This window comes from Choristoneura fumiferana, chromosome 18 (genome assembly GCF_025370935.1).
Source record: "Choristoneura fumiferana chromosome 18, NRCan_CFum_1, whole genome shotgun sequence".
NCBI classification, from domain to species: domain Eukaryota; kingdom Metazoa; phylum Arthropoda; class Insecta; order Lepidoptera; family Tortricidae; genus Choristoneura; species Choristoneura fumiferana.
Window position 1 is genome coordinate 10,382,779 of NC_133489.1, and position 102,051 is coordinate 10,484,829.

The 102,051-nt window shown below is 35.6% G+C and overlaps 1 protein-coding gene across 1 annotated transcript; it reads right to left on the minus strand.

The window, feature by feature from the left end:
• Positions 1 to 7,521: 7,521 nt before the first annotated feature.
• LOC141437923 (lachesin-like) lies at positions 7,522 to 86,288 on the minus strand. The gene is made up of 9 exons (XM_074101505.1): positions 86,035 to 86,288; positions 64,487 to 64,606; positions 22,980 to 23,086; positions 21,530 to 21,715; positions 18,063 to 18,255; positions 14,507 to 14,635; positions 12,656 to 12,775; positions 11,730 to 11,900; positions 7,522 to 9,696 (listed from the first exon to the last, which is right to left on the minus strand). The coding sequence occupies exons 2-9, from the start codon at positions 64,545 to 64,547 to the stop codon at positions 9,458 to 9,460; spliced, it is 1,206 nt and encodes a 401-aa protein (XP_073957606.1). The 5' UTR covers positions 64,548 to 64,606; positions 86,035 to 86,288; the 3' UTR covers positions 7,522 to 9,457.
• Positions 86,289 to 102,051: the final 15,763 nt, after the last annotated feature.

Below are 102,051 nucleotides of genomic sequence, written 5' to 3' on the forward strand. Positions count from 1 at the left end.
CAAAGTGGTAAAATGTGTAATAACAGCTTCTTTTTTTTTGGCCTAGACCCCTATATTTGGATAATTTTCCTTTTCAGCCACTGGCAGCTGCAGCTTCCTCGGACAAAGAATTAGCTTGCTGCTTAGCTATTCAAAGACGAAACGCTGCCATCATCTTCGGCCTTGTCTAAGGGGTAAGTATTCTTTAAGTAATTGTTTAAGTTTTTTTTTTTTTTTAGTAAGTTTCAAGTCTAGTATAGTTTTTTTTTCTTTTCTTATTACTTGTTAATTTAATTTGTTATTTACTGTTTTCTGTTGTATATTAGTCTAAACTGAATAAAGATATTGATTAAATTAGTCTGTCTAAAGTCGTCCTACCTTGTAAAAATTTCTCAAACTCAAAGTATGGACACCCATTATCACATTGTCTGTACTCGTATAATAACTGCAAAGTTTAAAACACAATCAAATAAATCAATCAAATCAGCCCACTGAAAGGCCTCTTCATTTTTACGCCAATATAAACTAAAGTCATCCGTTCATCTCTTAGGAGGTTTTCCTCTACAGCGGGTGTTGGCACGTGGTCTCCACTCCAGTATTCTTCGCACCCAGCGGCAGCGATCCATTCTGGCTATGTGTTTTATTAGGATGAAGGTGGCAGGGGACAGACAGACAGTGGAAACGTGAAGAGGAGGCCTACGTTCGAAGACGGACGCAACAAGGGCTGCTATAGATAGATAGATAGATAAACTAAACTAAATGTAACTAACTATGTCATTAACGCGAAAGTTTGAAAGTCTGTTTGTTTGTTTGTTACCTCACCACATCTAACCCGCTAAACCGATTAAGGTGAAATTCGGTACACAGATAGTTTGAGTCCCGGGAAAGGACATAGGATAGTTTTTATATCGGAAAATTGCATAGTTCCCGCAGGATAGCGATAAACGATTCTACGTGGACGGAGTCGCCTGCAACAGCTAGTATATTATATTGTCTGGATTAGCTTAGCTAGAAAGAAACACAACACATAAACAATGTATATACACAAGAAATAGTCTATGTATCATTTTATTATTAATCAAGCCCTTATAAGTACCTAGGTATTATAATATAACGATAACGCTATTTGATTATTTGAGATACTGTACCGTAGTACTACGACATTTCGTAGACGCTCTACGCTCGTGCTGGTCGTTATAGGAAAATTGCAAATATTCTTTACTGAACACTACAAAGTATTACAATGCTTTAAAAAAAAAGAATAAAGCAATGTCGAAAATAGACCGTCTTATCACTTCAAACTATATCTTCCAGACAACTTTTGGATATAGTCAAATAAAGTAGTATGATAACGCTAAAGCAGAAACGTTAAAGTCAAAGTCCAGGTCCGAGGAATTTATCATATTTACTCGTATATGTAGGTACTAGCCACCCGCGACTCCCGTCCGAGTAGAATTCGTTTATCGCTATCCCGCGGAAACTATTCCATTTCCCGGGATAAAAACTATCCTATGTCCTTCCCCGTAATCAAACTATCTGTGCACCGAATTTCATTTAAATCGGTTCAGAGGTTTTGACGTGATGGAGTAACAAACAAACAGACCAACAACAAACAAACAGACTTACAGACTTGCGCATTTATAATATTAGTGGGATGTTTGAGTATAATCGACTAGTCGTTTCCTGGTAACATCGACTGTATACTACAAAAACTGCATTGCTACTAGGATGAAAAGTGGTTGTACATACGATCTATTTCTAGGGCCGGTAGGGCGTGCCAGATATTTTTGCGCGCTCCGCTGTAGCAGATATTAGTGCAGGTGACTATACTTATGGTAATCAGAAATAGGTGCACTACTTTTCAAACAGTGGAAGAATGTTATAAATTGAACAGTTCTTGAAATTACCTCCTAGTACATACACCGATAACAAAGAAAAATCGAACAAACAAACACGCAAAACATTATTGATACCAGAATATTGAAATTAGAATGACCTTTTAAACAATACGGTATTTGACAACTCCTGATTTTGCCATATCTTAATATGATTATGAAAATATAGATAAACAGATAGTGTTTAGCGAAGAGAAATTCAAATCGGTTGAAAATTGGATTTATAGTGATTTTTTGAAAAATCTATATACCTGTCTCTTTCTCAAACGCTTTTCTGCAGCAAGCGGTACTGGCGTGTGACGTCTCATGCCAGTATGTCTTTCTCTGTCTAATCTTGAATTTCAAACCCTCATAACTTTGTTATTTGTAAAGGTAGCTTAAAAATTGTTTTTTCTATTCGATAACAGGCATTGTATCGTTTTAATTTATAAAACATATACAAAATAGTCAAATACCGTATTCACAAACTGTCAGCAACCTTGTCCCACATCGTCGTTTTATGTTACGTAGGCGGTTCATTAGTTTCTACGTGAAGCTCAGTAGGTATTCGGTTCAATTCGATTAAAAGTTTCTCAATAACAGACACTGTTTACCGGCAACTTCACCCAAACGGAAAATATATACTGTGAACTTGATCGCGCTGCCACAACTTATACTATCAGTGTACTATTAAAATAAAGCAATATTACCTTGTTGATGGAATGCTTACATTTTTCGAATGAAAATGCGGTTTTTAATGATGTTGTATGTACTAATCCGTAACCACTCACTTGCTTTGAATTTTGAGTTGAACTCCGTTCATATAACAAAATAAGAACGTTGACAGGCAGTTCTAGTTGCGAAAAGCAAGCGAGTGGGTAGTAAGTGCTTACTAATTTCCTTAAAACATTTTAGATTTTAGAATCAATCAATCACATAAGACTACGTCAAACCGCTGTTCCATAAATGACTTCATTTTCATAGCGTTTAGCCTAGCCCTCTTCATTATAATTTAGATTTATGGTACAAAACGTCCTTGTAAATATCCGAGTAAATTGTATTGTAACATTTATGGTATTAACATACTAAACTAAGGTATCGGAGTTTGATCATTAAATACTGGGCAGTGTGATGGACAACGCTTGCACTTAAGGGTAATAACAAAGGGTAAGTAATACGAGATATAACAACTTATTATCTAATATTCATAACATATACGCTCACTTTATATAAACTCGTTTAGTATAACGTTCACTGGATATAATGAACGAAACGTATAATCTTTAAATATCTAATTTTGTACGGTATAACGGTGTTTATATATAATATCAATTGATATAACGATCAAAGCATATAATGTCCATAACACTTAAGATTTTAAAATTAAAATTCATTTAAAACTTTGATGCAAGCAAACAATCAAGCAAGCCATTAATTTTTTCCCCTATGCTAAAAAAACCTAACATCGTAGGCAAACGCTACGCTACGCTACGCTTCGCTCCCGCTTTAACCTTCTGAACCTAACTATCCAAGTTGCTTCTGCCCAGTTTCGTCATGCTCGCTCGCTTCGTTCGCTCGCCTGCACATAATTTAACATTTACACGTATTATTATATATCATGAGTGATATACCTAATGCATGTTATGTTCAAATAAATGAGTCCATGTAAATTTTATACAAATTGAAGTTAAATAAAAATAACGTTATATATTATAAGCGTTATACGTTAAAAATTATACTTTTTGCTGTTTTAGCTAACGTTCATTTTATGAAATTAGATATTTTGTAGTTACATATATCTCGTGGTACGCACCCATGACAAATGGATTTTACACAGCCCGTAAAGTTGTATGAAATTGGGCTTTTCGTACAATGAACGGTTGGATAGAATTGTGATGGAGAATAAAAGTATTTAGCATTGTCATGTGTAGTTTAATGCAGAAAATCGTTTAAATTCTTCTTCATAGCATAAATAACCAATTTTGTTAGTAATGCACCTTGCACCCTTTTTCAATGTTTCATTATCGTCATTATCATTATTATCATGACAGCTGCAAGACGTCTTCTGTTGGACACATGCCTACCCCAAAGACCCTCAGTTGCTTCGCTTGCGTACAACAATGCGTCCATTTCGTTGGTGGATTCCGATGCACGGTCTCTATTCGGGAACTTTTCGGCCCCAACAGCCATCTTTCCTCCATGCTATAACACATTTCAGTGTAACAATGGCTATTTAAAATGATCGGCTCAACTCGGTGGACTTGTGTGCTCGCCGAACCCGACAACCGTATTATCTTCAAGTCAACATGCATCGAAGGCCGTTGTACGTCCAAAACGCATTTAAAAATGAATTTGAACGTAAAAAGCCGGTCACGTAGGATATTTACCGACGCAATAAAAGATCGGCTCGCTAAAAACTAAAATGTAGGTACGAGTAAGTGGAGTTTTACGTTCCTATGGATTATAAATAGTGTTTGAGCTTTCGGAATAAAATATGGACTTGAATATGGAGTTAAACTTTAAAAGTTAAAGGAACTAAGAAGGTGCTGTTACACTCGATTCCCGATGAATTATACAACAACAATAATTAGGTAAAGCTGGTACCATCAGCCAAATAAGTGGTCTATCAATTTTTAATCAAGTTCCTATCAAATGAATATGTCGCTAAAGTCGAACGTTCAAGTTGACAGACATGTCTATTGGCATTATTGTCTTGTGACATCCAAACGATAATCAACTTTAGGGTGGTAGACCACATATTTGGCTGATGGTAGGTACCTATGAAACATTTATTGGAGTTTTTGGTTTGGTTAGATGGAGAGTCCATTTAATTAGCATAGGTACCTAGTTTGTAGTTATATATCGACAGGTGGCTATGGCTCGTTACCTCTCCAGCTCGATAGGCAGCACTATGACACCACAGCTGCCACCACCCTTGGAATGTGCGCTTCCCGTTTCAATTAACTTAAATCCTAAAATTACTACAAGTACTGCGTTGTAGCTCTCGCCCTGTCCAGTAGGAATTGGGTCTGGTATCTACATAGAGTTAACAAAAACTTCAGTGGGTAGCACATTGCTCATCCAACAGAACATCGACACAATTGCTTTGTGACGATTACACCAGAAAGTGATTTAAAGATATCAAACCGTAAATTTCAAATCGAAAACTGGTTTTCTTGGAAATATGTCATTGTTCTACTAGTTACTAGATGAGTGACATGGTCTAAATATAAGATGTTAATTAAATAACTGAAAACCTCAGAACTCCCAAATTATTTTTTCATCTTAAGTTAGTTGATTTCATTTAATTTTTATTATCTTCATTATTTTATAAGATATTCGTGTGTTTTGCTAAGTCAGTAATTCTACTTCATTTCTAACTCTACACTCATAGTTATGTATTTGTCAGTTGCGCTTTGACGTTTTTAGAAGAAAATTCACATTGCCAGCAAAACGCCCAGTATTAAATTATCGAAATAGTATGCAACCTCACTAAAATATTTAATTGCCACCTGTTGCAGACTTAACTTTTAGACTGGGCACAATAAAAAAGGATTTAAAAACACAAACACAACCTGATTGTATTTTAAAAACTCTCGATTCTAAGCAAAGTACTTTCTGGTTTTCAGTTATTTAATTAACACCTTGTATATGCATTAAAATTATTGCTTTAACGGACACCAAAATTCCATCCACATTACTGGTTTTGTATCAGGAATAAATATATTTAACTTAGTTTGTAGAAATTTTCGTTGTTCTTCATTTAGCATCTATGTCCGTAAGTGGCTGCCAACTCTGAGCTTTTTGCTCACAACGGGATATGCTGGGCATAATTCTTTTTATATCAACAGAAAGTAGGTAGATTGATATTTTCACTGAGAAACTTATATCATGGACAGAAAAGATCCAATTTGATTTTGTGTTTATACTAGTATACCCTACTCAGCAGTGTAACTTCAATGAATTAATTCCTAAATTCATAATCCTCTTAACTGTTTTGGATGACATTAAAGTTCCCTAATCGTCAATTAATTGGGCATTGAGCGATTGAGTCGATTCGCACACTCACATTTGTAAGTCGAGCAGCTATTTCGATCGTCCCCCTGCTACCTTGCGCATCCTCTTTGAATTATACGCCAATTTCCCATCATAAGAAGCGAAAATCGAGTCATGATTGCAGTCACGTAAAAACACTTGTTACCCCCGAACGACAGTTGGCATCAATCACTTTGCTTTGCCATGTTTAGATTGGCCAAATTAAGGCCGTTTGTGAGAGTACCCGCCTCGAGGAAAAATAATGGCGATTATTCAACTCTTCTGCTCGCTACATTCGTTAGGATTGTTTGCAGAGAACTCACGAACATGACACAGCAGATTAATCTAAACGGTACGCCTAATCATCTCTTTTTAACCGACTTCAAAAAAGGAGGAGGTTCATTTAATAGGAGGTTCTATGTTCCATTTTTTTATTCGAAACAGTATTCTTCTGAGGTGGTCCCATTGTCACCAAGTCAAGATCTGATGATGGGATTTTCAAGGGTTTTGTAGTCGGTTCTATTTTTTGTTATTTATTTTATTTTTTTGGAGTCAATTTTACTTTTTTGTTATTTTTTTTTTTACATACTGTGTCTTTTATTTTTATTAACAACCTATTATGATGAAATTTAAAGGAAATGTGAAGTAGCGAGCAGCAGTGTGCATTGAGGTCGAGGAGCATTCACGATTCTCGTTACGTATTTAAACGGCGTATTTCGTGCACATTTGAATGCAGATTCAGAGCTCGTTTTCCGCATATAAGCGGTTATTTTATAAAGTTTTACTTAATATTACCGTGCTCACTTATGTCCTTTACCGTGTGATTTAAATATGTACCTACTTTGTCTTGTAAGTATAAGTAGTCTCTGAATGAGTATTTTTAATCGTGTGGGACGGACCTTGGATAACAGTCGGAGTTAGGTTCTTACTACTAATACAACCTCAAAGGGATAAGTTCGTCTTTATACAATCAAGTGTAAAAATAATAATATGAACTTATTTAAAGTTTCAAAAATAAGTACCACATACTCTTATTCCGACACAATAAGGCCGTAGTAACATATTTTAGAGTGGTTCGAATAAATACTTATTTTTGCACTTGAGTGTACCTACATGTATTTTAACGTTTTTCAATTGTGTTTGTTTCTTTATTTTTGTACAAACCCGGAAGAAGTTAAAAGAAAAATTAAAAATTAACGAGTCCTACGATCTCGTAGAATATAATAGGAGCCAACTATTTTCCAAGATGGTTCAGGTAAGATCGTTTTAAATACGAAGGTTGGAACTAATGATGAATACGATTATCTGCTCTCAAGCGCGCCGCAATTAGCAAAATGCTCTGGGAAATATTCAATCTTTTAAAAATTTCTCCATCTTGATTATAAACGGCTTCAGAGCATGAACTCTAAAATAGGAAAAACGGTCATTTTTAATTTTAATACCTGCCTACTAAGAAACTACTTCATAATAAGTTGAAAGACTGTGACGGTTTCTTACTTAGATAATTAAAGACGTTTCTTATGTCAATCAACACCTACGATATATTATACTTGCTCTATAATTTGCAAACAATTACACAGTTAAATTACTAATTAATTTAGTGGCTATTAGTTAGATATAATAAAACACATAGTACGTAGTAGTTACGGCTTTCTTTATTCACTTTTTTGCAACGATTAGGTTGTAAATTTACATTGTCCTTTTGAAAAGATACATATAAATTATTACAACTCAAGTCAACACGGTCACAGGACAGTGGGCACATTGTTGTTATTGTTCTTTATAGAGATTTATTATTTTTAAAGATACGTAGGAAATAAATCTATAATGCAAGTTTAAACAGTTTACGATTTATAAATTTACTAATAAACGATGATTGAATTTACACAAGCTGCCAACGTTGCAACATGAATAAGCAGTATAAATAAATAATGACAGTCCTTGTTTCCATTAAGGACCCATCACATTGAATATGTTCTTATTCCTCGCAGTAAGGGTAAAGCGATCGCATACCTACTTACTTACCAGTTCCTATTACATGTAAACGATACTCAGATTTCCTTTATATTTTGTACAACTTTTAATATACTAGAGAGGACAAACCTTGACTGGATTATTGGAATGTAACTCATCAAAAAAAAAAAAATTAATATTCAGTATCAACTAATGTTACACAGTATTTATGTTCGGCCCCTCCTGGTAAGTATGACAATACTTGTGTTAGGAGGTTCCGCTCCTCCCTTCCGGAGTTGTTTTGTTGTTTGACTCATGCAAAACAAATGCTTAATGTACCTGATGCTTCTAAAACAATCCCGGCAGCATTCATTTCGACCGGACCGCGAGACGGAGAACACATTCAGAGTGACAAATCTTTAATTTCAATATAACTTTTTTCAATAGCAAACATGTCATTAATTTTAAAAATACTATCATTTTTACTATAATTTCCTTGAGATCCCCGAGGACTTGTGAAATATGCTTCTAACAATATAATAAAACTAAATACAATTATTATTTGGTTTGTATTTTTTATTGCGATTCGGTTATGTATTTAACTTTCATAAATTATTTACAGTTGAATTATTATGCATTCCATAAAAAATATTTATCACAAAAATTATATGTATACTCCACTTAAGATACTGCTCGCAATATACAAGGCTCAAATTACAATTAATTATATAAACTGTCATCTTATTTTACACTGTTCCTTTATAATATTCAACAAATATGTAGATATCTGAATTACTGTATAGACAACACTGTAGACATTTCCTTATTTTAAATTATAATATACAGTTTACAGCTAGTTATTATCACGTTACATGCTGATGGAATTCAATTAGTTTTTAATCATTATATAATCAATTTTAACGCATTTGATCCAGAATCATCCGCGGCCAATCGGCCCAATCGCACGAATATTATAATATATATATATTTTTATATTGCACTGAATTCAATGAGATTTTTTTGTGAGCATTATTTTGCATCATGAGATTGATTAATATTTTCATGCTTTATTATGTTGTATTAAGTATTCGTGAAATTGTCCGTCAAAGTTAATTATGGGTTTCTAGAGGTACTGCACTAAATATTTTTGCTATACATTATCTGTGGTACCATCAGCCAAATAAGTGGTCTACCTCCCTAAAGTTGATAATCGTTTGCATGTCACGAAACAATAATGCCAATAAACGTGTCTGTCAACTTGAAAGTTCGACTTTAGCGACATATTCATTAGATAGGGACGTTTAAAAATTGATAGACTACATATTTGGCTGATGGTACCATTTAATAGTCAAGTACGTACATCAGTTTACTCAATGATTGCACAAATGCCCTTTAAATACTTATAGTCCTTGAAATATTTGCGCTAATACCTTAAGATAAAGCTAAAATAGCAGTACAGTTGCTTAAAGTCGAAGAAAATCTATTCAACTGCGGCATCAGTCAGGTACCTACTTGTAGAAGTTTTTGGTTCAACATTTAAAAAACAAGAACTCTCTAAAAGATGCCATTGAGAACGGATTACTGTCCAGAAATAAATAACAGAGCGCAATTCATAATTATAAGTAAAATGCTAGTGTTTTGAGTACAGTTAGGAAGATCACTATCGTGGTGAATGGGGCGGGCGCGGCGTTGGCGGGGACGACTTTGTCGTTGGCGTACCATTTGTTGGCGCGGTCGGGCACGCGGTTGCTTTTTTCGTCGTGCTCGTCGTCCTCGTACACTTCTGTTTCGTAGTCCTCGGGAATGACCCGCTCGTCCGGATACTGGTAAACGTGCCTGTCGTTGCCCGGGATCTCTGTATACAATTTATTGTTATTGCAGAAGTTTTCAGGAATTATATTTTAAACAAGTTTAAAATGTCATTATATTTTTTAAATTTCTCATTTTATCGTTCTTCATTTAATTTTTATGATGTGTAAGATAAGAAGCTTTGTCAACTAAATTTAGAATGACTGCAACTACCTTCAAATTATATACAACGATTATAATGTCGCTTCGCTGTCCATCTGTCTGTAGGTGTACTGCCTATTTGTCACAGGGCTTTATATTGAGAACCGTAACAGATAGACAGCTGTTTACACGTAATGTGTATGTAATAAAAACCGGCCAAGAGCGTGTCGGACACGCCCAATATGGGGTTCCCTAACCATTACGAAAAAATCAAGTAGTATTTTTCTAAGGATATCGTATTGTGTAGGTATGGAATCTTCCAAGTTTAGGTAGATATAATTTATAGCTTGGGCTGCTATTTACTCTTAAACTACTTACTAGTAAATTTCCTTGTAAATTTGATATACTTACCTACTAACTCCTATTAATTTTTTCCACCCAAAAGTTTAGATTTTAGAGGGGGGGGGGGACGCTCGATTTTAATAAAAAATTGCATCTTAAAGTTGAATATTTCGCAAATAGATTACTAGATCACTGAATCGGAAAATCGTCGTGGCAACCCCCAATGGAAAAAAGACAAAAAGACCTATCCAACGATACCCCACGTGGGTAAATCCGGATCTGAAGATTCAAAAGAGTCAGATCCTCAAACGGAAATGAATCCCTTAATGACTCCTTTTAAATCTTATCGACTCCGGAGTTACTAACTCCGACCAAGTCCGGCCGTATCGAGCGGCTCGTGATCGCCGTCACACTCACTCGCTCCGCTTTCGCTCTCGGATCGGATCGGATCTTATTATGTTTGGTCGGGCGCTGAGTGAGCCGGTACCTACGTCGGTACTCGGACTACTCGCTCGGTTATATTGGAAATAAATGAGATAGAATAACAACACAATATAATATGACCGGAGCGGGCGACGCTTAATTTCACGAAATATTAAGCAAAAATTGCAGCGAAAAATAGCTCTTATCACAGAATTTAAATCATAATATTGTTTGGACAGATTCAAAAGAGTCATTATGGCGAATCTATACTTCAGAACCTACCGATCGATCCGGGCGGAGTCGGAGCGGAATCACTAGGCAGGCAGGCTTGCTACAAAACAAGTCATCGCTCGCTCGCCTACAAAGTATGAATTTAATTTGAAAATATCAGCACACACACTGCCATTTTAACAGTTTTCAAGCTTCAAAGAATCAAGCAGAAAACTAGTACTTAAAGTAGCTCATAGTTCTTTAAAAAATACACAATTTAGAATTTCCCAATATCAAAAGGACAAAACGAATCGGTACTTCAGTTCAGTACCTTAACCTTGGTACCGAACGAACCGAACCGAGCCGGACCGGATCGGCCATAGATAAACTAATACTCGCTCGAAAGAACCGGAATCAATAAAAGAGTCGGATTCAATAAGCGGATTCGGTACCGACACCGGAGCTGGATTTAGTGAGTCAGATAACTTCGCGGAGTCGAGATTACCCATGTCTACCCCACACTATAGGGTTAGTCGAGAAAAAAAAAACACCTCCAATTTACGTACATGGGAGGTACCTACCCTAAAAAATTTACCACTTTGTCGGCGTGACTGATATGTATATTCATGCCAAATTACAGCTTTCTAGTTACCGCGGACAGACAGACATGGTGAAGCTACATAATATAAGGGTTCCTAGTTGTCTACGGAATCCTAAAAACTGCCAAGCGTCAGCCATAAACAAAAATGTTTACTTTGCAAGTTACCTGTCAGCGGCTGTCTTTAATGACAGGTTGTCAGGATATGTATACATTTTTTTAATTTTGACATGTATAATATTATTGTCCCTGACTGTACAAAAACCTCCGTGCGCGAGCCCGACTCGCACTTGTCTGATTTTATTAATAATAGTGACAAACTGACAATACCGCAAAAGCGATCCATCCGAATTGCAGGTACTTACCATATAATCTAATTTTACTTTCCACATCCCCGAGTGAGTTTTTAGCGACGCAGATGTAGCTGCCCAGGTCATCGCGTCTAATATTCTTTATGGTCATGGACATTTCCGCCTCAAACATCGACTTCTGCCGCACGGTCATCTCGTGGTGTTCCGAAGGTATTATCAGTTCACCTGCGAAATAATTTATTACTGAAACACTCGCCTTCAAATTCAATATAAGAATTTCACCTTGCGAGAAAGAAGTTTTATGAAAAATGTAAAAACTTGCTTCAGACACCTACAAGTTTTATGGCTTTCTCGTAATTTGTTTTGCTTTAACGCTGCCTTGTCCGGTGAGATAATCAAATTCTTGTTAGTTTGCAATTGTTTTTAGTATTCGCTTACTATCACTTAGTCTTGTTAACTAAGAACACAATTTATTGACCATAAATTGACGCGTTGTTTCTCTTATTTAACTGGGTATAACGACTGATTTGACTGCTATGTAATGTCACTATTACACCGGTTGGATTGATGAATTATGGTGTTGATTTATGGTAGCAATAAATGAATACGCGTGTAGCTTTGTGATGACGTGCGATAGTCAGAGATCTATCATAATAGGGTGGATTTCTATAAAATATAATTAGTTCGTCAGTTCGATTATCAAAAGTATTGATTGAAAAATATTATGTATATATATATATATATATATATAGCCTGATAAAGTACCGTTTCCCGTCATGTATTGGTACACTTTTTACTTCGACGTGATGTCAAAGGGTTCGCACATGTCTCATTCTCGAAATCCGATGAGCTTTGTCGTAATATTTTTTTGTTTGTAAGTCAAAAGTATAATAACTGAGGGACTAATAACAGTTTTTTTTTTACCCAGAACTACCCAATACCTCTACTTTGGATGGGGTTAAATTAAATATTTATTATACCAGGATCTTTGACCCAGTAGTTGATAGACTTGGGCGAGGACTCGACGTAGCACTCGAGTGTGACATCGGTGCCAAGTGGGGCCCCCACCAGCTGGTTCGGCACTTGGATCACTGGATGGACTGCATATGGAAAATTAATAAAGGTAAACATGGAAACCAAAATAAAAAGTGTCTGTTAATGACTGCTACGGCGCACACGCCGGCGTTAACTCATTAAGTAGGTAGATACACTTCTCCTATATCATATCATGGGACAATTGATACTTACCAATTGACCTAGTTCCAAACTGACCAAAATTTGTAGTATGGGTACTAGGCAACGATCTACATCCCGCATACAAGTATAGGTATCTAGTGTTTACATTCGTTATAAATGTGTCAAGATTATTAGGTAAAATCACGATAAATATACAGGGTGGCCCATTTATATCGGTCAGTATGGGAAAGTCTGAAACTATACGACATACGAAAATTTCTTCTTAGGAAACATGACATCGATTTCAATAACAAGAAAAAATGCATTCATGCATTTAAAAAAAACCTGTACTCAGCTCGGGAATCGAACCCGGTTGTTTTGAAAAAAAAACTTACACTATTTCTATTCAGATATCGATTGTGTACGTCTTAAGAAGTAAATGTGTCCATGATACATTATGTCTAAAATGAATGCAGTTGATTTAGACCAGAAGCTCCAGTAAAAACTGAATTTAGTGTTCACTAGACTAAAGCCTAATGACTGCACGGCAAACAATACCTAAACGAAAGCCCCGAGTGTTTTTCGACCCTTAAGTAAATAAATGTATTCACGCAGATTCAAGGTAGAAATATTTCATAAGTGAGCAGGCACTTCGAGTCTGTCGGGGTTTTTCGCAATCTCTGTTTTATGCATTTTATAGTTATTACGTTCTTGACTTGAGATAACCATTAAAAAACACTTTACAGTAATGACTTTGTAAACAAATAAGTACCCTTACTCTGGAAACAAGCTTAGTTTATTGGAGAAATATAATTCATCTTACAAAGTTTATTTTTAGACTCTATAACTCTAACATAATATCAAGAAATACAAATCAAATCTCTCATTTCGATGAGAGAGAGAGAGAAATAAACATTTATTAACACGTTTTCGTTTTATTTTTTATTCGACTGGATGGCAAACGAGCACCATCAACCATAAACATCTGCAATACCCCTGGCGTCGCCAACCTAGAGGCCAAAGATGGGATACCTCAAGTGCCAGTAATTTCACCGGCTGTCTTACTCTCCACGCCGAAACACAACAGTGCAAGCACTGCTGCTTCACGGCAGGATTAGCAAGCAAGATGGTGGTAGCAATCCGGGCCGACCTAGCACAAGGTCCTACCACCTGCACCTGCGATACACATAAAAATATAAAATTGAACAAACGTTCTACCAAAAAAGACACAATTTTTTATAAAAAAAAAGCAAATTGGTACCTACATCATATCTTACGCATTTTTAATGCAATTTGGAACGTAGCTAGCAGCCGTGGTTTATTAAACAGATTAGAATAAACAGAAACGCGTTCACTGTTCGTGTATGCAACCGATTAATGTTTTCAAACCTCTTCCTGTGCAACAAAACCTTTTTGTTTTTATAAATTTTAGATTTCGTTGTTCAAATTATCACCTAATAACAGCAATCTTTGACAGAACTATGTTCACTGTAATTATGTAAGAGATTGTTTTATTCATAATAATATTATGTATCTCATTATCTATTTATTTTATTCTTTATAATAAACATTACCCAACATTTTAAATGTTCATCCTCAGCTCGTAAGCTACTTCGTATATCGAGAACCTACGCAGTATTAAAATATCAACTTACAATGTACACTGATGTGGATCCTTTTGCTGACGGAGGGCGGGACCCCATTACTCGCGATACACAAGTATGTGCCCATCTCCGAACGAGATATCTTCGTCAACTTCAGCACTTCACCTTGGTATGTTAACACTGCGAACAATTGTTAAAATAAGATTGCATCACTTCATTATATATCGTACTTCTTTATGCGCTGAAAAATACTAAGGTCACAAATATTAAGTGGTAAAGATTCTAAAAAAAAACAGGCGTTACTTTGCGGAGGTCCATATCTAACATTCGGTAGTATGGTGTATGGTTGTGTTGCTCTGAAGATGAGCTCTGGTTGAGTTCGAAACGCGTCAGTGTATTGTGCGAGTGGTGATAGATGGGTTTGTGTGATTTGTGTGTGTTCTCACAGTGTGGAGGTGGAGGAGCTGCATGTACACGCATATCTTGCATAAACTTAGCTATCAAAGGTCGCGGGTGAGCAAATAAATTATTTTAGTTCTTTGGTAAAGATTCGTTAGTGTTTAATTTTGTAGACAGTCAATTACGCAGCCCGATTCGCTATGTAGCGAGTGTTATGCGTTGAGGATTTTTTCCAGGATCCTCAACTCCAGCCATGACAACTTTTATAATAATGTTTTGCTTTAAAGTTAAATAAATATATGGTAAGTAACTTTAGATAGGTATCATCACTAAAATGTTGCATGCTACAGCGTGGCGGAACTTGCATTCATATATCTGTACTGTACCTTAATATAATTTGTTCATGTAACCTAACATGACTATTTTTGTACCAACTGATATCACTATTAACAGGGGGCCTACCATGATCTTTTCATAAACGATCCAAACGCAGAGCAGTTCAATTTAGGCACCTAAACTGAATCGTCGAAATTGGTACCACGACGTTTATTTCTCAGAGCTGAGTCTCAATGGTTTACAAGTGAATGAAAGACCGATATTGTCTCTGGTCCGAAACTGAAACGCTAAGTCGCGAAAGGGATGCCGCTATATGCAAACCAAATATTGTATACTAAAACCTCTTTATTTTGGAAAACCATAACTATATGTCATTCCGCGTTCTTAGCAACCGTTGTGTTGATTACAAATAAAATGTTTACGCTGCCACTAATCCACGAGTCTCTTTTCTCACTGAAAAATTAGTTTTATCAATGAGAAGTTAAGAAGCACAATGTCGTGAGTACCTATGAAAAGTTATAAAACTTGAATAAAAGTATAAAAGTTCTTGAAATTTAAAAATATCCCAAAAAAAACACTTAAAATTCCAAAAGAATTGACAGAATGAGTAACTTATACTGAATCGCTAAATTTGACTGAAGTGATTCAATTTCCACTCAAGTTAAGCGTCATGGTACGAAAACCACTTGAAGTAAGTGAATGAAAATGTCTGTATCGCTGTAGCGGAAACGTTCTTGAACTGAATCGCAAAAGTAACGTCGTGGTACGAAATAGTGATGCAGTTCAGTTTAGAGCCTAAACTGAATCGTATTAAGAGAGCGTGGTAGGCCCCCTGTTCTACACCTATCCCAGACCGTATTTTCACGGATAAGGATCGGATTCGGATCGTTGTAATACGAAACCGTTCTAAGTAGGTAGTTAGATTTTTGTAGTCGTTGCGGCACTAACAGCTCTAATCACAGACGTATATTAATATTTAATCCTTATAAAAAAACTATGAACCTTGTTGCTAGTTTAAACTTTACTTTGGATTTAGCAATATTAATTTACGTCTGTCTAGCTGTAAGTGGCGCGATGATCACAAAGTTTTAATAGCTGGTGTGCATATGATATCCATTAGTTTTTTTTGTGGTACAAAGTAAAATTAACAAACGGTTACTTTAAAAAGAGATTAAAAGTTAAGATTGGTTTTAATTGCCATTATAATTTTATACAGCCACCAAACAACTTCAATGGGCGTGTCTATAGTGATAAATAATGGCGTTCTCATGGAGGCAATACTGTCAGTTTTGTGTAGCGGCGTACATGTGTTTCGCAAAGGCAATGCTTGATTCCCCTTACTTTAGACACAATAAATCATTGTTTAGCTTAAATAATAGGCTGTCGCTGTCACGTACGCTGCCTACTTAATATGTTTGACTGAGAGACGTCGCCTTGTCAAGTAATTGCATAACAACACTCAATTACGAAAGGCACAAAAACACAAGCTTTCTCCGAACCTCCAAAGTCTTGAAACTTCCGATGGGGCTTCAAATTTTTTCAATTAACCATTAAAATGGTTTCAGAGTTCATACAATGAGATCTAGAAGTCTATTCAGCGCGAAACTCTACTAATTACGACAAACTTTAAACAATACTGGACGAAACTCATCCCGAGAATAGTCGCTGCGGCCTATTGTGGTTGTGAATGCGGTCACACAGACTTGTGTATTATTATTATTATTATACATACTCAGAAAAACAATGCACCACTTGCACACTGCAAATAAACTAAGACAAATGAAATATTTTATTCCAGCTCTACGGTTTACAACCCATTTCAACTCAATATTTAAAAAGTTTTGGACAATATGGCAATACCAGCTTACGGTTGTAGTTTCGTTCCCATTAGAGAACTCTCTATCTTGTGGGAATTTTGCTAAAAATGCTTTGACCTTGACTGAGGGAACTACTATGCAAATTGAAGCTTTCTCGGTTTATGGTTTGGGCTATGACTTGATGACTCAGTCAGTCCAGGCTTTTCTTTTTACCGCTGACTACACTCACTGCACGAACCAGCTTATTATAAACAATATTTATCTCAGCCCCAACGTTTCCAATTATTTCAACACTTGCGCCGTATTTAGAAGCAGCAATTTATTTCCTTACGTAAAATAATGTGTTCTCGCAGTCTGTAATTTATGTTAACTAGGTTAATGTTTGTGTCTGTAACATGTATAGTAAAGTTGTCACCATATAATATACGAGGTTTCAATCCAATTTATAATTCCGAGGACGCGTATTTCAATGTTGATTTTATCGAGAACCTTGTCTGCTTGTTTACGACGACTCAGATTGCCTTTTGACATCATACATTTGGGAAACAATGCTCTAATAAAGGGAATCCCTTTCGTGTTTTACAACCATGTATAAACATAGGTGTATCTTTGTTATAACATTGTGAACAGCCATGGTAAATAAGAAGTGATTATTTTATTGATTTGGTTCAATATATATGTTCGGCATTTGTTTTGTTGATTGAACGGTAGGTATAATTATCTTTTGATGATTATTAGGGATCGTAAATCGAATTGAAATGGCATATGAATATGACACTTATGACAACCATTTTACGAACCTTGATGTTTATACCGTTCAATATTTAACAATAAACAATAGCTATTTTAACTATTTTCTTATCAATACCTCCTTTCTGAGTATTATTTTCTTCGTAATTGCTAAGCTGCCTACGGCACGCAGCGAGCTGAGTACCAACTTCCAAAGCTTGCGTGTATGTTTTCTAACACCATGACACCTCTTCAGGTAAGATATAGGTACCTTCATAAGTACTACCCTATATCCAAGAGGTAAACTAAGTGAAATCACTTATTACCTTTATTTTTAGACCCTGTGTGATCTCGCACAACGATTTCCTGTCCGTCCTCGCGCTTCCATGTGACGCGCGGCACGGGCACGCCACGAGCACGACACGACACACGGGCGGTGCCGCCCTCCGGCACCATTGTGTCGCCGGACGTCTCCTCGGGAACGAAGTCTGGTGGAATCACCACTTCTAGGAAGCCCATCTGAACAAAAAAATAATGCTGAGTTGTATACAGATTGAGAGAATACTTGTATGAGCAGTAGTAGGTTTAATTCCTGATCATTTTTAGTTGGAGTGTAATTTTCAGCCTAAGTTTCTAGTGAGATTTTAAATCTATCTATTCTTTAATTGAAATGTAATTGACAAAGAAGTCGTATAACGCCGCAAGATTAGCTATCAAAAGTTTTCCACCAGTACTTTTACATTTTTTTTGCCACTTTTTTAATTTGCACTTAATTGTTGAGAAAGTAAGGCTACCCGTGCGGTTTGAGCGCACCCGTCTCTTTCTCAAGCGATACTTTGAAGAATGACGTCGCGCTAAAACCGCGCTGCTAAGTGCGCATAGTGCGTGCATAGTCTAAAAGAAGTATCATTAAAAGATATGAATCAAGATAATTGGAAAAATGAGGTTGGTAGCTCTCGTTTTGTTGCATTAACTGGAACTTCAGAAAATGCAACAGACTGTGACGGGGCAACCAATTTTTTCTCAGTCTCCTTTTTATTCTACTTCATTTTCTTTCCAAGGGCGTATTAATTTACTTAAACAATGCATAGAAATACACACTTGTGCAAATAATAAGAAATACTGACTGTAAATAAGAACTAAATTAAAATGAATAGATAAATAAATCTCAAATAAATTAATTCAATTGTTATTCATAACAAACAAGCGTATATCCAGAACTGCTTGCCGCAACATTTTTCTATAGATCTAATCATTTCTGTCATTTAAGTTTTAGTCATTTCGATCAAATGAGTTAGTTCAATGTCGTTTAATATTTCAACTCTAATAATTAAAGTTCTTAATTCTTACTCTGTGGTACTAACTAACGTTTTACTACTAAGGTACTACTTAGTACTGTTTGTTGTTGCTTTAAATAATAAAAACCTATACCTAAATGTCTCATTCAATGTAGGTTTTTCAGACAACGATCGTAACGTCAATAACCTTTCAATGAAGCATGGATAGCGGATGAAGACAATTACGGGGCTCTTTCCACTTGGTAATAGACACCTCAGCGATTCATGCAACGAACTGAAATGATGAATGGCGAAAGAGAGCCAATTTGCTTGACGGCACATGAATACGGACTTCATTTTAGGATTTTTGGAACTCGAATTTCGTATTAAGCTTCAGTCAGCTTGGCTTCTTGTATGGACGTAGGCAAGTACCTACTTGAAATAAGTGGCGTTAAAACCTCTCCATTTTCAGACATTTGATTGCTGTCTGTGATTTTAGCTGAAGATTTAACACACACTTTTATAAGAATGATGTTTAACCAGGTGAGTCGCGTTAATGAATAAAATAATAACAATTACATTCAAGTTGAATATAGTTACGGAACTAGGCAATTGTATTAAGATTTGGCGATAACTTTTACATTAACAACAGTTTTGGGCTGTTTTAATTTATTATAATGGATATTGATTACAAAATTAAATTGGTTTTATTAGAAGAATGGGAAGTATTTCCTTATCTGAATTTTATTAATGTTTATCAATATCTTCATTTTTCTCTCTTTAACGAGATTAAGTAACCGTAAAACGTACTGTTTTACCAAAAAAAGTTTTTTTTCCCGGTACCTTTTTTCGCCTGCTTATTAGGATATAATATTTCGATTCTTTTGCCTTCATATCATTATCTAAAGAAAACAAAAGGATTCAACGGGAAGCCGACTATCTGGAAAAATGCGGAGGTGTGGAAACTAGGTCTTTATATTCTTTTACGCAATAACAACCTTTAACTGGGTATGTAAGTAAAAATAGGAACTTTTATTATATAAGATACGAATAATTCCAGACGACCATTGTGGAAATTTCGTATCTAAATTCATGAGACCAAATTAAAATACAATAAACGAAGAACTAGCCAGTATTAGGGTGACCTGTTTTGCTTTAGGTATTTAAATAGCAAACATGATTTTATGAAAAAGGACTCATTGTGTTTTTTTTGACAATTTCACACAGGAAGACAGACGAACCAAGTGTTTTTCTTCTATTCTATAAGTACCCACTTTGTAACGTAGGTACGCCTATGAAAATTCATAAACCATTGGTTATCAGTAGATACAAAGTGTATTTCTACTTTGAACTTTACTTACAATAAAAATAAACAAATAATAAACGACGAATGATAACGAGCCTACACATTTCTCAAAGGGCCGGCAACGCATTCGTAACTCAGCCTATGTTATGGATGGCTATTGCTTTCCATCAGATGACCCGCCTGCTCGTTTTCCCTCTGTCATATATAATAAAACCGGCCAAGGGCGAGTCGGATTCTCGCACGAAGGGTTCCGTACCATTATCTATACCTGCAACATTAGCACTAGCAGAAAAACGGCAAAAAAATCAAGTTTGTTGTATGGGTGCTCGCCTTTATAATTATTTTAATTTAATTATTTATTTCTTAAGTGATTATATAACTAAAAATTCTGTGAATATTTCAAGCGTCTACCTGTTGCCGCTATTAATATCAAGCAAAAAAGGGCAAAACATCACGTTTGTTGTATGGGAGCCCCTTAAATAATTATTTTATTCTGTTTTTAACCCCCGACGCAAAAAGAGGGGTGTTATAAGTTTGACCGCTATGTGTCTGTGTATCTGTGTGTCTGTGTGTTTGTGTGTCTGTCTGTGGCACCGTAGCTCTTAAACGGGTGAACTGATTTGAATGCGGTTTTCTTTATTTGAAAGCAGGTTTTCTAGCGAAGGTTCTTAGACATGTTTTATCAAAATCGTTCGAGCCGTTTTTGGGATATTAAACTTTGAAGTGACAATGTCGGGGATTCTCCAATTTTTTATTGGTTAGATTCGTATTGGTATTTGGTGTTTTAGCGGCCACAGTAATACATACGTATAATGTGTGAAAATTTCAAGTGTCTGACTATTACGACTCAAGAGATAGAGCCTTGTGAGAGAAGACGGACGGACAGATAGACAGATAGATAGACAGACAGCGAAGTCTCAGTAATAGGGTTCCGTTGGCACCTTTTGGGTACGGAACCCTAAAAAAACAACCATAGGGGCTGCAAGATGACCAAAAAGAAGATAATGGACGACTTGGACGCATATCAAATAGAGTGGCAGAAGCATGCGCTCTACGGGGAGGGACAAGTGGTACAAAAAGGGAAGGTAGGTATTATGCAACAGCGGCGCATTTTAATGCGATACGAAAGGAAACAAAACCAAAGGACGAGCGACAAGCAAAAGTACACTGCAGTTACTAGTTTTCTGCTCTCCTTTAGCAATACTTATACCTGACTCTTCATTGGGTCTGTGTTAATCTGGCACATGTACTGCCCCCGGTCCTCCTCTTGCACGCTCTTTATGTGGAGGTACCACGTGGAGTGGTCGCTGTGAGAAACCGACACCCGAGGGTTATGTGTAATCACGTGCTCGTGAATGGCTTGTATGGCCTTCGTGTCTGCTTTTACCCAGCCGACCTGGAAATAAGATGATATGTGAATATTTAAGTTTGCTGGTTAACCAATAAAAGTTTCTACACAAGTTTCATTTTGAACCAAAACTAAACAATATGTTTTCTATGGTTGTACCTTGTTTTGCCTTGTTATACAAATTGACTTTAGACTGTTTTTGCGAATGGCGAATAAATTATTCTTATCTTACCTTATCTTATCTTAGACAAACGATTCATTATAGTAAAAGTTGTTAGACAAACTGAAATTAGGAAAAACAAATTTAGATAAGTCAAGGGAATACTGTTTTCTATAAGTTAAGTTAAGATAAGGGGATGCATGCCGCTTCCAACCGATGCAACTGGAGTTCTATGGTGGAGGTCTACTCTACGTATGTCCAACAGTGGACGTGTTGTTATTGAAAGTTAGTCTTACTAGGTATATCAAGTCTATAAGTATGCGCTGGTTTTGTTGTTAAGTTACACACTGTAATCTAAAATTAATTACTTATTATTTACAGTGTGTAACTTAACAACGATATATATATGTAGACTACAAATGAAGTTTTCAAACTATCTGTTAACATACATCTCTGCGTTTTTAATATTTTAAAAATATTATTATTTTAGTTGATATTTTAGGGATAAGTTCGCCTTTGTACTCTTTTCTTTTGTTGTTTTCTTTTGTATTATTTTTGTGTTTTATGTACAATAAAGTATTTACATACATAAATACATACATACATACATACACAGTTGTATGTACAACGCAACTGCAATTTGAATTTGCAGGATACGACGTAACCGCATTTTCATATCACTCGGTGTTAAATATTCTACCCAATTTAGAATTAAAATGGTTCCACAAGCCTAAACATACTATTTAGCCCACCCGGCGCATAATTAAGTAATCTAAAAGTTAATATTTTACATTGCAAAACCGATGTTTAGCAAAACTCTATTTGCATGATTTGAGTCCTATTTATACAACAATAATATTACTATTATCATTAAAATAAGTAAATATACTCATAAAAAACTTAATTGTCTCGCGTTAAACCTACTAAATGGAAGCTACTTTATTCGTACAAAATACGCAGAGTAAACAAGAAAATTATGAAAAGGTATAAATTGAAAACTGTGGAGTGTGAAATTTCTTAGTTATATGTAGATTGCACTTGTGGCTTCGTGCCTAGAGAAGATGTCTGTTATTTCCCTAAAGTTATTAAACCAGTATTTTACTAAGATTTCATTTTAATTTGAGTTGATAATTGTAACTGTTGTTTACTTACCCGGAAGTTGCCAAGGTTGACAACTATACACTTGAAGGTAGCATCGCGGCCTAGAGATACTGTTATGTTAGTAATTGGCTCCCCAAACTCTGGCACCTCCACTCCTCCTGCGGAACAAACAAAAACAACTTTAGACTGAATAATCATTTTACTTTCAACTCTAGTCATATATCCGAAACATGAAAATATTTTATTAGTTTTTGTATGGGTTAGAGAGAATCCGCCATTTAATTTCAGTTTCACATAAACAATCAGCGGTCGAGCCGGGCCTCGGATCTACATACGTTAGTGTAAAAAGGACTGGTTCAATTAAAAATTTAATCCTTAATTTTCGACTAAACCTGGGCTTTTATAGGGCTAAGGCTGTTATAGTGGTGAAAGTGTGCGGTGAACGTACTACGTTTTACGCGTTGTGCGAATAAATAAGTAATACCTACACGTAAGAAGCAGTTTTAAAAAGACTTAAACAGTTGATTCTATCAACATACAAGTACATACGAGTACGCCTCCAACGGTTACCTTTACTTGCCCGAATTTCACTTGCTATACCAACGTTTGCCATAAAATATATAGAACCGTGCTGTTTTCAGGATTTTTTTATATGTCATCATATAGAATGCAGTAGGTTAGGTTAGGTTAGTTTAATATCAACTCTGAAGAAATGACTATTTCAAAAATAAATTACTTTATGGCAAATGAAAATTCTAGAAAACGATATATTCGGGCATATCAAATTCGGGCAAACGATAGAGAACCCACCTCCAACTGTTTTGCTAAATTTACTCCGTTTTGTATTTAAGTTTAGGGTTTGTATTTTTGTATATAAGTAATAAAAAGTTAACTCTGATGTTACTTTCTTGATAAGTTTATGAATAAGTCCATTGACTATAAGATAAACAATTCCTTGGGTAATATACTTTTTTATATGGTGATATATTTCAATAAGCAACGCCAAGAAACAAAGATTACATAAGCCTAACGCATGACTGTTTTATGAGCGGTACGAACGAGTCCTTATCATTTCGCTACTCACACGCAAGACAAGTGCATGTCAAACATTTTACAGTATGCGGTGCGAATTAGTTCCCAAGACAATCGTTAAAATTGCACGCCCGCGGAGACTGATGAGCGAGGAACTAAGTTTCGCTGACATTAGTTTGTGGGTCGTATGCTTGTGGGGCTTATCGCGAGTGTAACCGCAAAGTTGCCGCGAGCTCGTTGTCGGCACTCGCGATACTGTCAGCTGCACCTCCGAGATCTTGCAGGCAACAAAGTGTCAACTAACCACTTCAACTTGGTCCGTTCGTTCGCTTTAACTTCAGAAATGTGACACGAATAACTTTACAGATTGTAAGTAGGCCGGCCGCCGCGCCTGCGATTATCGCACTGCCTATTTCCATATCAATAATTCAACTGTTGGAAATGAAACCGTCCAGCCAAATTATGTTATATTGATGTAAAATAACCACGTCAAATAAAACTTGTGGTCAGTTTTATTGCTCTGCAATAACGAAATTTCACTGTTCATTTACTTATACAAATAGGAAGTAATAAGTTTTTTACTTTAATTCTTACATTATGTAATCTTATCATTATAAGAAGGTCACTTAGATATTTGTTCACAAATTATTATTATTAATAATTAGTATAAAATACAGTTAAAACTATATAGTTATTAAAATTAAGCGTTCACTTTCATTGATGCATTGTAAGTAGTTTCAGAAAAAGGAATTTAAGAAAGTATTTACAGAATTATATGATATAACTTTACTGATCTGCATAACCTAGTATAAAATTCAACAAGCACTCAAGATGTACTTGAATAAAAAATATCGCGCTTTTTTGTAACTTTGCTTATGAAACTTTATCATGCTCTACGTTGTGTTGTAAAGACAGACTGTTGCTAAAAGATGTATCTACAGCGACAAATATTTTTTTCTGCATAAGATAAGAATACTCGTTTCAAAGCAAAGAATAACTTTCTAAAAATCTCCAGGACACTTTCAAAACGGGACGTAAGGAATGCACCAAGTTGAACTTTGTATGACACTAGTTTCTAAGTCCCGCATGCTAAGGACATTGCCGTTCTTCCTATAGCTCATAAATTATAATGTGGATAAGTAGTTGCAGCTGTGTCCAAAATATGGTGAGAGGAAACTCGATATGGCGCTTTGTCGCTTTTATGAGCGTCCAGAGACGGTGAAATAGCGCACCTCGTGGGCTGCATTCATACAGCATTTTTCCGACATTCATGAGGCATGTGCAGGGGTTTCCTCGAAAACGGAAGACGTTTATAAATCTTGTTAGTCGACTTTTAAAGTGATCGAACAGAATTTATAGGAGTTTACGTCAAGCTTGGTGTGGTAGAAGAATGTATTAGTTGGCTAACACAATAAGGTAGATATTCAGAATAGAGTGCTAGGACCTTGTGCTAGGTCTGTTCGGGTCGTTATCACCATCTTAACCGCTAATTCTACTGCCATAAAGCAGTGCTTAGTTTGCCGTGTTCCGGCGTTGATGGTAAGACAGCCAGTGATATTGACGAGATGCGGTATTCTATCTTAGCCCTTCCCTATCATCTTATGGTTGTCTCACTTATTATAAGATGACCCACTCATTCGTTTGCCAGTTTATGTCATAAAAAAAGAGAATGTATTGAAAAGTCAACTAAGTTCTAACTATACATTTGAAGTAAATTTACCCGAAGATTATATTCCGTGCCCTAAATAGATTAAATTATAAGCATTTTAATCTAAATTACAATAAGGTAACCGTTTATGACTTTTGTAACTGGGGCGTAGTAGGCGAATTAAAATAAAGTACTCAGCAAATGCTTCTTTTTATACCAACTATGAAGATGTAAGGTTAGTGAACGGTCATGGAAGGCAGTAAAAAGTGCCGTTTTGCCCCGACAGCGTTCACAATATCGTCGCAGACTGGGACGCAGTAAAATGTTTACAAAATACCCCGCTTTGTTGGTGCCCCTGGAAGTGTTTGATATTGCTTTAGTATTACCGTTTTAGCGTAAACTGAGTCAGCCACTTCCCTCAACCTGCGGCCAATCTCTATTCTCAGCGACACTTTTATTAACGCGTGCTTTTTTGTGAAGCAGGGCGCGATGTTAAAACTAAATAGCAACGTTGTTTTTGTTTTATCTAGAAGAAATATAGTGTTGGGAGTTTTAATGTACCAACTCTTGTTTTAGAAATGAGAAAAATAATAGACGGTTCATTAAATAAAACGTATGATTTCTTACCTACCTATAAAGGAACTAGTTGCTGACTAAATAGAAGAATATACCTGAAATTGTCGACTTTGAAAATAACTGTATGTTTGAATGACTTCGAATAGATAGCAATTACCGTCTAGACTATTTTAAAGATGAGACCGAGGTCTTGCTGCAATTCAAAAGACTCACCTTAGTCATAAATAATAGTGAAGATTTTGCTAACGTAACGAAATTAAATTAACAATAAATAAGGATCACTTTGTTGTCTGTCTATCTGCCGGGGAAACCAAACCTTTCATATAAAGGTAGCTCTTATAGCACGGTTCTCTATCGTTTTCTCGAATTTCATATGCCCGAATGTATCGTTTTCTAGAATTTTCATTTGCCATAAAGTAATTTATTTCTGAAATAGTAATTTCTTCAGAGTTGATTTAAAATAACCTAACATAACCTAGGTTCTGCATTGTATATGATGACATTTAAAAAATCCTGAAAACAGCACGGTTCTATATATTTTATGGCAAACGTTGATATGGCAAGTGGAATTCGGGCAAATGAAATTCGGGCAAGTATAGGTAAACGCTTATAGCATAAACGATAAAAAAGTCTGAAAATGTCAATTTCTTACGTCTGCCTTTGTAAGTATGTAACCAATCTATAATGATCCCACACAAGGCGCAATTTGCTTAGGGCAGAGTTCTGTTTACACTGGATATTTATATTTACATACCAACTTATTTTGGAGCTTTCGGTGAGCGAGTCTAACTCCCACTTGTCCGATTTTTTATTTTTGGCTTTGTCAGACACGTATATGTAAAGACTAAAAAGCCATATTTAAACAATTAGTAAAAAAAAAACAGTTTGATAAGATAAGACATGGCGAAAAGCAAAGCAGCTATACAGCTACGAGTAAAATTATGTAATTGCGCAAAGCTTTAAAAATAATGTAGTTATCACACGCTCGAATACGTAAATATGTTTGCACGTAACTGGATCTTGTAGTAGGTATTTGGATCTTCTAGATCTTGTGGTATTTGGATCTTGTTCCAAATAGCTTTCTAATTAGGTAAATCTGATTCTTAGTTAGTTAACACCTGTCGTCTGAGACAGTGCACAACCTCTCCGTATAATTGAATAGTAAACAAAGGAGCTATTATAAGCGCAAACTAAGCGTGGTATTTGATATGTAGGCAGGCGCGGTCGCATCCTATAATTTTGGAGGGGGTCTCTAATAATAATACATCGCGACTAGTGGCAAAACATTGCTTTATAATTTGAAATTTTTTAGAAGATTTTTATTTTGACGTGTGCTAATTTTTTTTTTCATGTCCCCTGTGCCCCCCCCCCCCTTTCGGACCGCGCCTGCATGTAGGTGGTCTAAATAAGTCTACGAGTAAATATATCGAGAAGGTACTTAGGTGGTTTGTTCCATACAAATTATCGAATACCTCGCATATCTCTAACATTGTTTTGAAGGAATGTCTTGAGGATAATTCGTAAAGGATGAACTACGAGCTACTCCCGCAAAATAGAAAAAAATGTTAACTTATTTATCATACCGAAATTGCAGTCAATCATCAATCAATCATTTATTTATTTCTACGTCAGTACCTCTACAATACAGTTTTTTTTAACCTTAAAATCAAACTAGGAAATATTTTCGATTTTTATTTTTACTTTAATAGGTACGTGTTTCTTCCTCAATGTTTTAAAAAAAGAACTGAGGCTGGTTATTGTTTTCGTGAATCGTGATTTCTCATTATCTACAATATACATAATAAATAATACAGAAATATAGTAGATATATAGATATAGTAGCAAGGTGGATTTTAATGGGCGCTACGGAGCGATCTTTTTGAAGCAACCTGAGTGTGTTACTTGGTGAAATAATATGGAAAAACGTTTTCTGTACGTCATCTCCTTTACGATACACAATATGACTACAAACTAAAAGTGATCGCAGTAATCATGGAGTGAGAAACTTACGAAAGCTTATAGTTAAAATACCACACACAGGACTTATCACGCTAACACACACGAGTAATATTTACGGCCACTGTAATGTTGCCGAAACGTCGAGGTAAATATTACTCGTGTGTGTTAGCGTGATAAGTCCTGTGCTATTTTGACTATAAGTGAAAATCACGAAAGTTTAAGATGTAAGAAAGCTTTCCGTTACTTTTTTGGTATGACCGAGCACATGTAGCGGAATTAGCTTTACCAAAGATGAGAAAACAGTAGCTACCTACTACCCGCAATCGTAACGCCAGTCTCATAACGTAATAGAGGTTTAGAGGTCGGTTGGTTTAGTAGCTTCTGAGACGAAGATCGAGTAAACTTTGTCTTGCCAATGTGCTGTTACTGCCAGATGGTTGAACATTTACATTAAGAACTTTCTATTATTGGACTTGTATGTTCGGTTGTTCTTACTTAGTATGGCGCAAGTGTGGCGCGATGTGCGGTCGATTAAATAAATATTTAAACTGCTAGTTCCATGTTCAAAATTGACAGGTTTTTTTAATTCATCATAATTATTTATAATAAAGTAAGCAGATTTTTTAAAATAATTTCGCGCTTTCCATTACGAATTACCAAATAAAAAAAAACTAGTTAGGACGAATCGAACCTAGTTTTCAAGTTTCGTTATACCTACAAATACGTACATACCATACCATGTTATACTTAGTTAGTTTTAGTTTCATATTTAACTATTGTTACCCGCGGCTCCGCTCGAATAGATTTTATTCTAGCTTACACGTAAATTCCAGAAAAAGGTAAATATTTATTTGACACTCTTCGGGAACTGTACCCTTTTTTGCGATAGAAGTTACTTCTAACATAAATATATCTACTGTAACAAAAATATGATTTTATTTATTTAAAAATCAATATAGGTACCACTATATACCTAAAAAAGTAAAACAATCTCGAGTGAAATTAATATTCCCAAAATGTATTTGTGTAAAGCATTTTACGATTCTCCACCTCACCTCTACGCTTGAATATTTATAATTTATTTCTATGTCCGAATTTAAAGAGCCATTTCACTGAAGATACGTTCATAAATTCAATGAAATTACCCATTTTTTCGAGTCCGAATTTAGAACCATTTTATGAAGAGTACCGATTCAGAGAGATTGCTCGCTAACTTTCAGCCTCTACCTCCCTTGATAAACTTTATATTTTTTTTTGTTTCTAGTATGAACTTTAATAGATGATTTTCACTGAAGACCACAGTTCTGAACCGCACCATGAAATACCATACACCACGCGTTTTTCGGCAGAATCTAATGACACGCAAGATGATCAAAGTTTATACCCAAAATTTAAAATGATAAAACTTTCGCGATTGATGGAATCCTTTATGTAAAACTACGAAAGCAAGCGAGGTAAAGAAACGCATTAAAAAGAGCGAAAAGCGCTCATCTGATGAATAAAGGCTCCGCGAGCATACGCGGAATCTTTCCCAGAAATTGTCAGCATCATGTTCAAGCTCCAATATAGCGACGTCGGCAAAACATTTGTTAATGAGTTTGCAATTCAAATTTATTCCGTCCCAACACGTTTCAACAAATAAAGTAAAAAACTACAGGCATGGAAAAGGTGTTGGAAGAAGAGGCTAAGGAACTTGAAAGGCTTTGAAAAAAAATCCTAATACGAATAAGTGCGAAGTGCAAGTAGCTTAAATTATAAAATGGTACGAAAGGTACTAATGAAAACGAAAATTACCTATAGTAAAAAAATATTGAAATCTCGATGTCCAATTAAAAACATGACGCGTTATAGTCTATTTACACCAACCAAAGCGACGTCGGCATCGAACATTTCGATATGTTAATGTTCTGATCTTTCAGTTTTTAAGTAGTGAATTTCGCACCCAACTCTTACACCTCCGTCAATAATATTTATTAAAAAAAAAGGTTTTATTAAAAAAAAATATATTTTTTATTTCACCAAAATTTTACTTGTACGGTATTTAAAACCTAAATGAAAATCCTAAACTGAAATATAGATATTGCAAACTAGCAGCTTAAAATAAAACTGGGAAACGCCAGGAAATGAAACGTGCTATACCGCTAAGTGCGAACGGTAACTATGAAATCCCTATAACCACAATTCAGCTTGTTTAAAAAAAGGAGTGACGATTAGCATAATATTCTCATCTTGATAGAATACAAGATTCTCGTCAGGTGGTATAAATATAAAACTAGCGATTAAATTGGAAATAAGGAACAAACTGACCGATATGTGTCATCTGGCATTCGTGTCTGTCTGTCCTGCTGTGTAGCGTTATCTAGTCGGAATGTGGACCCTATTCGAAATTTGGATTTTAATTCGATTTGATATTACTATTTTCAAACAATTTAGCAAATCTAGAATGGAAACTAGGATTTTCATCTTGTCTGCGACTTTCAATATTTTGAATTAATAAAATCTTTTCCACGCACATCCGTTATAAATTGACCGTGAATTGATAATCTAACTGTCATATAAACTGCACAGAAAAACCAAAAAAATAAGACCATTTCTAGAATAACCCAGGAATCCTCGGAAAATTCACGTGAATGGGCTTTACACCACTGCTGAACAACTGTACAGACACGAATTTCCCCTATGCACCACATATCTCAGCTTGTTTCTTTCTTATTTAGCCACTAAAGCAGTGACGCTAGCGACATAATATATCTCTATGTCTCTTGATAGATATCTCTTAGTTTCTCGATGAGGGCTACGGTATAGATGTCGCTAGCGTCACTGCTTAAGTGGCTAAATAAGAAACAAACAAGCTGAGATATGTGGTGCATAGGGGAAATTCGTGTCTGTACCGTTGTCCAGCAGTGGTGTAGCGGTATAGCACGTGGCACGGAATGCCGAGGACCTGAGTTCGATTCCCAGTGCTGGTTTTATTTTTCTGGTTTTCTGTGCATCTATATTTCAGTTTGTATTTTCAATTTAGGTTTTCTAGCAATGGTTCTTAGACATGTTTCATTTGCAGTGACAAAGTCTGGGGTTTTCCATCTTTTTGTTGGTTAGGTTACTTATATTAAATCAGCCTTTTTGTTCCAGCACTACGATTTTTTGCACGTTTTTTGAATGCTGAGTGCGTGATGATGATAGGCCTGATGATAAACTACTGAAATAATTAGATTTCAGTGCTAAAATTACATAATTAGCATTTTTTTCTCAAATTTTATCGCTGTAAAGAACCATGACAAACCTGTATTCAATGATTTAAAATATCAAGTAAATATGGTCGATGATCACAGTTATTAGTTAATAGCATTGCGTTATGGCTAAAGCATGGCAAAAAAAATGTAGAAACAAAACCAACCAAATATGAACAAAACATTAAGCACCATAATGTACTTGCGCATTTGTGGACGTAATGTATGGGCCTCTACACAATTGAATATAATATTGTTTTGAGGTTATTTCGAGCAAAAGTGCAAAGATTAAATGTTGTTTTTAACTGGAGATTGCGACAATTCTGTATAAAATGTTTTGCATAAACGAATATTAACATTAAGCAAGCGCTTTATTCAACTGAAAATTAAATGAAAGTTCCAGCTGGTCATTTGTCATTGGTTGCCTAGGCGACGCCGGTTCTGGGTGCAGGCTTTTATTAATATTTCCAGCGAGTCCAGGCTTTATTAGCAAACAACCGTCACTTGACTGATAAATTATTAATGCGGTAGCCGGCCGGCGCAGCTAGCTTCGTACGAAAGGAAACGGTTCGCCAAATAGTGCATGTTTGTACGCGCGATTTATTGAGAACCAGATTGTACCAGTGATATTTTAAACAAAAACAGATTTAGTAGTCAAATTTGCTTGGCGAATTTCTTAAAACACATCTATATGTATTTCTACGTCTGTAAAAATACTGTGCTGGGATGTACGTATGTCTATCTTACTAAACATTTTTGACACTGAATGCACTTCTTTGGAATGGTTGCTGTAGGTATTTGCATATATGTATATATTTTTTAAAAATAATGCTTCCAATAAAAGTAGTTGCGTTTGCTTTTGGGCATAAAACTCCCAAATGGTTTTTATGCCGTGGCTCTATAATTGTATCATTTTTCTAAAATATAAAATCTTGAAGTTAGCCGACATGATTGATGAATGTAAAATAGCAGCATTCGAATATTTCAGGTATTCATATAACTGCTTACTGTAGGTGGTTTCCTTGCATGGGTAATCGGGTATTTACCTAGTAGGTAATATAAAATAATAGGCAGGCAATGTATGAGGTAGATCGGACAGAATTTCGTCGATGCTATTATATTCTATGATTTCCCACCACTGACAGGGTTTTTGTCTAAGGAAGTGAATACTGAATACAGCCAGGAAATATGCGTATGTCAAAATCAATGACGAGGGTTTAGTACCGTGTAGCGCTAGCGTTTACAATGGGCTTACATGTAATGGTTGCATGTTACGCCAGTATAAATGTACCTTAAGAAAATATTTTGTGAGAAGCGTAAGCGTGCGGGCGGTAATGTGATCACCCACCTGCTTTTGTGTAAAGTAGGATAAGACCGCAGAGAGCAAGTGAAGGTAAATTTTATCCTGGTGCCATAATATCTTTTCACATAGCAAAATAATTTTCCTGCCCTGTAGCGGAGTCATGAAATTAGAAGAGGGAGAAAAATCCTACACTGTGTAAGTGCTTTATGTTGTTTGGATTCGGCAGGCATCATTAAATATTAAGTGATGTTCTGATGGAAAAAAAGTTTTATGTACCTGTAGGAGGAAGTAACAGTGGGATAAAATGATCATGTTGGTTGCACCATGAAACAGACTGAAAAAAAGTACTAAAACTATTTTGAAACGTCAGTCAGTAGATTCGTTTTTATAGGTATCGCTATTGACCGGAGATTGCAGCGGGCAGCTCATTAAATGGGCGGCAGCTCGAACTTTACGCTCGGCTGCATTGCATTTGCAGTTAGCAAAATCAGCCTGTAAAAATTACAGGATGATTTTCCTAACAGTTCTCTGCTAATAATACAACATACTCCTTTGAAAGCATCTTGAATAGTTTTGTATATTATTTTTATTTTCGTATTCTTTTTCTAATCATTTAAACTGGTAAAATCGTTGTTGTATTTCACTAAAGTTCTTCAAGTTCTGCAAGTATTTTGAATTATAAATTCTAAAAATTTAACTATATTTGAAGCTGGTATCTATCAATTAAACCTACGACGGGACAAAGAAGGCTGAAGAAGATGTTTAAGATTTGAGGTTGTATACTGCAGTGTCTGAAGACAAAATTCAGTACGTGTTATCAGTGATGACATACGGAACTAGACGCGGTCTCTTAGAATGAGCATCATAAGAAAATTCAAAGTCACTTTCAGAGTGATGGAGAAGAGTTTCCTTGAAGAGTGATCGAAACAGGAATAAGGAGATCCGCAGGAGAACCGACAGCTCTAAGAGTTGTCATGCCACTCTTAAGTGGCAGCAGGCCAGGTACACACACGTCATGAACGAATCTGTGTATTGCTTGTAGAATAAAAGACCGAAAGAGCTGTACGTTCTAGAATGGTGACCGCGTAGCGTAGCGTGGGAAGACCTCCAACAATATTGACCGACGATCTGGTAAAGGTCGCAGGAACCAGTTGGATGCGGGCAGCACAGGGCTTGTCTTTGGATCTCTTTGAGGCAGGCCTTTGTTTGAAAGTGGACGTCTGTTGGCCGATTATGATGACGATGATTAATTACCACACTCACCAACAAGCCAAAATCACTTGATTTAGTTTTGGATTTACGATTCGCTAGAAAGGTTTTCTTTCATTGTTGGCGCAGCTATCAGCTTCATCAAACTATAAACTTGGATGGGTTTATTGTCGCCAAAAGTGAAATGAGTAATTAAGTCGAATTGTGTTGACAAAGTTTGAATTTACCCCATTACTAGCTGTCAGACTGGTAGATGATTCCTGCCGTTTTGATGCATGAATTGAATCCTCAGGTTTACGTAGTATAAACTTACACAGGTAAATTTTCCCGATTCAATCGCTCGATAAAATGAAAAATGTTTTATCTTGTTCATGGCGCAAAATAGTTACGAAGATTTTTTTTTTATATTGTTAATGCGGCGGATACTATCTGTTACAAAACTAAGTGAGCCAAAGTTATTTGTTTTAAGTTGTTTGTTAATGGTTCAATTTTAACTCTAATATTTACCAATCTTAATTATTTAACGTTATTTATTTATTTAATCGTATGGCATTTTATAAATATAGGCATTAGAGCAAAATACTTAAACTACTAAGCCACGCAACTGCATCAGGCGTGGGTGGAGGGAGTCTCCACTCTGTGAGTGCGGGGAAGAGGAACAGACAATGAAACACATCATCATGCGCTGCCCCTTACACTCCTATCCTGGACCCGCCGAAGACTTGGATTTAACGTTATTAGAGTTATGTACGTGTTTATGTATAGTCACGTGCATTAATATGTAAGCATTTCTTCATTTCCAAAAGTATGCATGCAATTCGTTATTTTGGAATGCTTGTAAAAAAGTATATAATTAATATAGTGTTTATACATATAGACTTTTGCGACTTTATGAGCGTCTCTTTACCCGAGGAGCTTCCTTGGGTCAAATGATTGGGTTTTAAGTTCACAACCATACCCATTTAAAATTTACTCGAAAATAGGATCACACTGCCCTGTTTATCATCTTCAACGTGGCATATTTAATTAGCCAACTGTAAAGCCTTTTCAATAATTTTCATTGTGAAAGGAGAACACTAAGGTAAAATTAAACAAAAATGATTAAAGAAAATCTCATTGTGATATATTTAACAGTATAAGACCCCTCTGCGGAGATCAATGGAGCTGGGAGGAAAGCCTATTTGTACAGTTAATTACGCTTGCCAAAAGGAAAGAAGATTAAAAAAACCTGATCGCTTCTCAGAGCAGTCAATGATTGATTTAACGATTATGTTTTTTAAACGGGATTTCTTTTGTTGGAGTAAACTTTTATACCCACGAACGGTTAGCATTTTAGGGAGAGAAATAAATGTTTGAAGTTGTGCCCGTGGCAGACTCCCTATCCCATGGGAATTTTGAGAAATCTGCCCTTTTCCTTGTCTACACCACGAAGGGAAACACTTCTGCAGAATTTCAGCTTTACAAGAGTGCGGGCTGAGCGTGGATGAGTCCAGTTAGGACTTTTCTTTTTACGACTCCCAATGCAAAAGTGTTCGTCTACTTGTAATACTGAAAGTAACGTTTGTTTAAAATTGAAATATAGATTAGTTTAAGAGTCTCATAAAAATAATAGGTACATTATTAATTCAAAATCTTTATTTCCAATACAATAATAAATAATAAACAAACTTATTTCATTATTATAAAAATAATTCTTCCACCGATGTCCACGCATTAAAGTTCGGCTACCGTAGTAAGTCCCGCAAAAAGTTCGTCTACCACTTATTTGAATCTTCTTTACTACCAAAACTGCCTTAAATTCTCAACGGCATAGTAGTTCTTCACATTCTTCTGGAGTTGTTGAAACCCAAACTGACTAATTTTTCTCTTTAAAATCTGCTTTTGATCTTGATAGAAAATTGCGTCACTTTTTCTTCATTTGCCACCACAGGGTTTCAATAGGGATACAAGTCTGAACTGTTCCGTCGAATGGTCGTCGCTACTCCATCGTAGGGATATTTTTTAGAGCTAAGCCAGGCCATCGTCGCCTTTGCTGTAAGACAGGAAGCACCGTCTTGTTGAAAAGTGAAGGCATTTTGATGTTTCAAATTCGATATGGATGGCAGTAGACTCGTTTCCAATATGTTTTGGTATTTCATCTCATTAACAGTCCCTCCTACAAAATGCAGGCGACCCACACCTTGTGCTGACATGCAATCCCAAAATGATTACCGAGCCAGGAAACTTCACCTTTGTCTTAATTCAAGCTATATGAAATACTTCGTTTTTAGTTCGAATGATTTTTTTCCGTTCATGACCGATAATTATATCAAATTTGGATTCGCCACACCATATTATTTGCCACCACTGATCAGCAGTCCAGTTTAAGTGATCGAGAGCGAATTTTAATATATTTTTTTCTGTAGTGCGGTGAGTAATGGTTTTTCTTTAGCTGTATAAAAATCAAACCAATTCTATTCAGAACTCTTTTGCAGGTATCGACCGATACATCTTTCTTAATCATATCACGCCAGTTCACTGTAAGTTTTGCTGCCTGAGCACGACGGTTTTTCTTGATAATTTTCTTCAAGACCCTATTTTAGCTGCACTCTTAATACGACGGCGGCCCCGTCTCTTCAATAAATAAGCTGTGCCATTCTTTCCATAATTCTGGATAATTGAGTGGATAGTTGACCTATTCAGGTGTAAGTCTTTGGTGATTTGGTAAATAAATTTTCCACTATTACTACTAGAAATTTTAAGTTTTCGCATTTCTTCAGCAATGGGTTTTCCACGACCCATATTGATCAAAATAATTAATGAAACTAACGAATACTTACTTGGAACATGACTTTTTATACCCTGTTACATCTTTACTGTCAAATAATATAGATTTTTAATTTGAACCATATTTATTTTGCTATATAAAAACTTAACAAATAGTTAACGCTAGCCATAGACGAACTATTTTGCATCAAATAAGAACTAGACGAACTGTTTTGGGTGAGCTTTCGTAAAGTATTATATCCAGAATATCTTTAATTTTAAAATATTCATTATTTTATTACTGCCCAATTAACGACATTTTGATGGAGTATTATACAATATAAATTGTTTATAGCTAAATGGACTTCTGTAAAACATCAAATTGATATTTTATTTAGATAAGCTTCAAAATGTATGACTAGACTAACTCTTTTGCATTGGGGCTCATACATATTAAGACTTATGGAAGGAAACAAGAGTTGCAGAATGTAAAACAAAGTATGTATATTGTTTTTGGTAAGCGACACAAGAATAATAATGGAACAATATTCAACACACACACACAAACATCACGCCTGTATTCCCTAATGGGGTAGGCAGAGCACACGAAACGTTACCGCTTCGGAGCCACTTTTAGCAATTTTAGGTTTTAAGTTTGTCAAAAATGGTACAATAGTGACAGGTTGCTAGCCTGTCGCCTACAATATTCAAATATACAAAATATACACAAATCAAAAAACATAAAGGTTAAACATTAAGAGTTACTAAAAAATACATTCTATCACTTCTCATGTGCGTTATAATTAAACCACTGAACATCAAAAAGGCAGGTCTAGTTGCAGACAAGTAAGGTCACTCCCTCGCGGTTCCTCGCAATCTAATACATCCGACTCCGAACCGTAGATTAACTTAATTTTCTTAACGGTAATAACTTGCTCTGCCATATCAAAGGTACAAAATTAATGTTACCTCGCGCGTATGACATCTACATTATAATTTATTCCAAATTTTGTCCTTATTCACCTTTTGAGCGTTAAAATAACTTTTGCCGCCATACTTTATGGTTTCAAAATAATATTGCTTTAACAAATTACGATTGCTCTATATTCGACAATCTGAAGAACACTATTGTTTAAATAATTTTCGCTGCCGAACTTACGAGTACTTACTTGGTGTACCCTAAAGAAAAAAATATGATGATAATGACAAGTCATTAGTGATTGCGTCAGAACGAGAGTTGTGGAGGTCAAGAGGGGAGGCTTTTTGACAAGTACTTATTATATTTTCTTTATAAATTTCAACTTATCTAAGTCAGTTAAAATATGTGCTGCAAAATTAACGAAAAAACCCGTACCCAAGTAAAAAGAAATGATGAAAAATATGTAGAGTTGCTACATACATCATATGAAAATATGTTTTGAGTACCAACAGAACACAGGAAAGACTGGAGTTCCCGTTTTGTTTATAACATAAAATCAACTTTTGCGAACAAATTTGGAATAAAGAGGCGAATTAATTTTTCATGTCAAAAAAATGAGCCAGCCGTTTCAAGCTTCATTAAAAATTTTTGGCCACAACTCGATGCCGCTGGAATTAACTTTTCTCATTTCTCATTTCCGTAATGACTTCTAATTGAAGAAAAGATAAAAGTGGTTTAGCGCGCGACTAAGCTAGCTGGCGATAGAACTGAACTGCGTCGCAGTTGGGTTTTGCAAATTGCTTTTGTACTTAAAACTCAATTAGTTTTCGCCCTCGATCTTAATTTGGTTTAATACGTAAATGTGTGTAAGTATCTACAAACAACAGGAACAATATTAGGCAGCTCAGAAATAGACAGAATAAATTAGGTAGGTTAAACAGTCTTACATTTAAGTAAAAAAAAAACAATTTAGTAGATGCTTATCGTAACAGTCCAACGTGATAAATATTCTATCTTACGCCTTCAAGTTTCCAAGTTTGCAAAGTCTCAAAAGGTTACAAAAAGTAATCAATTACGTAAGATTGTCTTCTTAAGAGCTTCTTGTAAAGTTTTGCAGTAAGATTTGGTATAAAGTGAGGGTCACGTACAAGTGAGTGATATCACGTCTACGGCTCATCAGCGGGTGCACGTGACGACTTAGCACAAACAGATTTCACAACACGCCCACTTTAACTAGACCCCCACAGGTTCACTGTCCCCCTCTTCCGTCTCCCTCGGGATAAGGCAAAAAGAGAGGGCTGAGAGCTGTTATTATAATGGTGATGTTATACGCAAAAGAGCGGCCCGCTACGGTTGCGCTACAAAGTTTTCTTTCTCCCTACTTTATTAGGCCATTAAGAGATCCCATGACGCGCAATTGTGCTTTTTCGTGTTTATCCTGACGACTGTATTACGAACACTTTTCATATACAGTCAAGAAATCAGAAGAATTATGACCTCTTAAGCTTACTTTTTAAAAGTTTTGTGAATATTAATTTATCCTCGCAGGGCTACAAAACTTTTATTTTAATTAATAAACATTTAATAAGTCTAACCGCATACGTCCGTGCCGACGCTTTAAAAAATCCATTGCAGTCCGCGCTCTAAGCGTGAGGATCCAAAGCAACTGGCTAGCGAACAGAATGCGATGTGCAACAAGACAGAAACATTTGAACCTGTTCCTTTTATCTCGTGTATATTATTTGCGTGTACGAGTTGTAAGTACCGACATTACTTATTGATTTCTGTATTCCGGATTTGTGCTAAGAAATATTTCATGTACCGAATGTAGTAGGTACATACTATACTAGCTCATGTCCGCGGCTTTGCCCATTCCTGATTTTATACAATTAGGTACGCTTTCATACAAACCTTGTACTTACAATTATAGATACATATTATTATTACAAAAATACAAATAATGTAAATCTATGGAACCGTTCAGAAGTTGTCGCCCTTTGTAAGATTTTCTCTTCTAATTAGGGTATACCTGGGTTTCATTTCGTCTTTGTATTTAATTGCTATGTGCAATAAGGAGTTTGTATACTTACATACAAACAAGATTTCTCATTAAAGCAGTAGATTTCCATTTAATGTGGAGCAAGATTTAGATGAGTAGCACCAATTATAATCACAAACGTTATATAGGTACAGAGGACATCATTAATGAACAAAACAGAGTATTTTCATTTTCAACAAACAAAAAAACAAACAAAAGGCACTACTACTGAGAATATTTAAAAATGTACTGAGAATTAACGTCGGTACGAGTATAACAAAGAGCCAACTCTGTAGAGCGCTCTAAAAGCTCGGACTATGCTGTGCAATAAAATTAAATTATTTTATTAGCAAATAACTCCACATGGACGTGACAGCTCTTGATGAAAAACAAACGAGAGAATGAAACAAGCCAAAGCTGCATAGTATTTTTGGTATTTCACTAAAAATAACCTAAAGTCTGAGCACAGGACCACTCAAGGTAGAACCGTGTCTACAGTACCCGAGCTAATAAGTCCCAATTAACTGAGACATAACAGCACTGCACTGGTATGACTAAAGTGGGAGAAGTAGGTAAGTAAAGGTAACTTAACGATACTAGATCGTTTTGCTCTAAGGTTACGTTCAGGAACACCGGCTTCTGGATATTTTTTCTCAGAGCGCTTAACTTACGCTTAACACGAAGTACCTTTCAGGGGATCATTTGTACATAAAAACATAACCCTCTTTCAGGCAATTTTTTAAACTAGCCCATCGAGTGAGTACTGGCCCGTAAAGCTATAAGGAGGTGCAGATTGAAATACCATCCGGAGATCAGAAAAACTTAAAAAAAACTTCGATTTTGCTGATCAAGCGTATTGCTAATAACAAGAGAAAAAACAAATAATTACATATTACTATCGGGTACGTATTGTAGTCTAAAATTAAAAAAAAAAACTAACGTCAAATAACCTTCGTTCAGAATCCCTAAAATCTAAATACCTAATGATTTTAAATACCTACAACTAACATCTACCTACGAATTACCTAAGTTTAAAATACCTATTGGAGTAAATGTCTAATGTTTAAAATATAAACAGCTATGACACCTAACTTGGATACACCAACATATGAAATACCAAAATGGTCAAAATATCTAAAGTGACGCACTTGCGAGCTATTTGTATGAAGTAGTAGATCAGGTTCCGCAAACGTAAGAGAGGGGGTAGATTGGTAAAATTAAGCGCGCGAGCTGTTACAAAAAAACCCAAACATCGAAGGCTAAGACGGGACCTACGCTGAGATTCGCTCCCGCCTTAGCCTTCTGAACCTAAACTATATGAGTCGCTTCTGCCCTGAAACGTCTTGCTCGCTCGCTTCACTCGATCGCTGTCAGCGAGGCACCAGCTAGGGGATTTTAAAAATAAATAAATGTGGGCGATGGGATGTACTTATGACACCTACTTTTGGTACCTCGATGGCAGCGAGTGAGCGGAGCGTGCGAGGAAGACGTTTCAGAGCAGAAACGACTCGGATAGTTTAGGTTCAGAAGGCTAAGGCCTTAGCCTTCGATGTTAGGTATTTTTTTATAACAGCACAGAAAATGATAAATGTGAATCTATCCCCGCTTGAAAAATTCGGAATGTTGTCATTAAAAAATAAATACAGCAGCCTTTGGTGTAACGATGGTTTCGGTATTTTGACCGCTAACATACCATGTGGCATTTTAAGATTTCGGTATTTTGAATGTAGGTGAAAAATCTTTAGGTATTTAGATTTTAGTCATTCTGAACGTTGGTTATTTTACGTTTTTTTTTAATTTTAGACATTGCCATACGTAACCATTTTAAGCTTTCGGCATTTTGAATATAAGTGAAAAAAGCATTAGGTATTTAGATTTAAGGGATTTTGGACGTAGGTTTTTTTACGTTAGTTTTATTAATTTTAGACATTGCAATGCCCATTACTATAATTACAACCAACACATAATTACAATTATTATCATTACGATATGGAAGTTGTACATCACTTCTTGCATGACTGTAACAGATCATAGTTGTAGAGATGGTTGGATCTTGTTTTGCCTAACTTTTTGCCTATTTTCGCTTTGCCTAATTTTAGATAAACTAATGTAAGTTAACCTAATGGCTCATTTTACCTAATTTTCATTTTAGTGAGTCATATTGTATACAACTTACTTTGCATAATTTTGTTTCGCCTTATTTTAAATGACCTAGTTTTCATTTTGTATAAACTTATTTCGTATACTGTTTGACTGACATAATTCTTTTTAGTCTAACATAAGTTCTAATTTTAGTAAAAACGTTCAACACGAACTCAGTTCACTTCAGTTAAATAAAATTATATTCGACATAACAAGAGTTATAAAAATGATCATTTAGGAATAATGAAAATTCGACAAAATAATAATTATGAATTATTAAAATACTTATATAAATGGACTTAAGACAAACAATTCAGTATAGTAAAAGTTGTTTGACAAACTGAAATTAGGCAAAAAAAAAATAGACAAGTCAGGGGAATACATATAAAGATGGTACCACAGGCTACTATATGCAAGCGATTATGATGTCCCGGTGGTATAATTGATATGACACCTGTGGCGTGGTAAAGCTCCAGGAAGTGCGGGTTAGAATCCCGTCCGGAGATTCGAAAATCGATATTTTTAGATTATTGCGGTCATTACTAATTGTATGATTTAAATTCGTGTGTTGTTTCGCGCATCTTGATTAGAGAAGCTCGATATTTTGGCACAGTTGCATGCGTCGTCTCGTGATCATGGCGCATGCAACTGTGACTAAATATCGAGCTTCTCTAAAATCAAGGTACGCGGAACAGAATTAATACATAAAAAAGTTTTTTTTTTATTAAAATAATTAGTGTGCCAGCACACGGCAACATTGTACAATTTGAAATCCGTAATTTAGGACAAAAAAACAGTTTAGGGTTAATTGTGGCAGTGTTACACGGTCAGGGGTTATAAGGATTTGAAAACGTTGTACAAGATAATAAAGCCTCAATATGTATAAGATATCGTTTGGCTATAATTTTCAATCCCAGGTTTTGAGAATAATTTTTGAAAGACTAGACGGTATACTTAAGTTTGGTTTGGTTTAGGTTAGGTTGCAAAGATCTCTTTTAGGGATAGGTTCGCCTTTGTAGTCTTTTTGTTATGTTGTTTTCTTTTTGTATTATTTTTCTGTTTTATGTACAATAAAGTATTTACATACATGCATACATACTTACAAATATACCTTGTAATTTGCCTTATAGGCTAGCTTTCATTCTGAAAAATTAAAACACTTGTATATTTATACAGAACGTATTTAGTGCGCAATAAGTTGTTTGTGTACTAACACAAACTTCGATAGGAGTATCGGGTAACGTGTTATTGTTATCACCATGTTTTTATTTCTAATGCCTCTAATAATATTTTTTTGTGCTAATCGAACGAAAACAATAAAACAGTACCTATCCACGGTTTGATGGAACTCCAATAATTTTTATAGGAGCTCGAATTAGTAACTTAAGTAATTCAATTTCACGTTTTTATTATTTTTACCTCGAGGGGCGTAGTTACTTTATTATATTCAAAGTTCGTGAACAAGCTAGGGGAATTGAAATAAAAGAAGTCTGGCCTCAACCCCTGCGGCGCGAGTTTATTACAGAAGGTGATGCATTCCAGTCGACTTCCCCTGTTTACTTTAATGTTGCCAACCGCCACGAACTTCCCAACGGATTTTCGTAAATGAGATTTCACACGGGCACATCGTGTTTGGTTTGAATAAAAGTTCGTTGTGTTTTGAAGCGAAAGTTCTCAATTCAACTTTATGAAATAGTGTAACTTGTTCTATTTATGTAGGTAGTTTTAATTTAAAATAGTAACGTTTCACCAATTATTTTCTTTGATAATGTTATTAACCTAGACCGTCATACTAAAAAACTACATTTAAATAGTAAATTAAACTGAGTTTAACACTTAATTGAGACTTATTCTTTCCAGCAAGTAAAACTAGAGTCTACTAAAGCTTTTGTTGAGAACGGGGAAAAGTACAAGGCTGGACTTGAACACGACTGGAAAAATAGCATTAAATTAATAAAGATTACGTAGATTAATTATTACCTTATTGCTACTTCAAGTTAAATGATATTTATGTTTTTCATTGAATACATTTTCAGATTGCGTTTATTATGCGACGTTTACTATGTATTACATATTGTTTAGACATGTCAAGCACGACCGCTCGCTAGGAATGTCACATTGACCTAAAGAAACATGCGAAAACCGCCACAGAAATATCATCCAGTCGAAATATTTCTTTGAAAACCGAAATAACCACAGCTTTTGTAAATATTCCACTTGACCTTTTTTATGTGTAGGTGTGATATAAAAGTTATAAAACCCCATTGTATACTGAGCGGCAAAAAATCTGGCCCTCAAATTTTGCAGAAATAGGTTTTTTTTTTATTCGACTGGATGGCAAACGAGCAAGTGGGTCTCCTGATGGTTAGAGATCACCACCGCCCATAGACAACTGCAACACCAGGGTATTGCACATGCGTTGCCAACCTAGAGGCCTAAGATGGAATACCTCAAATGACAGTTATTTCACCGGCTGTCTTACTTTCCACGCCGAAACACAACAGTGCAAGCACTGCTGCTTCACGGCAGGATTAGCGAGCAAGATGGTGGTAGCAATCCGGGCGGACCTTGCAGAAGGTAATTTTATATGAAGAATGGGCCTAATTTTGTGCCGCTGAGTATATTATTGTAGTCTATTCTAGACGCGTAACAGAATAACGTTTGTTAGCACACAAAAACATCCTATAAGCCCCATTTATTTTCCGTTCAGTCAGACAGCAATAAGTACAAGTGCAAACGAAAGGTTTAGGTTTGTATGCGTCATTAGTGAGCTTCCGGTGCCTAATTGCGTCGATGGCGCTTCGGCCGGAACTCAAAAGATTGCGTTCAAATAGCAAAACGTTTTCGTCCGGATTCGCAGACGGACAAGTCCCTCCATTCAGAATCGTTTCGATCCAATCGTATTAGACTTCTCTGTCTCTTTTACACAAGCGTAGGAATAAACGATTCACAAAGGATAGCAGCGAAATGAGATTTGAGCCCTAGATATCTGTTTGAAAAGATGTATTGGTTTTCAGTATCCTTTGCTGGTAACGACCGCTCTTTTGAATTTAGTTCAATTGAATTTGAATTTTCGTTAGAATTAGTGATTAAATTCTTCTTTCTTAATAATTTAAGCAGTGTTTACAAATAATTGATTGTGTTAAATTACGAGCATTCGATATTCATCGCTACTCTGTGGTGTTGGGCGTTAAAGAAACGTGTAGCTCGGTTAAATAGTAGTTTATTAATGAGAACTTAAGCCTAAGAGTACATGATATATAAAGGGATGGAGTGGAGGTGTGTGAGTGCACACTACACCTTCCCCCTTAGATAAAAAAAAATACATACTGAACTTTAAATATGATATGTATTTTTTTTATATACTTCAAATGTATTTTTTTTTTTTACTACAATGCCAAAGTTAAAATATTCAAGAAAAATCAGAGTTCAAATAGGTACTTATTCAAGGAAAAAAAAACAATTTTGAATATTGCAATCAAATTTGACACCATTAAGTTACGTTACACAAACAAATAGCTAACCAAAAACTGTCTGTAAAAAAAAAAACACCTAACAACACATATTGGGCTTACTGAGAAATTAATTAAAAAGAGGAAATGAGGGTGAATTAAACATTTTAAAAATATACTAAAGTAAACATTATCATATCATCAAGTAAAATAAAAAACAAGAGAACTATGTAGATAAAAGAACGCTAATAAAACTACGAAATCTTAATGTATATCATATAAACGAAAGTACTCTCTTATCATTACTGTGCACTTGTACGTACTAAATTTGTCTAGTCCTAGGTACCTTTTTTTTTCACGTGTGTCTTGTCTTGTATTAAACATTTTATTAGTCTTAGCGCATTTATATATTTTATATTTATATTCATTTACTTTACTCAAACTTTACTTTATTTATTCATTTACTTCATTTATTTACTTTATTTAATTAAGACGTCATTTCTTTTCACATATTCTTATTTATTATATCTTATTAATAATTATATTGGCAGTTTGCAACTAATGCATAACTTACCTGCAAGGTCTGCAGCACATTTTTATTTCGCCGGCCGGCATTACTCACATTTATTTCATTTGTTCAGGGTACAAGGCTTTATTTATAGTGCGCACTAATATTTTTATACTTATACTTTTTATTCATTACTTTATACAGGCAGTTCTTTTAACACATTCCATACTTAATTACACTCCATGTGTCCAAGCGTCTCCACAAGTGATAACTCGACCGCCTTATGGTCAGATTGCAAGGATTCCGTGCCTGTCCTTGTACCCTGGCAGACCTTGCTGACATGCCATTTCATGACATTTAAATAATCCTCTGTATTATTCTATCCTTCTCTAAAATACCATTCAAAACCTATCTGTATACGCATACCTGTTGAAACGTCAGCTCATAAGAATTTCAATAACTCTTAGTTGGCCAAACTAATCGCTCGTTGAAAAACTTAATCACTTCCGTTTTCCAAAACACTATAATAAAATAACACTATCAAAGCTAAACATCTCCTACTCTTAAAAAAAAACTTATTCAATTGCCTTCTCTATATTACATCACATCTTTTCGTAATCACATCTAAAAACAATCAATCCTAAACATAAAATATATTCTGTATAATTTTCATTAAAAAAATCCAAACATAAAAACTGTATTCTCAATTAATTGCATCTGACTTTACCTATTAAATGACATCGGTATCTAAGCTTGCATGGTTTTTGAAAAAATACAATTTAAAGTAATAATTTAAAATAAGTGCCGGATGATCAGTCCAGTTACCTAAATTAAATTATTTTTTATTATCTTCCTTATTACCCGACTGTACTACAGTGGAACAAAACGTAGAATTTTATAATAAAATTATATTTAACTGTAATGTAATCTTGTAAAAAAAATGTAAAACGTAATTTGAGTAAATATCTAGTAACAAAAAAAAAACTTCCATATGTTTTACCATCATAATTTTTCTATTCATTTCGATACTTTCTACTTCCTTTCATATTTATAAACATTCTTAAATTCGTAAAACTTCTTAGCTTCATTGTATCGTCATTCAAAATCTTTCGTCACATCCTATAAATTGTATGTCAAATCCGAGTTCATGTACCTTTACATCATACCTAAAAAAAATGTGGCTAACTGTACTTATATAAATAAACCATACAATTTCGTATTCTCAAAAACCTTACACTGCATAAAACTGATCACTGCGATCACCTTATTTAGTTACCTACTTGCAAGTATTAGGTGCGCAATGTAACCCGAGCTGTAATAACAGACTCTGGAATGCATTCCTTATTGAATAAACTGCATTAGATCACTATGCTATTACTGCTATTTAAACATAACCAATTAATTATTGAATACAACATACATACATATTATGTGAATGAAATAAACTGACCGATGAAAGTTAGATATTGAGAAAAAGGGAACAAAAATTTAAACAATGCTAACCTGATAATGGTCATTTAAACAAACTATCTTGTAATATTGTCTTAAAAATATATATTTAGGAAACGGGAAACCTAAGTCTTGATGTTAAAAATTCTATGCCTTTAAAAAAACCGTTAGATATGATGTAAAATAAAATTAAAGATATAACATTTCAAGGACCATCATATACATTAATAATTTAATTGGCTAACTTTATTAAGTAGCTATACTTACGTACATTTTATGATTGGAAATTAATAGAAAAAAAAAAAAAAACCTACGGACAATTTTATATTTGAAATGTATTACTTTACCGCACATTTTAAATGTTTTTTTTTTTTGAATTTCTGCGTAAACTACTCATCGTCGTCGTAACACAGCTCACTGAGTCTCAAGCGATACCGGTGAAATTTCCACTCCTATGACACCAACAATCGTCTAGCAGCAATCACTCCATGACGCCAACAACCTCCTGGCTGCAACCTTTTCACCATGGATGATCTCTCGGCAGCAATTTTTTTTTGTATTATCTTCTTGAAATCTTCCTTCAGTACGTATTTTTTTTTCTCGCATTCTTCTTAATGTTCTATTATTATTATTTTGGTCTTCAAAAAAATTGTATTATAATTTCACCACATTCACTAGTTATTTTTCACATATAGTAAAGGTAATTTCTTCTTCCATGTCATAGTCAGTTTTTATTTATATTTTTAAAGTATAATGCATTGTCTCTCAACTGGTACATTTTTCTTCACACACTTTCTTTTCGTCACTAAGTATTAAGTCTAATTTATTTAATAGTCCACTTTTTTCCACTACGATTGTTCTACTGGTCGGCGCGGCGCGCCGCCAGTGCAGCGCGATGGCCGCACTGGCAGGGTCGCCATGTGGTGTTGGGCGTTAAGGAAACGTGTAGCTCGGTTAAAGAGTAGTTTATTAATGAGAACTTAAGCCTAAGAGTACATGATATATAAAGGGATGGAGTGGAGGTGTGTGAGTGCACACTACAACTCAAAAGTAGTGAAATTACGAATAAATTAAAGCTTTTTTTTCAGATGCTTGCTTGCTTACCAAATTAGGTAGTAATTAAACACAAAAAGGTATGTGTTACCCGGTATGTGTTACAAAATAGTTGATTCCCATAGAACAGGGTTGTGTTACTACCGAAATTGATGGACTAATTAATTTGTCATTACACATACTCGTAGCCATAAACATACCTACGATTAAATATATCTACTTAAGATACTACAGTAACAATTGAAGTCACACTGATGTTACTGGACTAATTATAGTTATTAAAGCCATTATCCTTGATAGGAAATTACAAATGCTACCCTCTTTAGTGAAATCGGTAAATTGTTTCATGAGTTTTTCTACTTTCACTTGGTGTCCAGTAACAATGTGAATGACGTCGGGTTCAGAGGGAACATGGCCATGATTGATGACGATATTAATTAATACGCCACTTTCCTCTTCGCCCTTTCAAAGTAACTAGGATTACGATATAAATCGTGATTTCATGGCCGCCGCTATTCTACATTTTATTTCGGATATCGGTGAGGAAACAAAGAAATAGGCACAAAAATGTGTATTTTATAGAGATGGGCCGAATGTGGTTTGAACCGAATACGAACTTCGGCCGAACATTCGGTAAAAATAAAAGATTCGGCGGAGGTACCCTAAAAAAATTTTTTTTTGAATTTTCAATTGTACCATTTTGTCGGCATAGTTTACATATACATACGTGCAAAATTACAGCTTTCTAGCATTGATAGTCTCTGAGCAAAGCCGCGGACGGACAGACAGACAGACATGGCAAAACTATAAGGGTTCCGTTTTTGCCATTTTGGCTCCGGTACCCTAAAAAGTATATTCTCATAATAGCATATTCATTTAAAAAAAATCAATCGTCATCATTATATTACAAATTATACTTAACCGAAACATTATTTCGCTAACTGTGATTCTTCCAAAACTGTTCGAAGGAATTCTTTATTGTCGGGTCATTTTTATTAATGAACTGGTTCAAATGAAAAAAAAACACTGAATGTTAATCCAAGAACTGCATCCACGTTGGTTAAGCCGGTCCTGAGACTAGTCCCAAAGGGTGCACAGACATAAGCAATAACTCTCAAAATCATTGTTTAGTACCCCTAGAAACAGTTTTTCTGAAATATTTTTAATGTACCTAAAGACATCAACCAGTTACAGGAATATTAGCTGTAAAATAGCTATTTAACATAAATTAACAAATCGTTTCATTAACGCGTTTGAATTGAAAATGGAATTTGCGTTAAATCTAATAATAAACACCGCCCTAATAGGAATAATAAACAGCATTAATATTAGCGGCAATGCAAAGCGGGGTCGATTTCAATATTCTAATACGGGGGAAAACAAAAACCGGAGGAATTTAACAAGGCCACAGTCATTACTATCCGGCGAATGCCATATTTCTCAACCCTTTTTCTCATTGTGACCAAAGTTTTAATTAGTGCCAAAGGACATTATACAGCCTCTCACTTGCCTTCACTATTCTGTTCTTATCTGAAATCCAAACTTTCATACTTTGGCTTTACGAGTATACTAAACCTTTTTGAGATTTAATCAAAGTAACATTAGAATAGAGACTATTTTTAGTTATATAGTTAAGTGTTTGTTATCACTATTATATAAATTACTAGCTGTTGCCCGCGACTCCGTTCGCGTTGAAGTTTGAAAAATAAGTTACGTGCTATTCTCAGGCCTACTGAATATTCACAAAACATTTCAAAAAATCAGTCAAACCGTTTCAGATGATTTTGGTTAAAAACACTGTGACACGAGAATTTTAGATAATTTAATCAAAAGTTAAAGAATTCGCATAAATTTGAATTTGAGTGAGTACCTATACAGCGCTATCTCAACTTCGGACACAATTTAGCGACATAAAACTATGTTTTTTTTTGTTATAAGTAACTCTAAACCACAGCTTTCATATAGTACAAACTGCCCATCGAAATATAAAAAATGTAGTATATTCAGATACGTACCTAGCTCGTTATTGTAATTAGCGTGGATTAAAGTTCAGAGAATGCCAAGTTTGCTGGAATAAGAGCCTTAAACGGTGTCGTCTGTCGTGAGCCCGGAGTCACTAGATGCGCCCCCTTTTCGCTTAATCCTCGGCTCCGTTGGATGAATGGACATAATTTTCTGTACTTGACACCGACTCCAGCGCTGTCATCGTGGGGCTCAACTACTCTGTGCTTTGTTCGTTTTTATTGCTGTCACTTGTAACATTCATCCCACTGACATAATGTTCATGTCATGTTCAACTATTGTGTTGTCCTTCGTTACAATGTGTCCTCTCAATCACAGGTTTTATTTGATTACCGGCGGAATGAGGGACTGAATTATGGCCGGTAATAATGCGGAGGTGGATGGAAGAGAGGTTTCGAGATATTTGTACATTGTATGATAGACTATTAAATGTTTTACTAAATAAAACCGGACGTTTATATTTTCAACAATATAAACGTTAGTCATATTTTAGAATACTGGTGACTTTCTAGAATACACATTTATAAAAATGTTGGCTACCGTATGACAAAATAATAAATAATGCTTAGGGAAGGGATTGGCTCCAAAAGTTACGATTGGTTTTTTGGAATCTTTTTTTATTTTTTATTTCAATTCCAAATTTTTACTTTTACGGTCATCCCGTAAAACCTAAATTGAAAATACAACCGGTGGTGGACCAGCAGTGGTGTAGCGGTATAGCACGCGTTACGGAATACCGAGGACCTGGGTTCGATTCCCAGTGCTGGTCTTATTTTTCTGGTTTTTCTGTGCATCTATATTTCAGTTTGTATTTTCAATCCATAAGTTAAAATTTTCAAAATTTCTCAGCTTTTCAAGAGCCAATCTTATCTCACTTAGTATTTGCTTACATCAATTTGGTTTTTGTTTAAAAGAAACAGCTGAAAGATAATCATGGTAAGCACTTATACATAGATTACACCATTTTAAAAAGTTTTAGTAGTGAAACAATATAATTATTATTATTTATTATTTTGCACATGGAACTGGAGAGCCAAAAATTGAAATCAAAAGAGGCACAAGTTGCCGATCCCTGATCTAGGGTAACGAAACGTCATTGAATCTGTTCCAATACATTATACAGGTAAGCACTCCCTTCTAAGGCAATCAAGTGCCCAGTGCTCTCAGACAGAGTTGAGCATAATGCGTTCCTGGAATCATAGAATACGTACATAGGTATTACGAATGGATAGTTTGCCTGAACAATGTTGGAAACGTTTTAACCATTACTGCCGCACTCAGAGAAGTATATCTTTATTTTGAAGCACCAATCAAACAGTTTTTAATACTTTGAACTACGGTTATTACACAATAATAACTATTGTATATGACGAATCGGAAATATGACGAGTTAGAAATAGGTACGACCAGTAAGGAAAGTGTGGAATTAGGAATACGACAAATCAGGAAAAAAACAATTTGAGGAATTAGTCTGCTACTAAAGCGTAGCATAGTTGATAACGGAGCAGAGAAGCAAAAGGTATTCATTGATGTCTCCAAGATTGATATGGATAACCACTACCACGTTTGAATGAATAAGTTTCATAGACGACTTGGTTTTCCATAATAAAAACAAAAACTGATTTTCCAAGTGTACACATAATCAACTTCGAATATTAGAACATTTCGTCACATAATATGTAAGTTTTTGGAACCTCAGGTCTACTTGAGCATCCCAAAACAATACGTATTGTCTAAAGCCAATATTATTCTAGCACACAGTAGAATAAATTAACGAGGCAAGATAAATTCCGTTCTTAGGAAAATTCTAAAACGTTGAAAGAGTATCTCATTGTTTTTATTCAGAGAGAATTGGCTTATGAAAGCGATTCAAATTTGCAAGAGATTCAATTTACATAACGAGCGATTTGTACCTCTCAGAGATTAAACCTTCTGCTCCCGTTTTGTTTGCAGATATGCCGTTCCTTTTTCCTTTATATAAGAACGGCATTTTTAAGTAAAACCTTGCCTACTAAGAATGGCCGATTTATCATAATTGGAACATTGAACATTTATAGGATAGAATTAGATTTGTAATGAGCTAATGAATGTTTTGACCGCGCCATAAAGTTAGAACCAAGGAAATAATTTTCTATAGAAATTAAATTAAAGGTTAAAAAGACATTATTGTCATATGTTTGTATTAATACTTAAATAAAGAAAAAGAAATATGTCGATCGATGTTTTGTTTAATATTAAACTATGTTGGCTTTTATTTCCCAGTAACTGCAAAAAAAGTCAAGCTCAATGTCTCTGGACTTGGGCGCCAAGAACCCCTTTTATGTAGTTTGATTGACAGATATTTAAAAAAAAAGATCTAAATTTGTAGACAGATCATTTACGTAAAATATCTAAAAACCGCCCGGCTATAAAACGACTTTTGCTGAATGAATTAATCAGAAATAAAACTAAGTCAAATAATTTAAATTTAATTGAATAGTCTAAAAACTAAGTTCATCATAAAATTTGTAATTATGAACTTTATACTTAGTTAAGGAACCAAATATCCCCTACAAACTGTACCGAGCAGTCTTTACATTGATCGGTTATGTTCACAAATATAATTATATTAATGGGGTTATTAAAGCGTATAATTTATTTTTATCCCAGCTCGGACAAAATCGCGATCAAATGCTAGGTTACTAACACACAATAAATCAACACATTTTATGGGTTTTTAACAAATCACACGCTCAGACTGAAGTTAAAGGACCGATACGGCTTCAAGGGGTATTTTTTTTATACTTAGTTATAACAGGACACAGTAGAATAATACACCGTTTTGCCTTGATTCTTCGCTGCATCCCGTGCGCCGAGGCTGCGTATGTGCAACGCATTTACGTTCCGTCTATCCCACTAGTCCCATACGTCCGTCCGACATGCCAAGCCCGTATGTATGTACAGAGATACATTGTAAAAAACTGGCCAAATGCGTGTCAAACTCGCGAATCGAAAGGTCTGTTGTTAACAAAATTACATTACTTACTCAAATTCATAAATCATAAACTATAAAAACATTAAGCATCGCTCTAATTAAAGACAATTTGAACTCAAAGCCAAACTTTTATTTCGCAGTTGAAAAATATAACAACTCATGTATCGATGTTTGCAGGTGGTAGGACCTTGTGCAAGGTCCGCCCGGATTGCTACCACCATCTTGCTCGCTAATCCTGCCGTGAAGCAGCAGTGCTTGCATTGTTGTGTTTCGGCGTGGAGAGTAAGACAGCCGGTGAAATTACTGGCACGTGAGGTATCCCATCTTAGGCCTCTAGGTTGGCAACGCGTCTGCAATACCCCTGGTGTTGCAGATGTTTATGCGCGTGGTGATCTCTTACCATCAGGAGACCCACTTGCTCGTTTGCCATCCAGTCGTATAAAAAAAAAAAAAAATGTATGACTTGTTGAGTCGCAATCTCTGTTTGCATCCAATTTCTGTATTTTTTTGTATTATTTGTGTTAGTCGTTTATTGTTTTTTAACCGATTTCAAAAAAGGAGGAGGTTCTATGTTCCAATGTTTGTACTTTTTTTTTATGTATGTTCGCCAATTACTCAGTCAATTATGGACCAATTTTCAAAATTCTTTTTTTATTCGAAAGGGTACTCTTCTGAGGTGGTCCCATGTCACCAAATCAAGATCTGATGATGGAATCCTAAGAAAAACGAGGGCAAACCTCAAATTTTATAAGCACACCTATGGCGATTTTGGCATTTTTAGCATTAAGATAAGCATTTACATTCAGAAAGTATAATTTGGTAAACTGGACCTGATGAAGAAGACCGTAGATGACCAATGGAACTCGTCAAAGCTAAGTAAATAATGCTCGCTCGTCTATAAACGATCATTATTAATATACCTAGATAAGCGACTAAGAAGGAGCTTTAAGTTAAGGATTCTTTCGAATTGAACTGATGCTGAAGCCGGAAGGTACGCAACGGAACTCTGTTATAAAACAACGTAACTAAGCCGTGTTTGGGCTTCATGGAATCGTTGTAAGATGTACTTTGGCTACAAATCACTAAAAAGTGAGAAATAAAGAAATTTTTTAACAAAAAGTTAAACCGACGCCAAAAAATTAAAAAAATAGCAAAAAATGGAACCGACTATAAAATCCTTGAAAATATTTCTCTAGCACTAGGTACCTACTACTTAGCTCGAAGTCGGTGTCTCAGCACGACCCAGCAGGATGGATTGAAACCCATAGTATGTAGGTGAGGTAGACGACTATTGTTCCATTCCTGCTTGCTGAGGCACCGACTTCGAGCTAGTAGGTACCTAGTGCTAGAAAAATATTTTCAAGGGTTTTATAGTCGGTTCCATTTTTTTTTATTTTGTTGTATTTGTGTGTCTTCGTGAATGTGAACAAAATGTCTTTTTTTTTCTTTACACTTTTATTATCGAAAAAAAAACGATTTTTCAAAATATATTTTAACTAATGATTTGATTGTGTTGTATTGTAAGGATCTTGTTTTTTGCCACAGGAATTTTGGTTAAAAGAAAGTACTTACCCAATACGATTTGATTTACTTGCGACTGTCAAAACTTGACAGACAGACAACGAAGTGATTTATAAGGGTTCCGTTTTTCCGTTTGAGGTACCTACGAAACCTTAGTGTGCATGCTTTTAAGAAAGGTACACCATGACCTTGTTAAAAGTAAGTAAAGTATGTTGGGGTAAAAACGGACAGGGTCAAGAGCGGATAATTCAAATTTCTACTAACTAGATGAGATTTTCGATTGTTGGCAACTCGCCTGCTTAAGTCAATTTGTAAGGGCCCCCTCCTCATTAACGTAAAACTGAAACAGTGTTTTTAACAAGTTTTTATTTAGTTTTACTGGTCCCGTTGTATCTCTGTAGTAAAATCTTGCAAGTTAAATTCGACCAACTTCGAGTAGTCGGAATGTTTTGAAATTTGGCATAGGTACTTATGTAAATTTTGTGACAATACAGTAATCTGGTAGTGACATCTTGGTAGTCCAGCTAGGATCGTCTCCGCAGGACGGAACTCTTCAACGGTTAATGGCATCGACTTGAAATTTGGTATGCAAATGAAGTTTAGGTGACAATGCAAGTACAAGTCAACAAAAAGTACCGTCAAAAAAACTTCTATTAAAAATGAAATTTTCATCAATAACTTATTATTTATATATTGTACTAGCTTCTTCCCGCAGCTTCGCCCGCGTGGAATTTGGTTATCGCGCGCTGCTCCCTCGGGAACTGTGCATTTTTCCGGGATAAAAAGTAGCATAAGTCACTCTACGACCCATAAAATCACGATGCCAATAATCACTCCGTTTCGACGTGAAAGACGGAAAAACATACAAACACACACACTTTCGTATTTATAATATTAATATGGATTAGTCAGGAAATACGAATTTTCCCGTGGCTGACTCTACAACCAAGTGACTTAATTATATCATTTGTTACTGGTTGTATGGTTAGTATAATTCTGTAATGTAAGTTAGAATTTTACGAATTACTGCGAGATTAGGTTGTACAATTTTCTTTGCAACTTCCTTTTGCGCTTAAAAATCGTACTTAATTAAAACGGTGTTGACCCGTTTCAAAGTGTGAATATGGAAAAAAAACAGCGGATCTCAAATAGTTTAATGCTGGAGAACTAAGCAGTCTTCTTCTTTTAATTGTTAAAGGATATAGGTTAGGCTGATACAGGAAAGACTAAGCATGGTAGAGCTTTTGGAAAAATGTTTTAATATTATTCATTTTATCTATGTACAATGTGTGGCCCAGAACCGGGGATAATATTAAAAGCAGAGGTTCTAGAGGTCACCGGTAATTGGATCATCATGGCCCCACTTAATTAAAAATCAAAACTTAACTTTTGTTTCTTTTTTCTAAAACTTAATCGTAAATTCAATGTACGCCATCCTAGACCCTGGGGTCCGTCGCCTGTCATGCTACAAATATCCAACATTTTGTTTTACATTGCTTCTTCGAATAAACGAAGTAAAGTGTAATAAAAATTAAAATACTCATTATTTTTAAAAGTCGCTGAAGTAATGTTGTTTAGTTTGACGAGTACGATCTATGCTTTAATTATTAACCCGCTAGTTTTTTTACCCTGTAGGTATATATAAAGTAAAAATGAATCGCCGAAATGTATGTGTTGTATAATAGCAAGATAGATGGCAGCAGTGTAGCTTATGTTTTGTGGGTTGAATCTGTGGTTTTAAAATAAAACAGTCAACATGACTATTGAGTTTTATCATTTTCATTCATCATGTTGAAACTAACTATAAAAGTATGTACAGTACAGATATAGAATAGAGATATTTTGACTTTGACTTTGTACGCGCATAAATTCCAAAAGACGACATCAAATTGGGTAATAATTTTTAATTGTGTTCGTTGTCAGGACAGGGATTGTGTGTGCTAAATAAAATAAAAAAACTGGAACTGGGCCGAAGCCGAAAGTTAGTGATAAAATAAATAAAAACGACTGCTTTTATGTGGAATTCAAAAATAATTATTGAAAATATATATCACTAGCTTTTGCCCGCGACTTCGTCCGCGCGGCATAGTAACTTTGGGAAGTATCTAATTTATTTAGGATACCTATTTTGCCAATAATAGCACATAGAAACTTCTACGGTTTACTGAAAATACTTAATCTATTTTAAAATATTGCTATAAATATAAACTATTTTTTTTGTTCTTCCATCCATCCATCCATCCATCCATGTTCTTTGGAAAAAATATAATAATTTAGACGGCATTTTTACTAAGCAAAGCTACACATATTTCCGATAAATATAATTATATAATTTTTTTTGGAATTCCTTAAGAACTTTCATGCCCATATTTTCAAGTAAATAGAGCGAAATTTGAAAAGCGCCTGAACAAATGTTTTTTAGAGTTCCGCAGCTCAAAAGGAAAAAATTGAACCCTTATAGTCAAGACCCTTTATCTCGTAAACGCGCGGAGTATCGGTATCGAGTTGAAATTGAAACCCTAAACACAGGTCAATAGTCAGAAAAAAACAAACTTTCAAGGCAATCAAAACCTACAGTCATTAAAAAGGTGTTTCCATGAAAATTACAATTTTTTCATGTCTGACTGTCTATGTCAATAAGCCATCTAAAATGAACCCACATAGCGTACATTTTGCTTGAGCTGAGAAGACTCTGCTAACACTGCATCATCCCCTCTGCTAACATCACCTCGCAGGTAAAATTTTCAAAAATGCTTGAACAAATATCTATTTATTTCTTATAAGTGCCCAAATGCCAAGTTTCATAAAGAACTATCGACAATGACGATCTTCCATATAAAGTTTCATCCCCTATTTCACCCCTCACAGGAAAAAATATAAAAAAAACGAGCGAATAAATATCTATTTATCTCTTATTACGTGCCCAAATGCCAAGTTTCATAAAGAACCATCGATTTATCTTCGACAATGATGATCTTCCATATAAACTTTCATCCCCTATTTCACCCCCTCACAGGAAAAAATTTAAAAAACGCGCAAACAAATATCTATTTATCTCTTATCACGTGCCCAAAATGGCAAGTTTAATAAAGATTCATCGATTTATCTTCGATAATGACGACCTTCCATATAAATTTTCATCCCATATATCATCCCCTCACAGGTCAAATTTTCTTAAAAACTCAAACTCATTAAGAAACACCCCATTTTTAGGGTTCCGGAGCCAAAATGGCAAAAACGGAACCCTTATAGTTTCGCCATGTCTGTCTGTCTGTCTGTCTGTCCGTCCGCGGCTTGGCTCAGGGACTATCAATGCTAGAAAGTTGTAATTTTGCACGGATATATAGGTAAACTATGCCGACAAAATGGTACAATTAAAAGTAAAAAAAAAATTTTTTTTAGGGTTCCTCCCATAGACGTAAAGTGGGGGTGATTTTTTTTTCTCATCCAACCCTATAGTGTGGGGTATCGTTGGATAGGTATTTTAAAACCATTAGGGGTTTGCTCAGACGATTTTTCGATTTAGTGATATGTTTGCGAAATATTCAACTTTAAAGTGCAAATTTTCATTTAAATCTAGCGTCCCCCCCTCTAAAATCTAAACCGGTGGTGGAAAAATTTGAAAAAAATCAGGATGGTAGTAAGTATATCAAACTTTCAAAGAAAACTATAGCGGCCAAGTTTGCTTGAGAATTTTTAGTAGTTTGTGAGTAAATAGCAGCCTAAGGTATAAAATATACCTAAACTTGGAAGATTCCGTATAAAATACAAAATCCTTAGAAAAATATTACTTAATGTTTTCGTAATGGCTACGGAACCCTATTTTGGGCGTGTCCGACACGCTCTTGGCCGGTTTTGTAATTATTTATAACATCAAAACGTTTTAATTCAAATTCAAATTCAAATGATTTATTCAGTAAATAGGCCGCAATGGGCACTTTTACACGTCATTTTTTAAACTACCAGCGCTTTCGGAAAGACCATCATTGCCAAGAAGAATGCGCCGCAAGAAACTTGGCAGAAAGTAATTTTTTCATAATAATATAATTACAAATAAAATACTTAAAAACTATATTATATAATTAAAGAAAAAAAAAACAAAATATAATAATAATAAAAATACAGGGATGTATGGGGTCCCTTAGTTACAATACTAAACACTAACTATATCTAAACTACATCTACGTTCAGTGGAAGTGTAGAATGCTTCCACCGTCATAAATTTTAAAATAATAATAACAATAATTTAGTTCTGAAATATACATTTCAGGTCAAGTAACCATTAAGCTTTTGGATTTCGAAGGCAAGTTCACGTCTGCCGCCCCCAATTGAATGAAATTTTCTATAAGTCAATATAAGATTCCGAAAAGTTTTAATGAAAAACTATGTTAACGCTTAACGTGCCGTTAATATACAATGAGCGTTAAATTATGTAGGTATTGTAACAAAACAGTAGATATATTATTGTTTGACTTTGGAGGTAAAAAACAAAAAAGATCTTCTGAAAAATAATACTCTAATGGTAAAAAACACAGTCATGTTATTGTGATGAAAGACGTTATTTTAACGGGGTTCTTTTCCTTTACTACTTCCATAACGATTCCTTAGAATTTGCCGCTCGACGAGCTCCGCTTGTACAATCAGTGTTTATAGGTTGACGTGGCGACGAAAATTAAATTTTGCACACAATCAGGCTGTTTTTATTTGAATATCCAAATAACAAATAATATTCATACAGTCTTTGTTATTTTTTTTTATAAATTAAATCTGAATTCACAATTTTGCGAGTTGGAAAGTATTGTTTATTTTGTTGCAAAAAATGATTATTAAATAAAACACCAGACATTTCTTTGTATTAAAGAAAATGGCAAAAAATAGATATTGTTGAATGGAAACCACGAGAGATTAAGATCTGTAATTACCTATAAATTCCAGTTCGAGAATATTAAATTTACGAGTATGTGAAGACAACCTCTGTCAGCGAAGGAACTTCAAACAAAACCGTGATTAAAAGTTTGGTAATTTCCATAGTAAATTTATAAAATGTTTACAAAGTTTACTCAATTTAGTGCGGTTGTTGACTGCACGCTGATAAAGCAAGCCATGCAACGCTGCGCCTGAACCGGTGCGTGGGATAATTTGAATTTTAAACCATGACAGGCGGTTGTCAAATTCACTCGCGCGGGCAGAGTACTCGCGTCATCGATTTCCACTAATTGGATGTAACTTTTCACGGTACTGCCTAGATGCCCACGGATGGACACCGTTCAAGCGTTCCGTGTGAATGTTTTATACGCCACTGGTTCGCATCATTCGGCCTGAATTCGATGAATATTGTATTAACTCAGTCATGATCGGCCAATTAATTAAATTTTCCCCCCCTTTAAATTTTTCGTACCTGACTGGAAAGCGTAATCGAGAGGTTTACTTCGTGAACGTGCTGTTTGTTCGAGTGGCTATTAATGACGATCGGTGTGCAGGCTCTTTGTTTATTAAAATGTATCGGGATTTAATAGTTTGTGACGCCAAAGGCGATGAAAGTACGTATATTTTGCGGTGACATTTAATTTTTGGGAATTCCGTTTTGGTTATTATTGCATCTGAAATGTTATTAGGTAAGATTCGCTTTAAAATACTACTGATTGTAATATGTGTTCGATAGGTTTTAGCATGTTTCTAGAGATTAATAGTGTTAGTTTAAATTGTGCAGCCATTTTCTTTAATAAAGTACCTAACTGAAACTAAAGACAAACCATTATTTTGCGTCTGAACACTAAATATTTAATCCGGTATTTTATCAAAGTTTAATTTAATTTTAGAACATTGCTCTAATCAACAGGAATAAAGTGTTTGCTTATTACGATAGATATTATTTACATACTTAACAAAAAATAAATTAGTAATGCGGGTCACCCACGTATAATCCAGGTTCAGGTACGGGCAACATGTGTCGGGCCAATCCGTGGCTCCTTCTCAAGGTAAGCTCAAAAAGAAAACCACTCGTGAAAACCAAACTGCGCGCTAGCGCTCTTGCTATTCGGCTACTCGGCGCAACCGCCGCGGCCAAAAAGTACCTAAGTACCTTCATCTTCATCACAATTATTGTCAGTTGCACGCACACTACACTAACCACACCATTCTCTAAAGTTTCGTCCATTCTAACCACCGGCGCAGTACGCAAACAGTTTCCTAGCTGGGGGCTACCCCTCAAGTATATTAGGGGTACACTTATTTTAATAATTAAGTATGTTTGCGTATCACGGTAGTTTTCATTCCAAGACGATTTAGTTCCCCTAAATTACAGATTATTCGATTTGTTCATTTTCTGGGTACGAAATTCACGGAAAATTGAATGATAGGAATTCATTATCACACAAAGCCGATTTAAATTTAAGTTAGTAGGTAATTTTAAGTTTTTGAGTTAGGTAGTTAGTTTATATTTAAGTCTTATTTATGGCTATTTTTACTTAATATGTGTTTTCTCTAATAAACTACCTAAATTTTAAAAAAGCAGGTTTAGATAAGATTAGTGCATGCGTAGTTACAACATATTATTGTTACAAAGTTATCTGTAATGTATCTTGGTTGTAAATTGTAAAATTAAATATCTAAGGAAAATGCAACACTCGAACTCGAACTGTCATAAAACCTATCTTCAAACCCACGTATCTTGAACTCACCACCAACACGTCACTCGAAGATCATTTAGCAGGAGTGCGTAGAATGTGTTACTGACGATCGTTGAGCATTTTCCCTGTTCATTGCATGTGCATCGAGGTAACCGCTGCGCTGAGAGCATATTGACCACGAATGAACAGAGAACACGCTCGCTGCGTCGCAGGTGTCAAGCGTAGTGGTGACCCGACCGTGATAAGTGTTTGTGTTCATGAAAATGTATTGTTATTGCTTAGTCCAACGCAATACATTCTATGATTATCTATGGAGTATATGTAAAACAGATTTCTTTAAACATTGTCTGTTTTATTTTCATTTTATTCTACTAAAATAAGAAAGTATGAAGGGTAGGTATTGATTACAGTTAAGATTAACTTCGAAACAAGTTTGAAAGTAATTTTACGGATTATTTTATTTTCTAATTTTTAACTTTTAAAGGACTTTCTGAGTCTAACACAAAAATATTGTGTGTTCGCCACATAATTAATTTAACACACAGTTAATTTACCACAAAATGTTGTTTTTCAGGCATTTCGTAACGTAATAGCCTTTTATTCAGTCTGCTCTATAAGTACTTTTCATTTTAATATGGTTTTGCACTATCATCCTAAGTTCGATGGACAGCTGGCATATTCCAGGCAAAGCATATGACGTAAATATAACTTAAGCGTAGACTTGGTTATAGGGTACCGCTGTTTACATAAGTACGGAACCCTAAAAACGTGGCGATGAAAAATAGAACCCCTATAGGTTATCTGTCACAGCCGATTTTTTCCGAAACTACTGTCCAGTAGTTGAAATTTGGTACACATTGTAAGTCGGTGACCAAAAGAAGAAATTATATAACGTAAATAAATGTGCGCGAGTCCGACTCGCACTTGGCTGTTTTTTTTTAATACACGACGGATATATAAAAGCGTGACTGTAAATTTTACATTAACATATTAATAGTTACATAATAGTAACAGCCAGAATAATCTAGTCACCATAGCAACATCTGGTCTGAGATATTTAATAATTAGTAGCTGAAGGTCGTCCGAAATACTACAGAGAATTTTAAATGAAGCCAGAATAACTTAAATAGTGAATTTAATTTGCTCCAAAGCTGAGTAGTTATTTTTAATTTAGTTACGGTGCTTACGTTTTAATGAGTTCATACCCAAAATTTTATAATAAAAGAGTAGGGTACCCTACCGCTGCAAACAGAATAAATCGCTGTAAGTAGGTAAGTAACTTTCAGTATAATGATCTTTCAACTCGGAAGAAAATAATGCTATTCTGGCCAACTGTCCTGTGATATTTATGTTTATGAAGCCGGATTATTTCTAAACAGAAATAAAAAGGTAACGTAATAACATTTTTTGTTTTTTTCGTCGCATCGAGTTATCACCTGCGTCCAGCCGGCATGTGAGACTAAGGTAAACTCGGGGCGCGTTATTTCATAAAGTAAATATTTATGAGAGAAAGGAGTTTTCCTTGCGCCTCCGCCGGTAAGCCGCCTGATCCGAAAAGACATAAACCTCGAGGGATTCAGTTCTTAGTTCACAGACACAACGCTTCTTTATTTTTGTCCCTTTTGGAATGTTCCGTTCAATGCGGAGTCATGTAGTATTTTGGTTAAATTACCATAGTTTGAACTGAAAACAGAGTTCGTTTTGGATAATCTAGAAGTCCAGCTGCCAATGACCGCTGACCATAGTCTGTTTGTATTCCTCTGACAATAACAATGTCTTTTAAGTCATCGTTCTTTCAACTTAATTTATTGAAATTCAATACTGTTGTTTTGTCCAAAGTTTCCGCGGTAGATATTGGCAATTAACCTAACTTTGTTACAAGTTTCCGCTGGACGGTATCACGGTTCAAGTGAAAACAGAGTTCGTTTTGGATAATGTAGAAGTCCAGCTGCCAATGACCGCTGACCATAGTCTGTTTGTATTCCTCTGACAATAACAATGTCTTTTAAGTCATCGTTCTTTCAACTTAATTTATTGAAATTCAATACTGTTGTTTTGTCCAAAGTTTCCGCGGTAGATATTGGCAATTAACCTAACTTTGTTACAAGTTTCCGCTGGACGGGTTCACGGTTCAAGTGAAAACAGAATTCGTTTTGTATAATGTAGAAGTCCAGCTGCCAATGACCGCTGACCATAGTCTGTTTGTATTCCTCTGACAATAACAATGTCTTTTAAGTCATCGTTCTTTCAACTTAATTTATTGAAATTCAATACTGTTGTTTTGTCCAAAGTTTCCGCGGTAGATATTGGCAATTAACCTAACTTTGTTACAAGTTTCCGCTGGACGGTATCACGGTTCAAGTGGAAACAGAGTTCGTTTTGGATAATGTAGAAGTCCAGCTGCCAATGACCGCTGACCATAGTCTGTTTGTATTCCTCTGACAATAACAATGTTTTTTAAGTCATCGTTCTCTCAACTTAATTTATTGAAATTCAATACTGTTGTTTTGAAGTTTCCGCTGGACGGGTTCACGGTTCAAGTGAAAACAGAATTCGTTTTGTATAATGTAGAAGTCCAGCTGCCAATGACCGCTGACCATAGTCTGTTTGTATTCCTCTGACAATAACAATGTCTTTTAAGTCATCGTTCTTTCAACTTAATTTATTGAAATTCAATACTGTTGTTTTGTCCAAAGTTTCCGCGGTAGATTTGGCAATTAACCTAACTTTGTTACAAGTTTCCGCTGGACGGGTTAATTCAAATTCGAAGTTTATATTTTTCTTTGCGTAATTTTATTTAAAGTAAATTATTGAAGGGCCAGATAAATGAAAAACGTTCGCTTTAATAAATTGAGTTACGGCCTAACCGCGTGAGGGATAATCTAAAGAAAAGTCAGAAAAAGTGAACAAGCTCCGCAAGGTTTACGCAAATTTTACACGGAAATTTTCTCAACTTAGCAACTTGGTATTATTATTACGCAAACAGGGGGGCCGAGTTCGACTTTATCCAGGCCGCGCCTTGAAGATGTTAAATTTGATGATAACGATTTATGGTATAAAGTTACGTTGTGCTGTTTATATCTGGCTTCCTTCATGGAGCAAAACATTTCGGTGGGTTACGTGATAAAACGACGATAGGGCAGACTCACCGTGTTTGCCGGTGTTAGCTGCCGCGAGGGCGGTGCTAAGTACCAAGAGGTGCACCAGCATGCTCCCTCCCCCCTATCCAGACGCGCATTGAGCTGAAAGCGCACCGCGGACCCTCACTCCTGAAACAAAAGTACACATTAAAATCGGTCTGTTACACTTAGTTATCTGAATGTCGAGGCGGACCAGGCAGGCAGGTATTAATTTAGAAATTATATCGATTTGCGCTCACTTGAAAGCTATTTGAGAAATGAAGAAAATTAGACAGTTGTTAATAGATTCCCACGCCTACCCCCGTTGTGAAATCTCAAAACTGTTGCTGAGTGAAATGAGAAACAAGTTCCGCGTTGTGAAATAAAATATAATTCCGCTGAGGAACCGGAAGCGGTTTGAATAACAACTCTTTAATTGAAAGTTTAGCAATTTGCTGTACCCTCTCGAATGGACCCGAAGGCGCGAGGGGCAACTTTCATCTACCGCGTTTCAAAATTGAACGTAGGCAGATGCGCTTAATTACCGGCCCAGATGCTGGCAGCGCCGCGCCCGCGCCCAAGTCTGCCGCTCATCTCGAAATGAACCCCCACCTCGGACCCCGTCGACGATATTTGCCCGCAAAGATGCTTTCAAATGTATTTTTTCAAAGTGTAATTTGCTGCTTAGCGGTTATAATAAACTGTCAAATTATTAATCAAATTTTTATATTGTAACACAATACTGGTTCGATGTTAGTCGTTTAATAACTAATTTAAATTTAATTTGCAGTTAGCCTAGCTCGTCGGTGCTTCGAAAGCATAATTGGATTTGGTGACAACATCGAGAGTTTATTTGTGTTTCGTTGATAACATTCGAGAAATTTCATTGTACGTATTGAACGGGTTCCGATCTTTACAAATCTGAAGAGAGGTTTGAGTTTTCCAATATCGTGCCACTAAGTACCCTCTACGCTGAGATATGTGATATGAGTCGTAGTCAAATAGAGAGATAGCTCGGCATAAAGACGTCGTTGCAGAGGGCTGGCGCGCGGGGGAGGGACCTGCTCACAGGGAAGTGACGCGCACGGTGTCACACGAGTGAATCAAACTTCCCTTTACATTTTATCTAACTGCAAGGGCGGTCGAGTTTATGTTCCTCGCCCTACTTGATTTAGTTTTGATGACAGAGGGGAGAGGCTTTTAGATAAATGATTTCAACTGCCTCGTGCCCGTATAGACTGAGAAGTAATTTCGGGCTTCGAATTTGCAACAATGTTTTAGTTTATAGGCTCCCGATGCTTTACTGGATTTAATGCACCGTTTATAAGGGATGTAATGAAATGGATTTCGTCGATAAGGGATGGTTAAGTGGATTAGATATTATTGCTGCGCAACGAGAACGGAGCTACGCTGATATTGGCTGGGATGGGAACACGTATTGTTTCGTAGTTCTTATGTTTTGCGGTGTTGTTATTAACGAAAACGAGTATTGCAATTGCAGCATTTTCGGGACTGAACGATAGCAAGCGGGCTACGCCATTGATGTGAACTCAAAGCTTTTATAGAAATTGAAAACTAATCAACATTGAATCTTTAATTGCACTGTTTTCTGCTTAAATTATCTACACGATTTTAATTTTTGTTTATTATTGTCGTATTTTAATTTGTGTTTATGGAATTTTGTTGAAGGAAAAAAAGGATGGATAGATAATTCTTTCTATCATTATTTGACTCTGTAAATTCTCAAACAAGTCCTTTGGTTCTTTACCAACATACTTCATGCTTACCAAGTGCAGAGATCGAGTGCCGGTTGGCTCTTCAATAAATCTTGCGCTAAGCTTTCTTGGTGCAGTAAAGGAAACGCGAAATATGCCATACACACATTATGACAAGGACCGTGACACATTGCCGTTTGTTTATACCCTATGCCAGTCCATTTAAGATAAATTGTCAACAAAGCGATTTCGTTATAATTGTTTCACAATCATCCACTTATGGAATCAGAATCAATATCACATTTTACACTATATAAACTTTTAATTTTTTTTTTTCATAAGGTGAAGTCTCGTGACTCAGATCCATTTTTCCCTCCGCTGGCACTCGCGCCGTCTAAATGCTTACTTCTAATCAAGCAGTCGTTAGCCGCGGACTCGGCACTCGATTACAACTGTTACGGGATACAAAGGGACACGCGACACTTCCGCGGGATAAGGATAGTTTCCTATGACTTTGTTGATTTCGCGTGAGGACGCCGTAAGAATACAAATGCCGAGTTGATGTAAGTTTGAATTGTTGTCCTTTTCCATTATGCTCTATATTTGGGATCGAGCACAGGTATCGAGTGTACGTTTATAAGTATAACTTAGTTCTTGATACTCGTACATTATTTATTTTTATCTTACATGCCGCATTCCCCAAGCGAAAGCGTATCAACTAAACATAATCCATCAGTCTTTCTAGGATCTAAATTAATTCTAATTTAAATGATAACTACATAGTTTTAAGTAGGTACCTAGATACAATCTTGATCAATTTTGGCAGGTGGTTAGGATCTTTTAACTTAACAGCCCTGTACTTTTTTTGAGGCGTTACTTCGCAGAGGTCCTACCAATGAACTACACTAATTAACCATGCTTGTCCAGTTTTCTAGGGTTCCATAGCCAAAATGGGAAAAACGAAACCCTTATAATTTCGCCATGTCTGTCTGTCCGTCCGTGGCTTTGCTCAGTAGCTATCAGTGCTAGAAAGCTGTAACTTTATACGGAAATGGTACCAACTATGCCGACAAAATATGAATAGTGTATCGTTGAATAGGTCTTTTAAAAGTATTGCGGAGTTGTGAAGACGATTTTTCGATCCAGTTATCTAATTTCGAAATATTCAACTTTACAAATTATCATTAAAATCGAGCGTCAACTGCTAAACTGTTGGTTTGAAAATTTAGAAAAATAAAACACATTTAGTAGTAAGTATACCAAACTTACAAGGAAAACTACTTCTACAAGGGCTAAGTTTTCTTGAGAATTCATTTTATCGTAATGGCTACGGAACCCTATATATCTTGGACGTGCTCGACATGCTCTTGGCCGGTTTTTATTTGAAAAGTGTTCAAGTTGTTAGTCGAGACAAAAACAAAAATTAGATAGGTACCTATTTAACATTATAACATTTATAACGAATACAAGGAATTTTCAATTACAAAATAAAATCAAATTTCAACCGATTTTAAAACAATTTATAGTCAAATGCTAAGTGTGGCATTTAGTAAGCGTAATAGTGTCTACACTAACAAATATGTGTTTCATCGTCATTAATCTTCATTACGGCTCGCTTAAGCTACGAGTATGTGCGGTTAGCTTAAGTCAGGGGAAGGATGCGACCTTATGTAGGTACCTATCTATTTGTGCCATCAGAATCTTGAAACTGTTTTATTGCCCAATAGAATGTTCCCAACTTTCTTGTTTTGAGAGCCTTTGTTGAGGTAGCTACGATAGTTGCATCTATGTAACCGGTACCCGTGTGTTATATATTATATACGATCTTACTTATTTTTGTCATTTCGCCTTTTTTTGCATCTCTCCATAATTGATTTTTATTCCTGCATATTATTAAGTGCTCATTTGAGTTTTGTTTTTTTCAAAATATTCACTTAAATGATATATAGTTATTATAAGTTTAAATTTGGAAATTGAATAGTAATAAAAGTAACCTATTAGGTACTGTTCATTAGGTACCTACTAAAGCAAAATAACGTCGTAATTATAGTATTCTTTGATGTTTCTTTTATAATCAAGTGAATAGACTTGGAAAATGGGTTTCAGTTATTTTTTAAGTGTAGGTCTTCATCATATCAGACGTAGCACTTCCACTGTTGGACATAGGTCTTCCCCATAGGTACGGTACCTAGTAAATATTTGAAACCGTATTAATTTAAATACATCAACCACAATTAAATAACAATTTGATTAATAGTTGCTACTAAATAAAATGATTGTCATTTCATATCACTTATTATTATCATCAGATTTAAATGTTAAAATTAAACATCACCATAAATTATCATCAAACAATGCTAAATTAAGCGCTGCAGGATAGTTTAATAACTCTGCTAAGTCAGTGATAACAAGAGACGTAATAGTCAACTAATTATCGTTTTGAGGAGGGTCTAATTTATGGCAATGTTTTGCACTTCATCGAAGCTCACAATGTACATTAATTCTAACTCAATCTCTCAACTAAAACTAAGCGTAAATCCGCGAGTGTTTGTTATGAATGCGAAATTAATTCAAAACGGCCAGCCATAAATCTCCGGAGATTTGGGGTAATAAAACAAAAAATGAGAATTACCAATTTGATAAAACAAAAAGTTTGTTTGGCAAGTGCCCCATAGGACAGGCCGTAAAGTCAGCAGCGATTCCGCCTGTCCTTGGCTTTGGCATCTGTTTTCCGAAGGCCCTGCTTTTTGTGTGCTTCCAACTTGTTACACGTTGCTTGTTCGAGCTTGTTACATGAATACTAAGTAAAATTTTAGCACTGGTTGTTTATGGTCGGAATGTTCGGGCAGCCGTGTGTTTCCAATTTTGTAACTTTCATTGTTGTTACTTTGACAGATTCATGAGTTTAGTGTGATGCAATCAAGTTCGATAAGTTCAGTGATTCTTTAAAAAATAATTTTGCTTGATTTATCTAACGAAAACAGAAAAATACAAACATAGATTAGGTGCTCGGCAGCTGGCGCTCCGCATGGTCAGCTCTCGCAACTGGCATCGTGGCCTCCCTTGCAGCTGCCATCGCATTCTGCTTCATCTGCGACTACCCATCTTCACCCATGGCTCCCACGTAACAAACTAATGCTTGCTGCAGAACCAAACAAGGGCGTAGCGGGGTTTTGCAGCGTTAGAAGATGAAGCTGATTTGCAGAAATGCTCACGACATAGATTATGGTTTTATTCTTTTTTTATAAATGAGTATTTTCATGTGTAAAAGTGTTGACAACACCATATTTTAGATTTTAGGACAAGAGAATAGCATCAAATTTCCTGCCATTCTAATAACAATAAACAACAAAGTTTTTTTTTAAAAGTTGGTTCAAAATGTTTATAAAGCCAATACAAATATGGCAACAAACAAAATTGGTCTACTCGAAGCAAATAAAAACAATATTCGAACAATACGATCCGAGTATTGTTATATAGTATAAGTTATACTGTATAACGTGTATTGGATGTAGAAAAAAAAACTTCTAAGAACGTTGATTTTACATAAAGCACTTTATAGTAATTTGACTTATAATCACGAGTAGGTATGTAAGTATATTTTTTTGTGTTTTTATATATTAGCAAAAAACGTATGAAAAATAAAATAAATATTTCGGTTTTTAACCTCCGACGCAAAAAGAGGGGTGTTATAAGTTTGACCGCTATGTGTGTCTGTCTGTCTGTAGCACCGTAGCTCTTATACGTCCTTCTAATGCAATTTGAAACATAGGAGTAGTGACTTGTATTATAGTTTCATTTGGTAGCAAACTACACCACTATTGGCGAATGTAAGCGATCAAGTTATTCGAGTGGGTTGATACAAAGACACTATAGTGGAATTGGATTTAGCACGCTCGGCATGGTAAGCCAAAAGATGTGGATCAATTTAGGCTAGAGCAATTGAGAAAAATTTATTTTAATTAAAAAAGTTCTTAAAAAAATCTTTAATATTAAACCAAATTAATCACTTAAATAATTTTCAAAAACTTCTAGTGGTCATATTGACCAGCAAACGGGCATGACGTATGAGATAACATAAAATATGTGAAATTTCGAGGCCAATAGGTGTGCTTACGTACATATTTTATGAAAGCTTATTCATTTAAGGTTGGGGTTGGGTGACAGTTTAAAATATTCATCTCTATCTTAAATTTACAATAAAATCTTCACACCTGAATATAATAAAGTGGGATCAAACGCGTTACAAATCAGCACCCAACGACAAAGTACAAAGTCCAACCAGCATATTTTAATAATTCCAGCTAAAAGGAATTGTACGGTCTTTTAATACAAACTTATTGCCGGTAGTTAGACTGTTGCGAATTAGGAAGGTAATTGAAAGCAACGGCTTGGAAGCCGGCGCCCACGTCCTTGGCGACGCACGCCGAGTGTTCGTATACGTTGGTTGTTAATGACCGCGCGCCCCTCTCAAACGCCCCCCATAAAATTTTACGGAGACTACGTTTTGTAAAATAAAGTAACACCCCGACCCATCCCTTCACACTCCAAAATAACAATGAATTCTAAGTGCGCGCTGCTAGTTTTCGTCGGATTTTAGTTAAATAACTGTCAATTAAGGACAGGATTATTTTAAGGTTTAATGTTATCGAGTATTTAAGAGCGTGCTAAGCTGCCGTAAACTATTTTTATTGCTAACAAAAGCTCTTCATAATAATATTGTGTTCACGTTATAACACTTTATCACCACAAAATAGTTATTAATAGGTACATAATAAGCGTAGGACGTCCACCAAAGAGCATAGGACGTCCACCAACGAGATCGACGGATGACCTGGTTATAGCCGCGGGTTCACGGTGGATGCAGGCTGCTGCCAACCGAAGCGACTGGAGGTCTATGGGGAAGGTCTATGTCCAACAGTGGACGTCCTACGGCTGAGAGGATGACGATGATGATGAGAAACATAATAACTGGATGCAATGAGTTAGCACTCATACACAAATAGATTGATGATGATTATAGATACAATATGAGTATTAAAAAGTGACTATGATATTCTAAAGTCTTGCGGAAACATGTTAGAATTTCCTTTTTCAGAATACGACAAAGATACCTCCAACTCTACATAATCACATAAATATTATTTCAAAAGCTAGTATTACAGATTTTTGTCAGAAAGGTACTTTACTCGGATTTGTTTAAACACGTCAATCCTATTTATGGTTTACCCTTTAAATGTCAACATACTTTTAATCGAATATCATTTAAAAGTCAATGTTTAATATTTTTTCATTTCGTCGAATATTCATTACTTGGAATGATTAGAATGAGTATTTTTAAATCACCGATTTTTAATTTCTGGAAATATTATTTAAGAGATTGTTTATTTGGTAGATATTCATTTCATATTTTATTATTTAATAATTTTTTTATTGTTTTAAGTGTTACATCTTAGAATATTGTTTTAATATGTATCATTTCACAGCTTCAATGATTTGAATGATGTCGCAGTTGTAATGTACTTTTCTCGTAGCGATTTATTTTTGTTGGGGTCGCAGTTCTAACCTAACCTAACCTACTTACCTGGTAGCGATATATTTAAAAAAATATGCAAAAGATGCAGAATTCAGTATTGAATCACTAAAACTAATAGAATATTTTTTTTTACTATGTAATCAACTGAAATAAAAGTGTTCTATAATAATATGTCGACACACCGATATTTAGTTGTTCTGTCTCATGAATAGTCGATGAAATGTATTTTTAAGCAAATAATAATCCTTGTACTTACTGTTATTCTAATAATTGTTTTAATATGTAATGACTATTCGATTAAGTGAAATTACTCGAAGAGAAAATATTAGTATTGAATATTCGATATCGTTTTCGATGAAATGAAATTCGATAATTAGTTTGTCGAAATTTCCAAGGGCACCCCCTATTTATACTCGTACCTAGTGCTATCCACGAAGACGCGTGATTTTGTCAAAATTAAACATTAATGTAATGATTGTACCTAATCGTGAATGACTCTATCTTTAACTATACTATACTTTTGTAAAAGACACAGCCCAATTTTGAAGTATCAACCCTCGTCCTATTATTGAGCACAACAGTATAGTTATGCTGTTTTAGTTTTACTTAATGTACAAAGTAAAATTCGCAAGCCCATTATCGTATTCCAGTAGTTGGGAAGTCGTATTCATAAGCCACCAAGTTCCTAATTGGACCGCTGCGTTCGCTAAGTTTCGTTACGATATATTCAACGCTATTTGCAGAACGTACCGAAATAATTTGACGTCGCACCCATCACTGTATATTATGTCCTTCATTTTTCAATCCCGCTTCAAAATTCTTTAAAAATATATTTTGCAAGTACTTGTTTATAATAAGTACGCAGTATTCTAGGGCCATTTGCCCTGCCATAAACATGAATGGCGCCAAAACGTCTCTCTTATCTTGGGTATTTCTTGGAGGGGCGGAAGCGGGGCCCTAAAGGCGGTACGCCGTTCTTCAAGTGTGGTCCTAAAGGATCTCGAAATAAGGGTCGAACAGATCCCTTTGAGTAAGCACTGAGTTCTTAGAGCAAATGGATTGTGAAAAAGAAACTCGCCATCGATTGCGTTATTGATTTTTATTTAGTTGATAGCGCTCGACTTTAGCAGAAGCCTTAATCTGAATCTCAAAGTAGTAGTATCTACTTGACTACGCAAAATGTTATTTCGATTTCGTTCGTGTCTACTCTACTTGGTTTATTCAATAAAGTCCTTTGAGCGTTCTCGAAATAGTTTGTCGATCTTTATAATATTCGAAAATATTGATAAGAAGCTAAAAAATGAATATCAAGTTAAGATTAATCTGAACAAAAATATAAATCACAGGCATAACACTATGGATTTTTAGGTCCAAAATAAATTTTTGAATTTGAATTGGCGCACCACGCATTTTAATACTTTGTTTAAATAAGTGTATTCTCTCATTCATATTGAATTAAACCACTAGTTACAAAAAGGAGCAAATAATAGGAATATTTACCAGCTTTCAATGATTCACGGCTAATTATATTTGAACTATTTGCTACGACACATTAATCGCGATCTACATCCCGCACCGAATAGGGATATATGTAAGTATTCCTTTATCACAAAGCGTGTCACAGCTAGATTGGTACACTAATACACAATATCAATGAAATGACTTTACACTTGCAAAGGCGTTTTGGCAAAGTTTCCAAAGATTGTGGTTGCGCTCTCGCATGCCTACATATTCATGGAGTAACTCGATGCGGCGGATAAGTCGAAATTCGTCACCCGTTTCACTTGCGGGAACTTCGTTGCTCATGAATATTAAGCAGATAATGCAGTTATAATATACGCGGCGCCAATATTAATGTAAAATTTATGCTCACTTGCCTTAAATTTCCATTTTCAGACTTGTTTGGCACAAGCTACGGAGATGTGGGATCATTTGTCACAAATTAGGCATTTGTTCTCAAATTATGTGTTTTTGGTGGAAAATTATAAAATAACTCCCAAATGAGGTTTTCGATAATTACCATAATATAAATAAGAAAAGTCAAATCAAACACATCCTTAGGCCCAGACTCCTGTAATATTGCATTGAGCAAATATTTCCACGGGAGAGAATATTTTAACTGCGGAGCCAAGTTTACACCCACAAGCATAAGATCCTATTCTATGCATACATCACACACACAATGCCTTTTCTAGCTTTTACTTATTTTTACTTAGTGTGTTGAACGCTGCTATGAGATCGTTAAAAGGTTTGGTTGAAATTCTTTCAAAATTACATACATACGAGTATATGCGATTGATAAGCGAGGTTTGAATAAATATGCTGTCAGTGAATGCGTCGAAGAGTGAGCTACGTTAAAAAATGTTAAGATAAATTCTGCCCGTAACACTAACGCTTTGTTTTCAAAAGAAAGGTCCCGATATAAAATCTTTTTTCAATATAATTTCGATTTTGAATGGATAAGTGCGAATACGAAATGGAGTAAATGTCGGAATTATTTCTAATACTTGTGATATTGGAATTCAATTTTCTGAACTCTAGTGGCCACCGCAGGGCCATAATGTACATAAACATTCACGGGAAAACTACCATAACTACTACATGCCACCTACTACTTTACAGTTTTTTGTCGCATTCAGTGCCGACAACAGATAAGAAGAATATTATTATTTCGGTACCGTTAACTCAGGTTTCTATAGTCCCAAGCGTTCATCAATAGTCCAAACGGACTTTTTAACACTTCGAACAATTACAGAGGTTCATCGTGCATTTTATATTGGATTAGGCTGCGTTGAACCTCCTAGATGACGTTAGCAGTTCCGTAATTGATCGAAATGTTAAAAAGTCTGTTTGGACTATTGATGAACGCTGGGTGGGACTATAGAAACCTGAGTTTACGGTAAGTTATGGTTGCTGTAAATATATTATGGTTGCTGTAAATAGTAGATTGTATAACGAGTGCATAAAACGTGCCATTTTACCCAAGGTTTATATCCATCCGAGCCGCAGGCGAGGTTTCATAATTAAGTCGAGGGTAAAATGAGATTTATAAACAAGTTGTAATCTACTTTTCACCTTGATTGCAATTATGACACCAAGTTTTTGATTCATTAGGTACCTTATTGCATAAAAAGTGAAAATGATAATCTTAGACATACAATGTGTAGTGTGCCAACATAACTTTTATTACCCGACTGCCCGAAGGAGGGTTATGTTTTTCGAGCGTATGTATGTATGTAAGTATGTATGTATGTAAGTATGTATGTAAGTATGTATGTATGTATGTGGGTATGTATGTCCATTTCTTTGGTCCTCGCTGCAGCCTAAACGGCTGGACGGATTTTAACATATGAGGTATCATTGGATTTGTCATAACTGTCGGAGTGATACAAGGTATATAATATTTCAATATGGCGCCTGCGAAAAAAAATATGGCGAAGGAATAAAAAGATATATTTTGTATTGTAACAATATGGGAATCAAATGAAAGCTAATAATTAGCCCATTCATAATATATACGGGTTATAATACTTTTGATCTACTATTTTCACAGAAATATCAAAAATGTATAAAATAAAAAACATTAAATGAAAAAAATCTAAAAACCAGACTGCCTTAAAAACTAAAAGGAAGAAAATAAGTCTAGTGGCCTAGAACTCTGTCAAGAAGCTCATTTAAGGTTCAACAGTCGGGACCCATTCAAATCGTAACCAGCTCAAAAATCTTGGTAATGGGTCCCGACTGTTGAACCTTAAATGAGCTTCTTGACAGTTCTAGACCACTAGACTTATTTTCTTCCTTTTAGTTTTTAAGGCAGTCGGGTTTTTTGATTTTTTAAATTTATTTTATTACAGAAAACAAACAAAACAACTACTTACTCGTAGTTCTCAGGCTATTAAGCAGGCAAGCTATTATTCCTTTAGCCAGATATAGGTATAAAATTACGGAACGGGATGAGATTGTTTGCGAACAAGCAGTGTCCGCTTATTAGAAGGGCCCAGTGTAATAAAAACATCGCCTTATTACAGGCAGGGTCTCTCGCCCTTTAGGGAACTGGAAAATTTAAATTTGAACATAAAACGATTTGTTTTTGTTTGCGCAATAAAAATAATATTAAGTTTAACGACATCAGATTTAATGCGACAAAATTAACAACTCAATGTTACTTTGCGATCGTTATTGTCGTCAGTTGATGACAAAATCTGTTTTTATAGCTTTAGCTGACTAACCGCAAAAATTCAAACGAATTCAATACTTTTTAGCCATATAATTCAAACGCTTAAAGCCGATAAAACATCAAGCTATCTAGCGAACAATTTAAAATGACAAAAAAGTACGCCCCCGTTTTTAAAAAGGCATTTTACAGCCAGATAATTGATTTAATTTGACTTTGAAATTATTTGTAGCCCAGATAAAGTGCACTGCTGACCCAACATTTTGACGAGGATAAAGGACTTCTGTGAATTTGACAGCAGTTGAAAAATATTTATTCCTTATTTAATTAATTCCGCTTTTAAAATAAACATGTAAAATTCATCACCGGCTTCAAGCTAGTTAAAACGTATAAAGAAAATTTGCTTTCGACCCCGAGGCTTATAAATATTAATATTTCCTATCTCAGCTGTTAATTATCCAGACAACTACGGATGAACACCGCCCTGTTTTCATTAGGGCAAACCTAATTAGCACAAACAAACTCTTGTTATACAAGGGAGGGATTTCTTTGTCACCCTCTCCATTGAACATTGTTGGTAATTCCTGCATCCTGGTATGCTTTGCTCCTCCAGATTAATGCAAGTAATTAAAAACTTTGAATGGATAAAATAAACGTTTATCCTTGAACGCTACGTTGGATACCTGAATTAATATAATCTTTTTTTATAATTAAATTGACTCATAAATTAAAAGTGAATATTTGTAAATTAGTCTGCTTATGACTTTTCTTTCTTATTTTATTTGAAGGCAAAAAAGAAATTCCATGTTCCATGTCTCAGTTTGTATTTTCGATATGGTTTTACGGGATGATCGTAAAAGTAACAAATTTGGAGTTGAAATAAAAAATACAAAAAGACTCCAAAAAGAACAATCATAATTTGATTGCTTAGTAGCGACATCTCTTGTCTGGGTAAGCGGTTAGTTCCAAAAGAGTGTTACGTCTATCGATGAGAGCGTAGTAGAAAAAAGCGACCTGAGATATGTGTGCATAGGAGAAATTTGTGTCTAGCTAGACTCCTGAACAGCGGTGGTGTAGGGGTTATAGCAGGCAGCACGGAATGTGCATCCATGTTTCAGTTTGTATTTTCGATATGGTTTTACGGGATGACCGTAAAAGTAAAAAATTTGGAGTTGAAATAAAAAATACAAAAAGACTCCAAAAAACCAATCATAAAAATAAATATCATGTTCTTAATTTATAATTCACTCCATGTCTCATGCATCAGATACTGAAAGTTTTAGGTTGGCTTCCAGATAGTATTGGACTTATTTTCATTAACGACTTCAACATGTCTATTCAAAACATCGTTTACTATAATCGTCTAATAAAATTACTTACTATCATCGTTTACTAAAATAATTTCGTAAAAAGCAACTTGCATTAATGTAATGAAAAATAAAAATAACACCAATTGATTTGTAAAAGATTTATAATAACAAAGTGCGATGATACCTGGGAGACGCATTTTCATATTCCAAAAAGAGAAAGGAAATCCGCAGCTGTGGCGTTTTCAATAAAATTACAGTTCGTTGGGTTTCTGTCAAACAGCCATCAATCCCAGGGTACAAATTTCACTTATAATAAAGTAGAAGGGTTGCTCTTTCCTTTATAAGGTTTTTAATTAAATACCATCTTCTACCCTAACCGTTTGTATTATACCATCACGAAATTCACTTCTTATTCTGACGTCTATACACGTCAGGTCTGAAAAAAATTATATCTGAATTTACTATTATCTCGGATAAAGCCTTTAGAATCCAAATGTAATAAAATGTAGACATTTCTACACTTACAATGCTTATTTGAAATATACACATACAAAGTTTCTAATTTAACAAGCAGAGTGAAACATGCGCGCTCACATCTATCAATAATTTCTTATTCTGAGTGTTTAAAAATGTACTGTGATATTTTTAATCCTCGTTCATTGAAAGATATCTGAAGGTATATCTTCATGAATAAAACAATATGATAATTCGATTTGAAAATTGATTCTGGAAGGTTTTGTCGCTACTTATCATTCTTTTGTCTTAAAATCGATCTCGTGTTAAGTGAGATACAGAGGGAGCAGGTAATGTTTTGATGAATAATTGAGTCTATACTTGTATCTTTTTTGATGTGATCACTCAGAAGATTTTTGTTCAATAAATACCCGCAGACGTTCGGTGGTTCGACACGAGATGTAGATACTTGACTTCACTGAGGTAATCCACCATTAGGCCAAAAAGCGCCCTCGCTTATCTGCGACATCTGGACGATGTTTATATTTTGAGGGTCTCCGACAACCTCTATAACGACAACTCTTATCGTCGACATGTCTACGAATAGGTAATCTTCCTTATGCATCAACAGAGCAAAATACACTCTAGCACACTTGAAAGAAAATTCACATTATTTCGCAAAAAGCTTATCTGCTCAAGTATCTGAGTAAAATCATCAACAGGGGCATAAAGATATTAACTCTTAAGCATTGGAGATAAAGTTCGCTATTACTTGGCTGCTTGATTTCAAACTGAAACGTTATGATTTAGAATAAGAGAACTTAATACAACTCCTTAAAACCGGGTTTTGTTAGAACCGCATACATGGCAAATAGAAACATGTCAAACATAGCTTCTGTTTAATGTCAGACCTGTCGGTAGAATTCAGAATTGGAACCCTTCCTTAGTGATTCTGCAAATTTGGCTATGCTGCGAAATTATGTTGTAGATAGGTATTACGAGGGTGAACTCGTAATTAGTGAGGCTTAGCGTGTTTTCATTGAGAACTCCTCCCCAAAAATCACTTGTTTTTAATGTTTTAATTAATTTGGTCTCTGGTTGAATCCGAAAAGTTGAATTGCGATAAGTAACGAAGCTGAAATTGGGAATCGACTAAAGCAGCATAATTTTTGCCTGATATTGTTTAATTTGATCTTAATATAAATGTAAAAATACGTATAACCTCAAGCCATACCAATTTCATTAGAGTATAGAGGACAATAAACGCTATTTCGCTTGCCAGTGACAATTTAACGAGTGCACGTGCTGAGGCAAGTGAGTTAGGGTCGGGGTGTTCATCATGTGAACTTTCCCCGAGTTTATTTATTCCCCGAGTCTTCCCCAGCTTAATGGCGCCTCAAGCGCTAATGTGTGGCTATAAATTAAACGATAATAAGTTGGGACAACAACACTGCCCGTTAATGACTGCGCCTAAAGCGCGTGATCCATTGGCGAGTAACTCGATTTCAAAAAGGCCGTGTTTTGATGTGGGAAAGGTCGCACTTCTGTGAAAGAGTCCATCGACATTGTTTTTTATTTCGGTGCGTTGAGTGATGTCGCCGGCGCTGAAACGCTACGTTGAACTTAATGGGTGGCTCGTCGGCTGCAATGGATTGTGGCCCTTAGATAGCGCCCGACGCGGCACGGTCCGTGGACACTTTAATAGAGAATGCTTTCTTAATTAATTCTGAAGTTAGTGGTAGGTGGGATCGATCGCGAGCTGGCTGTTATTAAATTACTAGTTAACTAATAATTAATTGACATTGGGCATAGTACTGCGAACAGTTGTTCATGTTGATTTTTGAACCAAAATACAATTTGATTGCATGTTGAAAATGTCTATGATATAGTTTTACGATTGGTAACTGACCCAATTAGGTTAATGACTAATAAAATAATAATTCAGTTGTCATATGCACTAACTTTATTTCAGGATTTCGATCCTGTTAAATAATAAATAAAAACCGGGCAAGTGCGTGTTGAGCCACTCACTACTTATATGCGACAAATATTCAGTATGACTTAATTGTTTATTGACCATTACTCGTTAACTTATAAAGCCGACTAAGCTGTGATACATTTACTCTTAAATTCGGTGTGTATTTTACACAAACACAGACAGTAGCCCGTCGGTTTTAGTGCTATGAAGAAATACCTATTGCGATCAATTTTAAGTACCTATATCACATCGTAATTAGCTTTGAAAAATTTTTCGAGCAACAATTTATTGCGTTGCGTAGAATAATTTGACACGAGGACGAAGCCGATGTGTGATAGTTGTGCCATCAGCAAATGCGACTTAACGGATAAAAGGAAAGCAAAGATCTTGTACAGTAGTCCGCCGCTAAGAAGTCAATCCTGACACCTGTCATCGTGGTAAATACGTCAATGTTTTTGTTTTTTGCTCATTTATTTTTTAAGAAAAAAAAGCTATAACTTTTTTAAGAAACAGGAAAATATGTTTATTAGAGTCTTTCGCAGTTTAAAGTTTAATATTTTGCAAACTGATGCCTAAAATCGAAAAATGATATCGGCATCAGCAAGCACACAATGTTTTTGAAAGACATCCAATAATATGCCACACTACTACAGGTTTAAAGAAGACCTGATCACGTGTAGGGGTGGTACCCAGTTTTTTTTTTAATTTTACCACGTTATCCACTTTACAGCTTTCTAGCACTAATAATCTCCAAGCTAAATCGCGGACGGATAGACGGACGGACAAAGCGAAACATTAAATTGGGCTACCTATCTATCCCGTGGCAATTTTGAAAATAAAATCCTTCTTAATGTATCTTTATTAGGAACTTGTCAGTAAATTTTGAAGGCGTTAGTTCCAATGGTTTAAGCTGTTATGTTGTCTGCCATCTGCCAGTCAGTGGTGTTACTCTTATTTGAAGGTTAAGATATGCCAACGTTAGTAAAATTAGGTGGTAGCCAATTCTCCGCCAAAGAATAGTGGAAAAAAATAACTCACTTGACTTTTGTATCATTATTACAACAAAATCAAAAGTCGTAATAATTATTATACATATCATTCATTCATCATTATCATTAATTTTTCTCTGTCAGTCAGTCATGTCACTCTTTTAAATTTATAGATTTGCCAACGTTAGTAAAACTAGGTAGTTAGCCAATTCTCGCCGCTAAAGAATAGCGGACAAAATGGACTCACATAACCTGTAACCAAATAAAAAACTCGTAATAATTATACATATCTCTGGGTCTTGAGGGAACCCGCACGATGCGGTCAAATAAATCCGGGTTTGTTCCGGACACGGTCAGCCGGGCGGATGTTTTGTCGAACCCACGGTTGTGTTCGCAGTAAACTCTGCCAACTTTTTAGGGATGTGTAGTCTATAAAATACGGTATCCGACGCTACTGTCGTATTTAGAGCGAGCTCGCAAAGCTAGAAAAGTCGCTAGTAGGTACACGGCTAAGTTTCTTTAAGTTTAGGTTTATAAGGCTTTCAGAAAATAGACTTAGATAATGGTTTAATAGTTTATGGGTTGAGATTCTACTTGGAATTATCTATAAGCTGGCTAACCCAAGGTGGAGGTAGTAATACTTCTTCTAAGTCGCTACCAGCCCCGGCTCTAGCCGGCTCTAGTAGCGAGATTGCCTACACCGCTTCCGCACTTCTCAAAAAGCGCCTTCTTTTGTTTTGAACTGGTGCCTGGAAAATACCCCCCTAAATGCGCCCCTTGTTATCTGGCGCCTAAAGTGACCGCTCTTCTCTCGTTGTACTTCAAGGCCGGCACTGGTCGCTATACTCTTAACAGAGTGGTCGTGATCGTCAGTTGACAATCCGCAATGAACCTTTCTGGCAACTTTCTTGGGAAAATAGTGTGGTAGTTTCTCCATGTCCTCCATACCGCAGTGCTGAAGTCTGAAGTTCACAGCTGGCAATGGGGAGCGCTATTTACTCTTACGTCAGGTAGGATCAGTGAAACAACCACTTCAAAATATAAAGAAGCGGTAGAGGTGCTTAGATATATCGTACCATGTCTCTATTGTTAAGTGCGTCAATGTGGATGATATTTGAACAACTTTGCCGTTCTCTGGTATTTGACACTGACTGTACATTAGGCCAGCGGAGGATAAAATGATAAGTTTCGTATTTGAGTTTTCCTTCACAGAAAAGCTCATGATATATTTCAATAAGGCCGACCGGGGCTAATGCGTCACAAAACTTTAAACAGCATATTTATCAGATTATAACAAACACATTATGTATCCTTAAAAGCTATAACTTATGATACAAGCTAGCATATTTTATCTAATTTTATATTTTAAGTGCCATTTTATGGCATTTTTAATAACTTGCTCGCTAATCCTGCCGTGAAGCAGCAGTGCTTGCACTGTTGTGTTTCGGCGTGGAGAGTAAGACAGCCGGTGAAATTACTGGCACGTGAGGTATCCCATCTTAGGCCTCTAGGTTGGCAACGCGTCTGCAATACCCCTGGTGTTGCAGATATTTATGGGCAGTGGTGATCTCTTACCATCAGGGGACCCACTTGCTCGTTTGCCAAACAGTCATATAAAAAAAAGCTAATAAAAGCTAACTTCTACGTTTAAATTACGTTTCTGTAAAAGCTGAGATTTTTAGAAGCTATAACCCCAGGTGGGGTGAAAGTGTCTTTTATTAGTATTATGTAATTGGAAAAGCACATATGACAAAGTATATTATTATGTTGTACGCTAAATTCTAGCCTTAGTTTAGGGTAATTAGTTAAACAAAAATATTCGGGGCTATAGGGTCTAATTGACCTCGTTTCTCATAGACGCATTAGCCCCTTCCTAGATTCCAGGGGAAGGCGATTTTACTTGAAACTTTACGATATTTGGTGGTGCTTTGATGTATGACACATTGGGATAATTCTCACTAAGAAAATGGTTCGGGTAAAATTACACACGGTACTACTCGCCACTTTTGTAAGCTTGAACTTGGCTTGACACGCTGTTACCGCGTGACTAAACTAGATTCAACCCCTCCAAAAATATGCCAACTTTACAGGAGGAATTTTCCCACATTAAAAATTATCCATCGAAATCCGTTCATTGGATTAGATTTAACGTGATGTTGATAAAAATAAACCGACAAACAGGCATAAATTGTAAAGAGCAATTTTTAGGTTCTTTTTTTTACAAACTAAGGCTTCTAGATTATGTAGGTATTGTAGGTACAGATTACAAATTTATTCCTTGATTAGACTTATGTACAGTTAGATTAACAGCTATAATATTATCCTAAAATAAAAGGTTTCGGACCTGAGTAAATATTGCGTTACAATACAATAGACGCAATAGCCCCAACAGGACGCACACAATAGCCCCGAAGCTAAAACATAACCAACAAACTTTAAATTGCATATTAACTGCAAATCTTAAGGTAATCACATAAAATAATCAAAACAACATGTATTCCATTCCAATTAATTAACAAAAGTACTTACGGTTCAGAAACATCGATTCACTTAAAGACACTGAGATTTTGTTAGGTACAAATGCAAGTGTTGGCACACAAGAAGAGTCGAAATGAAATAACTCATTAAAGATGGCGCATTACTAAAAAAACCGGCCAAGAGCGTGACGGACACGCCCGAAATAGGGTTCCGTCTTCCGTAGCCATTACGAAAAAATTAAGTAATGTTTTTCTAAGGATTTTGTATAATTTTGTACTTACGGAATTATATTTTATACCTTAGACTGCTATTTCCTATTAAACTACTAATAATTCTCAAGAAACTTAACCGTTATAGTTTTACTTGTAAGTTTAATATACTTACTACCATTCTGAATTTAAAAAAAAAATTCGACTCACCGCTTTAGATTTTAGAGGGGGGGGGGGGGACTTTGAACATGAAACTACCGTGAGACTAACTCATATTAATTGATATTGTAACGGATAACTCACGTCTTAAACCGAGTTTAGCTCGACATATAAAGGGTCAGCTCGATTTTAATGAAAATTTGCACTTTAAAGTTGAATATTTTGCAAACAAATCACTGATTCGAAAAGTATCCCACACTAAAAGGTTGGATGAGAAAAAAAAATCATCCCCCACTTTACGTCCCCACTACGTCTATGGGAGGTAGTCTTAAAAAACATTTTTTTGATTTTTTTATTACTTATACCATTTTGTCGGCATACTTTACTTATATATTCGTGCAAAGTTACAGCTTTCTAGAATTGATAGTCCCTCAGCAAAGCCGCGGACGGAAAGACAGACGGACAGAGACAGACATGGCGAAACTAAAAGGGTTCCGTTTTTGCCATTTTGGCTACAAAATGAAACTTTGGAAAAAGGACTTTTTGGACTTTTGGAAAAATTTGGAAAAGTTGAAAACCCCTGATATTGTCATTTCAAACTTCAATAGCTCATAAATCCGAATCAATTTTAGGGACCTTACACACGAGGTTTTTTGACGCGCTGACGACGCGCGTTTTGATGCGAGCGTCCTCGCGCGTTTTCATCGCGTTTTGGCAGATTTCACACGTCGCAAAATGAACTTCGAACGCGCGTATGTATCGATACAAGCGCACCGCGCCTCAGCGAGGGGGGACCGATTTCAGACGAGATACAAACTCGATACAAACGCCTGCGTTCGAAAAACGTGGCGTTTGTATCGATACAAACGCAAGGATCGTTGTGTAAGGTTAAAACGTGCTGGCTTACTGAGCGTTCGACTTGCGTTTGTATCGATAGAAACGAACGCAAAAAAACCTCGTATGGAAGGTCCCTCAATGAAACATAACTGACGTAAAAAAACCGCATTGAAATTGGTCCATCTGTTTGATTGCTAGGATGCCATAGACAAACAGATAGATATAGGCGTCAAACTAATAACACCCTTTTTTACGTTGGGGATTAGAAAGGGTTAAATTGACAATAAATATGCGAATTTTGATGAGTATAAACTAAAATACGTAAGTACGTACAATTTATACAAAACCAGAGCACTGTATCGTCTGTATCAATTTTGTAGCGGATATTGGAAGTGGAATAACCAACGCAATATTTGTTATAAATATACTTAATGTTGATAACACTGAATGGCCGTTTTGTTGAAATTATATTTTAGAATGACAGCAATTGCAATGTGTACACAATATTGTGATCTCCTTAATTAAAAAGGCTATCGATTATTTTATGGCAGAAATGAGCTGAAATGTCAATTTTACACGGCTGTATCGAATTGACAGGTGTATTGTACGGAAGTACAACGGTGAAGTTTTTATTCATCAAATTCTCAAGCAAACCTATATTTTTCACAAGAAAATTTAAGTAGGATAACAAATACAGATAAATTTGTCAAATATGCAAAGTATTTTTTATAGAACTTAAATGAAACTTCGATTGACGCGCACGCAATAATAATTACGGTAAGCATAGGCGTTTTATAATTGGAAAACTATAATATATATAATACGTCATCACCTAATACCTAAGTCTGTACTAACAGTGTTTTAATTCCTTCTGTATACCTATAGGTATAATAAAATACAAATAATTCTTTATTGCACACCACAAATCAGTATCTACAATTTTTTTACATAAACGCAAAATGCAGGGTAGACAATAGGCGGTCTTATTGCTTAAAAGCGATCTCTTCCAGGCAATCTTTGTACACTTCAGTCTTGACTTTAAAGCAAAAGGAAATACTAAGCACAACTAGTTAGCTGCCGGAATAACGCCGGACGCTACACGCTAAAGTGGCCGGGAGTTTACACCATGACTAATTATTTTTTCGCTTTCATCTTCGACAAACTGGCTACATAAAGCGATTTCGACAATAGCCACGGCCTCTGTATAAAACAAAGGATCCCAAAAGGAAAATTAAGAGGGTTCAATGTAGACGTCATTGTCGTAATTCTCTTTGTTATGCTGACTTTGCCCTGGAAGCATTGGAGACGGATTGCGAAGGGTTTCGTATAGAAATAAACCGTCTGTGGGTAAATGATATATTTGCTATCGGGGACGGCTATTTGCTTATCAAAATTACAAGGCATTTCGGCCAGAATTTTCTAATACCGCTTTTATATGTAAGTACAGTTTATTCATTGAAATAAAAACATGCTTTATTTTAAAAAGAAATACCTAGTTGGAAAATTCAAAGAATTCTTTGTAACTTCGTTGCTATTTAAGGTGAGCTTGGATTGCTCTCAGATGCAATAACATCTGTCTAAACAAATAGGCCAACGAATATAATATGGAAGTATTTGAAACACAAGTGGCAATTAATTATTTAAAGCTTCAAACAAGTTAGCAATTTTTCTTTGTAAAAAAACATTCTTAATTAGTATCAAAAGAAAAATGTTTGTCCAATTAAAATTGTAATTACTCACCTGGTATAACTGAGGCAAAAAGAATAATAATGTGCAATCACATTTTAAAAAACTATCCAAATGCTGTCCAGCATCCATTAACGTTCACAAAATCAGTCCTTGAAGTCGAAACGTTAGTGTTTTGAATATATCGTTCGTTCGAAAAAGTATTCTAGTTTCGAAACTTTTCGTTCGAGTATCGGATACGTGCCGGTGACGTGGGGAGACGCGGCGTGAAGCGTCCGCCGTATACCGCGGGGCGCGTTGCACTGAGCTCGCCGGCTCTTGACAAGACAATCTTTGCCTGAATACTGTACACTGTACACAGTGGCCCTCGACATAACAGCAACTTGTGTGCTTTCACACGGATAACGCCCGCGTAACGGGAGCTTTGTCTTCCGTTCGTTCCTTGCCGAGTGTCGTGCCGCTAATTGGCGACGTTTGACACGATGAATGAAATATCGATAATAATAATGTGATTTCTGATATTCCTTTGTTTAAAGGTGGTTTTGCGTGGGTTTATCTTGTACAGTCAAACGAAATATGTAAGTACCTACTTACCTACCTATTCGAGCCACTCGAAAATAATTTACGACGGCCTTATAACGTCGGAATAAGAGCCTGTGGTAGGTATTTTTGAAGATTTAGATAAGTAAATCTTTACATTCACGGGTGTTTTTATGCCACTTTGACGTTTCTTATTTTTTTTTATTCCACTGGATGGCAAACGAGCAAGTGGGTCTCCTGATGGTAAGAGATCACCACCGCCCATAGACACCTGGAACACCAGGGGGATTGCAGATGCATTGCCAACCTAGAGGCCTAAGATAGGGTACTTTAAGTGCCAGTAATTTCACCGGCTGTCTTACTCTCCACGCCGAAACACAACAGTGCAAGCACTGCTGCTTCACGGCAGGATTAGCGAGCAAGATGGTGGTAGCAATCAGGGCGGACCTTGCACAAGCCCTGCTTTGCCTTGCCTTGGCCATCTATTTTGTTTTTTAGCAATAATCCCTCCCATCCTAGCCTAAATACGTCCCACTGCTGGGCACATACCTCTTCTTAGAATCACATGAATTTCCACGCCTGCCAAAGCATTAAATTATTAAATAAATTAAATTTCTTCGCCGGTGTGTGCAGGTTTCCTTCACATTAAAGCTCATGATTTTCAAATGCGACTTCGCATATGAATATCGAAACACTTCGTACAGCGAGACCGGGTTTGAACCTACGATCCCCTGCTTGAGTGGCCGTACTAGGCCACCGCGGCTTCTCGGACTTAAGAAAGCTGGACACATTTGCTATAGTTATAAAGGCCGCAGCCGCATTTTTAAGAAAGTGCCTCTTTATGCATCTTAAATGCATGCTTAATACATTTTATGTGACATATTCTATTAGATGTTCTTCCTCGAGCAAGCTGCAGGTAATGGGGCATTATAAGAGCAACATATTAACTAAATTATATGGCAGTGCTATCTAAAAGCACACGTCTGAGGAAGTAGGGTGTGAACACTAAATCTTACTAACATTACAAACGTGATACTTTCAGAATATGTGTGCGTATGTGTGTGTATGTTTGTCACTCACCTTCATACTAAAACAGCTGAATGGATTTGAATCAAATTTGGAATGCTAATAGCTGGACGTCTGGAATAGCACATAAAATACTTTTTATCTCGAAATTTCCATAGGATTGGGATAACATCTCAAATTTAATTTTAGGGTATTCTTATGGAAATTTCAATTCAACTTATGGGTTCTAATTGTAAACGCATACGAAACCGCGGGTAAACATTAGTTAAGAATAAGATGGTTTAACATTAAAGCGACGTTAACACCCGATCAGGTCGTAAAGGAACAGCTGGAGATTTAGAGTTCCGCCAAAAAGAGCAAATTCCATAATTATCTCTAAAAACTTTATGTTGTTTACACCTGCCTACCATTAAACCTTGAAAGAGCATTAAAGCTTAAGTTTATTATTTTATACAACAGTTTTGCCTCTGTGCTCAAAAGTACTATTATTTATTTATTATTTACAACGAAATATTTTACAATAAAGGTTATAAAATACATATTTTTAAAAAGCAAGTCCGTAATAATCAAGTAAACGACAATTACTTTCGGTTTTTATATTCTAGTAACATGTAGTTGTCAGAGATTATCTTTTAAATAAGTGTTTCACGACGCATCCCGCCGTCCAAAAAAAAAATTGGCCTTAAATAGCCAAACACACATACAGAAGTATCGGAAAAAACTTTGGAATCCAAAAGAGACCCTTTCACTAAAATACGTTTATTTCCCGGGAGCGTATATAAAAACAGGCAAATCACAAAACAAGATAACATTCGCTAGGTCTTCCACTGCGGGAATCTCATTTTCAATATGTTTTTTATAACTTTCAGCGAGGAAATGAGGTGGTGCTCCCGGGCGTTTCGCGGGCGGCATTGTCATCATAAACCAACCGAGGCCTTCTCCATAAATCCGCTACAAATGTACCTTTATACGCATTACGCCATAACAGAGAAGATTCTTTTTGCCGAACAATGCTTTTAAACCCAACAAACAATTCATGTTTTTCTTTATCGATTTTGTAGTTAGGTACGGCTCGCTGAAGATTTGTGAACATTAATTTTGATAAGACATGCCTATACGTACCCGTAACAAATCACATATGTTTACAGTCGTATTGAAAGCCATCGCTGAGCATTGGAATATCTTGTCACGAAGGGAGTACGGGTACGTTGGGACTTCGTGACATTAACATGACCGGAATTGAAGGTGCAACATGATGTGAATGGCCTCAATTGTTATGCTAGAATATGGCCCGCGGTTCTGGCATTCGCATTATTAAGGAGAATAAATAAGATAACTATCAATATAATGTTTAAAATAAGAGGTATCAATTAGAAGTGTTGGAACCCGTTGGAGTAGTAAATAAATAATACTGCTAAGGCAACGCAAGCATTTAAAAAAATATGTTTCCATACAAATTGTCAGAGATTGACATTGTCAGACCTTGAATATTGAACTTGAAAGGTATGAAGTTGCAGTTATGAAGGTATAGCACAACCAGTAAGAAAAGTTTTAATGTCTGTCTATCTAAGTATATTACCTATAATGATTATTAAAAAATAAACATAGTCAAATCACATAAGAAAGTCATTTCAGATTGTATGATTGATATTTCTATTTCTATATGATTTGATTATGTTTATTTTTTTCATATCTATGCTATTTAATAAATATGAACTTTAATGGTTATTAAAATAAATTACAAATATACTTACTACCTTTGTTTGTTATCAATATTGTGAGACTATTGGCATGTATACCATATCCATATTAAAATTTCTTCTCGAAATCCCGCAGTGTTGCACCTCAAATCCCGAGCTCGGGCATTACATAAGTTGATGCACAAAGTGAGGATCGAAATCTCCACCGTTATATTTTACATATGTAATTTATTGAAGCTCTTTTTCGATTAACTTAATTTTAGGAGTACCTATCAAAAAATTCATAAGTGCTGTTATATTATGAGTTTAAATTTATGACGCTACATTAATGGACGTAAAAGTGAACTAATGAAAGTTAAAATTGATAATTAAACGGAATACTTGATCACTTAAATATTACTAAAATACGACATTGAAAAGCGACATCAACTTGTAAGTCACTTCAAATCCTACTTAAATAATGTAGTTCCACTTCATTTGGACAGGAAAGTTCTTTTTCAAACAAGCAGCATAATATTATACGTTCTCAGCAGATTTTTTGCTTTAGCGACAACAAAGAAGAATGCAGTCTTTTCACTCATTTTTCGCTAGTCTCAACATAATAACCTCTTGTTGACAGTGCTGCCCCCACGGCCGCAAGCACCCCACCAGCAATAAGACAGTAATAAATGTTCCGAACCAAAGGAGTATAATAAGTAGATAACGTTTAGCGGCAATCCTGAGTTTTATTATCGGTTCTTGGGAGCTTAAAATCTGTCATGGATTTAAAAATGTTGCAGTAGGTATATTACTGTTACTGTTATAGCTATAGAACCTACCTTTAAGCTGCAAATGAACAATGAACAACATGAACGCATCTTATAATGAACTAAGTAGGCATATTTATTTTTATGTATTTTATAACTATTATAATACCTGCTACCAACCTGCCTGCCTGCTACTGGGGCTAGCAACCTGCCACTATTGTAACGTTTTTGTCAAACTTTAAACCAAAAATGATGTTTTTGTGTGTATTATAATATAGAGTTATCTCTATTTCTACCTAAATTTAGAACATTACATTAAATATGTACGATTATTACGTATAAGGTAACCGTAATGTCATCAACACGTTAACTTTCTGTGATGAACACAATAATCATCACATCACTAGCTACTTAACCGAGTCAACGACATCGAGACGGCACCGCCATTATTATTTCTATACAAATAGATGAATTACCAATAGTACTATTTTACTCTTACTTGGAACGACAAGGGAATCGAACCCGAGACCTCAAGCTTCGTAGTCAGGTTCTCTAACCACTAGGCCATCTGGTAGTCAAAACTCTAAATAGCTCCTTCTTTCGGTTACAAGAACTAGCTTATTTTAGTAACCATAAATATTTCCTCAGAAAGTGCACCCTCATTGTTAATTAAAACTGGTGTCATATCATAAACACAAGTTGGCAATGAATAAATAATAATATTCGGGATGGTTGCACGGCGGAGCGATTCTTCGCAGCTTCATTCCGGGCTCGGTGGATTATCCATATTATCCTAAAATCTCCGAACGGCAGCTGCTTGCTCGCTACACTGATCGCGGCTCACACAAAATTAGCTACTTAAATTTTAGATTGTTACTTTTTAATCCGAAATTAATGTGGAATAATTGCCTCATCATATGCCAAGAGTTCTTTACGTTATTGGCAATTCAATGGCACTTAGAAACTTCATACTGAGATACTTTTGAAATAGCTATGCTGGCTTTTATTTGTTTAAGACCCTACCGACTGTCCCTGTTGCAGTTTCATGAAATAGGACCGAACAAAGTTAGGAGTGTTTTCTGTGAAATGATTTTCATTTGACATCAAAGTTTGAGTAATCAATTAAGTTTGGTTTAGGGGAAATTAGGGTCGATTAATTTAATTTCCGTTTACTTATAGAGTTCTCGTCTAAACATAATAGAGGAGTTTCAGCGTGGGATGCTGGTTGACACTGGACTTATTTAGGTAATGGCATGCTTTTAAGAACGCTAAAGATGAAAATCCAATAAAGATTTTTAATAACACTTAATTCTGTCTTTTTGAAGCTTACTTTGAACATTTGATTAAATTAGTTCAGCTAAGTTCGATGATCACGTAAAAATCATTATTCTGCTTTTTGCTTTATAAAGTTGAAAAAAAAAACTTGGAATAATAAACCAGAAAATTACTCCTATCTCAAAGTTTAATATAATCAGCTTTTTAATACACTTTGCCAATTCGGACACTGGACAGTGGTTAAACAAACGTACTCACAAATATAATAAGTATGACTTAAGTTTTCTTTTTAGCTTCTTCAATTTACTTCTTTGGTTGTGTAAAATACCGAAATATACAATGTTTTAGACTATCGCGGTCATTACTAATTGCAAGCGCCATGATCACGAGACGACAAAACCCGAATTTAAAACATAAAATTAATACCGAAATATAGTTCATATTTATATTTACCTATTTATTTAATCTCATAATTAACACTTACAGACAAGCCACACATGATAATTATGCTCGTATAACAAGAGAAGTAAATAATAGAAGATATAAACTAAATATCTACGCTAAACATTTATTGAAGTCGGTGGCACTTGACTCCAAATGTTGGTTGGACGATGATGCAAGAAATCTCGACTCGGAGGTAAAAAACCTAACTAGACTGGTGTCACTGTCCAGGATATTATTTAAGAGAGTCAATGGTATATAATATATCTGATTTTTATCAAACTTAGAAGTTTTATTTCTCAATTTTTGTATTTATTTCTATGGTTTTATCGTTAAGAATTATTTTAACTTAATTATACGTTAACTAGAAAATGTTGGGGCCGGTAATCGAACTCGAATCTTCATCAATTTGTGACGCATAACGCCTGACATTACGCTTCAAACCATACCTTTACCCCAAACCCCAGTATTTTGGTGTTAAGAGTAAAATGAAATAAAATAATTTTAAAGTTACCCGCTATACAGTTTTAAATATTTATCAAAAAATGAATTGATTGATAATTCTTCGAAGCAATGAATATTACGAAAAACAACATTAACAAAAGAAGTAGCACACGATCAGAATCAAAATCAGCATCGTTTATTTGCGATAAAACAGTTTTGAGCCTAAATGTGAAATCCAGGTTTTATGTGAATCCCAACACTACAGAGAGGCGTTAAGGTGAAACAGTTTAGGGATTTTTTTGTCAGTTAAATGGAAGTTCTTTGTACGGATATTCCGAGTGGACGAGCGTGTACGACTTGAAATCGGATTAGCAATATCGAGCATAGAACACTGATAGAATCGTCCGAGCATTATCTTTCAGTCCAGGCTTTTGCGCTTCGCAAGATGAAAAATGTATTGGAATAAGTTAAAACTAAAATTGCTTGCTTAGCGGGATTTGCAGTTTTACAACGCCATTTTTTATGTGGATAAAATGGAAAAGTAAAGTTGACGTTGGACTTTATAAGTACCTACACATTTTTTTTAAAGTTAGATCAAGAATTTTTAATTTTTTCTGTTAAAAAATATATATTTTAATGCGTACTTTTTGAGCTTATCCAACTACATTATATATATCAAAATTCAAATCAATCCCACCACTGGAAGTAGGTTGAAATGAACTTGCAAAATTTGACCTAATAACAACAGCAACGACAAACAGGGCAATTAAGGCTTATAAGGATGTACTACATAATTATAAGGTAAATGATGTATTTAAAATAAATCTATGTATGTAGCTTTGGTCTTTTCGGTATGCAAGCTCTGTTTATTTTAAAATTGCTGAAAGATTAAGAATAATCCCTTTGACAGGTCGGATATTGTTATCCGCACGTTGCATGCGGCGCCGTTTTGGCGTATCGCATTGTGAGCGCATAAACTGTCCACGGCCATAACAATATCTAGATTTTGCGATTGTCAATAGCCTACATGATTGTTTAATGTACTTTTTTAAGATAGGGTTAAGGCGGGAACAATGGCGCATTTTTTCTTAGTGGTTTAAAACTCAAACAATTACTTAGACCAACTTTTTTTTTACTAAAACAAAGGCTAAAAATAATCTAACTTTTGGCGTAATTATCATTGCAATAATTAATTGCAATAAATAAACGCAATGCCATTGAAATTGAACAGTCATGTAAAATTATTTTCTGGTTGAATCACTAAGATGTAACTGCCAGATTATTGTATTTTCACCAGATATAAACATGTATGCCAAATTTCAAGTCAATCCGACCACTGGAAGTCGCTCACAATTTACTTGCTAGATTTGACCCAAACATACAGCATTGCAAGTAGATAAAAAGCTTGTAAAATGTTTCGCTTTACATGTGTATGTATATGTAAATAGTCGAGCTTTACTCGAAGCGTATTTTATTGCGTTTGGAACGAACTGGGTAGTGATTTTAGGTATTTACTGAACAGTCTCGCCAGGCTACCAGTTCACCGAGACAATGAAAAATAAAGACCGGTTGGTTCGAGAGATAACAGACGCAAGCATAGTGCGCACGGTCAGATTTCCGACAGTAATTCCATTATGCTGAATGCTGCCATATTTTGGAATAGGCTTTTGCCGTGGCTTCGCTTGCGGTGAATTATTAGGTTTGCTATTGAATTATAATTTCGGGATTTTACTGAATTCCTACGGAGATTTGTAAACGCAACATTGGTCAACAACGCAACGGTCTTCATTTACGTTGTATAAAGGCACCCCTGCAAAATTTCATGTCTCTAGACTTAGAGCTAGAGCTTTCGGGATACTACACGAGTCCATTTAAATCCCATGGGAATAGAAAGTAACCTTATTATGTGTTATTATATGTGTAACCCAAAGTGTTGTACCTGTACTGTAAATATTCATGTGAAAGCGTATATGTACATACATACATACATACGTTATGCAGGCCTCTCACCAGGTGTACCAACTGGCGACATCTTAAGAGTTGCGGGAAACCGATTAGATGAAAGGTAATGCAGTAATGTTAAAATTATTTATCTTAGCTTCTAGGTACAGTTTTACTTTTTTATATACAATATAGGCTTGCGTTTGGCAACAATCACGCCTGATGGAAAGCAAGGATGAGCCCTACGATCGAGCACGCATGTCTAGTAAATACTCTTTCGCCCTGGACTTGAAAGCGGCCAAATTGTGGTGTTCAGGAAACACAGTCGCAGGCAGGGAATTCCACTCCTTTGCTACGTCTTCGTCACTACGTCAATATCCTTGCAAAAATCAATTTCCTTGATCATTTTCGTTACAGACTGAGCTGGGAATACCTAATATATACTAATTGTCTCCTGACAATTAAAAAACACAAAAAGAAAAGAATTAGCCAAATTTGGACCGCCTCTCTGAAGTTTTTTTTAAATATATATGTATAAACAAGTGGTTCAAGTGAGTGGAAAATTACGAACCACTATTGAAAACCCCTTAGGACTTTTTGATGCGTGGTTATATACTCGTAGATGTTTCTGTTATTAATTTTGCTATTGTTCTGTATCTAGCCTAACCTAACCACCCCTCCAGTCAGAAATTAGGCAATTGCCAAAAAATCCTTGAATTACATAATTATTTAATCGAATTCTTTTTCTCCTCTAAAGCTCTTTTTCGGAAGGTAATCATAACGTTTGAGTACTCGAGGATGTTATCTGACTTTTATATGTACAGTCACGATCGTTAATTTGGGACCCACTTAAGTTCGAATATTTCTCATTTTGTACGACAATTCAAAGGACTTTTTCACGAAATGTTTCCCAAATTAACGATCGGCACCGTATGTAGACATAGTCTGCCTCTATTCACGACGCGTCACTTCAAACCACAAATATGGTCAGTAAATAACTTCTTTTTAGTTTGCTTTTGTAAATTTGCTTTAAAATATTAATTAAAGTTGTCACGTCGCAATTGCGGTTTTATTAATTGGGTTTCCCATATTTTTTCAACATTCAAATCAAAGTTGTTACTATTTGCAACACAAGTATTATTAAGGAAAACTATACCCAAAATCGGCGAAATATGTACTTAATAACAATATTTGCAACACAAGTATTATTAAAGAAAACTATACCCAAAATCGGCAAAATAATAACAAAACTAAGCTAATATTACTTAAGCTCTTAAGACATATTTGATAAAATTACAAAATTAAACTGAACCATGAACCGTTCATGAAATTTTATCAAAACTATTTATTTGCCCTTAAATTTAAGCTGAATATAGTGTTGTTGCTAAGAATTATACACAATTTTAACCATGTTTCAAAGAGAACAAAGAGTTCCAGACAGAGTAGCACAGCTAAAGGGGAACAAGACATTTTACTAGACAACAAAAGGAAAACGGTACCTAATACAAATAAGAGGCATATTATTTATATAAAAAAATGTTTATTATGTACTTTACATTACATATCGTACTCGCTTCCATCGGCTGTGCCAATAGATGGCGCGCATAAGGTAAGCCCATTCTACCACAATTTGTCCGTGGTTGTAGTACCGGCAAGCTGACTCCCCGTTTGATCTGAAAATGCATTGATACCAGGCTCTATACTACAAAGTGCAAAATTCCAACTTCGTATCTTGCCGTCCCGCTGACGCTAATATTATTTAATACGAGAGTGAGAGGGACGGTACGATACGAACTTCGATTTTCGGATTTAAATAGTAGCCCCCTAGTCCCAGACAAGGTCCCAAAGTTAATCAAGAGGAATAAGTTCTTTTGTAGTTAAAGTCAAAATCAAAGTCAAAATATCTTCATTCAATTTAGGCTATATGACTATACCAAGCACTTATGAATGTCAAAAAAAATCTACTAACGGTTGGGAAAAAACCTCTTGAGAAGAATCTGGAAAAGAAACTCAACGTGGTATATATATTTATTTTTCATCACACTTGCTCGTAAACAGTGTCGTAACATGCAGGCTACCTTGGTTGCAACCCCCCAAATAAAACCCTCGACCTTAATGTGCTTGTCATGAAACCGTGGTCGGTAAATGAGTCATTGCCCGTACTAATTTTGTTGTCATGAAGCCCAAGGTCGGTAAATGAGTGTGATACTGCATGGCGTGGAGGAGCGCGGCGCGCGCACGACGCGCAAATGGTCAGGCTGGGGTAGGGCGGCGCGGAGGCTGGCGCTGCCAAGAGCGAAGTCAGCGGTATCGGAAATTTTTGAAAAAATATTAGTTTTTCTTTTACAAATATACAATTTTACTCGCAAATGTGATGAAAAACATTGTATGTCGCACGGGCGGTACTAGAATTACGAACATCGACTCATTAAAGCCCTCAGTCTTCGACTTCGGGCTTCTAATAGACTCTCGTTCGTAATTCCTTGTTTACCGCCCTTAAGACACAATTTACTATAAACATATATAAGTACAATATTATTAAATGATATCTATACATCACAAGTATTAAATATTAAGTTATGTATTTTATTATGCACAAGTTTAACGTAGTTTTAAGCTTAGTACTGGGTGTCGTGTATGTAACGTGTATTGGTGGCTAATTTTCAAGCTTGTGGGCGTACTACGGCAATCACTGTAACTCAGTCCGGAAATGCAGGTGATAGGACCTTGTGCAAGGTCCGCCCGGATTGCTACCACCATCTTGCTCGCTTATCCTGCCGTGAAGCAGCAATGCTTGCACTATTGTGTTTCGGCGTGGAGAGTAAGGCAGCCGGTGAAATTACTGGCACTCGAGGTATCCCATCTTAGGCCTCTAGGTTGGCAACGCATTACAATACCCCTGGTGTTGCAGATGTTTATCGGTGGTGATATCTTACCATCAGGAGACCCACTTGCTCGTTTGCTATCTAGTCGAATAAAAAAAATACACTTAGGGCACTTAAGCCGACGAGAAAACGCGTTATGTCCCCGCAATAAGAGCGAAAAAGACGGTAAACGTCGTTTTGCGTCGGCCGAGCCGATCGACGTCTTTTTCGCTCTTAAAGTTAAAGCGTCAATAAGTTTGGGGAGACCCTTAAAGTGGAGCACTGGGACTTCTATTAATATTCTCAGTTATGCCTGACGTCTTTTCTTCTACATTCAGGCTCAGTGGTACGAACAAAGCAGTGCCTTTAAAGTAAATATGTTACTCTAATTTTATTCTGACCCTGGTGACATATTTTTTTCATATAAGAAGGGTTATCTTGCTATTTAAAATGGCTTTACTGTGGCGTCAAAGCCTCAGGGATAAACGCCTACACGGACAGCTCTAGATCCAGCAATGACTTCGTAAACTCTCTAAGACAGTGTTATTACTATTGGAATCAAGCTCGGCAAAATGGTAGGCCTTGTAGTGGGGTGGAGTCGTAACAATTTGATTCCCACCGGATTGCTTAAAATTTTCATAACGTCAGTGATGACAAGTATGACAAAGCTGACTCCACGCTACTGATACCTAAGATAGTGTAAGTATAATTATATTTAGATTTTATTAACATCCGGATTCTTCATAATATGATATTGTAGAACTTAAAGTTGTAGCGTGGCAGCTGGTCGATGCGACGCTACGACAACAGCTACGACGTAGCATCCTCTACGATTTCATAAGGCGCGTTCAAAAACTAGCTGCTGACCGCGACTTTGTCTATATATAATTCATTTATCGCGCGTCCTCGGGAACAACTAATTTCACTCAAATGTTTTCTCAATTTGGACGACCGGATGGCCAAGTGGTTAGAGAAACTGACTACGAAGATCGAGGTCCCGGGTTCGAATCCCGGCCGGTGCAGATATTTGTATGAATAATACGAATATTTGTTCTCAGGTCTTGGAAGTTTAATATGTATTTAAGTATGTATTTATCTTTATAAGTATGTTTATCCGTTGCTTAGTGTCCATAGTACAAGCATTGCGTAGTTTGGGACTTGTTCAATTGGTGTCAAGTGTCCCATGATATTTATTTATTATTTATTTATGCATTGAGTCATTTTGGAGTAACTATGGCACGATTGTAGACCTTTCGAGTGTTTCGAAATGGGTAAAATATGATATTTTCAACGTTTTCAGCCCCATGGCTTTGACCTTGTCCAATCGTATGCGTAAAGTCACGAGGAGCTCTTTCCGCTTTAAGCTCACATGACTTTTCTATTACTTTTAGGGCCCGTTTGACCACTTGTCGACTAACTTTTATAAAAGTAATACCGTTTTTGTTTATTTGGACAAAACAAACAGAGACGGCATCACTCATTCCCATATCCGTCACTTAAAGTTAGTCGACAAGTCTAGTGGTGAAAGAGGCCCTTATTTGTTCCATGGTCTCTATTGTAGCAGAATCGAACGTTACAAATTTGCCTCAAGGGCATGAAAGATCTCAGTAATGTCCTTCCCCCTCGAGGTATAGCACCCAAAAAACAAACAATGCATATTAAACGTGTACCCCTATTTTTCGCATAATGGAATAAAACGAAAAAAAGCAATAATGAAGTGAATTAAGCCCGGCGCGGCGTGGGGATGCTAAAAGGAATCCAACTAAGATGGATGACGTCATTTTCCCCTTCATTAACCCATTTACTTGGCTCGCACCAGCCAAAATAGTTTTTAAAGTCAACACTTGAATTTAAGGTACTATTATACAATTACTTTGTACCTTGGTGACACCGGTAAATGAGGAGCAGACACATAAATATCAACATTTTGTAACAATGGCCAACTTACTTATTATTTATAGTTTTGAGACTTAGGGAAGCCATCGACCGTTTTACATTTTCACCACCATGTGATCTTCAGTGGAAACGGAACAAGAGACACCTTGTACCGCTTCGTTCACAAATATATGAATAAATAAATAAATAAACATAAAATTAAATAACTACTGCAAAGTTCACAATGTATTAAATAAGCCTCTGTTGGTTACCACGTCTGGTCTCTATTATTCGGTTAATCGCTTATTTACTTACCTAAATAATCATATTAAACATTAGCAGAAAGGTTGACTATATTTAACCACAATTGAATACATGGATTCAAATGAAATATAATATACTTGATGATAAAACAATAAAGCTCTTCGTTTTTCACAGCTCTATACATTATTCAAACTTAGAACTAACCTTCGCTTCCATTCATCGTTCGGTGTTTTAAATTAATATGACTATCTCATCTCATCGTTTATCTCTTTTACATGTTGTTTAAAATCAACCTTCAGTTTCGTTCGTCGTTCATTATTCAGAGTCGTATACCTGTCTCGCTCTTACTCTTACAAACTCTATTGCTTTCGGACTTTCGCGGCTCGATTCAAACTGGAAGGTTCTTCAATTATCGATCGGGAAAAAAAAAAAATGGAGGTTTTGGGGGCATTCGGTTCTGGAATTTTGGAAGTGAAGGTCGTTGCGCTGCTGGGGAATTTACGCGTTTTTATTAATTTTAATTTAATTTATGATGGAGCTTGCGGATTGGTATTGAGAGACCGATGTCGCTGGGGAGTACCCATGCGTTTTTGTTTGTTCTTTTGCTATTAGTCCTCCCGTCTCTTTAATCTTTGATCGTAAATAGGCTGGCAGGCCGGCGGGAGTCTGATGTCGCTGGGCAATGCTCTCGCGTTTTTGTTTCGGTTCTTTCGCTGCTAGTCTTCCAGCTTAGTTCTTTATTCTGTGAGGTCTGATTTGAGCCTCGGGGTTGGATACCTTGCGGTGCTAACGAAAACCCCCGCTAGGATCTCCGCGGTCACCATTACTCAGGAACCAGGAACTGTGAGGTCAGATATGTATTTCTTTATCTTGTGCAACGAGTCATGTAAGTACGCCCTTGTTAACTTTACTCATTTACTGTTGTGTGCGATATATATATACATATATTATATGTGTGCTTAGGACTTAATAGAAAATAATGGAAAAATAATCTATTAAAGTTTCTATGTCTGAGGTTGACACAATTATGGGATACCTACTAATAATTCCATCCAAAGAAAATTCTCGACATTTATGTGTTATATTTGGTCAAAGCTAGGCATGTAGCAAAGTTCTATTCTTGACAGGGAACGCTATTCATGTACTGAGAGCCAGACTGAATAAATCGTAAATGTATAAACTATCTGCTATCGACAGATTCTTACAAAACAATAATATAAATAATTGCAGTATTCTTAAAGTGGGTAACTTATATTGTGTTTAACTGTACAGACGGGGAGACCATTACCTCCATCCAATAGATATTAAGTTGGTTGGTATTCTATAGGTAGTGAATGAATACTACTTACCTGCAAAACTAACAATCTGCCTTTACTTGTAAGATAAGAATACCCGATTTATTATCTACCAACCCGGTCTATAAACGGTGGAGGATTAGGGGGGGTTATACATATAATATATATATATATTAACCCTTTCTACATTAACCTCAAGCTTATAATTAATCGTTGAAATTGGTGATGTAGAATATTTCCAAATAAATCCTATAATTCTTCATGAGTATTCAATCAATACAAATACAAGCTATAGTAAGAGTAAACCTAACACCTAGTGCATTAATATATTATAGCAAAAAAAATATATTTCATCTACAAACAACTGGCAAGCATTATCGCTTGTGATTATATACTTTACCTAGGTACAACATTTTAGCTTGCACTTGAGTCCAGAATTCCACCATTGTGGAACTAACAAAGCTAAAAATTAGAACTGGTAGGCGGATGAGAATTTGCTGTATACTATTGACTAACTAATCACTGGAATGTTGTTGTGAGCTTTTATTATTAAATAGAAATCATATAAATTCTTATGGTTAATTTATCAATTAAATAAACTATTTATAGCAAGAGTACTTTTGCCATACCATTATATTATAGGAAGGAAAACCCAAATGCTATTTCTAATTGACTTGTATATACCGACTTTATGAATTTTATCACCTGGTGGACACATAAGTATATTACCTATATACAACTTTATTATCCTGCATTTGAGCCCTAGAATGCTCTTTATTTACTTAACTAATCCATTTAATTCTGTGTGCTTATTTCCAATTGCTGAAGTAAAATGGAAAACTTATAATACCATATTCCTGTTCTACCTATCGCTCACACAATATCCTTATAGTGTGGGTAGTATTCTGTATATCCCCATTATACTATAGCAAAAGGAAACATTATTTATTCTCATTTTGTTTGTGTTTTATTAAACTGTTTTCATTTGGCTTATTTTACTGTTTTTATTTTACACTGTGTTTTTACTAATCCTGTGTTCTTCCCTTCTTAGCATTTTAGAAATCTTGGTTTGTTATTATAGCTAGGTGTTTTAAAAGTCATGATTTTAATAAACTTCACAGACCTATATAATCACTAGGTTAATCTCCTTAAATCTTAGATATTTTACTATGTTCTACCATAAGCATTTATTAATGCGCTTTATTTCAGAATGTCATACCTTATAGCTATACTTGTTCCTCTCAAGTAATCATGGATACAACTTGCCCCTGTTCCCTAACAGCATTCCATAACATACTACAGCATTCTATATTCCTAGTCAAATTAGTTATTTCTAGTAATGTGTTCTTAGCTGCGTTATAGGTAGGTAGATAATTAGTTGTTGTAGCTTAAATTCAGACAAACCAATCTTTACTTCTTCACTAAAAGTACCGTATGGGTTACCTAGGACGGACACAACGAAGGGTCAATCACTTTATTTAGGCACTAGACAACCACTAGACGATCACATGGCCAAATCAAATCATCACGCATCATATAGTAGGTTCAGACATCTCAGTAGGACTCATAAGCTCTAGTTATATAGGTAGGCTGCACATAGGTAGGTCATAGCTTTGAGCTTAGGAGTTTTTTGAATTTTAATTAGCAAGTTGAGGTTTAG

Coding starts and splice junctions, on each gene's coding strand:
- LOC141437923 (XM_074101505.1), bottom strand. CDS start 64,547: ATGCTGGTGCACCTCTTGGTACTTAGCACCGCCCTCGCGGCAGCTAAC. Junction 11,901..12,655: donor CTACTGGGTCAAAGATCCTG/GTATAATAAATA, acceptor ATTATTTCGCAG/GTGAACTGATAATACCTTCG. Junction 9,697..11,729: donor AAGTAAAATTAGATTATATG/GTAAGTACCTGC, acceptor AATTGTATACAG/AGATCCCGGGCAACGACAGG.